Source organism: Pseudorasbora parva, chromosome 13 (genome assembly GCF_024679245.1).
Source record: "Pseudorasbora parva isolate DD20220531a chromosome 13, ASM2467924v1, whole genome shotgun sequence".
Taxonomy (NCBI): Eukaryota; Metazoa; Chordata; class Actinopteri; order Cypriniformes; family Gobionidae; genus Pseudorasbora; species Pseudorasbora parva.
The window spans coordinates 18590365-18734543 of NC_090184.1; the positions used below are offsets into that span (position 1 = coordinate 18590365).

The 144179-nt window shown below is 38.0% G+C and overlaps 7 protein-coding genes across 8 annotated transcripts; 3 read left to right on the plus strand and 4 right to left on the minus strand.

Annotated features, from left to right (window-relative positions):
- Positions 1-4655: 4655 nt before the first annotated feature.
- On the minus strand, positions 4656-12724 carry LOC137039311 (izumo sperm-egg fusion protein 1). The gene is made up of 9 exons (XM_067414665.1): positions 12505-12724; positions 10134-10208; positions 9882-9965; positions 9777-9797; positions 8710-8799; positions 8512-8630; positions 7262-7415; positions 6998-7163; positions 4656-4780 (listed from the first exon to the last, which is right to left on the minus strand). Exons 1-9 carry the CDS (start codon positions 12722-12724, stop codon positions 4684-4686), a joined length of 1026 nt encoding a protein of 341 aa, XP_067270766.1. The 3' UTR covers positions 4656-4683.
- Positions 12725-23314: 10590 nt separating this feature from the next.
- LOC137039312 (uncharacterized) lies at positions 23315-27965 on the minus strand. The gene is made up of 2 exons (XM_067414666.1): positions 26850-27965; positions 23315-23533 (listed from the first exon to the last, which is right to left on the minus strand). The coding sequence occupies exons 1-2, from the start codon at positions 27963-27965 to the stop codon at positions 23531-23533; spliced, it is 1119 nt and encodes a 372-aa protein (XP_067270767.1). The 3' UTR covers positions 23315-23530.
- A 6473-nt stretch (positions 27966-34438) lies between these two features.
- On the plus strand, positions 34439-59001 carry npc1l1 (NPC1-like 1). Its single transcript, XM_067413343.1, has 19 exons — positions 34439-34642; positions 35764-37081; positions 40346-40610; positions 42588-42688; positions 42779-42951; positions 43039-43167; positions 43775-43957; positions 45662-45776; positions 46078-46343; positions 47168-47257; positions 47405-47595; positions 49200-49327; positions 49436-49568; positions 49693-49751; positions 51223-51373; positions 53447-53678; positions 53782-53895; positions 54010-54172; positions 57624-59001. Exons 1-19 carry the CDS (start codon positions 34586-34588, stop codon positions 57881-57883), a joined length of 4128 nt encoding a protein of 1375 aa, XP_067269444.1. The 5' UTR covers positions 34439-34585; the 3' UTR covers positions 57884-59001.
- A 147-nt stretch (positions 59002-59148) lies between these two features.
- On the minus strand, positions 59149-67690 carry sb:cb288 (uncharacterized). Its single transcript, XM_067413344.1, has 5 exons — positions 67497-67690; positions 64222-64270; positions 64071-64139; positions 62559-62643; positions 59149-60309 (listed from the first exon to the last, which is right to left on the minus strand). Exons 1-5 carry the CDS (start codon positions 67563-67565, stop codon positions 60243-60245), a joined length of 339 nt encoding a protein of 112 aa, XP_067269445.1. The 5' UTR covers positions 67566-67690; the 3' UTR covers positions 59149-60242.
- A 6610-nt stretch (positions 67691-74300) lies between these two features.
- On the minus strand, positions 74301-83152 carry gck (glucokinase (hexokinase 4)). The gene is made up of 10 exons (XM_067412568.1): positions 83013-83152; positions 82655-82817; positions 81157-81311; positions 80955-81074; positions 79925-80020; positions 79645-79744; positions 79291-79474; positions 76839-76994; positions 75148-75381; positions 74301-74990 (listed from the first exon to the last, which is right to left on the minus strand). The coding sequence occupies exons 1-10, from the start codon at positions 83082-83084 to the stop codon at positions 74843-74845; spliced, it is 1428 nt and encodes a 475-aa protein (XP_067268669.1). The 5' UTR covers positions 83085-83152; the 3' UTR covers positions 74301-74842.
- Positions 83153-109017: 25865 nt separating this feature from the next.
- myl7 (myosin, light chain 7, regulatory) lies at positions 109018-111410 on the plus strand. 2 transcript variants are annotated; one of them, XM_067412570.1, is made up of 7 exons: positions 109031-109147; positions 109401-109502; positions 110370-110445; positions 110539-110643; positions 110745-110823; positions 110898-110946; positions 111146-111410. In XM_067412570.1, the coding sequence occupies exons 1-7, from the start codon at positions 109145-109147 to the stop codon at positions 111248-111250; spliced, it is 519 nt and encodes a 172-aa protein (XP_067268671.1). In that variant the 5' UTR covers positions 109031-109144; the 3' UTR covers positions 111251-111410. The 2 variants fall into 2 exon arrangements, with proteins under 2 accessions (XP_067268670.1, XP_067268671.1); XM_067412569.1 differs by having other exon boundaries at positions 109018-109147; positions 110370-110643.
- A 2370-nt stretch (positions 111411-113780) lies between these two features.
- Positions 113781-134139, plus strand: tbc1d10aa (TBC1 domain family, member 10Aa). The gene is made up of 9 exons (XM_067413345.1): positions 113781-114686; positions 122636-122735; positions 126270-126377; positions 126634-126740; positions 127908-128022; positions 128137-128202; positions 129144-129333; positions 129427-129581; positions 131898-134139. Exons 1-9 carry the CDS (start codon positions 114502-114504, stop codon positions 132663-132665), a joined length of 1794 nt encoding a protein of 597 aa, XP_067269446.1. The 5' UTR covers positions 113781-114501; the 3' UTR covers positions 132666-134139.
- Positions 134140-144179: the final 10040 nt, after the last annotated feature.

Below are 144179 nucleotides of genomic sequence, written 5' to 3' on the forward strand. Positions count from 1 at the left end.
CCTGTCCAACTGCTCCTTAATGTAAATATCTAATCATCCAAACATATAGTATATCAACTCAATGCATAGGCATATAGACATGGTCAAGACTATCTGCTGAATCTCAAACTTGAAGCAGATGGGCTACAGCAGCAGAACAGCACAATGGTTACAGTTACAGTTTGCAGGGGCATTAAAATAAAATTAAAATTAAAGATTAGAAAAATGCTGTCTGTTCTGATGAGTCTTGAATTCTGCTGTGACATTCAGATGGCAGTTAGGGCTGAATGATTATTAAAAAAAAAGAAAAAAAAGTTGATTATTCCCTTCAAATTGTAATTGCGATTAATTACGATTATCAAACGCCTCAAATGTCAACTATACATATCCACTCAAAAAAAATAGCACATTGGTTGAACATGATTTAATCATGGACAGTGGTTCCACGTGATTACACCACATTATCTTAACAACAATGGATGATGTTCAACCAACTTGAAATATTTGTGTTCATTTAACATGAACAGATAAGTTAAGTTAAATAAAGTGAACAGCATCATAAGTTCATTTTTTTGAGTGTTAGTTTAGTTTCTTCTTAAAAAAAAAAAAAAAAATATATATATATATATATATATATATATATATATATATATATATATATATTAACTTCAATCGTTGCAGTGTGTCAGTCGTATAATGCATCTGAATGGTAACAAATTTGTGAATGGTAAAAAAAAAAAACACACGTTAACGACACATTGATGTCTTAAGACATGAAACGATCGGTTTGTGCAAGAAACCAAACAGTATTTATATCATTTTTTAAAACCTCTACACCCCTATGTCCAGCAGCCAGTCACGCGCTGAAGGCTGTTGGACATAACATACTGCAATGGTTGGAGTTAAATTCGTCATTTGTGTTTACAGAAAGAAACAAAAGTCACCTATATCTTGGATGCCCTGCATGGGCATAAGAAAAACTAAATTTTGGGGGGAACTATCCCTTTAAGATAACCTGTACAAAGAAAACTACTTTTATTTATGAAATTTAGTGCAGTAAAAAGTATGACATTCTTTGTAATGTAGTGAAGTAAAAGTTTTCCAAAGAAAAACACTGATAAAGTATATACTTGAAAAATGTACTTGAGTAGAAAGTAAAAATACTCCACTACTGTCCGCCTCTGAACACAAGCCTGTACACACGCAAACATTAATTTATTTATTTAATTTGTTTTTAGCAGATCTGATTCAGTGCCTTCCCGGCATTTTGAATAAAGTGAAGTAATCTTTTATAAAGCAATTATATAACTCCATTTGCCTAGTGGAGAAGCACAGAACAACAATTTTGTGATGGGTGTCTGTGTAGCAGTTCTTGCATGACTTGCATATCATAAGAAATTCCTCGTATTGCACTTGCAGTTTAATTTTTGATTCTGCGGTTTAATAATCATGTTTAGAAATTCAGTCAGTTGTGCAGCGCTATATGGTAGACCATCATTGTTTCCAAGACGGCTTTGGCTAAGAGGTCCTGTTGCCAGTTTAAGGGGGAAGTGGATTACACCTCATCATGCAGTGCCTGCGTTTCCTCTGTGCCCTCAGGGGACCGCTCTGCCAACCCCGTCACCTCTGGTGCTCCGGGGCACAGTGGTTTCCACTCCAGCGGCTTCAGGTTTCAGTGTTTGCCCAAAGACATTCCGAGGAGGGTTTTAGAGAAGCAAGTTTTTTTGTTCCCTGCTGGTCATGTGCTTCAGGGCATCAAGCTGACCACTTGAAATACACCATAGCCCAGACTGGGTGGTTTCCTTGGTAGACCGTCTGGCAGTGTAGAAACTATAGAAATAGGCTACAGAAATAATTTTGGTTCTCATCCTCCTTCGTTCAACGGGATCCTGCCCACAATGTTAGGTCCCAAGCAGGCTCTGGTAATGGGACAAGAAGTCATAGCTCTCTTGGGGAAGAAGGCCATAGAACGTTCCTTCTTCCTTCTTCTGTGAGAGAGAATGGGTTCTACAGTCAGCACTTTATTGTTCCAAAAAATGATGGGGTTGCATCTAATACTAGATCTGTGCCAGCTGAATCGGACGTTAATACCATTCAAGTTCAATATGTTAACATTAAAACTAATCATGACTTAAATCAGGCATACACTCTAAAAAACGGTGCTATATAGTACTAAAAGTGGTTCTTTGGCTTGTAATCATACAGGGGAACCACTTTAAGTGCTGTATAGCACCAAATCTTGGTGATTCAGTGGTTCTTCAGTGGTTCTTCACCAGTTCTTGAGGATGATTGAAGTGCTATATATCACTGTTACCATATACAGAACCTGTTAAGCCCCTGTATAGTTCTTCTCGGTTCTTCAGCGGTTCTTTAGGGTGATAAAGGTTATATAGCACACCTGCCGTACAAAGAACCTTTCAAGCCCCTTTAAAGGTTCTTTACATACCAAATAACTACTTTTGGTGCTGTTTAGCACCATTATTGAGGAAGAAATAAAATGTGATATTGGCACCTCCTATGGGTTCTGAATAGCACGATTTGACAAAGGTGCTATAGAGCACCTTTAAAGATATGTGGGGGTCCAATTGGAGTCTTTCAACTGAGGGAACCACGTTTGGTGCCAATAGCACCAAACGTGGTTCCCCTATGATTACAAGCCAAGAACCACTTTTAGTGCTAAATAGCACCTATTTTTTTATCTTATTTTTTACCTATATTCACCTTTCCTCAATACTGGGAGTTTCTAAGGTTTGCTTTCGGGGGCGAATCTTTCCAGTAATTACCATTCTGGCTAAATCGGAGCAATTGGTTCTTCATTGAGATGTCGTCCTGGCCCATATTAAAAAGAGTTGGGTTTAAGGCTGAACGCAAAGAAAAGTGAGCTTTCTCCATTATACAAAGATGCAGGCATGTCTGTCACCTGCTTGTACTGAATCGATCCTTTCAGCCAAAACCTGCGTCCAACATGATACCTGCTCTACATGAGAACTTTGCAGTGGTGGCTCAAGACCAAGCAGTTTTCTCATGAAAAAGTGCCATGGAATTGCGAAAGAGGCCTTGGTTTTTCTCCCAGGGTCCCATGTTGGGAGTGCCTTGTCGTCGCAAGATGGTTACGACAGATGCTTTCCTCATAGGCTAGGGGGCGATCCTGTCAGGAGAGGCCTTTTGTCTTAGGCAGGGGTAACAATCAGTAAAACTGTGGAAACTGTGGGGGTCCAATTGGAGTCTTTCAACTGAGGCTGTTGAGACCATACTTAAAGGTTTAGTTCACCCAAAAATGAAATTTATGTCCTTAATGACTCACCCTAATGTCTTTTCACACCCGTAAGAGCTCCATTCATCTTTGGAACACAGTTTAAGATATTTTATATTTAGTCCGAGAACGTATACACACTTTAAAGTGTGCATTTTTTGTATGCACACTTTACTGTCCATGTCCAGAAAGGGAATACAAACATCATCAAAGTAGTCCATATGTGAGATTAGTTAGTTATAATCTCTTGAAGCATCGAAAATACATTTTGGTCCAAAAATAACAAAAACTACGACTATTCAGCATTGTCTTCTCTTCTGCGTTTGTTTTCAAACCTCAAAGATTCAAATGGTTATGAATCAGCGTATTGATTCATGATTCGGATCGCCAATGTCACGTGATTTCAGCAGTTTGGCAGTTTGACACGCAATCCAAATCATGAATCAATAAGCTGATTCATGACCGTTTGAATCTTTATTTGAGGTTTGAAAACAAACCCGGAAGAGAAGACGTAGTTTTTGAAAGTCATAGTTTTTGTTATTTTTGGACCAAAATGTATTTTCGATGCTTCAAGAGATTCTAACTAACTAGCTGATGTCACATATGGACTACTTTGATGATGTTTTTATTCCCTTTCTGGACATGAAAAGTAAATTGTGCATACATTGGATACACTTTCGAACTAAATATAAAATATCGAAGATAAACAGAGGTCTTACGTGTGTGGAACGACATTAGGGTGAGTCATTAATTACATCATTTTTGGGTGAACTAACCCTTTAACTCTAGAGCCCGATTAGTTCGGTGCTGGAGTTCCTTCAGGATCGGTTCTCGATGAGCGCATTGCGATATCAATGCTTAAACTGTATATCGTGCAGCCCCACTTCGGCCAATCAGAAGCTGACATTGTTTGGTCCGGGTGCACTTTTTAGCTTCCTGGTCATGACGTCACACATTATGGGATGACATCCTGCCATGCCATTGGACTGATTACACCCATGCTACAATCACATAAAGACGTTTCCATAGCGTCGGAACTGCCGACGCAACGTCTTGTCCCCTTTTCAAGAAACCATGGTTACAGTTGTAACCTGAGACATTTTAGGATACAAGAACTTCAGAAATCATTCTCTAATATGATAATAAAAATAAAAAATAAGAAAACCTTCTTATCATAAATGCTATAAATACTTAATACTTTTGTGAAAACTGTGGTACATTTATTTTCAGAACTGTTAAATAGATTTGAAATATATATGTTTGTAACATTATTGTTTTTACTGTAACTTGATCAATTTACTGCATGCTTGCTGAGAGATTTCTTGCTGAATATGAGGCCTTTCTAAATACTTTAAAGGATCTTTTGGATGTTCACACTGAGACACTCCAAGCTCATCAGTCTTTTGGGTATGTATAGTTATTTATTCATGCATCTCTTTGGATCACATCCCTCATTCTGTCACATTCACCAGCTCAATGTTCTCTCCATCCTCCCCCTCTCCTCCTCTCCTGCTGTCTTTCTCCTCCTTCTGGTGTTTCATGGTCACTCTGGCAGAGGGACACAAAGCAACATGACAGAATGTAACAAAGTGGGCTTCCTTCCTAATGTTGTCTCTAAGAACAAAATCAGCAGGATGCCATGACAGATATCACACTGTCATTCTTTCTTCCTCTCCATTCTCTCTCTCCCTGCATGTGCCCACCGTGCCAACCCTCATGCAGTTCAGCTCATGTCCCTTGAAGAATCTGCATAACTTTAATCAATTCTTTTTATATACAAGATTTTCAAGATTTGGGTCAGAAGGGATTTTGTTTGTTTTGAAGGATATACATGTTCTATTCAGCAAGGATGTATTAAAGGGTTAGTTCACCCAAAAATGAAAATTCTGTCATTAATTACTTACCCTTATGTCGTTCGACACCCGTAAGAACTCTGTTCATCTTCGGAACACAAATGAAGATATTTTTGTTGAAATCCGATAGCTCAGACAGGCCTTTATTGACACCAATGTCATTTCCTCTCTCAAGACCCATAAAAGGCACTAGACATCTTTACAAAGTCCATCTCACTACAGTGGCTCTACAATCATTTTATAAAACGACGAGAATAGTTTTTGTGCGCAAAAAAACGAATTAAATAAAGACTTATACTGATGGCTGATTTCAAAACACCTCTTTGTAAAGCCTCAGAGCTTAATGAATCAGCATATCGAATCAGCTGTTTGGATCGCCAAAGTCGCGTGATTTCAGCAGTTTGGCAGTTTGACATGCAATCCGAATCATAAATCGATACGCTGATTCATAACGGTTCGAATCTTTGATTTGAAATTGGTTGTTATTTTATTTTTGTTTTTTTTTGCGCACAAAGACTATACTCGTCACTTCATAAAATGATTGTAGAGCCACTGTAGTGAAATGGACTTTGTAACAACGTCTTTAGTACATTTTGTGTCTTGAGAGAGGAAATGAGATTGGTGTCAATGGAGACCTGTCTGAGCCGGTCTGAGCCAACGGATTTGAACAAAAATATCTTAATGTATGTTATGAAGATGAACAAAGGTCTTACGGGTGTCAAACGACATAAGAGTAAGTAATTAATGACATCATTTTCAATTTTTGGTGAACTAACCCTTTAAATTGATTAAACATGACAGTAAAGACATTTACAACCAGAATAAATTACATTTTAAAATATATTACAATAGAAAACTGTAATATTTCACAATATTACAGTTTTTTCTGTATTTTTGATCACATAAATGCAGTCTTGGTGAGAATCAAAAACTTTAATTCAAAATATTGACAAATCTTACCAACACCAAAGATTTGAACGAAAGTGTATGTGTGTTAAATAACTTATATTTAAAAAAGTTGATTTACTGCAATATCTTACAGATTCTGCAAAGTCATGTCAACTTGTCAACATGTCAACTTGAGTACACTTGAGTACAGTTGGATGTCATAATATATATATATATATATATATATATATATATATATATATATATATATATATATATATATATATATATATATATATATATATATATATATATATATATATATATATATATATATATATATATATATATATATATATTTCTGTTGAGCTTTTATTTAACTATATTTCATTCAGTTTTAGGTTTTGTAATTTTAGTAGCTTATACTTCAACTTATTTTATTGCAGCTAGTTGCCAAGGCAACATTTGTCTCTTTCATTAGTTTTTCACCTAATATTAAGATCTTATTTTAATTCTGCTTCTTTTAAATGATTTTTAATAGTTTTTTGTAGTTGACAGTAACAACACTGGCCACAGTATTTTATAAACAAACAGTGACAGACGGAGATCCGTTCCAGTTCGTTCCATGTGGGCCTGATTATATCTAACTTACGTTTTCCAAAATATGAAAATGTAATGCCAACATAAATGCCACTTAATGTAAATAATACATGCAATACAATTTGGCTGTGTGCTATAGTGTACTATTACATTATAGTGCAAATACTGCTTAATATGCTAAGCAAGTAGACTTATTTAACCAACATCTGTGAGATCCTCCAAATGTTTTGTGAAGGGTTCTACTAATGTTTTCTTCTAATGTCGCTCAGAAGTGTTGCTTTGATTAATAATCTTAATCAATTAGTTAATAACGTTTTCTTTATTTTTATTTGCTATGTTTTTTTTTTTTCAAAGTATATTACAAAGCCCCCTTTTTATTATGCCCATACTGCTGTGCATCTATAAGCATCCTGTTTTGACATACCTTAGGTACGCTATGATGACAAGGCTGCCTGTGATGCTGAGTACAGTCAGTAAAATCAGTATAATGAGGAAACTGCTCTTATGAGGGCGAGGTGTGGCGTCATAACCCGAGGGCAGGGACGGCAACATCGCAATCAGTCTAGGGGTTGTAGACGGCAGTGGGATGACTGAGGGAAGGAGATGAGAGGAGGATAAAATTAAAGTACACTTGACCGCAATGAGTTGTCACATTTAAAAATAAATCAGCATTATAAACCCTGCCTACCTTTCAGTTTGAAACACATGTGGGACAGCACAGTACCCTTTTGATCCTGTAGGAGGCAGCAGTATGTGCCTTCCTCGCTCTTTGTCAGCTGATTGAGTACAATTTTAGACTCCTTTGTCACCACCAGCACTTCATACTCCTCATCATGTGATAGCTTGTAAAGAATAATAAACAAGCTCATTTTAGTACATTTTAATTCATAATTCAAGTCACAATCCGTTTAATCTGGTTTGTGGATCTCTGGAAAGATATAAAACTGTAACAACCTCAAAGATAAACATTTAAAGTACTAGGCTAGTTGATAGACTACAAGGTGTATTGAAGCTACTTAAGGGGACATAACCTTTGTAAACGTTACTGTATAAATTATAAATAATTACATTATGTAATTGTATTGCAAATGGTAGTTTATAACTAAACAGCCGAGCTGTAGTTGAGGTTAAATTTAGCAAAATTATCCCTCACTTTAAACAATAAATAGTTACTACCCAACATTTCCTTGTGAAAAAAGAAGTGCACTTAATTGTATTGAGTGTACTTCAAATATTGAATGTATTTTTTTACTTTTTTATTTGTATGTTCCTGCTTTTATTATTGGGGGAGTGAGGGCACATACATGTATAAAAGTCACATTAAAACCTTTATTGGCATTTTTTATCATTATTTTAATAATCTTTTGTTTGTTTTTTAAAGAAGTGTGATCACTATCCTAAAGCACATGTAAAGTACTTGATTATAATTGTAACTGTAGTGTGTTGTTCAATACTACATTTAGTTAATATCTTTGAAATGTACTAAATTGCAACAATCATCACACACAATCAAAATGAAGGATTTTTCCATATTGATATTGATTTCTGCACTGAATTGTGTACAACTGTCCTACGATTTTTAAAAGAAATGGCATTTTTCAATACAAATTGTATATTTTAGTCCTCATAAATGCTTGTCAGTAAATTCGGCAGATAACCATATTTCAAAGACAATAGAACTAATTATGAACTTACATATAAATATTTACTTAAGTGTGTCAAAAACTAATTTCATTCATTAAATACTATATTGATTATGATACATTTTCATTTAATTGCAAATAACAATACATTCAGTTTGCCCTTAAGTATTCTTTCAGAGTATTATTTCTGTAAATTACTGTCTGAAAAAGTATTCAAAATGGCTTCAAAATTCTTTGAAACCTGCAAATGAATTCAAATGTGTGTGTGCGTGTGTGTGTGTGTGCATGCATGTACTTTCTTTTCTTCAGGATGCCAGGAGTAATGGTACTCAGGCTGTCCAATGACTAGAGCGTGCCAAGGCAGGAAACAGTCCAGCACCACCTCCTGTCCTTCATGTGCCTCCAGATGATGCTCTGATAGAAAGAGAAGTGTGGTGTGTTAATAGTCTGTTAAAGCTATTCAGGGGTGTATATCCATGGACATTTGTCTCACCTCCACAGTCTAGTGGCGGCGTGGCTGAGAGACATTTAAAGAGCCCATACTGACAGGAAGTGCAGTCCATCACTCTCTGATATAACTGCCCTATTAGAAAAAATCAACCGCACCCACACACACCCAGTGAGCAATATAATATGTATCATCAAACTCATGTGCTCAAGTGACACATACAGTACACAACCAGTCAACACACATGACAGAATTTATGTCTATCAGAAAAATCCTTTTGAGCTAAAAGCCTATTATGCCCTTTTACAAAGTCTTTATTAGTTTTTGGGGTCTACAAGAATACTTTTGCATGGTTGAATGTTCAAAAAACACATTATTTAACTTTTATTTTACAGTGTAGCAGCCCATCTCTTCCCAGAGTGTCTCTATGAAGCCCCTCCCAAAAAGCGTAATGGACTCTGATTGGTTGGCTGGACCAGTGTGTTGTGATTGGTCAATTGTTTTGAGCATGTTTTGGAAATGTCAAGCCCTTTCCCATAACGGTTTTAACGCTGATCTGGTAGCTCCAATTGCTTTCCTGCAGAGACCTACAGTATTATTGTTTCAACCATAGACTGTAAAACAATAAGCGTTAAGTAGAAACAAGCTGGCCGTTGCCATCTTGGCAGCGCGTCATGCTTGGACAACAGAAAATGGGAAAAGAGGCGGGACGTGGGCGGAGCTGACTAACAGACAGCAAATAAATGGTTATCCACCTGTCACTCAACATAGCCACTCCCTTAATTATGCAGAATGTTAAGGCTTTATATAATATAAACGAACGAGTTATAAAAAAAAAAAAGCTGTATAGACCAAAACCATAATTTGCTGTAAACATTGTTCTCTAAAAATCAAATCGAAATCAAATTGACGGCAGATCAGGCTAGGTTTACTCAGTCTAGGTGGAGGGTGGCTACTATACAGAATCTGAAATATAAGATTTACATAATTTCCATGCTTTCATTTCTGTTATTCATTTCACTTGTATTATTGTTATTACTATAAAATGTGCAAAACCGTGATAATAAAGATAAAATATTCAGAATATTAGAGAAAATGTAATTTGTACTTACCGCATTTATTTGGACATAGACCTTTGGAAAATAATAATGATCAAAAAAAATGAATTAGTGAGAATTAGGAGTTCTGACACATATTGTTAAAACATTACAGCCTACCTTGGGCAACGAAAATCTCCAAATGTTTCTGAAGGATTCTCTTTCCTTTCTCCACTATATTCATCATATCCCACTGAACAGAAACTACTCAAGAATAACACAGACATTTTTTTTTTCATGGTTTTAGATGTAAAGCATTTAAATGTGTTCATGTTTTTGTTATAACATGAAAACATTTATCTTTTCTCCTTCTTAAAAAAGTGAACGACTGCTCTTTTGGAAGTGCATAATCTGCATCCATGAGTCTCTGACCTGTCCTCTCTTCTCTCCAGTGCCTCTTGAATTCACTCTGATATTCCGTCCGTGCACGATAGAGTGTAGTCGGATCTAAAGCAAACATCAGAGAGCACTCAACATCATTATTTATGATGATAAATCTTGCATGTTTAACCTGTCAAAAGTCTGGACAAACCTAATCATTTTCCCACCTTTTTTTTTATTTTTTATTGTTGCCATTCTCTCAATGATCTTGAGTATCCTGTTTTAGTATCATTGAGATACTATTATAGTTTATATATATACCAATTTGTTGTGTTTTTGTCATTTTTATTTCAGGTTTAGTTATTTTAATACATCAAGTTTATGAAAGGAAATGTTTCAGTTAATGTTAAAGGAACTGTATGTAAGAAATGTATTTCAATGAATTATAAAATGACCCTGATATGTAACTAGACATTAAGAAATCATGTTCATTTCAAATATTTATATCACTGACAACAGTAGTCCGGCCAGGATATTGTCATTTAAAAGTTGTTGTTGCAGCCCTCAACTGCTGTTGATGTTGACATGTTGTGTTTGGCCTGAAGCTCCACCCTCCACCTATCTACCAATCACGAAGTCAGTAGTGTTTTCGGCATCCGGGTTGCCAGATCTGCTTTAGTTACCACAGCTGCAGCTACAAATGTCAGTAGTGAATAATTAGTAAATGTCAGTAGCTGAATTATGCAGCTTATCTGGCAACCTCGAGTCAGTGAGGAGGGGGAGAGAGGATACACCTGTACTTGGCCACAAACATACACTTTTTTAAATTTTATTTTAAGTAACATTTTTTTATGGTTTTAGTTAACTGTTATAACCCTCCTTGAGGTTTTGAAGGAGTCCCTTACTATCCTTTACTAAAGTCATGGTCAGAATGATTGACACCTTTAGTTAATATGATCAAAGATTGCTTTAAAAATAAATCATTTTGATCTGAAAATCATTCAGTTATTTAAAAAAAATGTATCGTTTTGAAATTGCAAACATCTAACCTTTCATTCAAGTAAAACAATTTAATGTGTGTGTGTGTGGGGGGGGGGTGTTTCATACATTATGAAAATATATTTGTCTTTCTGCAAATCACAATTATTGGTAAACTATCTTTGAAGTATATTTCCAATAATATTTCCCTTTTTTTTTTTTAGCACGCCAGGGTGACTATTAGCATAAAATTGTCCAGCCATGACTTCCTGTTTCACATGCGTATAAATATGAGGAAACGCAAAGGCCAAATTCCCTTAATAATCCATCACAATGAGTAAAACCAAAGAATATAGTTCTGATATGCACCAAAAGATTGTTGAGCTACACAAAATAGAAAGTGTCTGTGAGGAGGAAAGTTTTACTGGCCAAAGACTCTCCGAGGATCACATCTGGAGAATTCCAGAGATTAGATGGCTCTTGGGGTCAGAAAGCCTAAAAAATGTATCAAACAGCACCTACATCACCATAAGTTGTTTGGGAGAGTTTCAAGAAAAATCCTCCTCGATCATCCAAAAACAAGCTCCAGCATATTCAGCTGTCAAACACGATCTTTAAACAGGGCAACCCAGCTGGTCAGATGAAACTAAAAAAAGAGCTTTTGGCAGCAAACCCACACGATGGGTTTGATGAAAACAGGAATAAAAAAAAAAACGAAATAAAATAAAAACATGTCTACGGTAAAATATACAGCTGGATCTGGATCTCTTTGGGCCTGTAATTTTTATTTTTATTTTTTTTTTTGCTGGAGCTTCTGAACATCTTGTTCAGATTAATGACATCATGGATTCTTTCAAATATATAAAAAAATCACACACCTGACTGCCTCTGTTAGAAATCGTATGGGCCGTGGTTGGATCTTCTATCAGGACAAACATCAAAATCAACACAAAAATGTGTTACTGAGCACAAAATAAAGCTTCTGCCATGACCGTCCCAGTCCCCTGACCTGAACCCTAGAAAATGAGTGGCTGAACTGAAGAGAAGAAGCACCAACATGGAGCTGTGATTCTGAAGGATCTGGAGAGATTCTGTATGAAGGAATGTCTCTGATCTCATGACAGGTGTTCTACAAACTCAGTCTGCCCGTCATAGGAGAATAATCTATTGAATAAAAGGGTGCCGGCCAACATGTATTGGAATTTTAAGCACATTAAAAGTTTTTTTTTTTTTTTAATCATGAGAAACATATCAAGTGTGGCCAAACATTTGACTCCTGGTATAAAGTATAATGACCTATTTTAATTTAATAATGTGATTAAGAATTCTGCTATATCCTATTTCTACTTAAATACTTTAAAAAAACATTAAAGACGCGAACAGCAGGGTCTCCTTCGCTACTCCTGATTATATAACTTAACAGCCTACTTTAACGTTAGCCTACCTATGACACCTCGAAATGATGTGCTGGTCACCCGGTAGTTGATGTAAGCCTGCTCAATGATTTGCTTCAGTTCAATCTGATCACGGACAGTGAGTCCTTTAACTGAGGACAGGAAATCTTCGTGCACATAACGAACCACCGGGTCACACTGCAGACAGGACCTTACACTGGGGCATGAACTCAGAATCAAAAGCCAGCCGAAAAGAAACGCTAAAGCCATTTTGGGAAGATATATAAAAAGTGAATCTTTGGCATTCTTTAACACTTTCACGCGTAAAAATATTATAGCTGACTGCACCCAGCGTGATTTTTTAAGGCGACTGTTATTTTAGAACACATCATCACGTTATCTCCATGACGACTTGTCGCGTTTAAAAAGCTTGCTGCGTCCCAATTCGCCTACTAGTTACGTGTATCCCGCTCACAGTTCAAATCCTCCACATTCAGATTAATCTCCTACTACCGTATCGGAGAGAAATGTAGCCGCACGTTGATTTGCCATTTGTGGGTCTTTAATCGAGACTCTCATATGTTTTCAGTTTAAATATAATGATGCATTTAAAAGTTAATGGCCAAACGTGTCATTAAAAGTTCACAATGCTGCTGCAGGTGAAATATAATGTGGACAACACTGTATAAATATAAATTTAAAAATAAAAAGTATAAATATACGTTTGTCAGGTTAAATATTGATAGTTGGTCACTCAAACCACCCCTTCATAAACTTTTCTAGCCTACTAAACCGTCGGATGCACATCCGTCATGTTTGTAGTTTTTTAACTTTTTTTATCCGCGTTTGTAGTTCTAATCGAATCCTCGTCCAACTCGCAATGGGTTGTGGGCAATATCAGCTGTTAGAGTGCCCATCGATCCATACCTTTTACAGTCTATCCCTGCGTCTCAATCAGCTCCCTAGTTCACTAGTCAGGGATGATGAGGGATCAGGACATAAGTCAATGGGCTGACTCCCTGATCAGTGCCCTGACAACTGAACTAGGGAGCTGATTGAGACACCCTATGATCCATACTCGAATCTTTGAAAAAGCCTACTCTTTTTAACATAGGCCTACGATTTGGGACATACTTCTATTTTCGAATACTATTTAGTAGCCTACACTCCAAAAAAATGAATCATGGCATAATTTATAATTATGTATTTGTATCCCTTTGATTTTATTTAAATAATATGTTTTATTTTTCAAAACGTATGTAGCCAGATTGCTTAGAGTCAATGTAAATTTGTTAATTCTGAAAACTATTACATTTAATCAGTTATGTTTGATCAGTTATATTATGAATATGGTTTAAATAGAGCTAGCTGTGGAACGAGCCATATTCAAGTAGTTAAATTGTATGAGACCGGTTTGCATAAAGTTTAGTTTATGGAAAAGGGAAATGATGCCGATCCATACTCCAGTCGGTAGGTGGCAGTACTGCGCATAGACGTGTCTATGGTTATGCACCTACAAAGGTGCATAACCGTGCATAACCACCTACAAAGCAGAAGGAGCAGATGGAACTCAAGGACCTGATCGATAAGGTAAGTTACATCTGTTTCCATCGTATATTATTTGACTGTTTTCAGTGTTTATACATGTGTTATTAGTGCTGTTGATATCGTATTTTACTAATACCAATGCACTGACCATCAAATTTTTAATTCATTTTATGAATTAAAAATTCATAAAAGTTGTGTTCATCTGTGACAATTTAAACTTTTGTTGATTGCAGAGCATGTTCCACATTCCGGCTGACCTTGTTAATGCAGCCTAAAACAATTACTAACTGTTCTATGTGTGTTCAACATTAAATAATCATTTAATGTGCTGTGTGTATGCCATAGAAAAGAAATGAGTTTTATGGTCTAGATTTAAACTGACAGAGTGAGCCTGCTTCCCAAACAATGCTAGGACGACTGTTCCAGAGTTTAGGTGCTAAGTGAAAACGATCGACTGCCTGCAGTTGATTTAGATATTATGTGTATTGCGTTCATGCTATGTGTTTTCTTTTCTTTTTTTCTTTTTCTTTTTATTTGTTGCAATTATGTCAGTGTCCAGCACGTTGGCTAACCTCGGTTATTTTAAATGTGCTTAACAAATAAAATTGTATTGTATTGTATAACTGTACTATTATTAACTGGTCAGAATTTTGAGACTGCAATAGATTTGATGGAATATGCATAAAGAACTCGTTCAGTGTGTTGATAACTCCTACAAAGTAATGTCATAACTGCACAACTCTATTTAACAGTTGATCATGTGATGCACTGAACACTTTAATCACACCGGTGTGACCGTACAAGTCAAAGATTTAATGCCTCTTCAGAGGCAAAGAACTGACGCCATAGATGCAGAAACATTCTATGGGTGCTTTCACACCTACCTTGTTTGGTCCGGATTTTCAGACTTTTCAATTTGGAACGAACAAAATTACAGGTGTGAAACCTCCCTCGGACCATGGTCCGGACCAAACAGATGAAATTTGGTCAGGCGAAGAGGTAGTCTCGGTCCGGACCAAACTGAACAAAGGTTCGGTTCGTTTCTTGTGTGAAAGCATTTTCTGTATAGTTCGGACTTTCAGGCCATTTACAGGAAGTTCTGTTGGTAGAATTAGTGAAAAAACACAGATTAAACTCACAGCGCATGCAGTGATGGAGCGCGCAGCATTTTATAGTCTTGTGTAGTCAGCTTGCATGATCAGCTTGCTTTGCTTGATTATTTATTTTCAAGCTTTATATATATATATATATATATATATATATATATATATATATATATATATATATATAAAGCTGCAACGCAAATGATCACTCCGTCACGGTTTGTCTGCTATATTACTTATTAAAGCTTATTTATTAAATTCAGGCAAATTATGAAACATTTATTAAAATGAAGATACAATTTATACAAAGCTTTCTACAAAACAAAACTTAATGAAGTGGTCAAAATAATTTCTGACCCGATGTCTTTGACATGTATTGCACATATGTGCACGTTTCATAATCAAGATAGCCTAGATGAAATTTAAAAATAACATAATATTTAAACATAACTATAAAACAAAATACATTGTTTTGCTAAAAAAGTAGCCTGTCTTCTCCTCCTTTCCTGTCGGCGCCGATGTTTGCACAACGAGGACGTTCATCAGGAATATTAGTGATTTTGCCATTGAATTAGCATACTATTTTGTAAAATCGAAATTATGATTTTACAATCAGGTTTAATTTGTTACAATGACTACATTAGTTAACACAAACAAACAATTAACAATACTTCTACAGCATAAATGAATCTAAATATTAATCTCAACATTTACTACATTTTTTTGCATTAATTAGGCTACCATTGTATTACCATTAATTAATGCATTGGGAAGTGTGAACTAACATTAACAAAGGGTAATACATGCTTGCATACTTTCTGCAAAGTTTAAATTAGTCCGTAGAATGTCTACATCAAAATAAAGTGTAAGCAGATATTAAGTCTACTAATACTCAAATGAGAGTTAGTTGACATGTAGTTGCTAAGTTACTTGGAGTCAGTATGTCTAAAGTGGACCATCGAAATAAAGTTTTTTTTTTTGTTCAATATTTCTTTGACAGTCCTAACTTTTCACTTTGATTGAAATTAAGAACCCTCAATATACATCACACAAATGTTTCAAGACATATCTATGCAGACAAGAGGGTTCAGGCAGCCTCCTTCCTCTAGATCAGAGTCTTGATGTCGAAGTACATCATCACAGTAAGTCTGCCCACTCAGTGGTTAACCGTGACACTGGCGGGCCGTCCCACCCCGGCACAGGCCAACTGTAGGTGTCGACTACAAGATGCTTTTGCAACATTCATGATGTGTGATGACTGCGTAGGTGTGATAACAATGAACATGAACACATCGGAAAGTTTTGAAGTTTCCATGTACGCAAACCATCAAATTACAACTCACGTGTGCATTTAACATCTGCATATGCACAATGAACATCTTTCAAAATATTATTCCAACCTGGACACAATTTGGAATTTGAAAAATGTCAAACAAAGACACTTCATGATGTAAAACGAAGAAGATTATACTTTATTTATATTTCAAGCAATACAAAAATATGCTAAGAGTTTAAATCAATATCAATGTAATATTGCCACCCACTGGTACAAAAAGCAGAAATGCTAAACCTTTCAAGACATCGCTGCAATTAAGAAATTAATACATTTTTTTTTAAAATCAAATGTAATATATATATTATCTCAAATTATCTCAATCCAAAGTGGCTTTTAGAGGCTTTTGCATCTGAACTCTTCACAGTGTTAAAGCTACACTGTGTGATATTTTCCCCCATCTAGCGGTGAAACGGTATATGACCATCCAGAGAATAATAGTTTCTGTTCCTCTCAATTCTGATTTCGTTTTAACTCCTACGGTGGCCCATTTAGTCCAAGATTAACATGGCAAGCCCCCTCTTCACATTCGACACGGTGCCATTGAGTGTTAAAACGCGAAATTCGAAGCTTGAATTTACGGGTATGTCCCTCTTTGGCTAATGTACTTTCAAGATGGAGGGGCAACATGGCGACCAGCATTCGAACTTCTCAGCCGTATGTATTTTCAGTGGCATATTATAAACTTACGAGAATACTTTAATACTTGCAAGAAGTAAATATACATTAATGAGCAGATATATTTTTGAAAGACCTAAGTGTTTTTATTTTAGCTAAGAATAAACTAAAAAAAGTTACTCAGTGTAGCTTTAAAGAAAAACATCCAATGGATTTAGAGGCTTTTGCATCTAAACTCTTCATATATATATATATATATATATATATATATATATATATATATATATATATATATATATATATATATATATATATATATATATATATATATTATATACACACAATATATAAAAGAGAGAGAGAGAGAGAGAGAGAGAGAGAGAGAGAGAGAGAGAGAGAGAGAGAGAGGTATAATAGAGTAGAGTAGAATAGGTATTTTATCCATTTTAACCAAGAAGATAACATTTATAAAAAAAAATGCTAAAAGATTATAAGCAGGACAAGATGTATACCTGAGTTATACCTAGTTTATCACCAGCCAGAACATCCTGGGTAAAGGTCAGCATACTGTCTTGCCATAAAGAAACTATATGTTCAGAAGATAATCTGCGTGTACATAACCATGTCTATCTATATCTATCTATCTATCTATCTATCTATCTATCTATCTATCTATCTATCTATCTATCTATCTATCTATCTATCTATCTATCTATCTATCTATCTATCTATCTATCTATCTATCTATCTATCTATCTATCTGTCTGTCTGTCTGTCTGTCTGTCTGTCTGTCTGTCTGTCTGTCTGTCTGTCTGTCTGTCTGTCTGTCTGTCTGTCTGTCTGTCTGTGTCTGTAGACTATATTGCCTTTAAAACCTTAAACTTTAAGCTTTAAAACTACTTTGAACTTCAAACTATTTCAAATTGAGAACCCTCAAAATTTAAGCTTCTTCAAACTTTCTGGCCAGGTTTTTTTTTTTTTTTAAGTGTTTTTGGAATCACATCTATTGCGTTCTCAAAATTCTGACCAGTTGTTAATAATCAACTTTAGGCTCTAGATTCGTCTTGACAAACTTTTTTTTAATCAAATATTACTGTTAGGTTAGGGTTAGTAGAATAAGCCTCTTCTTCAGTGTCCAGTCAGGTGTTTGCTAACTCTGCTTTCGGATTGAAGTATGTATCATGTGTTTGAAGCTCTAAATAAGTGTACACTCACCTTTAAAAGAAAAGCAGCTCAAATGGAAATCCCCTCTCAGTAATTGCATTTAACTAGAATGACTGGACTGAAATGTGATTCTAATTCACTTTTACTTACTCAGATCCCCTTTTGCTTGGTAAACCCCTGTCATTATTCAGCATTTGCACATATGCAACACTTGAACTATTGTACAGTTCAAAATAATAAATAATGTCATTAATTAAGGTTTTTTTTTTAATTGGTTGTGATATTAGTCCAGGGAAATTCTGGTTGTTTGACATTCATAAATTCATGTGAGAATTTTATCTCTGACTCAAAGTGAACAACGAGAGTTTCTGTAGAGCTGAATTGAAATAATTTCATAATTAATACACTTTACACAGCTGAACTGAATCAACACTAAACTGCTTTTTAGACACTTCTGCTACCCCAAAAACTTTAAATTTGAATTTAATATTTGAAGTTTGCATCACTGATCACTGTTTTCCGCAACGGTTTATCACAGTGACGCTGCTTTGAAACAATAAAGCGCTCCAAAAATAGTTATATGGTAGGCCTACTTAATGTATGTTGATGTATTTATCAGCCAACAGATAAACTTAGCTATGCATTTATACAACAAGCCCTGTTAAAAAAAAAAAAAAAAAACCTTTCATAAGAGATTCTCAGAATTGTCATGTATCGGCTTATGTTTCCTGTTCCTATGGCAGCGGACGCTGTGCCCTGAGTATCTGCATTATCATTCTTATACCACACGCTGATAACACTAATCTTAATTAATTGGATTCTCAAGGACAGGGCAGGTAATCATTCACAAGTATATGGGATTATATGTCTTAAATGAAGATACAAGAGACTGTACATATGAAGATAATATGCAGATTATAGAGATTTTTTTTTTCCAGTAAAGACTTAACAATTATAAGCAAGTTTATAGTTATTTTTGTTGGTTTTCTGCACACAGAAATGTTCTCATCTCTTCATAAAATTAAAGCTGAACAACTCGAGTCACATGGACTATTTTAATGATGTCTTCATTACCTTTCTGAGCCTTGAAAGTGTTAATTAAATTATGGAGAGGTCAGAGAGCTCTTGGGATTTCATCAAAAATATTGTAATGTGTGTTCGGAGGATGAACGAATGTCTTACAGGTTGGGAACGACATGGGGGTGAGGGTTTAATTACTTTTTTTGTGAGTTTTTTTGGGGTGAACTAACCCAGTGGAGTATAGGCAAATTAATTATAAGCATAATTTGGCACATTAAGAGTTGTCCAAGACTCAGAATTACTCAAACTATTACTACAGAGTACAATAAGCTCAAAATTATTGGCAAGCTTTTAAAATACTAAAATATTTTTATAAAGAAAAAGCATGTGGTTGTGTCTAATCTGATCTTAGAAACACAATGGAGTGGAAGCCACAAGTCTGGCAATGTCCTAGTTCAAACTTAAGCAAATGTTTTTTTTTTTTTTTTATGAATGGGAGCAAATGACGCGCATATTACAATCAAAAGGTAGCAACGCAGATGATCATATTCATAACTCCTGGTACATATTGACCCATTACGGTCACTATAAGACTTTGAAAATAAAACAGAAGTAAAAAAAAAAAAACTTTAGTCTTAGATCTTTTTAATGATGTATAGTTTGTCAAGGTAATTACTTACATCTAATAGTAATTTTGAGCTAATTTAAGCAAAGAGAGCTTCAGTGCGTCCACGTACTCGTGAACGTTGAGACCGCATGACCCATTTGTCCTCATTATACACTGGTTGGCTGTGTGTGCAAAATTTGGATATTTAGACATTGTAGAATGTCGAGGTCTGGAGCAAGTTAACTGCCAAAAGACAAGCATGATAGCATATCTATTAAACTATTTAAGTTATTTAAAAGGTGTCAGCTGCCAAAGAGACACAAAATCTTAAAGTTTCAACTTTCAACCGGTATTTAAAAAGGTAAAAGGTCTCACTGAGGTTATTAGATTCTGTCTTTCTCTCTAGAAGATTCAGCCATTCTGTGACAAGATAACCATTGTGCCAATTTGCTTTAAGAACAGCAACATGTATAAATGTCAATGTATAAAAAGCAAATTGATCAAATATCACCTAAATGTATTGCATAAATGCAATTTAATTGTATTATATAATGGATACATTATTAAAAAATAAGAAAAATTGTAATTTTGTGTTCAGTTTGTTTATAAGCAGCAAACAATGGTAAGATGTTAAATTATAACTTGCATTGGTTGTTTCGGTAACAATTTACAATAAGGTCTCAATTATAATTAGTTGATGCATTAACGTCAATGAACAATACATTTGTTACAGAATTTATTAATACTTGTTAACGTTAGGGGAAAAAACAGCTGTTCATTGTTAACTCCAGTCCATTATTAACAGAGTTTAACAACTTTTAATAATGTTTTATAATGCATTAGTAAGTTGAAATAAACATTAACTAAGATTGATAAGTATTGTTCATGTTAGCAAATTATAAAGGTACACTTTGTAACTTTGAGCCTTCTAGCTGTTAAAACAAAACTGAATGCATTTCAAAAACAACAACATTTTGGGTTGTGCATCGGCTCAGCTCAGTATACTGGGTGGATGAATGGTTTTTGTAATCGTACCGCTCATAAAACATTCACAGGCATAAGAAATACAACCATTTTAGATGAGAAGGATCTGAAGCTGAATAACATTAGCTTTTGTTAAGACGTCTTTACATTAAAGGTGCACTATGTAGTATTTTTTCAGTAAAATATCCAAAAACCACTAGGCCAGTGTTATATATTTTGTTCAGTTGAGTTCTTACACTATCCCAAATGTTTCCAACTATTTGTAAATTGTGAGAAAATTGCTATTTTAAACAAGGACCCAGGAAGTTTCAGCAACGTCCTGTTCCCATTCACGAAGTCGCCTGTCAATCGCGTCATATCTGCGTTACCCTTGGTTTTATTCTGTAGAAGTGCTTTTCTCTTAACTGTGTGAACATGTCACAGCAGCGCAGAACGAACGCGCAGAGTAACATCATAACATCATTTTAAACACTTAAATGTTTCTAATATGATAAACCGAGCTGTATTACCTTATACTCATGAAAAGGGGAAATAGTGCCCGTCCCGTCATAATAAAAGTCCCGGTGCTCGCGAACCGTGTGTTTGTATAACAATCGCTCCAGCAGCCGTGCTCCGCTCCACAACACTCGGTCCTGCTCTGCTTTACACTACAGTAAAGTTAATCACCGCTTACATGAACATGATTTCTGCCCGTGTCCTATTTTCCACCGGCTGTGAGGTGAAGACCACATGTCTGCTGCGCTCAAACTTGGCATCATCCAACTACACCTTTGTTTTGAATAGGCACCCTCCAGTGGACGGAAAGTTGCATAGTGCACCTTTAATAGGCACCATCATACTTCCTTAAAAAATACATTCCTGCAAACTTACAATCATAATGAAATGTCCCTTCACAATAGATAATGCTTTTACAATGAACTCTGTATGGCAGGTAATCTGTTCAATAAAATAGGCTACCTTTTTCACTCAGTTCTCCCCATCTCCGCAAGAATCCAAGGCTATGTTGATTCTCGTTTTATTATAAGTTAAATGTCGCTTCTCTTTTTCCCAGCAGATTCTGTTCGGCAGTTTTTTAAAATGGTGACTCCCCGGAGGTAAAGTGTCACGGTTGTTTCTATGTTAGTCTGTTCTGTTTTAGTTTACTGTTCTTGGCTGCATTTCCCGAAACCTTTTTAACACTACGTCATTCTTAAGTTATACCTTAAGGTATCCCTTAACGTTAATATGCGTTTCCCGAAACAAACTTAGTTAAGAATACTTTCTTTAAGTCCTACTTTCGTAAGGTTGGTCTGGACCACTCTTAGCTAAACCTTATCACTATTGACAGTTCATTGCACTAGTGACCACCACTCTGCAAAACATTTATTTATATGTCAGTCTATACGAATATAATTCCGAAGTTGTAATATACACCCAGTGTTCAATTAGGCTAGTTGAAATGTTTTTTGTTTTTGTTTGTTTTTTTATGCAAGGATTAAAATTGTCATAAAAAATTTCATTACAAACACTAATGGTTGTTAGATTTTTAATGATATTATCCAAAGGTACATCAGGTGGCAAACCATTAGACATGAAAAGTTTAGGAGCCTATTTAAAGGGAATGATTGTGGAGGGGAGTTTACGGCGCAGTCCTCTGGGCCATTTAGTGTATTTCATCCATTAAAACTTTAGTCCCCTGGCTACCATGTCAGAAGCTGCTTTTAAAAAATAAATTTTGCCTACCACGACAGAAAATTCAGCAGCTTTTAGATCTTGTTGGACAGACTTTGTCGAGACAAACTGGATGGAGCTACCCCCTCAGGCCTGAAATCCAGCTGCTGGCGGCTCTCCTCTTTCTTTCTTTTTTCTCCGCCATAGTAGCGGCTGATTATATGTTTTGTGTGTTGTGTTTTTATTGACTAGGCCATCTAATAATATAAATTAGTTATTTACACAATAATGTGATGTGGCTGCTGCATGGGCAATCATGGTTGTGGAGTAAATCAAGACACTATGGGAAATATATTGTAATAATTTAAATTACGCGTGATGCTCATTGCTGGTTCGTGCACTCATTTCAGAATTATGTAAAAATTTAGGTGCAATTTTGTATGATAAATAAAAGTTAAACTATTTCTAAAGTGCTTCTTTTATAAAGAACATTTTTTCGCATAACGCTAACATCGCACTTAAGAAGGCATACCTTAAGGAACCTACTCAGGTATAGTTCGGGGAACACACCTAGAAAGGGCATACCTTCAGTTAAGTTATACCTTAGAGTCTTTGTAGCGTGCTGAGAGACAACGTTATTGGGAAATGCAGCCCTGTTCGATCCATACAGAACCGAACAGAAGGACCAATGAAATCATCAGGGCGGGCTTTAGACGAGGACAGATGATAAACAGTAAATCATCCACATTATCAAAGGCGCTTTTATTATATTTGTTCAAATCTTAAATGGAGAGTGTAACAAGTTCGATATAGTGAGGAAGGAAGAGGACACGGGGGTCGGCAGGACTGTTGATGCTCTTTATTCTCAATAACTTAAATCAATAAACGTGCACGCTTCAGCGTGTGTTTGTCTCTGTATAGCTCAGTTTCGCTTCCGGGTCACGCACTTCCGGCTTCCGGATATCTCAGGGTCTCCTCGCATCAACAGTCCGACTCTCTCTCTTCTCGGTCTCCGGTTCCGCTGGTGTTTTATCCCGTCTCCGCGCTCATTACTAGAACAAGAGACAGGTGTTATTAATCTGCGTCCAACCCAGTCACTTACCGCTCGTCCCGCGGCCCTCTCTCCCGCTGCAGACCTCGCTGAACCACGCCCCCCTTGCCACATACCCCCACCGCCCGACTCAGGCCGGGGAGCCGTCCGGCCTGCAGCCCCCCCCCCCCCCCCCCATTTCTGGAGAGGAAATCGGCCACAGCCATCTGAGCACCCGGCCTGTGGACCACCTTGAACTTAAACGGCTGAAGAGCCAGATACCAACGGGTGATCCGCGCGTTGGTATCCTTCATGCGGTGGAGCCATTGGAGAGGAGCGTGGTCCGAACAGAGGGTGAACTCCCGCCCCAGGAGGTAATAGCGGAGGGTGAGAACGGCCCATCTGATGGCCAAACACTCCTTTTCTATGGTGCTGTACTTAGCTTCTCTCTTGGAGAGCTTACGGCTAATGTACAGCACCGGCCGCTCTCCCCCCTCCACCTCCTGGGCCAGGACTGCGCCCAGCCCCCTGTCCGACGCGTCAGTCTGCAACAAGAAAGGGAGAGAAAAGTCAGGGGAGTGTAACAGCGGCCCGCCACATAGGGCAGCCTTTACTTGGGTAAAAGCCTGTTGACACGGCTCCGTCCACTGGACCGTATCTGGTAGCCCCTTTCTAGTAAGATCAGTCAAAGGGCTGGTGAGGTCCGAATAATTTGGTATAAACCGTCTATAATATCCCGCCAGCCCCAAGAACTGTCTTACCTCCTTTTTGGTCTTGGGCCTCGGACAGGTTGCAATTGCGGCAGTCTTATCAATTTGGGGACGCACCTGCCCATGACCCAAGTGGAAGCCCAGATACCTTACTTCCACCCGCCCAATCGCACACTTCTTCGGATTGGCCGTGAGCCCCGCTCTCCTCAGCGACCTCAGGACCGCCCTCACATGCTGCATATGCCGCTGCCAGTCGTGACTATAAATCACTATGTCATCTAGGTACGCAGCAGCATATGCAGCATGGGGACGCAAAATCCTATCCATGAGTCGCTGGAAGGTCGCGGGCGCCCCGAACAAGCCGAACGGAAGCGTGACAAATTGGTGTAATCCGAACGGCGTGGTGAAAGCTGTTTTTTCTTTGGACAATGGAGACAAGGGGATCTGCCAATAGCCCTTTGTTAAGTCCAGTGTCGAATAAAATCGAGCCGAGCCTAACCGATCAAGCAATTCGTCAACCCGTGGCATTGGATACGCGTCGAACTTCGACACAGCGTTCACCTTGCGGTAGTCCACACAGAACCTGACCGAGCCGTCCGTCTTGGGGACCAAGACTATCGGGCTCGCCCAGTCACTGTTGGACTCCTCGATTACTCCCATGTCGAGCATTGCGCCTAATTCGTCCTGAACTACTTTTTTCTTGTGTTCAGGCAAGCGATACGGCCGGCTGCGAACTACCACGCCCGGCTCGGTCTCGATATGGTGCTGAATCAAGTCGGTACGTCCCGGTAGGGGCGAGAACACGTCAGCGAACTCCGCTTGCAACTTCGATAAATCAGCGAGTTGTAACGGTGAGAGGTGGTCTCCCCCAGGGGCCAGCGCGACTGATTGCGCCTTAATGCTCGCCTCTGGCCCGAGATCATCCTCTCCCCCGATCACCGTTGCCAACAACACCGATTCCACCTCATTCCATTTTTTCAGCAGATTGAGGTGGTATATTTGACGTGCCCCGTTCCTATCGGATCGTATCACTTCATAATCGAGCTCTCCTATCTGTCGTGCGACCTCAAACGGCCCCTGCCACTTCGACATTAATTTTGAGCTCGAGGTTGGGAGTAGAACGAGCACTTTCTCTCCCGGTGTGAATTTGCGCAGTTTAGTACCCCTGTTATATGACCGGCTCTGGCGGTCCTGGGCTTGCAACAAATTCTCCCTAGATAGCCGCCCCAATGTGTGGAGTTTTGTTCGCAAGTCCATGACGTACTGAATTTCGTTTTTGGCCAACGACGGCCCCTCCTCCCAAGTTTCTCGTAGGACGTCCAGCACCCCCCGTGGCTGACGCCCGTAGAGAAGCTCGAAGGGGGAAAACCCCGTGGAGGCTTGCGGGACCTCGCGCACAGCAAATAAGAGGGGTTCTAACCACCGATCCCAATTCTTGGCGTCTTCTTGTACGAATTTACGGATCATGGATTTAAGAGTGCGATTAAATCGTTCGACCAACCCGTCTGTTTGTGGGTGATAGACGCTGGTTCGAATGGATTTAATGCCCAATAATCCATACAATTCGCTTAACGTGCGTGACATAAACGCCGTGCCTTGATCAGTGAGGATTTCTTTCGGAATCCCCACCCGGGAGATTAAACGAAACAGTGCGTCCGCAACACTCTTCGCCGAGATGTTGCGGAGAGCCACTGCTTCCGGGTATCGTGTTGCGTAGTCCACGATAACTAGCGCAAAACGATGCCCGCGTGCGGATCGTTCTAATGGCCCGATGAGGTCCATCGCAATTCTCTCGAAGGGGACCTGCATTAATGGAAGGGGGCGCAATGGCGCTTTTGGGGCGGCCAGTGGGTTCACCAACTGACATTCAGGACAAGACGCGCACCACCTGCGCACATTGTCATAAATGCCTGGCCAAAAGAATCGGGTCATTAAACGATTCAGCGTGGCCGCCTGTCCCAGGTGGCCCGCCATCGGGTTAGAATGAGCCGCCTGAAAAAGCATTTCCCGGCGGCTCTTTGGTACTAACAATTGGGTTGTATCCATTTTTGTCTGAGCGTCTTGGGTCACTCGATACAACCTATCTTTAATTATGGCGAAATAAGGATACGTGACGGGCAATGCGGGTTGGAGGGACTGACCGTCGATCGTGCGGACCTGCTGAAACGCATGTTTTAGCGTCTCGTCTTGAGACTGCTCCAGAGGGAAGTCATCGCGGTCCGAGAGAATCAGTCTCTCAACCCCGCTCGGTTCCTCTGAAGCCGTTCCCAAGGGCCCCGTATCAGCCTCGCCAACCTGCACTCGCACCGCCCCGTTCCTAGCCTTGTTTTCCCAAGCGGCATCCGCGCACAACGACCCCAATAACGCCGAAAAGGCGGGCCAATTCGTCCCCAGAATTAGCGGATGCCGGAGGTGGGGACTAACCGCCACCTCAACACTATGCTTTTCTCCCCTAAACTGTATCGTGACTGGGACAATCGGATATTCCACCACATCCCCGTGCACACACCGCACCTTAACCACGCGGCTTGTATCCAACGCCCCAGGCTGAATCAGGCTTTGATGGATCGAGGTTTGGTTACATCCTGAATCCACCAAGGCCTGATATGTACCCCCCTTGATACTTACAGGAATTTGGTACTCTCCTGCTTGATCGGGGGTGGTCCGCTGGACGTCCGGGATCCGGATCATTGTTCCGATGTCCATCATCGGACATCGGTCCACAAAATGATCCGGATCACCGCACCGCCAGCAGGCCAGCCCAGGCCTACCCGCCGCCCCGGCGGCGGGGAGTGGGTTGGAGGCTGAGCGCGGATAGGGGCCGGAACCGGAGCCATAGTCACTACCAGTCCCCAGCGGCCCCGCCCCCCTGGGCGGGACCCGCGAACTCCCAGACGGTCCAAGGCCCATCCCACCCCGGCCTCTGGGGGGAACGCGAGGAGGGCCTGGAGGGCGGGACCTGGGGAGAGGGACAGGTCGAGAGAGAGAGAGAGAAGGGGGAGAGAGAGAGGGAGAAGTTAGTGGGGGTGCGCCGACCCCCGGGCACGCCACCAGGTGGTCCTCCGCCAAATTGATGGCCGTCTCCAGCGACGTGGGCCGGTGGCACTGGACCCACTCGGCGGTCTTCCTGGGGAGCCGAGTGATGAACTGCTCCAGCACCACCAGATCGACGACATGGTCCACGTCGCTGCCGCCGGCCAGCAGCCATCTGCGGCACTCGTCCCGGAGCTGTTGGGCCAGTGCGAAGGGTCGACCGGACTCGCCCCACTCCAGGGAGCGGAAACGCTGGCGGTGTTGTTCTGGGGTCCGGCCGACCCGCTGAAGGATGGCCCGCTTCAGATCATCATAGTCCAGGAGGTTCGCAACCGGTAGATGTTGCGCGGCCGCCTGGGCTTCGCCTGATAGCAGAGGGATGAGGCGCACCGGCCACTGTGCCCGGGGCCACCCGCAGGCCTCCGCGGCTTTTTGGAAGAGATCCACGAAGGCCTCGGGGTCATCTTCCGGCCCCATCTTCTGTAGGGGCACGTGCACCGGTGCGCTGGCCCGCCCAGCGGCCTCGGCGCGAACCTCCCGGTCCATCCAGCTCCGGAACTGCTCGCGGTCCTCTTGCTGGCCTTGGACTATGGCCGCGAAGCGGCGCTCCTGTTCAGTCCGAAGGTCCAGCAACGCCGTGTGATGTTCCTGGTGGGGGGCCGCGAGCGAGGTGATGATCTCCGCAAATGGCGAGGCGGAGGGCGTTGTCATGGCGGCGGCTCTGTCCTGCTTCCTTCCCGGGTTTCGGCACCAGTGTAACAAGTTCGATATAGTGAGGAAGGAAGAGGACACGGGGGTCGGCAGGACTGTTGATGCTCTTTATTCTCAATAACTTAAATCAATAAACGTGCACGCTTCAGCGTGTGTTTGTCTCTGTATAGCTCAGTTTCGCTTCCGGGTCACGCACTTCCGGCTTCCGGATATCTCAGGGTCTCCTCGCATCAACAGTCCGACTCTCTCTCTTCTCGGTCTCCGGTTCCGCTGGTGTTTTATCCCGTCTCCGCGCTCATTACTAGAACAAGAGACAGGTGTTATTAATCTGCGTCCAACCCACTCACTTACCGCTCGTCCCGCGGCCCTCTCTCCCGCTGCAGACCTCGCTGAACCACGCCCCCCTTGCCACAGAGAGCTTGTTTGTATATGCATTCACTTTCACAATTTCTCTCTGAAATGATGATCATGTTGGTAAGAAACTGTGTATCCTTAAATTCTTTTCTTTTTTACAACACCTGCAAAGATCATTTATTTCAGCGCACGTGCAGATAGAGTTGCCAAGTTTTACAACATAACCAGTCAACTACCAGCCCTCAACAATAGCTTCTCTGTGGTTCTCCGGGAAAAAATGGTGTTTGGGGGGTAAAATGTGTGTTATTTTGGCTAGGTTGCCCGCTAAAATTCGCACTCATGGGTCTATATATAACATAATAGTCGATTTAACCCGCGGACATGGAAAACAACCCACAGGAAAAAACATGGACTTGGCAACACAGTGAAGTTGAACTCTGTTGACATTTGACAACTACGTAATGCGTCGCTTCGTTGCTCTGATTGGTTGTAGGTCTGTCTAATTGATGTCTTTCCTGGTTCGGATGAAACACGCCCCATAATCACAGCCCAATGGAGCAGAATCAGACTCTGACTAGAATTGAGTATGACCACGTCAGGCTACTTTCACACACCATGAGTGTATTTATAACGCTGCCTTCACCTTCTATCAGAATTATCGTAAATGCAAGTTTCCTATAGGTTACAATTGCACATGAACGCCCTCTGAATGTCGTGTTCACCACTAAGTTCTTTTGATATCCAAATTGAGATGGGCATGCCATGAATTTTAAACATGTTGGCGGGGAGAACTACTGCTTTATTTGTTTTTTCCCCCACAACAGCTAGTCTTGTCATTAATGTAGTGCATATTTACATATACAAGTAATCATTTGAAGCCTATATGTTTTATAGGCTACACAGTAAAAATAGCCTGCATTTGACCGAAATTACAGAATCTGCGGAAAGATAGCATCAGAAATGTTTAGGCTAGTTGTCAGTGCATGTGACACTACATCGCCTATAATGTTGGCTTTAATACGATTTTTGCAATAAATAAGCAAGAATAAACCTGGTGCCCTCCATGATTCCTTTTCATTTCAAGCACTTGAATGCAACAAGTTCTCGGCTTCTGATGTGGGAATTATGACATTTCCGATAGCAAGTGAAAGCAAGCCAAAAAAAAAGGAAAAAAAAGTGAAAGCTAGCCTGGATGCCAGCCGAACTTAACCCCACCCACACATTTTTTAGGTCGGGCGGTTCGTATTCTGACTAGAATTGAGTATGACCACGTCAGGCTAAGTGAAAGCAGCATAAGTCTGCACAATTACAATAATGTCTGTGCAAAATGCTGAGGTGCAGGGCTGCAGCAATTAATCTATATAATTGATTATTATCGATTATGAAAATAATAAACAATAAATTGTGCAAAGAGTGCAAGTAGCTTTACAAAACCCATATGGAAAATAGTAGAGGACAAATCGGGGGAAAGGTACATGTGCTGTGCTGATATGCCTTTACTTTGAAATGTTTTCCTCAGCATTTTATGGTTATATACATCCTTATCTGTAGATGTAAAAGTCCCGCGACTCATTGCGCGAGTATTTCCATTTAGCATATTCTGAAGTATCTTGTTAAACTTAAAGGGTTACTTCAGCGATTAGCATATGGCTTTGTATCAGTAGAAACCCTGGGGTATATTCAAATTATTGTGCTTTCCCCCCTCATATCTCCCTGAGACGAGAGATTTATGCATTTTATTTCTGGAAAAATTCCTCCTATGATGCAAATTGACGATTTTTGCATCATAGGAGGAATGTTTACCCAGAGGCTAAAGACTACAGCCAGCAGAGGGAGCCATTTCCGCATGTTTTGAATCCGCGCATGGGGGATGGGAGATAACACTCAGCTTGCAGAGAGAGTTTAGGTTGCAGCTACAGGATCATTTAAACAGAGCTATGGTGAGCAATGTAAGTCTTTTAACTTCTCAAATTCATTTCTATGAAAGTTAAGCTTGCAAAGGCATGAACTGAAACGCGCCAGACTGAACTTGCGTTGTGAATGTATGCCGCGAGTGTAGTCGCGATTACCTCAGCTCTCATCACTCGTGCAGTAAGTGCTCAGTGCTGTGATACTCGCGCGGAGACTCAATCTTTATATTGAACAGACACGTTCAGTTTTTAATGTAGTGTCTTCTCTAACTCAGTCACATTAATAAAGTTGGTGGCGTTGGGAATGGCCTCACAGGGCAGCGAAGCATTCTGGGAATTGTAGTCTTTAATCCCCATGGGACAAAAATACATTTTCGGTCTTTTCTCAGTCTAGAAGACACCAAATTCAAAAATAATTTCACATTTCTACTGCATTGATGACCCAGTTTAAATACAGATTCATCTTCCCAGCGCTGAAGTACCCCTTTAAATGGTTAGTTTGCCCAAAAAAAAAAAAAAAATGCATTAATGACTCACCCCAATGTCATTCCACACCCGTAAAACCTCTGTTCATCCTCGGTACACAGTTTAAGTAAGATATTTTATATTTAGTCCGACTCCGAGAGCTTTCTGTCCTTTGAATGTAAGTGTATGCCCACTTTATGTCCACGTCCAGAAGGTAATGAAAACATCATCAAAAAGTAGTCCATATGTGACATCAGTTGTTTAGTTAGACTCTTTGGAAGCATCGACAATACATTTTGGTCAAAAAAAATCCTTTATTCAGGATTGTCTTCTCTTCCGCGTTTGTTTTCAAACCTCAAATAAAGAATCAAACGGTCGTGAATCAGCAGATTGATTCGTGATTCATATCGCCAATGTCACATGATTTCAGCAGTTTGACACGCGATCTGAATCATCATGACCGTTTGATTCTTTATTTGAGGAACACTGAAGAGAAGACAATGCTGAATAAAGTCGTATTTTTTGTTATTTTTGGACCAAAATGTATTGTCTACGCTTCAAAAGAGTCTAACTAACCAACTGATGTGACGTATGGACTACTTTGAGAATGTTGTTATTACCTTCTGGACGTGGACAGCAAGTGGGCATACACTTACATTCAAAGGACAGAAAGCCCTCGGACTAAATCTAAAATATATTAAAATGTGTTCCGATGATGAACGGAGGTCTTACGGGTGTGGAACGACATTGGGATGAGTCATTAATAAAAGAAATTTCATTTTTGGGTGAACTAAGCCTTTAAAACATTGATATTGATGAACGAGCCGCGCTGGGCACATGCGTGTCAAACAAAGCGGACATATGGCCTACACATACACATAATAACAGAGCCGTTGAAAAACTTGTTCTATGGCTCTGACTGACATATACTAAAATACACATTTTGCTCAAATATTTTTTTTGTTAAGAATTCAGATATTAAGGTTTAAAAATATACATGTAACTCAAGTAGTAGGATAATTTATGAGAGCAGTAACAGTAAAGGCTAATAGATTTTCTATATTATACTAACTATTTATATTATATTAACTATTATAAATGTTCAAATAGCCATATAAATGTAATTATCCTACTATCAGGTGAGTGTATGTTCTTCGTACAAGATAAGTACTTTTGTTTTTGTTTATCATCATTTTTAATTAAGTGGTTTTGTGGTTTAAAATGTAATGTTATTTTTACCCTATTTTACGTAGCCTATAATATAGGCCTACAGCATACATAGCCTAACATAGATCCACTATTTGATTTCATGAGGATGTGGGATTATAAACACATGCTGCTTTGACATACCACTGCACCAAGAGTACAACACATTGTAAAACCTCTATATGAAACCATTCATATTTTTTCCATTTTGTGTTTGAAAAATAACAGATTTGAGGGTTATATCCACTTCCCCTGAACCAGTACCAGATAGGACAAAGGTTTACATAATCGTCCTTCAGGAATATCAGTGAAAGCAAATCCGATAAGGTTCAGATTGATAAGATTAAACATGCAACAAGATAAACTGACTGAATATGCAAAAATTAAAGCCACAATATGTAATTTTCCACCGCTAGAGGTAGCTTATTTAAAACAAAGGCATAGCTTAATCAACTGTTTTATCATATTACAAGTTTTGAACTTTTGCAGTACAATCGACTTGGGTGTTTAATTTTTTTCAACTTAGATTATGTTAAACTGACTTTAAAAAATGAGTATCATCCCTACTGTGATCTTGTATAACTTATAAAAAAAGTTTAACATTTCTTAACTTATTTTGATGAGTTAAAACAATGTAAAAACATAAGTTGTCATAACTTATTGAACATATAATTTTTTACAGTGTAGATACATTATTTGAGTGTTTTGAAAGTTATGCAGTAAGCTAGATCGATATTGGGCATTTTGAAACATGGTACTCACGGGTAATCAAGAAAACGAGATTTAAACAATAAGACTAACTGTTGAGCTAAATAACAATCATTCGCTTTCTGTAGATGAATGTATTCAAACAGTTACTCACCTGTCTAATAAAACATATAATATATTAAAGCATTTCTGGTGTTTCCATAGTTTCTATATAAAAAAAGGAGGGTAACGCAGATATGATGTCAAAATAAAACTTCATTTTTTTCAGCTAAAGTCATATTGTATCTGATCAGAATGTGATAAGTGTAATAATGTGTACAAATCACATCATTAATAAGTGAATGCACAATTTTACCATGCTATTATTTAATTTACCTCATTTTAATAAACAAATTGAGAAATACTTTAGTTTAAAATGTCTGCTGATGGAATTCTTCCAAACACCTGCGGTACAGATCACATGTTGTAGTGAACTACTGCTGTACTCTCTGTTCCTCTGCCTATTTCTGCTTTCTCTAAATGTTGTTGTCATTTATTGATTTTTAAAAAAATAAGTTAAAATTATGCTTTCCGATAATGACTGAATCTGCATTGTCCCCTTAATACTTTTTAAATGTACATTTATTTCTTTAGCAAACACTTTCATTTGAAGGCCACTTACTTACAATTAAAGAATGTTAAAACAAAAGTGATCATTTCAAGCTTCTTATCAATAAGTAAAGTATCGTTAAAATAATTAAATTAACTTACTTTTATATTAAACCTAAACCTTATATTAAACCTTCTGCTAAGAGACATGTCATATCAATATTTCAATTAAAATTATTATCCATTTAAAAGTTTGTGGTCAGTAAAAAAAATTAAGTAATTAATAGATTTTTGTTCAGCAAGGATGTATTAAATTGATCAAAAGGGACAGTAAATACATTTACATTTATGGAATATTTATTTTACTAATAAATTATGTTCTTTTCAACTTTATATTCATCAAAGAATCCTGAAAAAAGGTATATGGTTTCCACAAAAGAGCAGCGTATTGGCACGTTAGAAAGATTTCTCAAGGATCATGTGACGCTGAAGACACTGAAGGAATAAATTACATTTTATAATATAATAAAATAGAAAACGTTTGTTGCAATTTTTCCCTGTATGTTTTACAGACCCCAAACTTCTGAATGAGTACAATATGAAGAGTGTACAATATGATACAAGTGTGACACATGACTCTGAAGATTTCATGGCCAAACAAAACCTACAAGCTTTATTAGTCTTAAAAACCATAAAGTACCTGTTTTTCAGCACTGATTAAACTCCTTTTCTTCTTGATTGAATGTCTTTCAAGGGATTCTTTACCAATAAACGAAAGTGATTTCACTGCAAGAAAAAAAAAAATCAGATTTCAGATAACTTGTGCAAATTATCATTAGAATTAGTATTATTTTTATTATTTACAACAAAAAAGCAAGCACTGAAGGGACAGAATTTTGTTACGTCACACATTGTGTACAAATACGTTCCACCCCACCGAAAAAGGAAAACAAAATTGTAGTTGTTTTGCAGTTGTGCAGATCATAGTTGATAGTTTTATGCACTTTTTATTAATGAGAGTCATCGGGTGGTTATCAGGTTTTGGTGGGTGTGTTTTGTTCTTTCGAAGTTCCATAGTGTCTGTAACACACCTTTGGTTTAGTCTGCCCAACTAGTTAATGATCAGTGAGCTGGATTGGCTTTTGTCCATTCTGGTTGGTGGTGGAAACATCAGGCCAGATAAGACTCTGGTCATCATCAGTATCACTAATATTCATCCAATGAGAGTGAGAAAGCCATTCATTTCCTCCTGTCTGTCCCTACACTATCAGCAGAGGCAGAGCAGGGATCGCTCTGCTACCTGAAGCTCCTGACGTCCTGCCTTCATCTCTCCGCTGGAACTAACACTCCACATCCACAGAAGAGCAAAGACTTGAGCAAAGAAGGGAAATGCATTTCCGAGGAAAAAGCTGGACCGTTACATTGTTGTCACTTGCTGTTTGCGTGGTAAGTCTTCACTTGACATATTTTGTCTAAATTATGCATGGGATCATCCTACAAAATATCTGAAATGCCTGTTTTGCATGTTGAAATAGCTAATTGGAGAGTTTTGGCTTCCACAAGTCTTTATATGCAGGATAGGGATCAATAGTATGAGTTGAGGTGATGCAGAAATTGAAAATTTATCCAAAAATGTAAAGCATTTCATTATGAGATATTGAAATATGTATGGAATTTTGACCATACGATATCGTCTGTCGGCATGTGAAGAATGAATGTTGTCTATAAATGAAAAATACACATTCGTGTCGAAGTTTTTGCTGATGGATTTTGGCTGTCATTACGAAAATTTCAGCATTTTTGTGAATCACTTTCGATTTATTTGTGGATCTAATTTTGGGAATGTGAAACGCATATCACCTCATTTTAAAACAGCCACACGTTTTTTTCTCGCTGTGGAATGTGTGAGCCGTAGATACTTCTGAAAATGATTGGAAAGAAAACATTTAATTCCTATCCTTTTCATTTTTTGAATGAAAAAAGGAATAGCAAATGATATATATTACCGTTCAAAAGTTTGGGGTTAGTAATTAATTATATTAATAGTGTATTATGAACATAATAAGAGACCACATAACATTGAAACAAATCTATGTTTTAATGATATCAAAGAATCCTGTTAAAAAAAAATTCGACAAAATGTTAAGTAACACCGTTTCCAACAATGCTAATAATATGAAATGTTTCTTGAACAGCATATTCAAATGTTTTCTGAAGGATCATGTGACACTGAAGACTGGAGTAATGATGCTGAAGCTTTGCCATCACAGGGATATATATTAAATATACAGTTTTGAAATGTAATAATATTCCACAGTATTACAGTCATTTTAATAAATAAAAAATGCAGCCTTTGTGAGCATTAGAGACTTCTTTCAAAAACATAGAAAAATCTTACTCTCCCCAAACCTTTGATATAAATGCAGGCAAACTGAATCTGAACTCGGCTGGAAAATTACTTTACTGATTTTTCTGATGTTCTGACTGCTAAAGATTAAATAATATGGATCTACTGTTTAAGACAATTGACTAAACAATAGAGATGGTTACATCTCTGTCTATTGCAGGTTCTCACTGGTGCTCAGCATGAACCAGGCCACTGCTTATTTTATGAGGACTGCGGCCTAAACCCTTCTGTGGAGGGGGCTCTTATTCCCCCTAGGGTACCCTGTAAGGACTACAGAAAAGCCGTGAATGTGACCGGAGATCATTATGAACTTTTCAAATCTGTGTGCCCGATGTTGGCCAAGGGTGATGGTGAAACTCTCGGCTGCTGCTCCATCAGGCAGCTCACAGCTCTACAGGGCAGCTTGACGCTGTCCAAAGCCGTGCTGATCCGCTGCCCATCCTGCGCCGAGAACTTTGCGCATCTCCACTGTGCGACCACCTGCAGTCCCAACCAAAGTCAGATATTAACGATCACCAAAACCGCGAATATCACGCAGACCACTGGCATTGTCAAGGAAGCCGTGGTAGGTTACGAGGCTTACATATCCACCAACTTCTCAGATGCTTCGTTTAGATCCTGCAGAAACGTTCGAATCCCAGCCACCGGAGGGTTCGCTATTGCCACTATGTGCGGCCGCTATGGTTCGACTCTGTGTACGCCGCAACGCTGGTACGATTTCCAGGGTGACTCGAGCAATGGACTGGCTCCTCTGGATATTAATTTCAAGCTCTTGCCAGAAGGCCAGACCGCTGAACTCCCACCAGGAGCATTTCCGTTCGCCGGAAGAGCGCTGAATTGCAACGAGATGACACCTACGGGTGGTGAGGCCTGTTCCTGTCAGGATTGTGAACAATCCTGTCCAGCTGTACCACCGCCACCACCTTTACCTAAACCATTCATGATTGGTAGTCTAGATGGCGTCCTTGTCATCTGCATCACAGTCTGCGCCTGCATCCTTTTACTTTTTATGTGTTATGTGATTTTTGAGTGCAGTACGTACTACCTAAAGTCAAGGAGGACTCAGAAGGGCAAGAGCCCCATGGACCAAAACGAAAACGAGATTGAATATAAAGTCAGTCCTAAAGATGTTACATGGTCTGACAAAGCCAGTCTCGCCACTCAGGAATTCCTAGGATCTCTTTTCCAGACCTGGGGAACCATAATGGCACGGTATCCTCTGATTGTGCTTCCGGTCTGCTTTGTGGTTGTACTCCTATTCACAATAGGAATAAAAGACATAGAACTGACCACAGATCCCGTCCAGCTCTGGTCAGCACCCGAAAGTCGTGCCATGCGTGAGAAAAACTTTCACGATGCACATTTTGATCCATTTTATCGCACCAATCAGCTGATCTTGACCGCTCCAGGGCGGCCCGGCCACTACTATGACTCCTTACTCTTTGGCCAACAGAACTTCAGTGGCATCGTCTCTAAAGGTAATACTTCCTATTGTTTCACTTGTTGGTCAAAATAATTAGTTCGATGGCTACACAATTATAGCCTGGTTTTACCAGACTCTCGTACATTTCATTTGTACATAGAGTCAGGCCACTCTCCATTGACAAGGGTTTATTTCCACGAAGGCGGGCACCCTGTTGAGGTTTATAACTATTGGATCTGCCCTGAGCCACTCTTGGTCTGCCATAACCAATCACTAACGTTTGGTCGTGACGTATGTCATGCGCCCTTCGCCTGTTTCACACATGGAAATCCGACAAAATAAAAGTGCACAGGTGCATGCCACCTCAGTAATAAAACTATAGAATAAAACCTAAAACTCGTGCATTCGGATTGTGATTTATTTACGCCACGGTGGACAGGAGAGCTTTGTGATCGGGAACGCGGTGCTCACGCGGTCCGTAACATCATTGTATGCTGTAAATAAAATGTCATATGCTTGGTATGATAATAAATGCTGCTATAAATAACGGACTAATTCAAATGTTTAAGTGCTTTTAATTTGTTTGAGCGGTGATGAAATATATTGCCCTTCTAAATACTTGCCAGCATTTTAAGGAAATACAAGTCTATAAATGCATCCTAATAACAGCAAAGCAACCGTATGGTGTTTTGCAGTGGTCAAAAATGATTACAAACAGTGAATTTTGAAGTGCTATATTGTTGAAAACTCAGAGATGTGGATTCGGACAGCTATTACATCAACACGACCTTGCGTTTGTCAAAAGCAGTAGGTAACTTGGCCAGGGATTTATACACGGGTGGGGAGAGATGGACGGCAATAAAATAACTGACCAGTCCCTGTAACTTAAATGATGGCAATACCTTCCGACCCCATGAGAAACAGTTACCGTCCGAATAGCTTCAGCCAACTCCTTCATCACTAACGAAGCGATCTGGAAAATCAAACTTTTCCCGAATTTACCCTGTTGGAGGGACACAACATCATGGCCACCAACAAACCCCAGCAAAGACTGTTTTTGCTCCGGCTTTAACTTCTGGATATTCGGCAGCGGTGCCACAATGCAATGAATGGTTTAGTTTGCATCTTTCCCTGCCACCATTACTGAACTACATCTCAAACTAGCGCTCAACATCAACGTCATCTTTCTCAGCCACTCCCTCTGTTCGCTGATTGAACCGGTAAAAAATTGTTCGGAACTTCGGAGAAAACCTAAGACTACACAGCAGTCCCAGATATAGTACTGAAGGAAAATGAAAATTGAGCGGAAGTACGTAGGAGGGCAGAGCCAGGCTAACACAATTAATCAATAAAAAATAAAAATAAAAGTTTGTTGGCACAATTATCTAATCGTGAATTGTCAAAAGTATTACGGCATACTATTTTGATATAATCTCGCTGCGTTAAATTTGTGATATAATGGAAGTAGGAACAGTCTTTTCTTCCGTATTGTAATGTACAATTGATTATTGAAAAAAAAATGAAGGATGGGTTCTATCTTGGCTCTATTCATCAGTTGTTGATTTATTAGAGATAGATCTGAACGCGAGCTTGCATTGTAATAAAGGGTTTAAGCAGATTACATGGCTGTAGAAGTACAGCCAGTCAGTACTGTACTGTACTTTCCAGTCTCACTGGAAAATGTTTTTGCTTGTAGCTTTCTGTATAAAATTGTAGCCTTAGCCTTATGCAGTCCTATCCTGTTGAAAAAAAAACAGCATGTGCTGTTAAGGTGTGTTTTGAAGCATGGCCGCTGTTTGAGCTGGCTTTTGCTGGTCCTAAATTAGTCATGACTGGTTTAAACTGGTCCTGAGCTGGTTATAAACTTGGCCCAAGCTAGTTGCTCAGAACCAGCGATTAAAGGTGTCATGAACTGGCTTTAAAAAAAATGTATACTGTTGTATGAGGTCAACTAATGATGTTTGTGTGGTTTTTACATTTAAAACATCATAACTAATTAGTAATAGCCTATTTTCTACACTGGTTTTGAGGCTCTCTCTTGAACGCTGGGTTTTGATGGGCGTGCCGCACTGGAGACTTGGAAGTAAACGCTCACTTTAACTATCGCAAGGATTGGATAAGATGTGCATATTTAATTAACTTCTCCCCTGTCAGTTCACATGAGGGAGGGATTGTTTTGAAAGCGGCAACCGGAATGATTCTCTCAACCACAGGGCTCGTAAACATCTTTATCAAACACACACAATGATTTATTTCTCATCCACACATGATTGATTGGACTATTATTTTTGTATTACATGGCCCGCCTTATTGGGCGATATAAGCACAAACCGCACACATACACACACACAAAGGTGCGCGTGCGCGCACACGCCCTTCAAATGTCAAGTCAAGAGAGAGAGAACAGCGCAGAACAAGAAAGGAATAGTATGAGATTCATTGGCCTGCCGACGGGTTTCCGTTTTGGTAGACCGTCTGGAAAACACATAGCCCCGGGACGTTGGGCTTTGCGAGCCCTGGCCTATACATGTCCAGCGTGCTAAAGGTATGTTCTGTTAGACACGTACACAGAAGCAAAACGATCTATAACAATGCAATACTATTACATATAAAAACACGTTTTACTCACATTGGTTTGTCGGATCCAATATAGAAGAAACAACATTGTGTTTTAATCTCAAATGTCTGCAAATCCAGCATCGACCTCAGACTTGTTTGCAAACGATTCCGCAGTGAAATGAAGTGAACGTGTCTTCCCCACGTCAGCTGGAACTTCATTAAAAATAAAGGTCAACCACACATTTCTATAATATTAGGATCTGAAGGAAGCTTATGCAGCGACTGTGTTCTTCCACAACCACAGGAATAGCACAATATCTTGCTATCTTCTTCACAGCTCCATGAGTCGGTGGGCAGGGCTACCGAATTAGACATGCTGTAGAGGTAGTGTTTCGTCGTGCGATGACGTAAAGATGCGCACATCATCGTTTTCTGGGCCTGGTGTCTACAAAAGATTTTCTTTGACTAACAAGGCAGCTCTGAAACTTACAGGATATTCCTATATTACCATGATCTTTTATATATCAAAAGCTCATGGGAAAGTTGATTTCTCAATTCATCACCGCTTTAATCATCTTAAACCAGCTCAAACCAGCTACCATGCTTCAAAATATACCTAATCAGCATATGCTCTTTTTTTCAACAGGGTAATCAGTGTTTTATGTTGCAATGCTTTAATATTTGAGCATTTTCTGTTCCCCTGAACCTTAGGTTTCAGTCATTAAAATATAGGCCTACTGAGTATGTTTCTTTCTCACAGATTTGATTATAGAGCTATTGGAGCTTCAGCAGAGAATCCAGGCAATTGAATTCTGGTCAGATGAACTAAACCGAAACGCAACTCTTAAAGATGTTTGCTATGCGCCACTCAATCCAGACAACCCGTCTTTAACAGACTGTGCAGTCAACAGTCTACCGCAGTACTTCCAAAATAGCATCGACAACCTAAACGCCAAAGCAAACATGACAGAGCTCGGCGTGACTAAGGAGGTGGATTGGAGGGACCATTTCATCTACTGTGTAAAGTAAGTCACATATCCATATCTATAGTTATTATATTACTTTTTAAAAATGTCCAGCTTTTTGAAATTCCACTGAACATGTTGTTTCAAGCACTGGGACTTTTCATTGTTTATATCGCCTGTCTGTGTTTGCGTACGGGTTATTTCTGCACTTTATATCGTCACTTAAGTAGGTGGCATTCATTTATTAATTTGCACACTGATTGATTCAAATACATGATTCATTCAGGAATTAAATAAAGAACTGGTTTAATTCAGAATTCTGTAGCATACACATCTCCTAAACTAATATACAGATTACTAATACAATATAAATATTTTACAGTAAATAATATATGCTGGTATGCTACACTCTCAGAAAAAAAGGTACAGTGCTGTCACTGGGGCGGTACCTTAAAGTATAAAAGTGAAAAGGTACATCTTTGTACCTTACTCACCCCTAAATGGAACATATTAGTATCTTAAAGGTACACATTAATACCTTAAATGTACATATTAGTACTTTTTACTTTTTTTACTTTAGGGTACCGCCCCAGTGACAGCAATGTACCATTTTTTCTGACAGTGTACTTAGAAATCAGTCAGTATTTTTATGGCATACTCTCATTCTCTAATTAGGTACTTCTTTTGTATGAATGTAATCTGTACATACTACTTTCCTCATACCGTCATTGTCATCTGACCTACCAGCATTAGTTGAGTCGCTACACTCAAAAAATTGACTTGTTGAATTTACTTTAAAAATATGTGGTAAGTGGTTGCACACAACTATATTGAGCAATTTTTACAAATAACAATTTTGTTATATGAACAAAAAAAATTCAAGTAAAACTGGCACAATTTCTTTGAGTAAATACAAACCATTTTTGAATGTGTCACTGTTACATAATATTTATATATGCCGTTTACTTGATGATGTTAAATTGATAAAAGTTTATTATGTAAGGTGAACACTGTTATCAATTTAATTTGCCTTTTAAAAATTTAAATAACAAAAAGTATATTTAAAAAAATAAAATGCACAATTAACTCATTGGACAAACTAAAAATATTTAATTGAGAGCAGGAATTCCATCTAATGAATTTGTATATAAGTGCCCGCAGCCTAAACACACACACTCTTCTGCATAATGCTAACCACAAAATTTCAGAAACTCCTCTAAATGTCAAACATGACTGAACATTAAACAGTAACATAAACTAATAAAATCTTTATCTTTACTGAAAAACACATAACACTTTGATCCACACATTTTTTCCCCTAGCACAGTCTCTTGCAAAGCATGCTGGGAACTACAGATCCACTGCCCATTTAGTTATGTCAGCACAAATATTTCATGTAGTTTTAACGCAAATTAATTAAGTAAACTTCAGTTTTAAATACATTAGGGTGATTGAACACACAACTTAATTTCATTAGGTAAAGTAAACATAATTTAAGTCTTATCTATGAAGGGCCTGAATCATTTTTTTGAGTGACCATTCACGAATCCTCTTCCATGGCCTCAGGCATAGCAAATTATCCATATGATGGACACTTCAGGAGCAATAGGTCATTTGGGTACTTTGTGCATAGTGTTTTATGAAAACTTTGAATTTGAACATACTCCTCTTTTCATATACTGTTTTTGCTATTCAGTATAGGGAAGCATCCATATTCGTTGAAGCCAGTGACTGGCTCCTATATTGCATACTACTAATATAATATCAAATAAATAAGAAATAGCAAGAGTACTATATGCTATTTCAGATGAAGTCTTTATGAGAGGGTCATTGAATTATTCACTCAACCAATTTTATTATTCAAAATCACTGAATCATTCAGGAATGAAACGGCACCTATGGAGTTTCATTCAGAACAATTTTAGGTTTTGTTGCGAAAAAATAGACAAAGTGGCAATATTGTATCTAAAATGTAGGTTTATTCAAGCAATATTACAAATAACATAATTAAATAAATAAATAAATGCTTCCCCACAGCTCTCCATTATCATTTAAAGACATCACAGCTCTTGGCATGAGTTGCATGGCAGACTATGGAGGACCTGTCTTTCCCTTCCTGGCTGTTGGTGGATATGAGAGTAAGGCACAAAACTAGTCTGCTAGCACCTCGTCTTTGTCTTAAAGATTTACTGAGCTTGTTGACTTTCAGCTTTCCATTACATTTTCAGATGAGGGATACACCACTGCTGAGGCTCTGATCCTCACCTTCTCCCTGAACAATTACGCGCGGTCCGACGTTAAATTTAAGGTGGTTGAACAGTGGGAAAGCATGTTCCTTAAAATTGTCCAGGAATATCAGAAAAACCCAAACACGAACTTCACATTTGCCTACATGGCTGAGGTGAGATTCTGGTTGAGCGTATGCTGTATAGACCAGAGATGTTCAGCGTTTAACAGTGTCATAATCGAACGGTCTGGTGCTCCACAGAGGTCTTTGGAGGATGAGATTAACAGAACGACTGTAGAGGATATCCCCATATTCATGATAAGCTATGCGGTCATCTTCCTCTACATTGCTGTGGCTCTTGGGGAATATTCATCCTGCAAGCGTATCCTGGTGAGTGAGTAATGGAGTGGTTAATGGCTTACTGGGAATTTTCTTATTTCTGGTAACGGGAATAAAGGAAGTATTTATTTTCTTAAATACAAAATAAGGCCTAATGGAAACTCCAGAAAGTTTGAACTGTTCTGAGAAATTCAAATGACACATTCTGGATACGATAAATTAATTATATATAGATGTGTTTTTTAAATACATTATATATATATATATATATATATATATATATATATATATATATATATATATATATATATATATATATATATATATATATATATATATATATATATATATATAATTTTTTTTATATACACAAAAGATATTATTTAAAAGTAATATTCTAAGTCATATACCCCTTTTTTTCTCAAAATTGCAACTATTTCACATTTGTTTCTCAGTTGATTTATTATGAATGTCAGAATTTTCTTTTTTTAATAATAATTATTAATAAACTGTAATTGTCAGTTTTTGTCTAGTAGTCAATAATTGTCTAATAAAAGCTTATGTTTAACATGTCCACTTTCCAAAATTATTTCAGATGAACTATCTATTGGACTAGTTGACAATAAAATATATTTTTTCTGCTTCATTGTTTTCTTAGGTGGACTCAAAGTTCTTGGTCGGACTGGGTGGTATTCTGGTGGTCGGCTGCTCTGTCTTAGCCTCAATGGGTTTCTATGCCTGGATTGGGTTTCCGTCCTCACTGGTCATTCTGCAGGTGGTGCCCTTCCTCGTGCTGGCTGTGGGAGCTGATAACATCTTTATTTTCGTTCTAGAATATCAGGTATGTTGAGTTTATTGAGCAATTCTTGTTTCTTCATTCTCTTTTTCTTTGTAGCTTATCTTTCTGATATACTTTCTAGGGTCAGCTTTAAATTGTCACTCTAATCACCTTTTTCACAGTTATTATCTTTATACAGTATTAAATGTTGGGTTGAAAAAAAAAGAAATGTATAATTTTATTCCGAAAGGATGTATTGCATTAAAATAAATGTTCACATTTTTCCAGAAAAAAAAGCAGTACAGCAGTTTTAAACTGTGATAATAATATAAATGTGTTGAGCATCAAATCTTTATATAAGAATATATTTTTTTAAGGAACATGTCACACTGAAGACTGGAGTAATGATGCTGAAAATTCAGCTTTGCCAATAAATTACATTTTAGAATATATTACTGTCAAACAAAACTATACTTTAAACTATATTTCTATATGATCTATAAAAACTATGTTTTGAATTGTAATATTTCACAATATTTATGTTTTACTGTTTTGAGCAAATAAATGCAGCCTTGGTGAATATAAACCCCAAATTTTGAATGGTAGTGTATATCCATATATACATATTCATCTATCCATCCATATACACATACATACAATGTAAACCCAAATAAGTTTGCACAAAAAAAAAGAGGTAATCAATTAATCAAATGTTTTAAGTTAAGAAATTCAAAGTTTAAGTAAGCAGAACTGGCAGATTTTTATTTTGTTCTCATATTTTAATTGCTCTAAATTTTATCTAGTTGAGTAAGCAAATTCATACATTTAACTTAAAGTTATCATGTAATCTCAATTTAAATATTTAAAAAAGTTCAACTAATTCAGTAAATGCTAACTTGCTAATGGGTAACAATGCTCTGATAACATTAGCATAGCTGAATAGCAATAAAGAACATTCAGCATGTTCTCACTGCTCCACTCAACCTCTTCAAAAAAGCCAACACAACAGAAACTCTTGTGAATTAGCACAGCAAAACATTAAACATTACTTCATCTTAGTCACCCACTTAGCATTATTCTTGCACAAAAAAACAACAAAAATAAAACCTTACATAACACTTAATTTGAGTATTTACTCTCTCTTTTGAGCATCATGGTAAAGCATGTTGGGAGATATAACAACTAAAAATTCTAAACCTCAAAACAATGATAATTCAGATTCGTTGAAATGGGTCAGTTTGGTGAACTCAAAAGAAAAAGAAAGTCTTAAACACTCATAAAAGTTAATTTGATTGGATTAATTTGTTTTAATTAAGTTTACTCTACTCAAACCAATTCATTATTTTGAGCATTAGGCTTTATACATACACATGCATACACAAACATACATATTGAAACATACATAGAAGTACAACCCCAAATCAGAAAAAGTTGGGACAATTTGGAAAACGCAAATAAAAAAAGAAAGTAGTGATTTCTAAATTTACTTTGACTTGTATTTCATTGCAGACAATATGAACACAAAATATTTCATGTTTTGTCTGGTCAGCTTCATGTCATTTGTAAATATGCATCCTTTCCTGTCATTCAGACCTGCAACACATTTCACATTTCATCACTTCTTTTTTATTTTAATTGCACATTCCATACTGTCCCAACTTTTTCTGATTTGGGGTTGTAGAAGATATTACTTTAGGTCTCCACTACTGACACCAACTTCATACAACATGCTTTCTTTCTGTCTTTTCCATGTTGAATGTTAATCAGAGAGACATGCGGAGACCAGGAGAGAAGAGGGAGGAACAGATCGGGAGAGTTCTTGGAAATGTGGCTCCCAGCATGCTGCTTTGCAGTTTGTCTGAATCTGTTTGTTTCTTCTTGGGTGAGAATCTCCCACTGATCTTAAACTTTACCTCATATAACAAGTACATATATTGACAATTATGGATAGAAATGAGGAACAAGTATTATATTACCTGACCTTTACTCACTTGGGCATGTCAATGAAAAATAAAGCATGAGATATGTAACCACCCTAATTAAAGACAGATATGATTAATGTATAGTGGCAATAATGTAGCTCTAGAAGGAGTCATATAATGCAGTCAATGGGTTCAGATTAATTCCATCTCTGAGTAAACATATATACGGCTGAGTAAACTCTCCTCCCTGTCTCTTTGCAGGTGCTTTGAGCACTATGCCAGCGGTGAAGTCGTTTGCTCTGTATGCGGCTTTGGCTGTGCTTATGGACTTCATTCTACAGATGACTGCCTTTGTGGCTCTGCTCTCACTTGATGCTCGACGTCAGGATGCAAACCGCTGTGAGATAGCTTGCTGCTTGACTGTGACAACTCCACGCCCTTCCGAACCCAACCAGGGCATCCTGCTCCCGTTAATGAAAAAATACTATGCCCCTGCGCTGCTCAACTCTGTCAGCAGGGTAATAGTGGTACGTCCCTAATTTACAGCATTATGGTTTCTTTAACTACAGGCATTTTATGATTTTCTAATGTCTTTTATTTTTATATTTGAGCGATTTACCTTTACCCCAGTTCTGAAATATGATAATCCATCATAAATATATAAAATAATACATTTTTAAAGCTATAATAATAAAAACAACTAGTAAAAAAAAAACATTTAAATGTTTTATTGTGTTAACTTTTATGGTAACACTTAAAGCCTTTATGTATATGTGTATAATGCATTATAAGGGTATTTATAATGTATAATGCATTACATATTTCATAAAAAATGCATTATACTGTAATTATAATATTTGCAGATTCCTTGTCATGTGGTTTAATGCCAAAGGTGTAACAATGAATATATATAATACTGTATTATAACTGTGGTTACAATTATTCATGCAAAAATACAAGGCATAAATAATGCATTAAAAATACTTTTATAATAAATTGCATTACACACACACAAACATATACACACACACGCACACACACACACACACACAAACATATACACACACACGCACGCACACACACACACACACACACACACACACACACACACACACACACACACACACACACACACACACACACACACACACACACACACACACACACACACACACACACACACACACACACACACATGTATGTATGTGACTAAAAGTCTCCATTGTTGAAACCCCCAACCATACTAGAATTTCATGCATATCTTTTAAAAAATGTGGGAGATTTTCTGTCCTTTAAATGATTTATATAATAAAATGTGTGATGTATTAATATTATGGTCTTGTTCTCTTAGATGGTGGTTTTCCTTGTGATGTTCTTTGCCTCTGTGTTCCTCTTGTTCAATGTAAAAGTGGGCTTAGATCAGGAACTGGCCATGCCATCTGTAAGTACAAAGGTTTATTTAACACTCTTGTAGCCTGCCAATAAAAATAGATGCTAAATTATGAAGAAATCAGTTTAAAAAAACGTTGTTATTCAGTAATAGGTTACAGTGTTGTCTCTCTCTTCCTGTGTGTGTATCTCTTACCAGGACTCCTACATGTTGGACTATTTTGCATACCTCTATAAGTATTTTGAGGTCGGTGTGCCCACATATTTTATCACGACCAAAGGGTTCAACTTCAATAGCGCGGAGGGCCTAAATGCAGTGTGTTCGAGTGTGGGATGTGACCAGTTCTCTTTTACTCAGAAGATCCGATACGCCACTGAGTACCCTGAGCGGTAAGCACTATCTATATATATCTCCCCTGTCATCTCAAGATATGTCTTTTTGCTTTCAATAAACTAAAACTGTAATTTTGTGTTCTGGTGGAACTCATCTACTCTTTACCTCATTTTGCATCACATCAGACCTTGAACTTACAGACTTGTGTTATCGATCCTGAAAGTCCACAGTGACACGGTCCTGTCAAGATACCAGCATTAATGTTTGAGAGTTATACAATGAAATGACAATGACAAAATAGCTTTTATTACTTCTGCCTCTTAGTAATCTTGGAATACAGTCATTCTAAATATATTGGTTGAATAGTAACACAGAATTTTTTTTATATTGGTAAACAGCCAGATAAATTATGAGCTATATGTATATGTTAATATATATATTAACTACAATGCAAAACTTTGGGGTTGGAACTTTTTTTCAAGGCTGCAGTTATTTGACAGTAAAACATAGCATAACATTTTTATTTTAACATATTTTCAAAAGTAATTTATTTCTGTGATGTTAAAGCTGAATTTTCAGCATCATTCCTCCAGTCTTCAGTGTCACATGATCCTTCAGAAATCATTCTAATATGATGATTTGCTGCTCAAGATGTGCTGCTCTATATTTCTTTGTTATATTAATATTTGTACAATACATTTTTTTCACAGATTCTTTAAATAATAGGAAGTATAGCATTTTTTTAAATTGTAATTTTTCAAAAAATATCATATACCTGATGCAATGCGATGATGACAAGTGCGACGCAAGTGTTCTTTGTTAGTTTCAGCCTGATGCAGTTATCATTTTTATGTCCAGCTTTGTTTAAAATGCACTCGCGGCCATCTATTCGCTCATGGCCGCTCTTGACCAGCAAAAACCCGGTCTAAAGTCAATAGCAAAACGCAGTAGCATCATATTTTTTGTGTTAATTAAAGGATGCGTTAGTAATATGTGCCTATATGTGGGTGCATATTGCACATTTACTCTGTTTATTTCACACACAGGGACACAGCACACAAACATTTTTAAATATTAAAAATAAAAGGATTCCTCTCTGGAGAAGCGTTCAGTCTTTCTGCTCACAAATTCGGCCATGTAAATAGCGGATCCGCCATGGTGCAAGCACAATTGGCTTTTAAAAGGAATGGGAGATCAGGCTCTGATTGGTTTATTGCAGGTTAAACCCACTTATAACTCATTAAGAGACTCGGTACAACTCTTTTGGACCATGCGCTTGGTGCGCTGACTGTTGTTTTCCGTCATTAAACAAGCAAAATTGGATTCGGACACTCCCTAAATGTGCGCCTGCGCCATAAGCTTCAGACCATGTGCTCAGATCATTAAAATAGAGGCCTTAAAGTCTTAAGTGACACTTTTGGTCAATTTAATGCATCCTTGCTGCATAAAAATAATAATTTGAAGATATGACCTGACCCCAAACATTTAAACTGTCGTGTGTGTATATGTGTATATATATATATATATATATATGCATGTCATATGTGAGAAAGTCTAGTATAAATTATTTGCTTGCAGACACCACATGATTTGATATTTTGTTTTAAAACAAAGAAAGTTTGAGTTTATCCCAAAATAACCATCTTAATGATTGCTCTAGATCTTATTTGGCTATCCCAGCATCCTCATGGGTGGATGACTATATTGACTGGCTGAACCCTGGATCCAAATGTTGTCGTCTCTATACGACTGGCCCGAACATAGGAAAATTTTGCCCTGCCAGTGAGAGTAAGTCTTTATTTATAAATTATAAGTTAACTATTAAAGCCTTGTTTTTTGCTGTGTAAATGGTTCAATCCAACATTTAAAGAAGTAAATAAAAACTTTGTTTGACAGCGGGTACTTTTATGTGTACCAAGAAGTGTATGAAACCCCCCCAAGATGGGGTTCTGCGGCCTAATGTTGACGAGTTTAACAGATTCCTGCCAGACTTTCTGAGCAACAGACCTGATCTACAGTGTCCAAAAGGGTAAGAGAAGCTACTACATCTGGTCATCTGAAGGACTGAATAGAACATTTGAATGTTCTGTATAAAACATGTCCATGATCAGCTAAATAGTTTATTAACTAAAACATTTTCATTTAATTTCCAGTGGTTTGGGAGCATATGATAAAGCTGTGATTAGAGACAAAAACACTGGGGAAGTAATAGGTGAGATACATACATTTGTACATGTAACATTTTGCATTCTCCTTCTATAGCTCCTTCTCCTTCCTGTAAAGAAAAAAAAAAAAAAAAAAAGGTCATTTCTTATTTTTATTCACACACCCAACAACTGTTTTTTCTCTGAAGATGCTTTAGAAAACCTGGACATATGAAGTATCGTAATTTTAATAGTTTGATTTCTCGACCTGTAATGCTATGGTAATAATTTAACATTAAAATGAAATTGGCATTTTAAAAATTAATATACATTTTTCTAGTTATGCTAAGCTCTAAAATATTTTATTGGGTAGAAATTGTGAATAAAAAATTTAATGTGCCCTTAAATGCACAATATGTAAAAAAAAAAAAAAAAAAAAAAAAAATTACAATCTAAAAATATGGGTTGTAACTCGTGGTGTAAGATTGCTCAAAACTACATTGAACGCCTGTTTACACGCATGAGTCAAAAGAAGTATATTTTTCAAAGCTGTGAGAAAAGAGCGGAAGCGTCCAACTGCAGCATAGGCTTAACAGCCATATCACCCTGTACCCCAAGACGGGTTTCCCACTGAAGATAAGCAGGGCTGAGCCTGATCAGTACCTGGATGGGAGACCAACTGAGTCCAAAAATCAAAAGAGTAGGGGTGTAACCCTGGCATTCTGGCTAAATTTGCCGATTGACCCCAGTCCATCATGGCCTCCTAATCTTAAAACTTTAATACATTCACTCATTCATGTACATGATTTCCGCCCGAATCCGTCCGATTCCTTTCAATTGGGTGAGGAGGTAAAGGGTCAAGACTACAACTCCCATGATTCCATGCTCATTCACGGCCTCATCAAGCTACGCATCTGTTTTGGATAAGCGACCTCTAGCGGTGAAATTTACATACCGTGCCTTTAATTTGTATCTGGTAAATCACAAACTCATGGATCCTTCAAATATTGTTGTGGACATTGTGGGCCTTGGTGTCAAAATTATTGAGAATCACTTTTCTATGGAGCTGTCATATAACATCAGTCTGTTGGCTTTATCAGAAATCACAATTGTTTTCCTCTGAAATGTAAGATCAGCAGTCTTCGATTTATGAGTAAAATTGTTTACTAATATTACTCTAAGATACATTTTGTTCTACAACTGAATTACTCAATCACAGTACTTCAAACATGAATCTTTTTAAAAGCCAAGTTGCTACAACCGCAGCAGTTGTCCCAGTTTGTTAAGTACGTCCACTCGCATCATATGACAGTTGTAGTCCTTATTTGGTGAATTGTTCACAATGTTTGAGGTATTACTGCAATTTAAGTTATATAAAAAAATATGACGAAGCCACAGAGCAAATTTTACTCTTAAACTGAAAACCGCTAATCGCTAAAATGCTTATTTTCTTCCTGGTTTTAAGGCCTACAAACAGCTCATTTAAGACATATTTAAGTTTCAATCGACTCACAATTCATGACATCTCTATATTTTCAGCTTCTCGGTTCATGGCCTACCACACTCCTCTGGTCAACTCGCAGGAGTTCACGGGTGCGCTGCAGAAGGCCAGAGAACTGGCGCATAATATCACGATGACCATGAGGCAAATCCCCGGGACCTCTCCTGATTTTGAGGTCTTCCCTTACACGTAGGTGTCATCTTCAAATCCTCCATTATCTTTCTGGATTTACCATCCTCACCCTTGCTGTTTCTTCTCAGGGATAAGATAAGAAGCAATAATCAGTAAATGTAATATTATTGAAAGATAACATGGCCTTGAGCTACTTCATAAATTGCGAAACTACTTCACGAGTCCTTGAGCTTCTTAATACATTTCTTGCAATTGCAGGAAGGAATATAGTGTGTAGCAGGGATGTCACACATCTATTTTAAAGGGTCGTGAAACTCTAAAACACATTTTTTGAGAAAAAACTATGATCAGTTATGTACAGGTGGCACCTCAATGAAAACAACAATGCCACTCGTTGTGTTTATTATTAAGAGAAAAGTGTGGTTACAAGTGCACATTTAACAGTTTTTTTTTTTTAGTTTTTAAGTGTTTTCACAGTTATTTTTTTAGTTTTTCTGAGCTATTTCCATTTTCCTGTTTTAAAAGCAAAGTTGAACCAATGTCATAAAAAGCGAGGTAGCGATTTCGGGACCGGAGTTGCGCAGTAGAGCGCAGGAAGTAGAGCAGGAAGTACAGTCGCGATATCAAAAGCCCACCCACACTCTCGCAGATGCAGAACAATTAATTATGTTGGTGTGAAATAAACAGTTATGGAAATGTAGAAATTAAAGCTAAAGCTCCAATCTGCTCCCAAAAATTTCGAAAAAAGTCAGTTAGTGCCTCAGTGACAACTTCACTCAGAGAAGAAGTCAGTCTCAGCTGTCAATCATGCTGTCACACCCCCCGTTTTTATAGCATCAAATAACTAACTCAAACTGAACTTATTTTAAAAACGAACACTTGAAATGAAATCATCGTGATGATAACTGCCTTCAGTGACATAAACTAACTTTGGGGGAAAAAATCTTTGAAGTGTAATTTTATTATTTAGTTTGCCTCGTGTCTATTAGAAAACACAGAGGGGCGGCTATACTGGGACCGGTCACCGGGGGGGCGATCGAGGCGCGAAAGCTTCAGTAAATGAGAGGGAGACTGCAGGCTCGGTACAAACAGTTTAAAAAGAAGATACTTTGTAAAGACAGTACATTAGGCATATGCAGACAGTAGCCATCTTGGAAAACAGTCTCGACAATTCGAGCCACGAACGCTGTGATGAACTGTGACTGGGATACCTTCCCTTGTAGTTAGTCAACCATATTTTTTAATAAACAGATATAATTCATGCATTTCCATGTAATTAGATTTCACAAACTTAATTCCTATCGATCAGCTCACGTAGCACAGCGTTCGTGGCTCGACTGGTCGGGACTGTTTTCCCAAAAATGGCTACTGTCTGTATACGCGTAATGGACTGTCTTTATAAAGAAAACGCATCCCAGAGAACGATCTCCTTGGTAACCATGTGTTAATTATCCCTAGGGTCATTTTTCACCGGAGTTGTCCTTTTATCATATTAAATGTGCACTTGCAGAGCACTTAAGCTCTTCAAAGTATATTTTAATAACTCTACTTGATTTTAATATAATATTAATGAAATTAAAGTGCACTTAAGATGTCTTTTAAGAGATTACACTAACACACTTAAGTACACTTTTAAAAAGTGTGCTTTATTTTGATACGATTACAAATATAAATGAAAGCACGTTAAGTACTTGATTTTAATAACTGTAGTGTGTTATTTAATATTACATTTAAAGTTAATATATTTTAAATGTACTAAAGTGCATCTTTATTACAAATGTGTATTTATAAATACATGACATTGTTTCAGTAGAAATGACAATAAAATATATTTTAGTTAGCATGAATGCTTGTCTGTACATTTGGCAGTACAGTGTAACCGTATTTCAGAGACTATAAGTAATTATTAAGTTACATATAAAGATGTTCTTAAGTGTCAACAAATTGCATTTAATATACATTAAAACTATGTTGCCAGTAAATAACATGCAGTTACGTTTTGAAAAGCTCTACATTCAGTTCGCACTTTAAGTATATCTATAATAACAGCTCTTTTTAAAATGTGTTCTAGTATGTTTAAAACCTTTTCACAAGGGTGTCCAAAATCAACTCTGATCTTTCATTTCGCAGTGTGACGTATGTGTATTACGAACAGTACCTGACCATCGTGAATGAAGGTCTGTTCAACATCGCCTTGTGTCTTCTCCCCACATTCGTTGTGTGTTGTATCCTGCTCGGCATGGACTTGAGATCAGGCTTTCTGAACCTGCTCACCATAGTGATGATCACTGTGGATACAGTTGGCGTTATGACGTTGTGGAGCATTGATTTCAATGCTGTGTCGCTTATTAACCTCGTGACGGTGAGTGTGTCGGAGAAACACATCTGCAAGTTTGTATTTCATAAAATCAATGACTGTTTCATGAGCGATACCTGACATTAATAATGGATGGTTTGTTTTGCAGGCTGTTGGTATATCGGTGGAGTTTGTATCCCATATAACGCGCTCATTTGCTCTCAGCGTTGGCCGCACAAAGGTGGAAAGAGCAAAGGAAGCCACAGCTAACATGGGCAGTGCTGTGAGTACAAGAACAGCAAAGATGCTAGACTTTATTCATTTTTAAGACCTGCTCAGCTATGTTATTGCAGTCGAGTTGTGATGCCATTACGTATGTCTGTGTTCTCTTTCCCAGGTGTTTGCCGGGGTTGCTATGACCAACCTACCTGGAATCGTGGTTTTGGCGTTTGCTAAAGCACAGCTCATCCAGATCTTCTTCTTCAGACTCAATCTGGTCATCACTCTACTCGGCATGGCCCACGGCCTCATATTTCTGCCTGTGCTGCTCAGTTACTTCGGTATGTTGCAAACATGACTGCAAGCGCAGAGCTACATACTCAGTGTTTATGTCAGTGGTGCTTAATCAAGTTCAAAGGCAATAGTTCTAATTCTAAACAATGGCTATGATCAGACTCCCCTTCCTTCAAGAGGAGTGATAATACTAAAGACTAGGGTCTTTAGCATTCTTGTAAATCCTCCCACGTTGGAGATGGCCGTTCAAATCATGCTCTGAGCAGTTTAAGTAAGACCAGTTTTAATTGGTGCCGTGACCCGGATGGGAGTGAGGTTTGGCGTTGAGTATAACAGAGGCCAGCTAGTAAGAGCTATGACTTGCCACTGCCGCTTTTGAGTGGAGACACTAAAATTTCAACTAAACATCTAAATAAAATTATTTACTAAATGAACTGTATAACTATATCACTGATCTGCCCACATTGTCGATATATAATTTAAATGAGTTGATGACATCACCGTTTTCTCCAAAGTGACTGCACAGCCGAATCACATTTTGTTGCAAAATTTTCCCGTTTAACACTGTGAAGCTGCTTTGAAACAATCGTCAATGTAAAAGCGGTATATAAGTGAAGTTGACTTGATTGCCCTGGAGTTTAAGATACAAGCTAGAGGCTACGGTCTTAAAGGATTAGTTAAAATAAATTTAAACAACTGTTATTTAACAAATATTATTATATTTGTATAATAAACTGAGGGGGCCTAGTCATCATAGTGGGCGGGCCTGTCAGGCCCGTCCGCTGGCTACGCCCTGATTAGTTCACTTCAAAATGAAAATTTACAGATTATTTCCTCACTCATCCAAGATGTTCATGTCTTACTTTCTTTAGTCAAAAAGGAATTAAGTTTTTGTGAGGCAACCAAGAGGTTGAAGGTCCAAATCAATGCAGTTTCAAAGGGCTTCAGAGGGGTCTGCCCGATCCCAGCTGAGGAATAGGGTCTTATCTAGCAAAACCATTGGTCATTTTCACACTCTTTATACATGTAATCTCACTTTATTAAAAGGTTAGTGCACCCAAAAATGTAAATTCTGTGATCATTTACTTACCCTCATGTTGTTCCAAAACGTTGTTCTTTTTAACACGGGTAACAAAACAGTTGACGGTAGCCATTGACTTGACAATTGAGGGAAGGTAAATGATGACAGAATTTTTATTTTTGAAACTATCCCTTTAACCAATGTCTTTACTGCTGACCTTCAATTTTCCAATGCATCCATACTAATAAGCAAAAATAGATAACCATCCAAATTATTTTTCATTTAAAAAAAGAAAGAAAAAATCTCACTCTTCTTCAATCCAGAATTGCAGCAGAGATTTGTTTGAGCTGCACCGTCTAATGTACAGGTGTAAATGTGCATTACCTTCAGCCTGAGGATTATTCATTTAACTTTCGGTGTGAATGGACCTTTACATTTGTCAAATATATATATAAAGAGTAGGCAAGAAAATATAAAATACATAGTGTAACTGACAAAGAAATATAAAAGGTATGATATTTAAAAAATCTAAATGATTATTACACTAGCATCAACCTGAATCAACCAAACAATTTTGTGTGTGCTACTTTGTGTTAGAATTTGGAAGAAGAGAAAATAATGCTATATAAATACTGTCCACACTCAACAATAAGGTCTCTTTGTTAACATCAGTTAATGTATTAACTAACATGAACTAACAATGAGCAATACATTTGTTAGAGTAATTATTAATCTTTGCTAATGTTAGTTAATAAAAATGCAGTTGGTTATTGTTTTTCCATGTTAGTTCACAGTGCATTAAATAATCTTAACGAATACCACTTCTTTTGATTTTAATAATGTATAAGTAAATGTTAACATTAACTACGATTATTAAATGCTTCAAAGTATTATATTTTAGTTTATAATGAAACCTTATTGTAAAGTGTTAACAATACTGTTATAAAGAAAATATAAGTATGAACCAAACAACATCTGGTGTGTTGTGTTAGCAAACACGCAATGGTTCAAATTAAAATTAGCTGATGATACTGTTAGTGTTAGTTTGCTGACTAAAGAGAGAATTGTCATGGTCCAGTGGTGAATGACTTTATGACATGGTGTGACAGTGCCTTTTTGCAAGCAAACATAAAAAAGACCAGAGATATGGGAATTGGTTTTAGATATAGTCTTTCACTCCTCAACGGAGTGAAGGGGATAGTAAGTTACAGGTATCTTTTGCTTATCATTGATAAGTTGGGTTTCGATACTCATGTTCAAGCAGAATGCAAAAAAGGCCACCAACGGTTACTCTTCAGAGGCTCTCTACTTTAGATATAGGACCATGTACTAAATCTTGTATTAAATCCATACTTTGGTTCTCTATATGCTGTTAGTATGGTAATGTAAAATGTATAACTATTTCAATTACTTTATTAAAGTAATGTAACTGATTACTTTTGTATTACTTTTCTAAATTTCTGAGTGATGTTTTCAACTGTTTCAAACATTTAAACCAGGCAGGGTTAACCTCTAAAAATAATAATAATAATAATAATAATAATAATAATAATAATAATAATAATAAAAAATCAAGAGGAAACACACAATTCTAGATTATAATGTAGTAATTTCTTCTATATTTTTTCTTTTTAATGATATAAAAAAATAGAAAAACCACTGTGTGTGTAAAGGGAAACATTATACCATAAGAGCTAATATTGATTTCTTACTTACAAAAGCAAGAATAGATTCTAGCTTCATATCACTGATGACCAACCGTTGTGTTAGTAGTTAAATTATTGGTTTAATACTTTATATTAAGGTGTCATTGTTACAGTGTAATTATATATTTAAAGGGATACTCCACCGGTTTTTCATATTAAACTATATTATTCCCTTAACTAAGACAACTTGATACTACATACCTCTCTCGTCTCATAAAAATAATAGCTTTTCTAAGCGGGGTTTAAAAGGATCGAGTCGAAGTACTCTCAGAAGTGCTATTCCGCCATACATTATAGTTCTCCTTTTTAATCCGCTTAGAAAAGCACTACGTTTTATTTTGTGTCATCATACTTGGTCGTTCAACTATTCGTGTAACTGTATTTAAAGAGGGAACACGTGGAGGTGTTTGGTCGCTTCTACTTGATCTCTGTTTGGTACCATAGTGAATGAACTGGGCTTAGTGGGCTAAGCTAAATGCTATCAGATCGTCACCGCGCATCAGAACGATTAAGTGCACGCACTGAGACGAGAGAGGTATGTAGTATCAAGTCGTCTTAGTTAAGGGAATAACAGTTTAATCTGAAAAAGCGGTGGAGTATCCCTTTAAATACTGAGTAATATTAATTAACACATACTATAGGGTTTGGTTTAGGGTTAGTTGCATGTAACCAGCATAATTTACTGTTATTACTATGGTAAGTACATATGTAACAGGGACATTGTAAAATAAAGTGTTACAAAACTGAATGGTTTTATTCTGTGTTGCTCAGGTCCTGGTGTGAACAACGCGGTTCTGCTGCAGATTCAAGAGAAAAAGGCCAAGGAGATGGAGCTCAACAGCAAAGCCACATATGACAATGTTAGCTTCGAAAACCACGAAAAGACGAACGGCGAAATCCCCATAGAGCCTTCCTATCCAGTAAAGGTCGACGTCATCTCCAACACCACCCAAGAACCCACCGAATTAGATAATAATGCCATGATTTACCCAGTCGCTGAACTGGCAGCCACGCAAGCCTGCCATACATAAGCTACTGCACGTGAGCATTTGAGAGAGGAAAAAACAACTTTCTGATCAGAATCTCATCATGCTATGTCCGCTCTACGGCTTCTCGATAGCACTGCATTGCCTGCTATCAAACAGTCTATCACCTGAAGATGTTCACGAGAGCATGTCGATCTTACCCAGGTCAAACCTGAGACAAAGTGATATCAGATACAAATGAAGAGCTCAATTCCACCGTTTTAGAAATAAGGAAATTACAAATGTTCAGAATTATACTTTTTTTTTTATCGTGTAATATTTGCTGAATGTTCTATTTAATTTTGTTGTTGTTTAGGTTTTATATTGTCATTTTTGCATAACTTTGAAAAATGGACTATGGAAAATGTAGCTCAAATAACACTCCAGTTCAAAGAGCGCCTGCTCGTGTATTATAAGCAATACTGTAGTAATATTAAATGCACTGTGTGTATTTCTACATTCTGCAAAAGCTCATTGAATGGTCAGTACATTTCAACTTTGCATTCAAAGTTTACATTTACTGTTAAAGTAACTATAAAGCACTTTTATCGACTATGATTGTAGGCAAACCAATTTCAGAGGCCATCAAGGAAACACTTTTTTAATTAAGGATATTTATTACAGAGCAGTAAATATCTACATTGTCAAATGACATTAAATGAAAACAGTATTTCATTTCGGACCCACATTATATTAGGTGGCCTATATGTACTAACATTAATCATTTGATACAATGCACTTATCGTGTACATACATGTTTTTACTTACATTTTTAAAAATACCTGCATGTAATTTCATCTGTGATTCATTTCTGTATCTATACATTTACACACTTCCCTTACACCTAACCCTACCCTTAAACTTAGCCATAGCACCATACATGTCCCTAACTTTACCAGTATCCCACCTCAATATCAGTAGAAGTGTTTTGCAATACAATATGAACAGAATAAGTACATTGTACTTTTATTTTATGTAAGTACATAGTAATTAAGGACACTAATCTAAAGTGAGGCTTGTATTTCTATTGCAGGAATTATATACATGAAATAATACTGTAATATTGCCTTCATCGAGTATTAAAAATGTTTAAGCCTGTCATTAAATAAAGCAATTATCCAATAGCTGTGGTGTACCGTGAATTTAGAACATTTTTAAGGCACGCAGAGCGGTTAGTCAATAAATAAAATATTGGTGTAAGTTTATTAAGTAGCCTAATTTACAACAGCTTTGACCGTGGCTCAAACCAATAAGAATCAAGGATTGGACTATCCGTTTTATAAATGATTTTAATGTGAGTCATCATATATCAAAGTACACATTTAACAGGCACATCAAATCATTCTAAACATTTGTGTGGTAAATAAAAAAAGTAGTTACATACAGCCACACTAGTCTTCTTATACTGCATCGACTAGAAGGAACTTAACACATTCTAATCCAACACAAAAGGAAATCCAACCATAACAATGAAACCCATTAGATTTAATGACAAAAATTATAATACATAACAGGTAGCCTAATACGGCAATTGTGCAAACAAAGCACCTGCCATACAAATGTGCAATCTGCAACTCCCTTTTCTTATGTTTACACCTACACACACAATCGCACGTACCGAAAGACTTTAACCCAGTAATGCACTGTTCTCTGGCCAATACTGCTGCATAAGGGAAATCTCTCTCACACACACACACACACACACACACACACACACATGCACTCGTTCACTGGTGCAGAGTTCACTGCAGTCAAAGGGGATGTTTAGAGGAAAACAAGGGCCTAGTCTCTTAACATTTATTATATCTTCCATGTATTAATTAGCATGGTGCTATCAGCAATACAATACATGTCCCAAACACATAAATCTATAAAGATAAACCTGTAAAGACTTAACGGGATATACAGCGATTTTCTTGGTTTACCAAGTGAAAGAACACAGAGCCCATCTAGTGGACATTTGTGGTGGTGTGCCGTAGTATCACTGCACCTACATTACTCTGGAATACTTAAGTAAACTATTCATACGTAGATTAAAAGCACATGTGGGCTTGTTATTTTCTATATAGACACACAAAATTATTCAGTTAATGACTAAATTCCACATTAAGACTGGATAACGTCTGATCAGACAAGCAGGCCGATGAAGAACCTGATAGAAGAAAGACAGCAGACATTGATCTGTTGATGACCATGTAGAACTGTAAAACAGAAGCCTCTACTTCCCTCAAAATATTCCCTTAAAGAGTGCGCGTTAAGACCTAAACACTGTTTACAAGGGTGCCGATGCAGAGCAAGAGAAGATCTGACCTAAAATCAGTCACTCAGAATACTCTGGTAGACAGGTGGACGTCCCGTCCAGGGGTCAGCACATAAGAGACCGCTGTTCACGAGCCTTCAGACTTGATCTTTTCTTCCTCCTAACAGAGACTCTAAGACAAAATGAAAATGTGTTATTAAAATACTAAGGTTTATTTGTAATTAACAGTGGATCCGAAAAATTTTTTCTTAAAGGGCTAGTTCAGCCAAAAATGAAATTGATGTCATTAATAACTCACCCTGATGTCATTCCACAGGAGTAAGACCTCTCGGATCGCCAATGTCACGTGATTTCAGAAGTTTAGATCGTGTGCCATACTGCCGAACTACTGAAATCACGTGACATTGATCGATTCACTGATTCATAACCCTTTGAATCTTTATTTGAGAAACACAGAAGAGACGACAATGCTGAATTAAGTCGTCGTTTTTGATATTTTAGGACCAAAATGTATTTTCGATGCTCCAAGAGACTCTAATCAACCAACTGATGTCACATATGGACTACTTTAATGATGTTTTTATTAGCTTTCTGGACATGGACAGTATAGTGGGCATAGACTGCATTTGTTATGGGACTAAAATATAAAATATCTTAAACTGTGTTCTGATGATGAACGGAGGTCTCACGGGTGTGGAACAACATTAGGGTGAGTCATTAATGACATCAATTTCATTTTTGGGTGAACTAACCCTTTAAGTTAATACAACTGTTTTTTTAATGATATCAGTATAACAATTTGAAAAGTAGATGAACTGAAAAAATAATTAATCTCAAAATCCTTTTTATTAATAAGAACTGTTTTTGAATATATGTCATTCATTTAATGTTATATCGTTTATTAATTTTACTTTTGAACCCTACAAACTGCAGCACAAAAAAAAAAAAACATGTAAAACAAAGTGCAATACAAACACAGCATTGCACTTGCACCTTGTGAAACTAAATAAATAAATTCTAAACAAAATGCTACGAAACGCAGCACTGCACTTTGTGAAAGGTTTGTTTAGTTCATTCCTTCTCGGTTGGGGTACTTTTGTACCACACAATATGCAAAAAAGAAATAAAATAAAAAATACATGCAATAAAATTAAAAATTAAAAAAGGAAATAATATGCCAAACAAAATGCAACAAAACAAAAAACAAATAAATATTATAAACAAAATGCACCAAAACACCGCATTGCACTTGTGAAGCGTTTGTTTGGTTCATACCATTTCGGTTGCAAATAATATGCAAACAATATGCAAAACAAAAAAAGTAAAATGCTAAACAAAACTAAACAAAAACACAGCATTGCACTTGCACCTTGTGTAAGGTTTGCTTGGTTATATTGTTTCGGTTGGGGTACTTTTACACCACAAAATGCAGTAAAAAAAAACTAAAACTAAAATGCTAAAAAAAAAAAAAAAAAAAAGAACGAAATGCTAAACAAAATGCTACGAAACGCAGCACTGCACTTGCACCTGTCAAAGGTTTGTTTAGGTCATACCTTATAAACAAAATAAAATAAATAAATGAAATAAAACAAAAATCCAAACAAACAAATAAATAAATAAAATAAAATCCCCACAATATTCTAAACAAAAACGGTAAAATTATAAACAAAATGCAACACAAAACAGCACTGTGCTTGCAACTTGTGAAGCGTTTGTTTGGTTCATAGCTTTTCGGTTGGAAACAATATGCAAACAATATGCAAAACAAAAAAGTTAAATGCTAAACAAAAAACAAAAACACAGCATTGCCCTTGCACCTTGGTTTGTTTGGTTCATATAAGTTTTCGGTTGGGGTATTTTGTGACGCCACAATATGCAAAAATAAATCAAATGCAAGAAAACAAAAATCCCAAAAAAATGAAGTGAAATTCTAAACAAAATGCTACAGACACTGGGTGCTTCTCAATATCCCTCCTCGTTTCCTTGCTCCTCCGTCAGAAAAAAAGCCTAAGAAAATGAAATAAACAAAGTAATACTATACAACAAATAAAAAGCATTTAATAACTGGGAATAATTTGTTGTTAATAATAACTGGTAATATTAAATAAAACATGGACAAATTTGGTATTTTGTGGCGGTTGAAACTATTACAATATAAAGTTATCTCTAGTGTTTAAGAATCCCGAAGTGCAAGATAAATCCAGCTGTGTATGGAGTCATAATTAATTGACGATGCTTTGAAACGATGTTAAAGAGGTGAGGATATATCATATGATTCAATTCCTCTGTCCTTGCGTCCTTCCCTCACATCCTGAAGAGGTGGAGCCAAGACGAGAGGAAAGAAAACGGGGATGCACAAATAAGAACTGAGAAGCACCCGGAGCATTGCACTTGCACCTTGTGAATGTGTCTGGTTCATACCTTTTCGGTTGCGTAACCATGCATTTCCAAAGAACAGCATAGAGGGCTAACAGAAAGCCTATGAACACCGCTGCAGCGATCGCACCTGCAGACACACCAAACACCTGTTAAACCGCAGTCTGTAGTCTTGAAAACATGGAGGCATACAATCTTCTGCACAGAGATGAGATAACACTGATATAGAGCATGACAGAATGAGAGGCTGCAGTTTCATTGTCTGCAATCCAAAATCACTGGTCATTCGGGTAGCAAATGCAAATTGGACACTTTGGTACTGTTTGTAAACATCTTCAAATCATATAATAAATTTATGAAACATGACAGCTGCTTTATACTGATCTCAGGCCTGTAATGGGTTAAAGAACAGTCAGTTAATTATCATAATTGTTTTTTTTAATTTCAAAATAAAGACAAACACTGTGTTTAAAGAGATATATGCTCTAATGAAGAAGCAGGGGGAGGGGAAAATTCCAGTGATGACATGGAAACCTGTTTGAGCCTGTGAGAAACTAAAAAGGAAAATCAGCATTGAGCAATGATTTATCACGCCATATGAACTTTTTTCCGGAAAAAAAAAAGTGTTTGGGGGGTAAAATGTGTGTTATTTTGGCAAGGTTGCCTGCTAAAATTCGCACTCATGGGTCTATATATCACATAATAGTAGGTTGAGCCCGCGGACCTAGAAAACAACCCGCGGAAAAAAAACGCGGACTTGGCAACACAGTGCAGTTGAGCTCTGTTGACATTTGACAATTCGTTGCTTCACTGCTCTGATTGGTTGTAGGTCTATCCAATTGATGTCTTTCCTGGTTGGGTTGAAACACGCCCCATAATCACAGCCCAATGGAGCAGTTTCAGACTCATATTCTGACTAGAATTGAGTATGACCACGTCTGGCTAGTTTAATATATGTATATGACCGCAAAGGCTTAACACAGCACTGACAGTATGGTGGTTTTGGAGTTTGGAGAATTCATTGAGTTTGATATTTCTATACAAAAAACTAACCCCTTGTTGTATCTTCCAGGCAAAAGGTCATACAAGTTGTGAAATTAAATTATTAATATCACACTTGATTTCCACTCTTCTTGGAACATGAAGAGAAAAACAAAAAGCGTCATCCATAGGAAAAAGAGCACTTCGAAAGGAGAGGTCACAGATAAATCATGTTCCCAAAGGTTGTTTTGACAGGACTAGTTTTGGAGGTATAAGCCATATGACAGTCGCACACAACTCATAAAAAACCCTCCAGAGAGTTTGGTCAGACTGATTGATGTCTGATTGATAAGAAAGACATGACAGCATTTATAAATGTACTTAATTAGTAAACAAATAAGATAATGAACAAGGTCGGACTGATGAAAAATGATCAAAGAATGACTGAATGAGAGGAAGACAACAGCAATAAAATGGAAAGGGCAGGTCAGAAGTATTAATAAAAAAAAAACTGACTCCAAAACATTTGAACGTCAGTCTAATGTGGCCAAAGGAAATCAGAGAGTGAAACTCTACCTGGTATGATTCCACTCTCTCTGTTCTTGGGGGTCTCCGCGAGAGGGGGTGGTCTGGCAGTTGCTGAGCCTGTAGAGACAATGAAGATTATGCTAAAGCATGAATGCAGACATCACTAGCATGATGCAACTTAGGCTGTTTAATGCATTACCATTTCTATCAGAGATGGTGGGGAGCCATGAAGACACTGGTGAAACTATCTGGAGAGAGAAAAAGATTAAAAAAATAATGGATGGGGCTTGATTTTACCTTTCAAGAATAAACTGAATGGGAAAAGTCGGGGTTAAATACCATAATAAAGGTGGTGAGGGAGGGGTTAAGTAAGCATACGGTGACATTACATTAGAGCATGGAAGTTATACATTATCTCGCTTGGACTATTGTAACTCTTTGTATATCGGATTACCCCAGTCCTCGATTGCAAAGCTTCAGATGGTCCAAAATGCCGCAGCTAGGTTTTTAAGTAAGGTTTTTAACGACACTAAAAGATTATTTAGAAAAAAGTTACCTGGTTGCCTTAAAATTTTGAGTTCCTTGAAATTAAAATTGAGTTAATACAATTAACATTTTTTGAGATTCGACACCCTTTATTAAAAGATTATTTAAAAAAAAAAATTGTAAGCATATTGGGTAATTGTGTGTTTTATTTCTGATGACGCAGTGAAACATGCCAAAAAGTGCTATTTTCATGATTTATCAAATTTTTCATGTGGTTAAGATACAATAATATTTTGAGTTTCTATTTTTTAAACAAATTTCCTTCATTGTATCAACTCAAATTTTTAATTTCAATAAACTCAAAATTTTAAGGCAACCAGTTTACCATTTTTTAAAGTTAAACCAACAACATTTTTTTACAGTGTACTGTTCTTTGTACAGCACAGCGGTCAACTTTTGTTGTGTTTATTTGTGCTTTATTAATAAATAAATGAAATTAAATGAATTGAAAAAAGAAAGTTGACACCTATCTACAGTATGTGAATGCAGCATCACACCAGAACAAGTTTTAAGGCACAGATGTCATTGTCGATATAACTGACTCACTCAAGTAGCCTATATTTCTCATGATTCATTTATTCTGTAAGAGAAAGGGTCTGATAAAGGAGAAAAAGCAGCTAGTATAGTCATGTGATTTCAAAATGGTGGCTCCCTTGAGTGGGGATCTGCCCCATCATGTAGAATAAAACTTTTTGGAGATATGGTTGGAGTATTCATCAAATACAAGTCTACATCATTTAAACCAGTTTGTCAAAAGTAACTACAAAGCCTATCCGAGCATATGTCAGCATGAAACAGAAGATAAGACAATAGTCAAAAAGACAATAGTCTTTTCTTCCATATTGCAACGTATCCGAGTTAGGCTAAGGCATATAAAAATATGGACGACGGCAACGCACATTCTCTCTCTTCCATTATAGAAAGCCGCCAATGGGCGCTGACATCTTATGCTGATTTGGGACATGAGTCTGCACAGTAGTGAGTGTAAACTGAAGCGGCAGTATCAAGGCCCCGCCCACACTCCTACAGAATCAGTCAGCACACTTTACTACAGAACAACTTATGGAAATGTAGAAATTCAAGTTAAAGCTCCAATCTTCTCTTGGAAATACTGAAAAAAGTCTGTTGGTGCCTCAGTGACCACTTCAGTCAAAGAAGCTGTCAATCATTACGTTGTTTTTATCAAATAACTAACTAAAACCAAACATATCTAAGAAATTAACACAAACTTAGATCAGCGTGATAAAAAAATGATATAAACTATCTTTGGAAAAAAATTGTACGTGTAATGTTTAATTTCTCTCAAGTCCTTTTCAATTACATGGAGAGGTCAGGGTTTATGAGCTATACTGGGACCAGCCACCTGGGGCAGATCAAAACGCTTTGGCTTCACTTTTCAGGACTTTTGCGGCACACTTGGTCTGCATTACGGAGCCCCGCACATGACATGCAGGGGGAAAAAATAGTAGGCTAAATCATACGCACAATTTATAAATCACGGGAACTTATTAGTAAATTGTGTGAACGTGTAAAATGTGTTTAGCAAGTCATGGGAACAAAGTAGTAAAATCGTCCACACGATTTAGCAAATCGAGGGAACGAAATACTAAATTGTGTGCATGATTTTTAAATCAAGGGGACCAATTAGTAAATCGTGCACACATTTTATTAATTTTTGTTCTTGCACGTCATGTGTGGGCCTTAACTGTATTAATCCGTATACATTTGAAAGTGCTGTTTTCATTTCCAAACCCTATCCGTCCACACTGAAACGTTGGAAAAACGCTACATTTACCTTACTGTGCATGTGCAAAACCTCATAAAACTCACCAAGATGATACACACGATTCAGAGATGCGTCCATGTCTCACTCACCATTATATCGTTGGTCTAAAATGCAACTGCGCAATTGCACACGTTTTGCTGCAGGACAGCAAATGTGAGAACTGCAGGACTGCGATACAATGAGTGTACAAACCATGTAAAACATTTTAGCAACTGTTTGAAAGTGACTAAGAGGCACAATAGCAGTATCACGAGACTAAACATACACATTCTTTTTTTAAATAGGTCAAAACGGAGAGAAAAGGACGCGTTTTCAAACGAAAATGTATTGTGGACAAGGCCTGAAATGGCTTTTCAAATAAGAAAAACATGTAGGGTGGGACATGATTTTGTCCATCAGGAATTGCTTGGATCATTGTCATTTGCCACTGCTGCAATCTCATGTGAGTGACAAGTTTTCCCGCCCTTGCTTTGACAAAAACATCATCAGAGAAGAGATGTCATAACATTATTTTGAGTTAAGATTACGAGGGCATGTGAACAAAAAAAATAACTTTGTGCATAGACAAATTATTAATAATAAATACTACAATAATTAAATCTTCCATAAATAAATTTTAAAAAGAAATGTTTTGATTCTTTTCTTTTTTTTATTTCATGGGGACTTTAAAGGACAAAGAGAGAGGGGGGCATGTCCCAGCACTGTTTAACGGAGATAAGAAACTATGCCATGACTGAAAGTTTCCAAAACATGCTGGAAGACAGGAAATGAGAGAGAGAGAGAGAGAGAGAGAGAGAGAGAGAGAGAGAGAGAGAGAGAGAGAGAGAGAGAGAGAGAGAGAGAGAGAGAGAGAGAGAGAGAGAGAGAGAGAGATTTGCTGTTCCCAATAAGTCTTGCTCCTCAAAACAAAAGTGGATCTTTGTTATTGCAGTCATTGGTTTTGAAAAATCTAACAAAGTCACTGAATACTAAAAAAAACCCCACAAAATGCTATTCTGTAACACTGACCTATTTTGTATATTTGCAATAAAACAGTACTTTCCCTCATCTTGAAAAGCTTTAAACAGGTGAAGCATTTATGCTTGTACTGCAGAAGATAGTTTAGCATTGCCTTGCATTGTTTGACATGGGTTTGCGTGTACCTGTGTGAGATTGTGGTCCTGTGGTTCTTCATGAAGAGAGCTTTTGTTGTTTCTCACCTCCGTCCACATGTTTCAGCGTGTTTGTGTCTTCCCGTGATCATCACGAGACGCCCAGTGCCAGCGTGAAGCGAGCGAATGAGAGTCAAACAATGTAAATTCGCTACGTTTGCTCTTAAAGTGGCCGGGGTACGTAAATCTGGTGGGCGGGGCAACAGTTAAATGTATCTATAGACCTTATTCAGAGCAGCGCCATGGCAGGTATTAAAGCAAGGCTGTAAGGGATAGTCTTACGGTATAGCATTGGCTGTAAAAAGCTGTATAATCTCCTTGATCACTTATCCTTTTTCGACAGCTTATATTATTTTTTGTCTACATGGTATTTCTCTGGAAGATATTTTTGCAGTGTTTCGTCCGCAGAACCATTCAAAATCATCCAAACCAATTATGTTTTTTTCAAATCTTCCCTATCATGGAATGCGTACAGCTGTCTGTGAAAGTAAACATTCTGGAAAGTTTTAAAGGGGGGGGGGGGGGTGAAATGCTGTTTCATGCATACTGAGCTTTTTACACTGTTAAAGACTTGGATTCCCATCCTAAACATAGACAAAATTTCAAAAACTAATGTTGGACGTTTGATGGAGTATTTCTGTGTCAAAAATACTCCTTCCGGTTTCTCACAAGTTTCGGAGAGTTTTTTTTCGAGTAGCCTATGTGTCGGCTTGACGTGAACAGAGCGGAAGGTCCTTTTATGGGCCGTACGGGCTCTTCTCCCGGAAGGGTGCGCGCGCGCGTGACTAGAGCGAGAGAGGAAATGCACGCCCATAAACACTCGCCTAGGTGCAGATCCAGTCGTCCGTGAACACTTATGTCGTTATAGTCCGCACCGCGCTCCACTTTATTCCTATGGGTGACATCAATCGACTTCAACGCTTCAGCACAGCATTCCGGGAAGGCAGCGCTGCATTTGAACCGATTTGAACGCAGAAATGACGGGAAGTTTCACAACATCGCTTCAGTCGCGTCACAAAGTGGATTTCCGCAGTCACTGCTGTCACAGGACTTCACCAAATCATACAAAAGAAGTGTGTTTTTGACGGAGCGGTCCCAGTGATAAAGGTTCGGTCCTGCTTTGGAAGCAGCCGGTGAGTAATACTGCTTCAAATGTCTGTGCTGTTGGCTATCGTTGCGTGAGTAAACATCAGTAAACGACACGATCGCGTGCTTCGTCATTCAAATGCGCTAACGGTTACTCCATTGTTGTTCTATGTATAACGTTACACTAGTCTGACGTGCAAAACCGTTTTGCTTGCTACTGCTAAGGTTTAGTCGCATAGTCCATAAACCGAATCATGTCCTCATAAACTGCGAGTAAACAAGCGCAAATGTTGACAGGTCACTAAATACAGTACATACCACAGAGACGGACGTCCTGCTGTTGCTGTTTCTCCTGTTCAATTTATTTCAGCCTCCGAATTTGATTCTGGATCATATCTGTATTAGCTGAGATTGATAGCAAGGGTTTCTCCAGGCTTGAGGACGTCACCGCTTTGTGCGCATTTGTCATTCTTTAGCTCCGCCCACACGATACGCCTCCAGGCGCTCGTTTTTTTCCAGAAAGACTCGGTACAGCCCATATTTCTTTTATAAATATAATAAAACTAAAGACTTTTCGGAGATATGAAGGATGCAATACTACTCTATAGGTACTCAAGATTGACATGAGATTGACTGAAACTGAGTGTTTCTTTTGTGTTCTAAAAAATTACATAGGCCTAAGGGTGAGTAAATTAATGAGAGATGTTTTATTTTGGGGTGTAATATACCAAAAAGCGCTGAGATACAATTGTGATGGTTCATATTGTGTTACACTGCCATCTAGTCGTTCATTCCCATTGTCAGTCCAATTATGACCCAGTTTGTTAATCTCTCTCTCAAAACTGGTCACGTCCCTCTTGCCCGTAAAACTGCTGTCATCCGTCCTATACTTAAGAAACCAACCCTAGACCCGGAGGTCCTTGCTAATTATAGGCCGATCTCCAACCTCACCTTCCTGTCAAAGGATCTAGAGAAGAAAGCTGCCTCTCATCTCCATAACCATCTAAAAAATAACAACTTATTTGAGATATTTCAATCAGGCTTTCGCTTGGTCCACAGCACCGAAACAGCTCTGCTTAGGGTGACCAATGACCTTCTAATGACAGCTGATTCAGGATCACCATCACTGCTCATTCTGCTCGACCTATCAGCGGCATTTGACACCGTGGACTATACCATCTTCCTGGACCTCCTCCATAATACAGTTGGACTATCTTGAGCAGCATTGCTGTGGTTTCAGTCCTACCATTCTGACAGGAGTCCAGGCTGCTCCCTGTTACATGTGGTGTTACGCAAGGGTCAGTTCTCGGCCCAATCTTATTCATCCTCTACATGCTTCCTCTCGGTCCTGTCATCAGCAAACATGGACTATCTTTTCATTTTTATGCTGATGACACGCAACTTTATATCAAAACTGCCCCGAGCCCCTCCACAGCTCTGTCACGACTCACCACGTCTTGAGGAGATTAAGGCATGGATGGGAACTAACTTCCTCCAGCTGAACTCCAGTAAAACTGAGGCACTACTGGTTGGCACCCCTCATCAGATCCACTCCTCTCCATTATCCCAGCTCATCTTTGACGGCCAGGTCATCACTTTCTCCTCCTCAGTCACAAATCTAGGGGTTCGGTTTGACCCACAGCTGACCTTCAATGACCACATTAAGCACATTTGTAAAAACTTCCTTCCATCACCTTCGAAACATCTTCAAACTCCGTCCCCTTTTAACCTTTCCAGATGCAGCGAAACTTGTCCATGCCTTTGTCTCCACCAGGCTGGACTACTGCGACGGACTCTTCAGTGGGATTTCTGGCAGAAATATCCAGATGCTTCAGTACATCCAGAACAGCACTGCCAGAGTTCTTATGAGAGTCCGTAAATATGATCACATAACTCCCATCCTACACTCATTGCCCTGGCTTCCAGTTTCATCCCGGATCGACTACAAAATCCTCCTGCTCACACTTAAATGCATCACCGGACATGCACCTCCATATCTACAGGAACTCCTCAGTCTGAAATCCTCCACCCTCAGATCTTCAGGCCACTTGCTTCTTCAAGTCCCCATCACCAGGCTTCGTACCATGGGAGATCGAGCTTTCTGCTCGGGTGCACCGCTGCTTTGGAGCCACCTTCCCAGTGAGCTGAGAACAGTACTACAGAGCCATAAAGTGCAGAGCCATACTACAGATTTATAAAGTATATAAATGTTTATTTATTTTTTAGAAAATGGCCGATGGTTTTCAAGATAAGACCCTATTCCTCGCCTGTGATCGTGCAGAGCCTCTGAATTGATTGGATTTGGACCTTCAACCCGTTGGTTGCCATTGAAAATGTTTTTCTAACTATAAACTATTACTATAAACTATATATTACTAACATTAAATACTACAGTTATTCACAAAATATTGGCATATTAAATAAATAAATAAATGATAAATAATTTATGATAGATTGTGAAGCTATTGGTGTTATTACCTTTTAATGTGGGAGAGGTAATACATTTTAACTTACATTTTTGTTTAATCCTCCCCCCCCCCCATAATAATTAGTTTGACATCAAACAATAATTAACCCGCTACAGTGTTGAAGTCTCCTGATGTTTTTTTTTCTTTACACTATAACATAATTTTGATTCTGCAATTTGATACAAAAATGATTCACACAGGCATCAGACAAATTATTATGACACACTGTCTACACCATCATGCAGATGATGATTTATTTTTGCAAGTGGCCCATTACATCAATTTACTTCATGATCACAGTTCTGCTTTTGATGGTCTGACATCAGAGAAAAGCAGAAATTGAAGAGTGAGCAACGGCCTATGGCCATATGGCTTTCACTTTCAGTGACGTAATCATACACACATATAGCTATTATTATGTAAAGCCGAAATTACCGGTTCTGCCATGCTGAAGATTGCAGTTTGCATTACTAAAATGCAGAGCAACCTGCCTGCACTTGAATGTCTTGGGCAACAGACACGCTCACAGAATGCACAGAGAAATGTTTGCACAGTGTGTATGGGCCAGATAAATGTTTCTGAATGGGTCAAGATTTATGAATCTGGAACGACTAGTTTGAAGCTTGACCAGCGCGTCGGTCTCATCAATCACATCTATTGATTGTGTCTCTTCTCTTGCAAAAAAAAATGTGGATAGTGTTTTTTCATGGCTGCTGTGGCTGATGTGATTTACCTTAGTTTTGCCTTTTCAGTCGTATGACAACCTAAAATAAAATGTAATTATTTTCCTTCACTTGTTCTAAACCATCTTAAAGGGTTAGTTCACCCAAAATGAAAATCATTTCACTCACCCTCATGTCGTTGGACACCCGTAACACCTTTGTTTATCTTCGGAACACAAATGAAGATATTTTTGTTGAAAGCGGATGGCTGAGAAAGGCTTCAGATAGGCCTCCATTGGCATTCAGTACATTCCCACTCAGAAGACCAATAAAAGGCACTAAAAACGTTGTTACAAAAGTCCATCTCACTACAGTGGCTGTACAATAATTTTACGAAGCGGCGAGAATAGTTTTTATACGGAAGAAAAAATCTAAATAATGACTTTATCCGCCAAGTTATTGTCTTCCTTTAGCTCTCTGACGTGAACTCACACGTAGCCACATCCGCAAGCCTACTATATTATTTAAACCCACAACATTGCACATTCGTACTATTGATACACATTACCATGTGATTGTGTTGGTATACGTAGATGTTACATTTGACCCTGCACGTCAACGCATCCGCATTTAGGAAAATCCAACATTTCAGATGCTCTTGTCTCTTACAGTAAAAATCAATGCTTCAAGATGCCACATTAAAGGTTCAAAAAATCTCAGATATTTAAATTACTGAAGCTTTCAAACTATTGGTCACTTTTTAATGTCATGTTAGCCAACATCATTGTCTTGTTGAATTGTGTTAGTTTGGCAAAAGCATCTGCTGAAGTCTATTATATTAATTTAGGCTATGCATTTATGATTTAACTAAGTTGCAGACGCACAGTCGAGTGCTGACGGATCAGCTTTGACTGTTCCAACATGGTGGATGACTTGCACATCATGGAAACAGCTGCTAATTGGGACTTATACACTGCCTGGCCAAAAAAAAGGTTGCTTTTTGCATTTGAATAGGCAAATGTTCAAGAGTCATAACATTATTTCTATCAAGAGGTGCATCGATTTCTGGTCAAGATCTTGTATTGATAATGCAAGAGTCAAGCACTCTGTCTACTCCAGCACATCCCAAAGACTTTCAATCTTCTAATTCATGTGTGAATATGATTCTCCATGCTCCCTCCCAACCATTCTTTCACAGTTTAATCCTAATCAATCTTGACATTGTCATCCTGAAATATGGCCATGATGTGTCCTACATGGTTGTTTAAGGAATGAAAAGCTACACACTCCATCAGTTAAGGTTAAGGAGAACTGGGTAAGGAGAACTGTTGCCACATGTTTAACATGTTAGAAACATAGGCTAATTACTGCAATAATGATGCAATCATATAGACTCGTATACACATTTGCCTCTTTGAATCCAAAAAGCAAGGTATTTTTTTTTTTTTTGTCAGGCAACTATGCTTGGCACTGATGTATGAATATTTACTACACATAAGAAGCACTAGGTGGCAGTAACACATTACTTAATGTGTCATCCACCTGAATGTCAGGTCTCAATAAAATACAAACAAACTGTAACAACAGAGGGTATGCATTGACGTCACTTTCACACCGGAACACGCCTCCTCAGCCAGGCCCAGACTGAGTGGCAAAAGAACTGCTGCATGACTGTTGTTAATGTAGGGGAAAAAGCGGGTAAAACAAACAATTATCCGTTTAAACTAAAAGTTGGACTTATATAGTTCGGCTGGCATCCAGGCTAGTGTTCCTTACAACTTACCAAAGATCCAGTGTCCCATGGATGTTGACATGCAGCCAGGAAACGATCCAGTTATCCAGAATATAAAATGGTATGGCCTGCATATTTATTTGTTGAGTTCTCTATGTTTTTTACCCCAAAATTCAACACATTGACCAGGGCTGGCTGGGGCCAGGGTGGGCCTGAGCATCCATCGATTTTAAACCATTCATTAGTGATAAGAATACAGAACAAACAGCAGAGCCGCTGTGCCTCCTATAGCAACAGTGTTTTATTCCTCAAAGGATCAAAAAATCACATGAAAAAATCAATAAAAAAATCAGTTTCTTTTCTCATTTTTCTTTATTTCTTTTTAAGTAAAAAATCAAATAAGAATGTTAAGCCCGTTAGGCTATCCCTTCATAAATATAGTCATTTTTTAAGTTAAATAAATTATTATTTTGAAGGAATCTTTCTATATATATATATATATATATATATATATATATATATATATATATATATATATATATATATATATATATATATATATATATATATATATATATATATATATATATATATACATATATATATATATATATATATATATATATATATATATATATATATATATATATATACATATACATTTAAATCTAATATCCAATAACAAGATGCAAGAGGGAGCTTTAGCCTTCATACCAGGGGGGATAATTTCATTTATTGTGATAAATCTTTTTTATTTAATTTTTAACTATGCGTCTTTAAGTGTAATGTTCATGTAAGCTTCAATGGGACTACAGACCTCTAAAAAACAGCAATTTGAGAGAATCAGTCAGTAATACAACAGCTTTATTTACAATAATTAATAATTTTCACATGTACAAAGTATATTAAAGTCTGCATGTAATAATTTAACAGTTCTGATTACCACTGAATATAAACATAATTTAAAAGTTCATAAATAAAACAACCAATAAACAGTGCACAATTATCTTGCTGAACATGAACAGTTCATTTATTTACAATCACATCTAGTTTCCTCTGCTTCTTTCCTAACCACCAAGCAGCCAAGAAGGTGCAATATATGTAACATTACCTGAATGTGCTCAGGATAATAGCAATAATAAATGATGTATGTTGTGTAATATCTGGCTTTATGGCTTTAAATGATACATAGCCTTGTTAATTATTCCAATGGGCTGGTTAATAGATGTTGCCAAACAAACCTGTAGCTGCCCACTTCACATACGCAATGCAATGTTCAAAAGGAGAAAAGCCCTTTCACCATAAGGGAGGCTTTCCGAAGCCGCTCCAACATTGCGTGTCAGTGGTGATTCTACAGTTCCACCTCTCAAGGACGAATCATGCGGTTTGTCACGGTGTCAGCATGCAGGCGGCCATCTTGCACGCCACAGCAGAAATGAGAGCCGCGCCCCGACCACTCCCTTCTTCTGATTGGATGAAGGTAATTTTGCAGTGAGGAGTCATTTCCCACACAAGCTTATGGAACCTCTCCTTGAAACTGAATGGAAGAATTGGAAGGTCAAAGCAGGAAACACATTTAATTGTGTTTATATCACATTTATTTATATCCCTTACTCATCTGTCAAACTGTTTCCTCTTAATTTCCTCCCTCATTCATCTTTGTTTGCCTTGCCTCTCTCCCCTCCTGTACTCACCAAGGATGTAGTTTGTAGACAGAGCCATCGACTCCCACAGTGATCTTCAGTTCCTCTTGACAACGCCGTTCCCTCATTAGGTTGATGACGCCAGCGAGCCCGGCCCCGCACATGTGTGCGGCTCGGGTAGACACACTCTCACAGGCCAGGCGCACAATGTCACAGTCCAGCTCGGACGGCAAGATTCCCAGTGAACTTAGGATGTTATAGATCTGCTTTCTGTCCCCTGTGTCACTGAAATGAAAATTAAAAAAATCGCATTTGTATTAAAGTACAAACATACGTTTTTATATAAATCTGATTCTCTTAACCTTGCACAGATAGTTAACCCTTAAGCGTATACCTTGGGTCTTTAGTGACCCGGGATGTCATTCACTACCCTCTTTTCTCTTTATGTTTTTAATAAAAAGGTCCCCACTAGCCCTCAGTCAATTCGTTATAAACAATACAAAATATTGAGATAATAAAAGAGAGCCTTTTTTCCTATTTCTTTTTTGTAAAAATGGTAAAGGGTTGCTAACAACCCGAGGTCTTTTAACAGTGTAAGTATTTTTTTCTGCTGCCTGGGCATGAGGGCAATAATTCATTCTTTGTTGTCTGAATAAGTGCAGTTCACCTTTATTCCACAAGGTGGCAATGCCTGATACACAATGATGAAGTGACGTTTCACTCATAGTTACCGCAGACAGAAAACAAAAGAATAGGTAGCATCATCAGCAAAACTTGAAATGGCTCTGCGATTTACTGCAGAGCAAATATTAGTGTCACTAATATCGATCAAAATATCGATTTTGAAGATGTTAAAAATGATAGTTTTGTGAATATGTTTGAGATTGCGAATATGAGGCAGATGCTGAATGTACTGGGAAATGAGCTCTGACGAGGACAGTGATGATGATATGAAACATCTGCTCAAACTGAACCCTTCCAAGCTCCAAAAGGTAACACAATATGTTTTTTTTTAATTATTATTCTGTAATTGTTACTCTAATATCAGGAGAGTTTTATATTTTCGTGACAGGTAGAGATCCATCAGTGTTAGATATAGGTCCCTAAATACCCGAATATGGTGAAACAACCATGCATTTAAGGGTTAATAGGATCTTTTCATTGCCTTTCGCATCTCCCATGGGAAACTTTTACATATATAATATACTTTAAAAGAGTATACTTAAGTGTATAATCAAGTGTTAGTCAACACATCAAATAAGTGTACTTCATATTACAAAGAGCACTTTCAAGTGTAGCCTGAAGTGTGTAGTTTCAAGTGCACTTAAGCGGCCTTTAATTTCAGTAATATATTATCCGCAAGTAGTTTTTTTTTAATTCCTTTTAAGACTACAAGTGCACAATACAGTTAAGTGTTCTTCTTCAAAAGGGCTGTTAGAGATTCTGAAAACTGCAAAGAAATCCTCATTTTGATATTTTTTCAGCAAACAAAACTTAACATCTTAAGTTAATTTGCTTCTTAAGTAAACGTATCTTGATTGACTGTAAAAAAAGTTGATGCCTTATTTTTTTAAGTAGCTTACAATCAACTTACATGTAGATGTAATTAATTTAACTTATTTTGATGAGTTGTGGTGAGTTGTGGTCATATGTTGTGGTGACTTGATCATATCATTTATTTATTTTTAAAGAATGTACTAATATACAAATCCCTATTTTTATATTCAGCAATTCAGTCCTACCTCTCAATCTGGGAGACAAAGCGAGTTTCAAACGCTCCACGTGTTTTCAGCAGGTCTGAGGCTTCGCCGTTAAACAGCAGATCTTCATTCACTAGTTTTAGCAGCACAAGACGCACAAGCTCCCCCATATACTTCCCACCAATCAGCTTTTCATACCTAAAGTCATAAGAGAAGAAAGAATATGTGCGTATTAGATCAAAGTCTTTCTTGGCTAAAACATTGACAACTGTCATCAATATCAAGTGGCTCAATTTAAGCCGCTAAAAGAAAAATTTGAATGATAGTAGAAGCTTGAGGATAATCATGAAATACAAATGCCTTAAAGTGACATGGACAGAGGAGCGGCCCATTGAGCTCTTCTGTATCTTCTAGCATACATTGTAAATACCCATTAAGCGAGCAGCTTCACTAATGATCTCCTTTCCTGGCCATTAATCCAGCCGTGTGTATTCCAGCACTGACGTGGCTACCGTCAGTATCTCCACATGTACAGAAAAACAACCCTTGTCACCTGGAGACCACATAAGAGCTCCAGGCTGCTGATCTAACTAAGCTCTTCTTGAAATTAGAAGCATGTGAGGACATCTGCATTTCACATTCGGCCACTGCTCAGACTCCTGCTCAGAAAGTGTCTCTACTTACAATATGAGGAAATTCTGCATGTATGACTATAACAAAGAGCTGTTTGCTATATACGTAAAATCGTAACATAGACGGATGTCTTGTCTACAAAATATCAGGCATTAAATATTTCTTTCATAGCTGAGGCAGACATGTTCCTGCAATTGTTTTTGGTCAAAATTGAATCAGAGATATCAAACAAAGATGCATAGCTCTATATTTTTGTGAATACTAATTTAAAGTTTGAAACTTTTAATGTTAATGTAAGAATGAAGATCACTAAAAATGCTTATATTATCATGTTTAAAAGAACATCTTGTGCTTCAATGGAAGCCATTAATATTAATAATAATAAAATTAATATTAAGTGCAGAAATATTTAAGAAATTTGAATCCAGTATCAACGTGTTCTCACTGGCTTCTATATTACATTTTAATAATGTAGTTTAATTTTTAATGGCATATCATTTTTTATAAGTCATGTTCAGAATATGTTTAGTGCAGAGAAAGAAAAAAATATATATTCCTTATTCATTTTATCTCATAATCTTTCTTTGGTTTTGATCTTTTATTTGTTTTTCATTTTAAAAATGTAACTTTGTTTATTTTCAGATTTAAATATGAATTTGAACTTCAGATTATCGTCATGTTCCCAGTGACATCTATTTTATATTTTTATAATTTAGTAATATTTATGACATTATATCCTTATATCATGTTCTAAAGAGCATTGTCAATTGAAGTGATAAATAGTAAAGACATATTTAAGAAATATCTAAGAGATTTGAATCTGAGAAATATATATCATCATGTGCTTCATTGGAAGCAATAAATAGTGCATCAATAATACATACATATTTCTTATTAATTTTATCTCATAACCTCCCTTTGTTTTTAATTTATAAAAATACTTTGTTTATTTATTATTGAATTAGAATGTCACAATCATTGTGGTCTCAGTGGTTTCTATTTTATTTATTTTTTAATTTAGTAAAAGTTATGACATTATATCATCATATCATGTTCTAAAGAGCATCTTCAATGCAAGCAATAAATAGAACAGAAATATTTTTTATTGATTTTACCTCATAACACAATTTTTTTTATTAATCTTTTTTGTTAAATCTACACTATGTAACTTTGCCGCCTGCTAGAGGGCGCCTATTCAAAACAAAGGCGTAGTTTTATGATGCGACGTTTGAGCTCAGAATCTTGGGACATGTGGTCTTCACCTCACAGCAGTGGGAAAGAATCGGGATAGGACTCAGTCAGAAATCATGTTCATGGATGTGATTATTAATGTTATACTGTAGTATGAAGCAGAGCAGGGCCGAGTGTTGTGGAGCTGAGCAAGGCCACTGGAGCGATTGTTACGCAAACACACGGCTCGCGAGCCACAGGACTTTTCTTATGACAGATACGGCTCATGAGTTTGAGGTAATGCAGTTCTGTTTATCATATTAGATACATTTAAGTGTATTTAAAATGATGTTATGACGTTTCTCTATGCGTTCTCTCAGCGGCTGCTGTGACACTTGTTGCACTGCTAAGAGTAAAGCGTTTCTGTAGAATAAAACCGGAAACCGAGGGTAACGCAGATTTGACGTAACTGACAGGAGACTCCCTCAGACGTCCCAGCTCCTTGGTTAAAATAGCTATTTTCTTAAAATTTCTAAATAGTTGGAAACATTTGAGATATTGTAAAAACTCAACTGAACAAAATATATAACACTAACCTAGTGGTTTTTGGATATTTTACCACACAAATCCTACAAAGTGCACCTTTATTTTGCCAATTTAAATATGCCCACAGTTTTTCAAGACCACTCACAGCTGATGTCCAGGGTTTAGTGACGTCTCATCAACAACACGGTCATATTCCAGGCGGAAGTCCTCCAGTTCACCGTTGTCCCCGAACGCTCCCCACTCCGTGTTCACACACATCCTCCCCTCCTCTCCTTCAACCAGCTCCACCTTACGCATCTCCTCCATATAACACGCGTTACAGCCTGTGCCTGAGAAACAACAAAAACATTCAACTAAAAGCTTCAGGGATATTGTTTTACAGCCATGCTGTTTTTTTCCCAGAATGGTTGTTAAAATATCCCATCTTCCTGTTATAAAGTTCATGTCCGAGCTCTAATTATATTTACATGGGTCTAAGTGTGTGAGGTCACTCTCTTACCGACTATCATGCCAACTTCACAGCTGCGGTCTTCGTAGTAGCAGGAGATCATGGTGGCTACTGTGTCATTCACCATGGCAACCACATCCATTTCAAAGTCCTAAAAAAAAATAGTCGATCACTTTTATAGGACAGCTGATTAAGCCTTGTATTATAACCTTTTAAGATGTTTAATGCCCTTTTAGCTTGAGAGCAGCTTTCCATTACCAGTTAGACAAGATCCCAGAACAGAATTTGAGGTGGAAATATTTAGTTTGAAAGGTAACTCATGCATACTAACCCCTCTCCTTTTAATGGCATCTCTCAGCAGACCCACAACGTTATTGCCCTCAGCGCCAGAGGCCTTGAAGCCTTTAGTCCAGTTAAGCAGAATGCCCTATTACAATTTAAACATAAAAAATGTCTGTTACATGACGTTAAAAAAACAACTCATGTCATCTCATAATGCATTATGAAGAATGACCAACACCTGCCACAGCATCAATGTAACTATTAAACTTTAAAGTCACCATGAAAGCGAAAAATAATAATTCATGTGGCCTTATAAACTTTAATTTAAATAACTCTCCCTCCCTCTTCTATCTCTTCTCCGATGACATGTTTACTGTCGTGGGGGCGGGGCAAACCAAAATAATTGAATCAATTCCAGATGGACAAGTCCCAAATATGGACGTAGTGTCTGTGACGTCAACCATAGGATTCCGATAAGCCGTTCTGATGCATAAAGTAGGAGCGAGATGGCCATTGCGATCTTGCGAGCGAGTCATTGCGTGTCACACCCGGATAACAGAAAATAGGCAAAAAGGCGAGATGTGGGCGAAGTTTAGGTGATGCAATGTCTATAGATTGCGGATAAATGGCTATCCACCTGTCACTCAAAGTAACCACTCCCTTAATTGTGCAGAACTTAAATGCTTTATATAATGTAAACGATTGAGTTATAAAAAAAAAAAAAAAAAATCAATCCCCTTACAGTCGTCATGAAGGGCAAAATTAGCCGTATAGACCAAAACCACAATTTTTACCAGGCTGTAAACATGGTTTTTTCTGCTGTAAAGTTAGGAATTTTGACATGGGGCTAAATGAGATCCTGTCCCTAGTGGCCAGTCGAGGAATTGCAGTTTACATTACTTCCTCATTTGCTTCAAGAGAGATCGCAGGAGGTTGCCGCATGGTCCCGCCCTACATTTGTTCTTGTTCGAGAAGCCATTTCACTCATATATACATTACAATAGAAAAAAATCACTATTGCGACTTCCATTTCATACTGACTTTAAGTCGCTCACGTTTACAAAAATGGAGAAACTAACCTTGTCCAAATCCTCATGACGGACTGGAAAAGAGAAGGTGAATCCCAGTGGAAGCTTCTTATGTTTCAGATTATGTTTGTCCAGGAAGTCAGATATGCACCCGGCAACGTAGTCAAACAACTATATGAAGAGACTTAAATGTCAGAACACTTGTATATATTGCATGTAGGCAACAGAGTGTTTGACCTTTTTAATATCTCACCATTTCAGCTGTGCCTGTCATTGCATCTTCAGGGATGGAGTACATGTGATGCTTCGTCTCCACCTTCCAGCCTCGCTCTTCATCCTCACCCACTTTCACCAGCATCACTCGAAAGTTTGTCCCGCCAAGATCCAGTGCCAGGAAATCTCCCACTTCTGAGATGAGTCACATGAATCAACATCACCAACATAATGAGTCATACGAATCAACATCAGGTTCCAGGAAAAGAAAAATGTAGACATTTTTTCAATGTTCACCCTCAAGTTAGGATATTTCCTGAACACAAAAGAAGATATTTTTGAAGTATATGGGTAACCAAACCCCTATTCTTTAACCCTTAAATGCATACCTCGGGTCTTTAGTGACCCGGGACATCATTCCCTACCCTCCTCCTTATTATTATTTTTAGTTAGACATCCACCTTCTTAGTACTTCTCAATAAATTCATTATTATAATAAATTATAAAAGAATGCTTGTTTTCCGATTAATTGTATTCATTTATAGGGTCGCTAGTGACCCGAGGTGTGTAACAGTGTAAGTATATTTTTTCTGCACAACAAAAATTGAATCTTTGGTGATTGAATAAGTGCAGTTCACCTTTATTCCACTAGGTAGAAATGTCAGATACACAATGATGAAGTGACGTTTCACTCATAGTTACAGCAGGCAGAAAACAACAGTAGGAAGCATCATCAGTAAAACTTGAAATGGCTCAGCGATTTACTGCTGAGCAAATATTAGTCACTGTCACTTGACGGTGGATCTGATGAAGAAGCTAAGGCGATCAAAATATTGATTTTGAAGATGTTGAAAATGATAGTTTTGAGAATATGTCTGAGATGGAGAATATGAAGCAGATGCTGAATGTACTGGGAAATGAGCTCTGACGAGGACAGTGATGATGTGGTATAAAACATCTGCTCAAACTGGACCCTTCCTAGCTCCAAAAGGTGACACAATATGTTTCATTTTATTCTTCTGTAAATGTTTCTCTAATATCAGGGGAGTTATCGCGACTTTAGATATAGATTCGGGTTGCTAAAGACCTAAATATGTTTGTGTAATTAAAGGTTTAAAGATCTTCTTTTGTGTTCAGCAGAAGAAAGAAATCCATACAGATTTGGAACAACTTGAAAGTGAGAACATTTTGTCATCATTTACTCATGTCGCAATCTGTGTGACTAAATATGTGAAAAGAAAGTCATAAAGATTTGGAAATGAGGGCGAGTAAATGATGACAGAATTATTAGATGAAAAACTGTCCCCTTAAAGCTGAATATGTGCTCGATAAAAGCATTAGATGTCTGGTGCAACATAAAAATAATCCTAAACAGAACTTTTTTTATTTAAATTTTATTGATTAAAAATAAAATTAAACATTAAATCATAAAATGCAACATATAAATTTTGATACTTGACCACAGCACCGGAAAAAAAAGAGTCAACAGTTGTTATTTTTTTGACTATTTTGTTTTTTCTCAGCATGAGAACTCTTACCAGAGCCTTCAGGTGTGGAGCGGACATAAGTGGGCAGCATTTTGATGCTGGACTCATCGTGCGTTTCCACACGCAGTCCCCTCTCCATCTCTCTCCGCATTCTCCTCATCACTTCCTCTAGCTCTTCTTTACTCAGAAGAAATTCAGACAGAATTTGGTCCACCTGTAGAATATGTCAGAGAGATTCAAATAAGTGAATAGTTTTAAACTAGTAACATATGATTAAGAATGTGTTTATAACAATCACAGTAGCGCCAATGAACCAAAATTAGCAGGTATAATGATTAATTCCCATTTTAAGGGCACCCTTAATGTTAGTCTATATAGATATAACTGGTTTCATTGCTTTGTCTCTTACCATGAGGATTTTCTCCAGTACTGACTCAAAGTCACTCGGTATCCTCTGCCTACGAGCTGTGAGACACGGCATCTTTGCAAGATTTTCCAAACAAGTGTAGGATGAGCGTTGGTTTGCTAAAGTTTGAATGTGTGTGAGGTGCATGGAGATGCTCAGCTGTTTTTATGCTCCGGTGAAGGAGGTGGAGAGGTGTGGTCAAAGAAATCATTGCCCTCTGTGTGTACACACACAGACACACACACTCCTGATCAAACACACACATAAATACACATTTAATCTCACCCATCACCTAGGGAAACCTAGCTGTCAAGGCCACTCAGTGGTATCACGTGCTTCACAGTGAACGTGACCTGACCTTTGCCTCAAAGAGAAATTCAAATTGTGATTGACATGCAAGGTCTAAAATGTAAATCAGTATATAATTAAATAAAAATTAACATATTTTTTTCTTTTCTTTTTCTTTTTTACAAACAAGAGCCACATTCTAAGGTGTGTGTGTGGGGGGGTATTCTTTGTATCGGTGCTATAACAGACGTTTCTCCTCGCTGCAATTTGTTTTTGCTTATATTATTTGACTTGTCGTATTATTGATTTGTCATGGTGTGCTTTCAGGATTGTTTTAATGGGATTAAGGTTAAATTCAAAAATAGCTACTGAACTTAAACCCTTGCTAAATATAGTTTGCACAGAGCAAACATTTAGCCTGAAATAGGTCTGCTTGGAATGTCATTTGAGGTGAAGTCCAAAAATCTAAAAGTGTATTGCACTTTTAAGAGTTGAAAAAAAAGAAAAAAGTTAAATGCATTTTAAACTTGATGGAAGTTTAAGAAAGCCAAGCGAAAGATTATGACTTTTAAATGCACAATGACAGAAATAACTGAGGCTTCAATATCAAGTATTTTTTAAATAGAATTTATAGAATTGCAGTTTAGGAAATGTGGCTACCCTTACGAAAGAGAAACTTCAAGTTTATTTTATGCTAAATAAAGTTCAAGTAGGCCTATATTTTTAAGTATACTTTATGTAGTAAGAATACTAATATCAATGTAGTAGTGAACTTGAAAATTTAGTATTTCAATACTGCTTAGGTCTAAATTTGTCCACTTTACAGTACATAAATAGTATACGTTTAAAGGGGCAGTGTGTAATATTTTTGAGGCTCTATTGACAGAAATGCAATATAATACATGTTTTCAGTGGAGTATAAAGACCTTACATAATTAACTTTTATGCATTTATTATCTTAGAATAGGTCATGTCTTTCTCCATACACTGTGGGTCCCCTTACAGTGACGTCTGCATTTTGAGCTGTCATGTTTCTACAGTAGCCCTAAATAGAGCTAGGAATCTATTCCAAAAAGAATCGATTCCAAGGCGTCGACTCCTCTTTAAGAGCTCTTTTCAGTTCTACAGAGTTTAGCATTCATTTGTCTTTCGCTCACTGATTGGAAGTCAATTTAGAACAGTAAGAACCAGGAATTGGAATTGGAATCAGAATCGATTACAAAAATGTCAGAATTGAACAGCCCTGGCCCTAAACGGACAAACTGCTCTAGAGAGCACTAGCTACTCTGTGCTGTCTCAGACGATGACATCTTTGTCCTGTGTTGGCCACCATAGCTTCTGTATGTGCTTAGAAAGGGAGGGGTGAGAGCAGTTTTGCCATGTCCACAGTTTTCCCGCAGAATTGGGCTACTTTAACACTGTTGCCACGGGCTGTTTTTAATGTCCGCGGGTGGAAGTGACCCCAATTATGTCATATTTATCCCCGGAAATGCTAATTGTAGCAGGGAAACCTGCCAAAACCGTATATTCTACCCCTCAGAATGCATTTTTTTAACAGGGACCCCCCCGTTTGGGCTTGTTTCGGGCTTGTTTTGAGTTGCAATTGGGTGGGTTTTGTTGTGAAAACCTGGCAACCCTGAGTGAGAGCTGGATCACAGCCGCTAAAATGTATACAGTGCACCTTTACGTGTATAAGTGTAACACAAAGGCTATGTTCCACTTTAAATTTGTATGCCCTTCACTCTCTAACTTCCCTCCGTCTCATTCTGATTCTGGATATTCTCTTTACTCTTTCAGAAGATGCATAATAGCGCGTAATAGTATATTTCTGAGGAGTACATAAAAGTAGACTGAAAGTATTCTTATTTTTAATTTAAAATAAGTGTAATAGCACCTATAAAAGTACTAATAGCACAAACTGCTTTTTTGTAAAGGTTTGCAGCCCTGATCTTGTGCTGAATGCTTGTAACATGAGGGTGTTGGTGGCCTGCATTTCTTGTTCCCAGGGTTGACTAGGCCCTAGAAAAAGAAAGGCCCTAGAAAATCATAATGCTCCAATTGCATTATATAGAAAGTAATTCTAAGTTCCAACTTTATTGCAACAGTTTGTGGAAAGCCTCTCTTTGTTCCAGTATATGACAAAACAAGATTCAATTTTAAAGACACGTGCCTTTGGCTTTTTAGTGTATGTATGATAATGTTCCCACATTTGGGTTAGTTACATAAAGTGACACACACACACACACACACACACACACACACACACACACACACACACACACACACACACACACACACACACACACACACACACACACACACACACACACACACACACACCAAGTTATGGTCACAATATACTAACATTGCGAAAGGTGCTTATCAGTGCAAATAGAACTTTATTTTTGGACACATTTATCATCTATTCTTGGACTCAAATGCTTTAAATAGAGTATTAATTATTCTAGTAGAAATTCCCCACACAATAATCTTTATCATAATATTCATATGCATTTACATCTAAACATAAAATTACATTGTATGGAGATGCATAACTGATGCATTAAATCATCACAAATGTACATTGCAAGTCTAGACTACATTACTATAAGCAATCCTGTCCTGAGTCTGAGGTAATATATATATTTTTTTTCAGCCTCTGGCTTCTGTATGTTGTCATGGCTTATTCCAGAAAAAAATGTAGAGGTATGTTACATTTTAATCATTTTATGAGAGCGCGTGATAACTGTAGTTAAAGTTAATCATTTATTAATTTTTGTATTTTTTTATCTGCATTCCATTTTTCCATTTTATAATATAATAGTGCATTGAATGCACTGTAAAACACAATGGGTTAAAGTAACTCAAACCATTTGAGGAAACATTGCTTTAAACCATTTAAGTTTAAACACTAATATTTCTGTGAACTTAATCCATTTGAGTCCACATAATATTATATTTTAAAATGAAAATCCACTTAAATACTTTGTGGCTGAAACTAAGGAGCGGTTTACATGGCACCATTTTCAACTAAAATTTTTGGGAGTCAGAAAACCGAAACTTACTACTGAAAATGTGTATCAAAGTGCAGGTTTTCTCTACGTAAACTACAAAAGCGCAGATTTCTTAAAACAGTGACATTATGCGCATGTAGTGTTTTTGTTTTTTACAACGTGGCATCTCCAAATACTTACCTGGCTGTAGAATACAGCGTTTTTAATCATTTTCGAAGATCCGTATGAATGGCGATCATTTTGTATGTAAAACACTTCTCAGTTTTTTGTACATTGTTGAGACGTTTAATGTACCCTTAAATCCCTTACAATCAGAATCTTTAAATTAAAGGCACAACATTTATGATTTTTGGATTAAAAATATTCAAAAACCACTAGAACAATGTTTTATATTTTGTTGACATTTGTACTTATACATTATCCCAAATGTTTAAATCCAGAGAACTCTATTTTAACCAGTGTAAGGACCTGTGTCATTGCATCATGCCAATGACGTCCTATCTGTGTTACCCTTGATTTCCGGTTTAGAAACCATGAAAACACCAAAGACATTTAATATATGATGTGTTTTATTAGACAGGTGAGCAACTGTTTGGATACCTTTATTGACAGAAACCTTTGTTATATAGCTCAACACAGTTTATTGTTTAAATTAACTGACAGGGGAGCTTAAGCTCATTAAATATGCAAATCTTATCCAATCCTAGACGTGGGCGTTTACTTCCAAGTCTCCAATGCGGCACACCCACCAAAACCCAGCGTTCAAGAGAGAGCCTCAAAACCAGTGTAGAAAATAGCCTATTACTTATTAGTCATGATGTTTTTGAATGTAAAAACCATACGAACATCATAAGTTGACCTCAGACAACAGTATAAAAAAATTCAAAAGCCACGTCATGACACCTTTAATATCGATCTAGCCTACTGCAATGTGCAACAAGTAGAGTAGCGTTATAATATAACTTTCAACACACTCAACTGTATTTTTAGTATGATTGTTTTGTCCAAAATAGTAATGCAGCAATTGTGGTGGTTTCATTAGAATTAAGTACATTTAAGTGATCAAACGTAACTGGAACAAAGTTCAAGTTCAGCGAATAAGGAGGTGGAAACTGTCAAATGTTAAACATAACTTTAATTAGCATTCGCTCCACCGGACTTGTTCCACCCTGGCAGCTCTCGCCCCTGCTTACCACAGTAACGTTAGCTCATCCATGAACATGATTTCTGCCTGTCATATCGAATTGCTTTCCATCAGCTGTAGAGGTGAAGACTAGCCTGACAAGCCAGACCCACATCAAGATGTTTGGTCTGGAAACTCACCATTGACAGGGCTCAATCCGAGGGGCGGGATAAACGGTTGTCTTTCAAACTCCCTCTGCACACAATTGGATAGCGCTACAACCAACCAGAGCAACTTGAAGCGGAGCTAGTTGATAGATTAAACAAGGGGTCCCCAATCTTGGTCCTGGAGGGCCACTGCCTTGCAGAGTTTAGCTCCAACCCCAATCAAACACACCTGAAACCGCTAATCAATGCCTATAAAGGCATTGATTAGCATCAATTAGCTGTTTTGGGTGTGTTTGATTGGGGTTGGAGCTAAGCTCTGCAGGGCAGTGGCCCTCCAGGACCAAGATTGGGGACCCCTGGATTAAACTTTCGCTGTATCCGGTCGGCAAAACTCAGAACACATCTTCCCTTTTTAAGAATGCTAATTTGAAAGGCCGCCGTTCACCCGCTTCTGTGTTTACTAATAGCCTGCTGTCATTATGTTAAGCCCCGCCCACCGACTCTATACACGATGTGATTGTCCCGACCAGAGTTTGTTTTTTACAGCTCAGAAGTGTATTGAGAGTTGCTAGACAACACTCGCGGCAGATTAGATTTGCTGCCGCTAGTGTGCGTCTAGATTTCTAGGCTAGGTGAAGACGGCAACTCTCAAGATTCCACCTTTTGTTATTGTTTTAAATAAGCAACCTCTAGCTGCAAAACATACTGTGCCTTTAACTCCAATCTGTTAAGATCTAATTATTAATAGCAAAAGCACACCTGCATGTACTAGTTAGCAAAAAGACTAACTATGCTGAAGTTCGCATAGCCATTGCTTTTTAAATAAAGCAAAATGTAATCTTAAGGTTATTTGGCCAATTCTCAACCTAATCAATAACTCTACTCTTTACCACAATGGCAACCCCCTAAAAACAGACATATCAGAAACCCCTTTAAATTCCAACTTAACAGAACATTAAACACTTGAACATATTACCCCTATATTAATCTTGAGCAAAAACACTTAATATTAACATTTAGTGTTCGTTTACATGACAGTGGTGTACTAAAAACGGAAGCATTTTACAAACATTGTCAAAACGATCCCTGGATACGTGAAAACAACTAAAAACACTGTATTTTGCATTCCAGGCCAGTAGTTGTCGATGTCACTTTGGAAAGAAAAAGTATGTGCCTATAGATTGAACACATAATATCAATATGTTTCCACAAATTCACAGTTTTGTAGTTTACACTATCATTTTCAAAAACTTGTAATCCCGTTTTCAAAAGTTAGCATTTTAGGCCCCCAGAATGCCTTTGTCGTGTTATTGAATGGCCAAAATGCATACAAAGTTCTGTTTTTAGTTGAAAACAATGTCATATGAACGGCCTCAAAGAAGCAAAGCATGCTGGGAAACAGAAATCTGCTGTAACTCATTCCGTTTCAGTTCTACTTAATATAATCAGTTATTGAGTTCAGGTAACTTTTTTCTATTAAGTGCAATGAACTTTAAGTAATATTTGAGTGAAATTAACTTGTTTCATTTAGTTAATCTGATTTAGTTTTTACAATGATGGACTTAAGTATAACATTGTGCAATCTCTGTATTGAAGATGCAGCCAAAGTGACACAAATCACACATGGAGTTCGTCCAAGGTCATGAACCATTGGATGACAGTCAAGAGCAATCTCGCAACAAAGAAATGTGGCGTGAGGGGGAGGATCAACGAAAGGTGAGCAGATATTTGCAGGACATTGCAGCATGCTTTGATAAACATTACATTCCAGACAATGTCTTGGACAGAAACCAGGTATAATTAAGCGTAGAGAAAAACAGATAAGAAAGTACTCTTGACAACATGGTTACTTTGTATATAAATATAACATACATGTATTAATTCAGTGAATCTTTATATATTTAGAATATTGTTTACTATACATCTATTGAATTTTGGTTAAGGACATATTTGAAAGTTTTGAATATTTTTGAAAGAAATTGTGGGCATAATAATCAATATTAGTGCTGCCCACACACAAAAAAAGAAAAGAAAAGATCCAAAAGCTCACCATTTTAAGAGGATAGTTTACCTTGTTCATGGTATGAAGGTCCATGGTGTGTTTTCCTCATGGGTGCATCATTTCAAAGAGAAATGTGTGTACGGTGCAGATTTTCCTCGGTTCTTCCAGCTTAATGCAAATGGCTCAAATGAAATGGGAAAGAAAAAAATTATATGTATAGGCCTATAAATATATATACGTTAAAAGTTGATCAGCTTATCCAACACTCTTCATGGTCAGCAGTAGATATTCCAATAGTCAGTCACAACGAATGGTCCTCTGTGTGGTCCATTTTTAATCATCCAAGTGTCCCAACACCAAAATCCCAAAACCAATCGTAGCCTGAAAATGTTCAGTATTTTCATTCCAGTTTGCTAATTCCTTGTCCGGTGTTGGAGGTGTACCGTTAAAATGATGCTCAACCAGCTTACCTTTCACCACTACAGCTATCTGACCCAGTGAGTAAACTTACAGAATCATGACTGCATTATTACTTTTAACTTTTTGCGATCCTTTGAAACACTCTATTGAGGAAAAGGGGTTTCATTCATAATTTTCCCCCTCCCGACTCCCTGTATCTAAGGCAACGGAAGGACTGTTTCCTCCTGTTTTGTAGAAAAATACCCACACCTGTCTCCTACGCCAATTCAGACTGCAGGCCCTTCTTGTTGCCGTGGCAAACTCGTCACCTTGGATATTTGTGAAGACCACACACTACTGATATGGAAAATACTTTGCTTGCCCTGGGTTAAGTGCCCACAGGAAATTGTTAAATGAGGCAAAATTACTTAGGAAAACATTGGAGGAGTATGAGTGTTGTTTGGTAAAAATGAGTGACAGTCTGCATTTGCTAAACACATAATCCCCGCAGACAATTGGATATTTTATATCGTATTTTATATGGAATTAGATAGAAATGCTTGTTGCTGTTGGTGCAATACTAAATCGGCCAAAGATAATAAAAACAAAAGATATGGAATCTTTTGGTGCATCTAGATTGTTTGATGATGCAAAGCCACGTTGAGAGCTCCGTTTATAGTCAAGAACAAAAGGATTCGTAGTTCACTGCAGCAACTTCTTATCAAATCAACTTTTAAAGATAATACAGACAGTAAAAGAGAGAATCTCTCTTATACAATATACAATGCATGTACTCTGTAACAACTCTGCTGGTCCTACCCCTTTTTTTCACCCACGCAAGCACTACTAAGTACTGTTGTGTAGCTTGGGCTTCAACCATCCCTAAAAGATTCAAGCCAAACAGTAATTTAAAATGACAGTGACTGTACACTGGCTATATTGAATAATGATATTCGTGTCGTATGCTGAAAAAGCCATGTTTTTTTGTAAACTGCTCTTTTGATCAACTCCATTTTCATTTTTTTTTTTTTTTTTGCAGTTATTCAGCTGGTTGTTAATTTATCCATTTCGTCCAGAACTTTTTTATATTTTCAGGTTTTCTTTTCCACAAAACTGTTAAAGGGATAGTTCACCCAAAAATGAAACATTTTCTTCAGTAGAACACAAATTAAGATTTTTTTAACTCCAACCGTTGCAGTCTGCCAGTCATAATGCATGTGAATGAGTAACAACTCTATGAGATTTAAAAAAAAAACATGCTTAGACAACATGCACAAAAACCCTGCTGCTCATGATGACACACTGATGTCTTAAGACACGAACCGATTGGTTTCTGTGAGAAACTGAACAGTGTATTTATGTCATTTTTTTTTTTACCTCATATCCAGACAAATCTCATCTAGTGTTCCCATCCGTCATTACTTCCGTCTGGTAAGGTCAAACTGCTATGCTCATAGAAATATATTATGTAGATGTCTCATTCGGTCAATCCACACAGGCACTACTGAGGTATCTATATATATTAGGCTGGAGACACACTGCAAGCGTGGCGTTTCTGCTGCGTGTCAGCCGCGGGGCAGCTGCCTGGCGTTTTCTCTGTCTTTGCACACCAGAAGCGTGTATGACGCGGCGCTGCTGCTGCTGGGAAGCCCTATACTTCATGCTAAATATAAATATATTGCCTATTGATACAGCAAAGACAACGTTGGCAGTAGCCTAGTGACCAAACATATAGTATTGACAGCAAAATAGGCTACAGAATATTTCGTTCTGTATTGACAGGTTTAATATTTCAAAATCGATAATTATATTGGTTTTTATTATTACAAGTAGGCCTATATCTGCATTTATGTTAACCTAAAGACTTTCAAACATGAAAATGCCATTTATTAATATGTATGCGTGTCAAAATGGCATATAAACATCTTTTCCTATGCTATTTTGCCTAGAAACGCTTCCAACACGCTCGCATGTCGCGTGAAAAATAGGCGTCTCTTCTATTTGAAGCATAAACGCGTTTTCCGCGCGGCTCGGACCGCGCGTGAGCCGTGCGGCTGACGCAGGCAGTATGCAAGCGCTAACCGGTTAACATGGGAGCCGAAATAAAAACGGACACGCCACGCAGCCGAGACGCTCACGGCACGCTTGCAGTGTGTCCCCGGCCTTAGGGATGCAACAATACTGTTAGTCCACGGTTCAATACATACCTCGCTTTTAGTATTCTATTCTTATATATATATATATATATATATATATATATATATATATATATATATATATATATATACATAGGTCCTTCTAAAAAAAAATGCATATGTGATAAAAGTTTATTATTTTCAATAATGTAATGATAAAAATTAAACTTTCATAGATTTTAGATTCATTGCACACCAACTGAAATATTTCAGGTCTTTTATTGTTTTAATACTGATGATTTTGGCATACAGCTCATGAAAACCAAAAATTCCTATCTAAAAAAAAATAGCATATTTCATCCGACCAATAAAAGAAAAGTGTTTTTAATACAAAAAAATTTTTGTTCAGTTATGCTATCAATTCTTGGTCGGGAATCCTTTTGCAGAAATGACTGTTTCAATGTGCCGTGGCATGGAGGCGATCAGCCTTTGGCACTGCTGAGGTGTTATGGAGGCCCAGGATGCTTCGATTGCGGCCTTAAGCTCATCCAGAGTGTTGGGTCTTGCGTCTCTCAACTTTCTCTTCACAATATCCCACAGATTCTCTCTGGGGTTCAGGTCAGGAGAGTTGGCAGGCCAATTGAGCACAGTAATACCATGGTCAGTAAACCATTTACCAGTGGTTTTGGCACTGTGAGCAGGTGCCAGGTCGTGCTGAAAAACCAAATCTTCATCTCCATAAAGCTTTTCAGCAGATGGAAGCATGAAGGGCTCCAAAATCTCCTGATAGCGAGCTGCACTGACCCTGCCCTTGATAAAACACAGTGGACCAACACCAGCAGCTGACATGGCACCCCGGACCATCACTGACTGTGGGTATTGACACTGAACTTCAGGCATTTTGGCATTTCCTTCTCCCCAGTCTTCCTCCAGACTCTGGCACCTTGATTTCCAAATGACATGCAAAATTTGCTTTCATCCGAACAAAGTACTTTGGACCACTGAGCAACAGTCCAGTGCTGCTTCTCTGTAGCCCAAAAGTGTCTTGACCTGGGGAATGCTGCACCTGTAGCCCATTTCCTGCACACGCCTGTGCACAGTGGCTCTGGATGTTTCTACTCCAGACTCAGGGTCCGGTCACCTCTTCTCGTTGAGCAGCGTTTTTTGCCACACTTTTTCTTCCCACAGACTTCCCACTGAGTTGCCTTGATACAGCACTCTGGGAACAGCCTATTCGTTCAGAAATTTCTTTCTGTGTCTTACCCTCTCGCTTGAGGGTGTCAATGATGGCCTTCTAGACAGCAGTCAGGTCGGCAGTCTTACCCATGATTGCGGTTTTGAGTAATGAACCAGGCTGGGAGTTTTTAAAAGCCTCAGGAATCTTTTGCAGGTGTTTAGAGTGAATTAGTTGATTCAGATGATTAGGTTAATAGCTCGTTTAGAGAACCTTTTCATGACATGAGCTGTATGCCAAAATCATCAGTATTAAAACAATAAAAGACCTGAAATATTTCAGTTGGTGTGCAATGAATCTAAAATATATGAAATTTTAATTTGTATATATATATATATATATATATATATATATATATATATATATATATGATTTTGTGCCAGATTGTGCCAGGCATAAGTAATAGCGGATGGAAACACTAGATGAGATTCGGTGTGATATGAAGTTAAAAAAAAAACATAAATACACTGTTCGGTTTCTCACAGAAACCAATCGGTTCGTGTCTTAAGACATCAATGTGTCGTCACGATCAGCAGGGTTTTTGTGCATTTTGTCTAAGCATGTTTTTCTCTCATAGAGTTATTACCCATTCACATGCATTATGACTGGCAGGAATTCCTGGTGAGGAATTACAGTTCAAAATTAAAATGAAGAAACTTTAAAATATCATAATTGGGGCACTTTAACAACAAAATTCTTTTTTTAAGTCCTTTCACACCAAAAGTGAAATGAATAAGCCTCATGGTGACAGAAATGTACATTTACATCTGTACAGTAAAGGGTAAAATGTAAACGTACACAAATCTGTGCTGCAGTTGTGGATTGAAGAAGAAAAGGATTTAAAAACTAAAAAGAACAACATATGTGTTGCTGATAATCAGCCATTGACTTCCATAATAGTTTTTTTCCGCTATGATGGCCAATGGATCCGATCAACTGTCTGGTTACCAACATTTTTTAAAGTGGTCATAAATTGAGAAATCAAAGTTTTTTTTATATAAAAGGTCATGATAATATAATAATATCCTGTTCAGTATCAGTTTCAGACTTGAAAACATCCTTGTTAGTCAAAGAAAAGCTGTTATTGACATGAGGCCCAGCAAACAATCGATCTCAGAATATGCCACACCTTGACGTCATCATGTGGTGATACACCGTCTCAACATAAGATGAACAACGCCTGATTCTGTAGTCCCACTCGCCTGACATGACATAGGTCTACGTAGAGCTAAACCGGATTGAACTTCTAAGCAATAAACATGCATAAGCATCGTTCGGATTCCAATATCATGAATGCATGGATGAACTTTATTTTAATGAATATCCAGCTCACGTGGGGAAGACATTGCATGTTTGTTCCTTCATTTCACCACTGATTTGTTTGTAAACAAGAGACTGGATTTGCAGACAGGATGAGATTACATGAATGAATGAAGCAACACACTAATGTGAGTCAAAAAGTTTTTTATATGTGATAGTATTGCATTGTTACAGATCGTTTGATATAGATCTATTGATCATGTGTAACGTTACGTGTCAAACTGAACATACCTTTGCGCGCTCATTGTCAAAGGCTGGAGAATCCTTTATTTGTGATGTTGTTGGTTGATTGCGATTCGAGATCAGACTCGCATATATGGGCCAGGGTTTGTAAATGACAATTCCCGGGGCTATGTGTTTTCGATACAGACTACCAAAATGTATCACCGGCCTACCAACGGGCTATCTTAAATAAAATTCCATTCTTGATTTGCATTGTTCACCACTTGACTGGATATTTAAAAGAAAAAATACAAATTGCGAAAGTTTTGAGCATGCTGTCTGCAACGTACTTGGTGTGTGTGCGTGTGTGTGTGCGTGATGCACGGTTCACGCTTATGTACTGATCGGACGGGCCAAGTATCTCCACATGCTTTCAAAACAATACCTCACGTGTACTGACAGGGGAGCTGAAGCTCATTATAATATGAAAATCTTATCCAATCCTAGCCATGGGCATTTACTTCCAAGTCTACAGTGCAGCATGCCCATAGAAACCAAGCATGCAGGTTATAAAGGCAGTATAAGAACAGTATAAAATAATAAAGAAAGCCATTTCATGACACCTTTAAAAAAATGTGTTGTGTCAAACAAAAGAATGAAACTCATACAGGTTTTGGGCAGGACAGCTGTCAGTCAATACATGGAAAAATAGAGTAACTTGTGTTACTTATTTAAAAAAGTAACAGAATTTTTTGTTACTTTACTAGTTACTTGAAAAAGTAATCTGATTATGTAACTCAAGTTACTTCTAATGAGTTCCCCCCAACACTGACTATTGGAACTTATTTAGAGCCCAATCCTTAAACCCATATTTTGGTATAATTTCTTGGATGCCATTCCAAAAATGCAGTTCTCAAATGATGAAAAGAAGTTCATCTTTTAAAACAAATCTCTATTATTATTATTTTTTTATTCCACTGCCATATGTCTGGTGTATTTAAGGCTAAAATGTAATCTGTGTGAATTACACACACCAAGCTGTCTGAATGGTTCAGACTGAATCGCAAACCATTTTTTCAACAGGCTTGACCCATTCATAAATACAAAAAAACTCAAAATGTTGATTTATTCACCATTCAGGCATTGCTAGCTCTAATTATAACAAGAGACTTTATGAATTTTTTTTTTATAAAGAATACAGTTGACTCAACATGCACAGTGCTGTGCCACAGTTTTTATCACACAGCATCCATTATTTCAGTCACAGGTTCTGTGCGTGTCCCAGAGCTCAAGGACATTATGTTGATATGCGATCTTTATAGTTCTCTAGGTCATGGGCTGCCCTATTTTGGTCTAAAAATGCAACATTTGTGCTGTCACATAGACTCACATACCACCACTGTCTCAAAGCCCTGGCCCCACTTTATATTAGGTTGCCTCAATTACTATGTACTTATTAAAGTACAATGTACTTATTAGGGCTGCACGATTTGGTAAAAATATATAATAGCGATTATTCTGGGTAAAATTGCGAATGTGATTTAAAATGCGATTATTGTTATTATTATTTTTTACAAATGAAAAGTGTGTATATAACATTTTGTGTTTATATATTAATGTGACTAATAATAATTATTATGAATATTGTAGCGACTCAGGCGAATCAAACACACAATCGCCAGTTACATTTAACAAATATGCTTTGAAAGTTGTGCTGATGGACAGACCTTCCCCCAACACAACAGCTACCCTGGAAACCATCTGATAAGATGTTTTACGACCGGAAAGAATGTGGAGAAAGTCTTATACACAAAGAGCTTAAGACACAGAGCTTTTGCCTCAAATTATAGACAAACCATCTATAGATGAACATGCACCCCAGGACATTATATGTAAACACATAATTGTTTTGTAAAATGTTTCTTCTGTATGGTATTTTGCATCTTTTTGTCTGTGTCTTAACAAAGTACTAGTTCAGATAACCTCATATATGTCATGTCTCCTATCAAATTAATGCTCACTTCACGACTTACACTTCCATGTATATCACTTATTCAGAAAATGCAGTGTGTGTTTGTTGCATTAATTATAGTATGAAGAACTCAGAGACCCACTGAGTCCAACTTTTAAACAAAGAGCTATAAATCCTGCTGAGGAATTTCCTGCCGGGAAACCCCAACACTCTCATTGGTTAAGTCTAACCCTGGAGGGTGGGACTACGGCCAGACCATAAAAGGAGGACCTCGGATGCCCTCCTTCCCTCTTACACTCCCCACTCTCTCTTCTTGTTCTCTTACTCCGCTCTGTTCACTTCTTCAACTCTCTCCTGTGGGAGCCAACACCCACGGGGGGGGGGGGGGGGGGGGGGGGGCTGGCACTCAAGCCAGGCCACCAATGCAGGCCCTCCAAGCAGGCCTCATCTCTTCCAAAAATCTTCTCTTCTACAATCCGATCTTCAAGAACACGAAGCATCGCTAAAGCAAACAGCCGCTTCCCTCCCAACCTCGGAAAGGACCGCCGGACCGCCGGACCGCCGGACCGCCGGACACGCAGACACACATGCACACAAGCGAGAAGCCAAAACGAAACCAAAAAGAATGCAAGTATTCTATTTCTTACTGCTGTAAAGAGGGTGTGTTATTCTCCCGTTGGGATAAATTAACTCCGTGAAGGTCGTATTTGGTTGAACTGAAGGAAAGTTGTGTTTCTTACCCTCCCCCACTCTCTTTGTCTCTCTCTCTCACTCTCTTTGTCTCTCTCTCTCTCTCTTTTATCTCTCTCTAACTTCAATCTATTCATTATTCTCTTTTATGTATTCTTTCGTTAATATCTATACTTCTACTCTCTTGTTGCATATTTAGTATGTACTTTCTGTGTGAATTGTAGTGTTATTTTTAGTCTGTGTTTATTAAACCTCCGAAAGACATTTAATGAGTTGAATCTGTTATTCTGCCACATACACAAAGTCAATGAAACTTGCGATCTAAACGTTACCTAACTGCTTATGCTACTATGTTAGTAAAGTAAACTGTATGACCATTTGAAATATTGAACTTATCCTGATCAGTAAAGTTAATGTTTCTCATGCGCTCGTAAAGCAGTAATCCATTATTGAGAATTGATTTGAAAAGTCTATAACTAATTTGCAGGACAAACTTAGTAGGATAATTTCAAGCAATTTCATAAAGGGTTACTTGTATTTAATTAAACAATTTTCCCTATTGGAAAATTTTAATACGTAATGAACAACTGGCAAATCATATTCATAAATTCATGAATATTGAATATTAAATCCCTTTTGAGTTAATTATTCCCCGAGACATTAAACTCATGAGTCGTTGTTGTTATATGTATATGGTGGAGAAAAATGCGGGCAAGTTTCAAACATTTGTGTATGTGTGAATGATATTCATATTCTATTCATTGTGTATTTTTGGAGTATTAATAACCTGCACGCGCGTTTTGTTTCGTTTTTGTTTTGTTGTTGTTGGTGAATTATGAACGGTACGCGGAAAGCGAACACAAGCATAAACAGATGCTGAGAAATGTTGAAGTAGCCGGATTATATTAATAAAAATATGAACGGTACGAAAATCCGCGTGATCTCCGAAAAACTCTGCAGCCCGTAGGCGCAATAGGTTTTATCCGCGTGATTTCCAAACAAATGTATTGTAGGAAACCCATACATTTGACTCGAGCAATATATTATGTGTTCCATCAAAATAATGAGATTTTGATGTGGTCTGTAGACACGTACGTTGCGTTATCCCGCTTGATCTGAACTACGGAAAGTTTCTATCATTGCGGAAGATTGGGACAGGGCGAGACTCTCCTGTACAATATAAGGGGCCTCAGAATAATTATTATATCGTTAAGATAAACGATAACTCCTGGTTTAAGTCTGGCTTAGCTAACCAAAGACTTGAGACCTAAAACATTTGAATCAAAAATGCTGAAAACCGTCAGCCATATTGATAAATGTCTATTGGAGTCCATGTAAAATGCGTGAATAGGCAGACGGAAAATTCCTGCGTTCACCCGTTTTGTTAGTCGTGCATCTAGAGCACCAGTCATTTGTAAGTGATCTGCAAAAGCCAGTAAAGTGCAGAACGCGAGGGCGACTCAGAAATTGCAACGCCGCTTGCAAACCGCCAGAGGGCGACTCAAGAATTGCAACCATTGCAACGCCGCTTGCAGAACGCGAGGGCGACTCAGAAATTGCAACGCCGCTTGCAAACCGCCAGAGGGCGACTCAAGAATTGCAACGCCGCTTGCAGCACGCCGGAGGGCGACTCTAGAACCAGACAAAGCCATCTGGTGAGCATTTCCGCCTAACTAACTCTAGTCTAGGGCGGGCGCAATAGCGCCATCGTGTGGATAAATTCGGATAGTTTCACTCTCCGTCATTTGATTTTGCCTTAACAAAATAAGTTTGAGCCTATAAATTGTTTATTGCTTACTGTTGTACACAGTTTCATTTATACAATTTTTCTAACAACAACCAAGTCTCCTTTCTCGCTGATTAAACACCCTTATTCGAATTTGAAGTTTAAAAAGAAACATAACTTCCTCTAACTCAAAGTGAAATTAGGTTTAAGTCACACAGTCCAATTGGAAGGAAGGACGCCACCGTGTGGCTATACCCTGTTAAGTCAGCGCAACACTAAATCCCTACTCCCTTTCTGATTAATTCTTTTATTTGGATAACTCCCACTTAGAGATTAATCGTTATAGGATAAGATTTTTGATTGGCTTTCTTTTATTTGATTTTCCTTACAGGCTTATTTAAATTTCATTTAAACTTGCTTTGAATTTAATTTGAATTAAGTTGAGCTTCTAATTCTTTTATTTTATTTTATTTATAATTTTATTTTAATTTTTAATTTTAATTTTTAATTTTAATTAATTTTTTTTTTATTTATTAAATTTTTATTTTTATTTTTATTTTTATTTTTCTCTGCAAAAGTTTTTCTGTTCCCCTCCCATTGGGAATAAAGCTCAGTCTGGTAATTACAAACGGTATCAAAAGTGCTTTTTGTTTTATCATTACTTGACAGAAACTTTTGCCTTTTTCTAAATTGCTCTTGATATTTAATCTTCCACGTAAGCGACCTCAATTCACCCCAGGATGAGCTAAATGGGATAACCCATAGTACAAGCCGAATTTTAGTATATCTTGAGCATTTAGCCAATTAATTTCCCTAACACTCCCGGCGCGCACGCTGACATTCCTTTCATTACAGACCAATTCATCTTGTGTTTGTTTCTACTGTGCTCTTTCCTATCCTCACTGTTGGACTATCACGATTGTGTTTCTTTCAGTTCACCAAGAGACCCCAAGGAGAATTAAATAGTCCCGGGACGACCGAGCAGCAGTTCACCAAGTGACCCCCCAGGGCTACCGCCCACCTAATTGTCTGAATTGTCTAATTATCTAACTGTCTAGATCAGTTAGCCAAAATTCCCAGCTATCCGTACGATAGCTCGTTAGCTTAGAACAAGCTTGCATTGGCTCTCTCTCTGTGTGTGTGTGTGTGCTGTGTTTCTTTCGTCCGCAGTAATGTTCCGTGCACCCAGTTCCGCCGTCCCGTGGGATCGCCTAACGACATGGCTGGAAGCGCTAACGGCCACCAGTCAAGGAAGTCTGGGCCAGCCAAGCCAGGAGCAACTGGACACCGAGCTAGACCAGCTGATGACACACGACCCCACGCACAGCTACTCCAACAAGGAAGTGGCCAAGATCCTCGGAAGCCTCGCCCACGTCCTCATCGCACAGGCACGTCTAAGCGAAGGGAGCTACGACAACCTGGAACAGGAGGCAGCAACGCTAAAGCTTCAAGCCAAGGAGGCCCGGAGAGACCAAGCCCTCACCCAGCTTCGTCTAGATCAGCTTCTAGACACAGAGAAAGACGACGAAACAGACAAAGAACAAAGAAAAGAAATAGAAAGACTTCAAAAGACCCTGAAGGAGCTCCGTCGTGACACCGACCGACGAATACAGTCAGAGAAAGACGCCAGGAAACACCTCGACGAAAAGCTTCGGCGTGGCGAATCCCTCCTGGAGAGAGCCACTGATGAACTTAAAAACAGAGACATTAAAGCTAAAGTCTATGCAAAACATTTGCAGTCGGCACAAGCCGAGATCGACGAGCTCATCCAGCAAAGACACAAGCTCAAAGATGAACTTGACATGGTGCAAAAAGAACTGAGACAATCATATATAGTGCAACGTTACCGGAAGGGGGAAACACACAACACACAGTTTCCCCTGACCAGTTACTCCGCACATTTTAGCCACGAAGCAAGAGCTACGAGGGGGGACGACAGCCCCCTGTTTAAAAGATCACCCGCCAGTCTCCACGAATCCCCGTCAGCAGCAAAGGAAAGGACGCCCTTCCAGGAAGTCAAGGTCAACAGCCACGAAGCTTCAAAGAACCTCGACAAGCTGGCCAGAAATATTCCTACCTTCAGCCCAGACCCGGCAGGAGGACACGACGTCCACGCATATTTAAAAGACATAGACTTTTACTTGCAAACTGTCGCTCACGCGAACAACTGGGACAGACTGTACCTGCTCAGGGCCACGTCTAATCGTGACGTACGCAGCTTTCTGGATCGACAACCAGAGGCCATCAAAGCGGACTACTGGCATCTACGACAAGCTCTAATTCGTGAGTACTCCGATCCCGAGTCAGACCAGGGGTTCATCACTGCCATGGACCTCAAGCAAGCTCGACGTGAGACCTCACAGAACTTTTATAACAGACTGCGACGTGCCTACTTCGGGGCACGTAACGACCCAGGCATGGAGGAGGACATCAACTTCAAAACTCTTTTCCTCCGAAACCTGCACCCTACCATCAGTTACCACCTGGGGGTGCTGGCGTGCCCGCGCAGCATGGGCACGCAACAGTTAAGAGACTTGGCTCACAAAGCTTACGTCAAACAGAAAACCATTTCTGAAAAGACTGTAAAACAGCCCACCATCTGCCCTGTCTCTGTGCACCACCCAGAGCTAACCCTAGAGGGCGCCAAACAGAACCACAGTTACCGACCCGTCAACAGAGAGTCCAAACCACTCCAAGCCAGCAGAGGGCAGCGTGGTCATAATGGCGACCGTCCACGGTACCAGAGCGATCGCTCTGAAGGATCCTGGGACCCGCCTCGCCCAGAAAGCCAGCGAAAAGGCCACTCTCGACGGGACAATGGTAGGCCCAGACCTGAACCCACGTCTGGCAAAGAAAGTGTAGCTGCTTCTGAAGTTACAGAGCTCATAAAGATCCTAAAAGAGCTCCTCCGACAGAAACCTCACAAGGAAGACAAGAAGGACGGACCAGGTACAGCACGACTAGACATGATACCTGAAATCAACCTTCCCGCCCTTCCTGCAACTGAATCATCCACCCTGAACACTGTTCCCCAATCACGGACTAGTGTACTAACTGTTGCACCCCCACACGTCAGCAGCACACACTCACTACAGCTGACAGCAACAGCCTCTAATCAAGACAGCATCATGGGACAGCCCAGCGTACCAGAAAGCGCTGCTTTGATTGTTTGCACGCATAATGAGACACTTGACACATATCCAGACGGCTTATCAAGCAACACACAGGTCCCCACACCAAGACTCCTGGGAAACCTAATCGAGAAGGGGATGGCTCGAAAACCCTATCTGACTATCACTATGGAAAGGGAATTTAAGCTCGAAGCCCTAGTTGACACTGGCTCCGACCTCACGCTTATATCCGCCCAACTATTTGAAAGACTCAGATTTGAAGCACAGAGGAAAAATCGCACCCTTAACCTTCACACTTGTAAGCTAAATGTGCAGTCGTATAGCCAAAACGACATCCAGCTCAAGCACGTAGCTTCCATCCACCTGACAATTGGACCTATGAGGCTGATACACCCAGTCTATATCTCCCCTATGAACACTTATCCGTTTCTCATCGGAAAAGACCTGCTGGACCGCTTCGAACCCGTACTGGACTTCAAACAGCTGAAAGTCTGGGCTCAAGTGCGTGACCCTCTGCCCCTTCAGACACACACATCGTCTGAACAAGACTGTCAAGTCACAGAAGTCACGGGAACTCCCACAGAGCCAGACTGCCAGGTCACAAAGGCCACGGGACCCCCTGCAGCACACTGTGACAACACAGCCTCAGCCCCAAAGCCAAGTTCAAGTTCGCTACTTTGCACATTTCAGCTATCCAAAGACTCTGATGCCTTCTGCCCCCAGGTCATGAATGACCTACAGCTGAATGACATTGTCACAACGAACAGTATCCCTGCACTGTGGGCAGACAACTCAACAAAAAGTCTACCACTGTGCAATACAATCAGTAAAAACACACCACACGGCGACATGTGGGCACCCCCGCACCCCACATCCAGCCCCATTGTTGCAGTGCTAACCCACAGCAAGCGATCGACACCGGCTACAATGTCTCCCTTGCAGCTGCTATCGCTAACGCCGCAGTTTTCACACAACGATATTGCGGATATGCAAACCTCTGACACTGCAATAAAGACAATTCTTGACCACCTCTCAGACCCCTCCAACCACCCTATCACTGACTCTGAGCTCATTGATGACTCTAGCCACAAGCATCTACATAACTCCAGACACATGATGCGTATTATGGACAACATTCTCTGGTGTGCACCCGATGGCAACACAGCGCCACAGCTTGTAGTGCCACGGTCGCAAAGGGGGGTGATGCTAATGTACGCCCACAACACACCATGTGCGGGACACCACGGCACCAGAACCACGTATGACACACTGAAACAGGTGGCATATGGGCCTGGGATGCATCAAGATGCAGCAGAGTATGTTAGAGAAGGGCTAGTTCGCTGCCGGTTCCAACCAGCAAACCCGAACCACAGAGCCCCACTGCAACACAGAGGGACCACGTTCCCATGGTCAAACCTACAAATCGACCGGGTAGAACCCCTGCCCAGGTCCACAAAAGGCAAAAAGTACTTTCTCACAGTGGTGTGCCAGTTTACCAAGTGGGTGGAGTGTCAACCAGCACCCAACGACACCGCCCAGACCACGGCATACCACCTGATGAATCACATCTTTTTCCTGTCAAGATTGCCACTGAGAATCAACTCAGACAGAGGCATCCACTTCACTACTGAGGCCATGCAACAGATCTGGAAATGCCTAAGAAACGCGGCCGTGATCATGCTCCTGTGCCTCCAGACAATCAGAGGCCAGCCACCACCAGACATCATCACACCAAGCCCAAGCCCTCTGAATAACCTTATACCAGCTTCAAGAACCTTCTCCTCCAACACCAGTTAGTCACCTTGTAGGCAATACTGCCAAGCCCCACACTATGTCATGCATGTGATTTGAGAAAGAAGGCCTTAAACGAACACAAGGCCGCCTCTGAAGGGATTCTCAAAACCCCAATGACTTTGAACTTTGAAACAGAGAAACCAAAGTGGATCACCAGAAGGCACCCAGCCTGGCCACAATGCGAGGCACCCTCTGAAAAGTTCCTAGTCAGCATAGGACATAAAAGTGTCAAGATGCAGTCCATCTTCCTAGGCAGGAGACCTAAAGGACTGACTGGCCATTGCGAGGAACATGGTTCCACCCAGGGCTGCAGAAAGCCCACAGCACACCTGCACCACACAAACGGACTTCTGGATGACAGGTGACGCACCGTCAGGGCACCTGCTGCCTCGACACCTGCTGCACAAGCACAGAGACCTGAACTGGGCTACTGTCTGCCTTATCTGCCGTGGAACGACCATCACTTCAGGAGACACAAACAACTGGAGCCTAACATGGCTATGGTGTGTCTGATCTTCCTGAATCTTTGATATCGCTCGTTGTTGTCCATAGGAGGGACAACAACTAGCGAAAGGGGGGATTATGTAGCGACTCAGGCGAATCAAACACACAATCGCCAGTTACATTTAACAAATATGCTTTGAAAGTTGTGCTGATGGACAGACCTTCCCCCAACACAACAGCTACCCTGGAAACCATCTGATAAGATGTTTTACGACCGGAAAGAATGTGGAGAAAGTCTTATACACAAAGAGCTTAAGACACAGAGCTTTTGCCTCAAATTATAGACAAACCATCTATAGATGAACATGCACCCCAGGACATTATATGTAAACACATAATTGTTTTGTAAAATGTTTCTTCTGTATGGTATTTTGCATCTTTTTGTCTGTGTCTTAACAAAGTACTAGTTCAGATAACCTCATATATGTCATGTCTCCTATCAAATTAATGCTCACTTCACGACTTACACTTCCATGTATATCACTTATTCAGAAAATGCAGTGTGTGTTTGTTGCATTAATTATAGTATGAAGAACTCAGAGACCCACTGAGTCCAACTTTTAAACAAAGAGCTATAAATCCTGCTGAGGAATTTCCTGCCGGGAAACCCCAACACTCTCATTGGTTAAGTCTAACCCTGGAGGGTGGGACTACGGCCAGACCATAAAAGGAGGACCTCGGATGCCCTCCTTCCCTCTTACACTCCCCACTCTCTCTTCTTGTTCTCTTACTCCGCTCTGTTCACTTCTTCAACTCTCTCCTGTGGGAGCCAACACCCACGGGGGGGGGGGGGGGGGGGGCTGGCACTCAAGCCAGGCCACCAATGCAGGCCCTCCAAGCAGGCCTCATCTCTTCCAAAAATCTTCTCTTCTACAATCCGATCTTCAAGAACACGAAGCATCGCTAAAGCAAACAGCCGCTTCCCTCCCAACCTCGGAAAGGACCGCCGGACCGCCGGACCGCCGGACCGCCGGACCGCCGGACACGCAGACACACATGCACACAAGCGAGAAGCCAAAACGAAACCAAAAAGAATGCAAGTATTCTATTTCTTACTGCTGTAAAGAGGGTGTGTTATTCTCCCGTTGGGATAAATTAACTCCGTGAAGGTCGTATTTGGTTGAACTGAAGGAAAGTTGTGTTTCTTACCCTCCCCCACTCTCTTTGTCTCTCTCTCTCACTCTCTTTGTCTCTCTCTCTCTCTCTTTTATCTCTCTCTAACTTCAATCTATTCATTATTCTCTTTTATGTATTCTTTCGTTAATATCTATACTTCTACTCTCTTGTTGCATATTTAGTATGTACTTTCTGTGTGAATTGTAGTGTTATTTTTAGTCTGTGTTTATTAAACCTCCGAAAGACATTTAATGAGTTGAATCTGTTATTCTGCCACATACACAAAGTCAATGAAACTTGCGATCTAAACGTTACCTAACTGCTTATGCTACTATGTTAGTAAAGTAAACTGTATGACCATTTGAAATATTGAACTTATCCTGATCAGTAAAGTTAATGTTTCTCATGCGCTCGTAAAGCAGTAATCCATTATTGAGAATTGATTTGAAAAGTCTATAACTAATTTGCAGGACAAACTTAGTAGGATAATTTCAAGCAATTTCATAAAGGGTTACTTGTATTTAATTAAACAATTTTCCCTATTGGAAAATTTTAATACGTAATGAACAACTGGCAAATCATATTCATAAATTCATGAATATTGAATATTAAATCCCTTTTGAGTTAATTATTCCCCGAGACATTAAACTCATGAGTCGTTGTTGTTACAATATTATGACTGCTAAAAATATTTTTAAAAATAAGAAATATTACCATTACAATAACATTTTCATAATTACAATTAATTACATAAAAAAGAGTATGTCAGAACAAATTATCTGTGATATCAATTTCTTAAAGTCTGTGTTTAATATGAAATATGAACCTCTTGTGCATCCACTGTAGGGGAAAAAAACTCCTGTACATGAAAACATGGATACAATAAAAACATGGATACAATAATGTACAATAAATTTATAATTTTTTAAGTTTATTAAGTTTTAAAATGTATTAAGTATTATTTTCTTATTGATTACCCACACGTTTTTAATTCATACTGAAGAGTCAGAGAAGTAATTGACGTTAGTTTTCAGGAAATCCATGATGTGAAGCCATAGACAGTAAAGCTAATGCTGTAAACAGAAGATAGAGACGCTATGATTAAACATGACGACAATAAACACGAGTGCAGCAAATTATGGTGTATTTGAGTTCTTCAAGCCGTCAAGGGTATATCAATAATAATAAAGTATATTATAATGCAGTGCCGACGATTGACATAGACTTCATCACTGTATAGAGTACTATAAAATAACGCATCGTCTGCCTCACTCTGTGATGAGAAGCCACATCAGCTCACAAACAATCGACTGACGATATGAAGGTTCACTAGTTTGTGAAGATGTTTGACTCGTGTTGCTCTTTCAAGCGCACGTTATAAGCGACTCAAACTTGCAGTCTTTTAGACGGAGCAGCGTTTATCACAGAGCCGCTCTTCGCTAACACACTGGGCATTTATTTATATAATTAAAATCGCAGCCGTTGAGCTTTCATAATCGCACACAAGCCAAATCGTGATTGCGGTTCGATTTCGATTAATCGTGCTGCCCTAGTACTTACTGTGTTTATATTGTATTGCAAAACACTTCTGCTGATATTGAGGTGGGATACTGGTAAAGTTAGGGACAGGTGTGGTGGTATGGCTAAGTTTAAGGGTAGGGTTAGCTGTACGGGAAGTGTCTACAGTGTAATAATAAATGTAACTACAGAAATGAAAAAAACTATAAGTACAATGTAAAAACATGTATAGCCCCGTTTCCACCAAAATGACCCGGAACAATTTGTTCAGGAACTTTTTTACAGGAACATTTCTTCAGGAACATTCCAGCAGTAAAAACTGCCTGGGGCAATATACGCTGTGTCATTATTCCAACATTATCTTCATAACTTACGAAATAAAAAGTTTACCCCTCAGAACAATTAGCTTTCCTCTCTTTCGTCACGTCATGTAAGGACGCACACTTAAAAGTAATCGGTCAGGTCGTTTACATGGCATAAAATAGACGGTAAAAAATTAATAACGAGTATGGAAGAGATTCAAGCTGTGCTGCTTCTGCTAGTTATGGATAGGTTTACTAAAGAGGTAATTAACAATGACAGAGTAGAGCACTAATATGCAGATTCAGCAGCATGCAGCATATTCAGAAAGCTTGATTTAAAATGACAATGTATATTATTATCAGCTATTACGGACATTGAACGTGAGATGGCTGAGACGAATGCGCGTGTTTGTATTTCCCGCTGCCTCGCTAGCATTGCTAAATCGCTAGCGAGAAAGATGAGACGTATACGTCACTGTATACGTCTCATCTTTCTCGCTAGCGTTTTAGCAATGCTAGCGAGGCAGCGGGAAATACAAACACACCAGGCTTGTTCGAGATGCATCGGCGCTGCGCAGACCGATCCGTGTATGATATTAAAATACCGCGTGAGCGATTCAAAAGCATAAGGAGTCGTTGGCACTCGCTCTACTTTGATGTCATACGCAATCAGTCTGCACAGCGCGCGCCGATGCATCTCGAACAAGCCTTCCCTCAGTGGCTCATGGCTTTATGATCCTACATCAGCATTAAAACGCCACAAATCCAACGCATTCGTGCAGCTCTCCATGATTTGTATAGACGGAGATTACAATCCAGCAGCTGTTAGCTTGATTAGCTGCTATTGAAAAAAATGGCGGTCACAGGTTTGTGTTCATCTTGTTGATCACTGTAACGCCGCCCCCAGCCGGTGACGCAAGCGGTTCTTTCTTCTAGCCCAGCAATGTTTTAGTGTTAGAACCACTTTTCCTGGCTCGAAGCTGGTGCTTTGGCTGTGGAAACACAAAGAACCGATTTGAAACTAGGCTCTGGCTCCGAATTAGCACCAGTACTGCCTTGGTGGAAAAGGGGTAACAGAGTACCACCCAAAGTTCCTGGTTCCTGGGTAAAGTTCCTGTGGTGGAAACGCGGCTAAAGTACGCAATAAGTGCATTGTATCAAATGATTCATTAAAATGTTAGTGCATAGTATTTAAGGCCAATTAATAAGTGGGTCCCAAGCCCTTGTTCCTCATTCACCTTCACTCATTTCATTTAATTTCATTGCATCCATCCATCCATCCATTCAAATCTCTCCCATTTACTCTCCCCTCCCTGTCCACACACTTTATCTCATTTTGCACTCTGCTGGAATCTGAGTCCTTGTGCAGTTATCAGGGCTCCTGTATTTAGGAGGCTCCGAGTGTCCATGTAGGGGACTAACAGAAGCAGCACAGACCTTTATAGAGCGACGAGTGATAAGAGTCCTCATACATAAAGACTCCATGAGCAACATCGCTGACCCAAGAGCACATTCACAGAGCAAAGCAGACAGTGAACATGGTGAGTGGACACTTCTTCTATTATAATGGTTTTGGATACAAAGACAATTCATGTGAAATTAGAATAGGAAGGATGTATACTGTGTAGAATTACTAAAAATGTTCTTGATTCTGTGACAATAGTCTCAAAAAAGTAATTTTATTGAAACAGTATTTATATTTATTGTTGTTGATTAAATTATATGCCGTAGGCTGCCTTTCGGGTACTTCAGGTGCATTATTTTTCTATATGTTTCTGTCTTTCTTACCCACAGGCTAGTAAGAAAGCTGCTTCCAAGAGGGGAAAAACTGCTCAAAGGGGCTCTTCTAATGTCTTCTCTATGTTTGAGCAATCACAAATACAGGAGTTTAAAGAGGTCAGTCATTATACAACATGAAAACCAAACTGAACAAAACCATACAGGTTTCATAACAATCTTACAATCTCATGTTTCATACAATCTTGTTCAAAAGTTTACACACCCCTTGCTTAATTTTTTACAAAAAAAGAGGGATTATAAAAAATGCATGTTATTTTTTTTTATTTATTTAGTACTGTCTGGACAAAGATATTTTACATCATTGTAAAGATGTTTACATATACTCCACAAGACAAAATAAAAGTTGAAATCATAAAAAATGATCCTGTTTAAAAGTTTACATATACGCTTGGAATTATTAACACTGTGTGATAGCAAGTATATCCAAGTTTACTTCAGTCACGTAAAACAATATATATTAGTCTTTGCTATATCATCAATAATAATATTGATAATATTGCACGGCTATACACTGTATATAGAAAATATTTTTTAATAATTTTATATATATATATATATATATATATATATATATACAACTTTATATATAAGCTGTGCATGTAGAATAGTCATAAATGCTCATGTAAATTGCATAAATGCTCATGCTATATATTTAACAAATCTCAAATGCTTGATTGTTTATCATTGCGAAATTTAATTATATTATTGCCCAGCTCTAATCTGCTGAATGCAACGATAAGGCATGAAGGTATTAAGATATTATGAACATTAACACCATGATTTTCTGAAAAGTTGCTTTGAAAGAATAAGTGGAAAAAAAAAACAATACGACATAGCTAGCTATATGCATATGATAAAAAGCTACATATTGAAGGCACAAGCAGAAGTTTACATCAGGAGGATTGCTTCATTGTAATAAATAATAGCAAACAAATGGGACATAAATGATGTGCTTCTTTCTAGGCATTTGGCTGCATAGATCAGAACCGGGATGGAGTTATTAACAAATCTGACTTGAAGGAAACGTATGCACAACTGGGTATAAAATGCTTTCGATTACTCAGAGTACTCATACAAAACATCATAAAAGTAAACAGCTTTTTGACAAACATTAAGATATATGTTGGTGCAGGGAAGCTGAACGTGAATGATGAAGAGCTGGAGTCTATGTTAGCAGAGGGGAAAGGGCCCATCAACTTCACAGTCTTTCTCACTCTCTTCGGAGAAAAACTAAATGGTATGACAGCTACAATTTCAAGATCTTAATGAATAAGAAAACATATGTCTTAAAGAATGGAGGATGTATTGTCATTTTGTAATAATCCTTTCTCCAAACAGGCACAGATCCAGAGGAAACCATCCTTGCTGCTTTTAAACTCTTCGACCCAAATGCTACGGGAGCTGTCAATAAGGATGAGTAAGTGTACAAAACAAAAGCATTACTGTATTTTTTTAAAGACAATTGATGTATTTTTTGTCATTTTGTTTCAGGTTTAAGAGGCTACTAATGAACCAAGCTGATAAATTCACAGCAGAAGAGGTTAATATTTGCATTTAAAAATATTTAGACACCGAAAATGCATTAAAAAAAATCAATAGACACCCATAATATTTTCCATCTTTCTACTGCTATCACAAACAACAGGCTTTTAATAGCCTATATTATGAGGTGATGTGATAAGAATGTGTACTTTTAGAAGAATCACTTGGGTTTTGTTCTAATCTTGAATCTATTTCAGGTTGACCAGGCGTTTGCGGTCGCTCCAATAGACGTGGCTGGGAATATTGACTATAAATCACTTTGTTACATTATCACGCATGGTGACGAGAAAGAGGAGTCTTGAATAAAGACACATCTTCCATTTCATTTGAACTTTGTCATTTCAGTTCTATCTGTGTTCATGTCAACCCTCTGGTATATCAGCTTTCATTATTAAAACATTTGTTTTGCATTTTAAAACAAGATTTTTAGTGCTAGATATAATAAAGGCATGAGTATTTCAAGTCTATTTCCTGTTTTCACATGTAACGTGTAATGAGCAGTGCACTGCAAGATAACATTGTAATGGATTCATAACACAAAATAGCACCTTGTATGTATTTAATATTTCTTTAAAAATAAATGAAGGCTAGCTCATTCATTTCAGTTTTATAAAATGACATTCAATCAATATGCCGAATAAAAACATATTATTAATATTATATATTACTGAACATGAGAAAATACCATAAGGCAGTGGTTCTCAAAATTTTTTATATCAAGTACCACCTCAGAAAATATTTGGCTCTCCAAGTGCCGCCTTAATGACCAACATTAAAGTAGCATAGCAGGCCTAACTATTCAGCTACAGCTCTGCACAGTTAAAAAAACAAAGCATTTTGTTCCTAATAAGAATATTTATTGTTGTCAGTCACTTTAACATTGTAAATAGGCCTACACAGTTTGTACACTTCACTGTGCTTGCGTACAGGTAAATAAAATAATTAAATAATGATTAAATTTAAATGTGTTGTACCTAAAAGTTAATTAAAACTACACTGTACTTAAATGTAAAAAAAAATAAAAAATAAAAAACTAATTAAAAAAAACCTTCACTCAAATAAAGATTACATTAAAATGTATTGTGTTTTAACATTCATTTATTTAGTGATTCCCTTGCATAACACTAGAGGCAGCCTGCATGATGAGGACCACTAGTGGTTTGAGAACCTCTGCCATAAGGGGAGAATATGGAGAATATTTACTCACTTGTAGATTCTGTCTGTAACCGCTGCCCCCCACAGACAGTAAGCTGAACTGCATTTAGTAACTGGAATTTGTGAGGCCCTAAATTCTAATGGCGCATTTTCTCAACCCTCTAATAAACTTCTCAGTTGCTATGCTTTGTTTAATTTTTTTTTAATGCAGCAGGAATAAAACATTACGTGAGCTATATATATATATATATATATATATATATATATATATATATATATATATATATATATATATATATATATATATATATATATAAAATGATTTCATAGATGTGATTTCCTGCATTATGGGGCGTTTGAGGCCATATCCCTTTCCTATACCAAAAAAGACCTCAAACCAGTCAATACCAATAGTCTAATAAAAAGGCTATATTCATTTAACTGCCATAGAAATCAACAGTTTCACAGATAATGATAATGAACAAGTTGCATGTTTTTTATGCTCCGTGTCCATACAGAAAAAAGTGCCGTTTACTAAACGATTGATTGGGCAATAGACGAAGACAAAGTTACAGAAATCACTGAATTATTAACCGTGGGGAAAGACGCGTTGCACTAAGTTTTGACGCATATCGGAGCATAGGTTCGAATCCGCCTTTTGTCACACTCGCTTTACTCCCTTTCCCCACCACATATCAGATCGGAAAGGTATTTATTTTCAATAAAAAAATAGAAAATATTAGAAAAGGGGAAATAAAGCGTTTAACATGTGTTTAATAATAAGTTTCTTAATAAGTTTCTCGGTCAATGTAAGCAGACGTGCTGAATTAGAGACGATAAAAGTGAGTGGGTCCAATATCATTGGTCTTAAAAAGTGGGTGGGTCTTGTCCCCCACACACACACACAATGGTTCCGACGCCCACGTATATGTATGTATATATATATATATATATATATATATATATATATATATATATATATATATATATATATATATATATAAAACAACACAATTTTCATATGATAAATTATATTGAGGATAAAGAAACAGAAAATCCAACTTTTTCAGTTTCAGTGTTGCCATTTTAAACCAGTATGACTTTCTTTAACAAAAGATACCTTGAAAAATGATTTAGTGGAGTTCTATGTTGATTTGACCCAAATTTTCTTCAAAATAATTGACCTTTGTGTGGTTAGAAATCCTAATAATATGCCTATCTGAAATTCATTGTTTGAAAAAGCTAGACTATTATCATTACTTTAATATATACACTATATAAAATATACTGTATATGAACTCTATTCATAATTTGTTTGTATTATTATTAAAAGTCTTTATACTTCCCTTGATTTTCCTGTGTCTGTCATATAATGTTTACATTCTTACATTCATTCACATGACACATTTTTTTCAAATCCTTTGGCTATTTGCATTTGATAAACTAGCACATGTTATAATATTAAAATAAAATAAAGGTTTTATATAAAATACAACTATATTAATTTATTATTATTAAACTTTTATGAGACATTACACAGACTTCTCTTTATTTCCCCCTCATCTGTCACATTAAGATTACAATTATTGAAATTAGACCTCGACAAATTTTTGCGAATCTATTCCATAGAAATACGACATGCAAATAACCTGTGGATTCCGGAAGTGACACCGACGCGCATGTGCAGAACTGTCAAACGCAACAGCGAAAGAATGGAAACTCAGCGCTAATGTCATCATCGTCACCCTAACACTAAAAACTCGGCTTGGCTGGTGTGACATTTACTTTATATTTGCCTTTCAACCATGGGACCTCGACAGAAACTACGAAAACAACTCTGCTGGTGCATTTCGACTGGAAATCTACTCTCTTTTCACACTCAAACATCGGCGTGCTGAATGAAAACAGTCCGCTGGACTCTTTGAGCACGAGACCCTGACAATCCGTGGACTGGAAAAATGTGATTCAGGAAATTCAGGCGTAGTTTCGCTCGTCCGGTTGTTTACACATTTCTCTGGCGGTTTTTCTGCATATGTAAAGTACATTTTAAATCGTCATTGTTTTGGGATTAAACTAACTGTGGGGTGGACAGTGACACGTCGCGCGCTAAGCTAATTTAGCATTTAACTCGGGTGATTTAAACGCACAATAATCCGTTTATAAGGCGTAGCTTTAGACGCACAACATCTACATACAAAACGCGGGAAATAAAGTTAAGGTTTACTTGAACGATTTACATAAGTCGTGGAGGGTCTGTGTACTTTTTATTGGCCTGATTTAGAAACAATTAAAGGTGAAGCGTCACATTAATTTGACGTTTTCTCGTGGGATGCCTACAGATGGGTGCAGGTGATGTCCTGTAAGTGAACTTCTCAGCAGGGTGTGTTTGTAGAGGATCATGATGGCTCAGCCGGAGAATGGACGTTTGTCTTCTGATGACACTATGAGTGTGATGACTCTGGGCAGTCAGTTTGACGAGGAGAGCTCTTTCGGGTCGGACTCTGAAATCAACGGATTCACCAGCTCGAGACAAATTGACAAGTATGGATTCATCGGAGGAGCCCAGCAGTGTTCAACCGAATCGTAAGTGCACTAGTTTACAAGGTTGTTTAGTTGATCCCATCAAATCCTGTTTGTGTTGGTCTGGGTAAGGCAAGGTCACGTGATTAAGCATGATGGAACACAACAGTATTTGATGGGTGTGTGTGAGAGAGCAACGAGCATTAGTAGTAGGGAAGCTTTTGAAAGTAACGTAGTTTACATTCCTGACACAGTTAAACAGAAAAATTCAAAACAAAGAAATCTGTGAATGAATTACTGTTGCTTAACTTAATTGCCGTGTGTGTGTGTGTGTGTATGTGTGTGTGTGTGTGTGTGTGTGTGTGTGTATGCTAATATTTATGTAGTCCAATGGGTGTTCTTAACTTTTCTAAAAGTTAAAGTATATATTTTTTTCTGGTAGCATATAATAATAATATATATTTTTTAAATTAGTCTTGTATACTAAGGCAATACAATTATAGCAGCAAATATATGTATATGTGTGTGTTTATATATATATATATATATATATATATATATATATATATATATATATATATATATATATATGTATATAAATATATGTATGTGTATGTGTATAAATATATGTATGAAGACATTCCTGATACCAATACTGCTACTGATGTCTCGAAAATTGTTCTCAATTCTAGCTATTAATTTTAGCCATTCAGCATTGCAGTATAATTGAAAGCTGTAAACTCTTACATAAGGCTTTAAAAAATATAACAACTTTTAATTTAAACAAACTTAAAACAATCCTTCCTAACTTAAACCCAATGTAATAAATGGCACATTCACCTGTGCTCTTTCATTTATCGGGGCTCTTTTGTTTTTTCTATTGGCCCAGTCAGACAAGTTCAGATTTTTATTACTTGGTTGTTTTTGACAAGTGTAAACTTCTAAACTGCTTTCAAATTAATTAATTAATTGAATATACCTTTGAACTCCTCTTTGAGCACCAAAAATTCTTCATGCCTAAATATATATTGAATATAACTACAGTCTACACCCATGCCTTAGTATACACGTTTTTCTATGAATATGAAAGTTAGCCCCGCCTCCACTCACTCGCACCAGCTCAGAGATCCACTTGCTGGTAATTGCACTTTAACGTGATTGGTAACAAGGTAGTTTGTCATGTCAGAAATAGCAACTTTTTTTCAGAAATAGTCTTTTTTTCACTGCAGTTTTAAGGAGAAAATACTCAGCAATGGTGTTGACTTATGAATTTGCTCATGGTTTGTCTAAAAGCACCACATGGACATATAAACAACATTTAAAACCTTGATTTTCACCACAGTGGAACTTTAAGATAAAGGTAGGTCTAACCGGTAGGATATAAATTGAATAAAGTTATCAAACACATCACAGTCTACAATGCATAAATTATAAATCAAATATAGATGAATTCTTATGAAAGATTCCTTATGAATCCCTATGAAATTGGTGATTTTCTCTTGTTTTTGTTCTTTGGTTATCCTTCATGACAGACAGCTGCAGGTTTATTAGGCTGCTGTCACTTTAAGACATGACATGGATCTGACACGAATCCAATTTACTCACTACTCTTTCCATTCATTCAAGCTTAATTTAACTCATTAAAGAAAGTGCTTGTGAGGTTATTAAGAGCATGGTCATATAATGTAACCAAATTATGAAAAAAACGGTTGCTATGTTAATTTGCAGTTTTTAACATGTTCAACTGAAAATATCAATTACATATGTTAACGCGTTCATTTTAACAGCACTAATATATACATTCACACAACTCGGGTCATGTGAATGTTTACATCAGCCAAGGAAAATGTTCACACAAAATTTGTTTTTTTACATTCCTACATTCTTTTTACTAAGAACCACAATCCCTCCCTTTAAAAAAATGATAACTTGGAGGTTGGTGGCTGGATTAACCAATCTTTTTGTAGATTTAGTGAATCTGTTTTGTGTAACTCGTTGAACTGGTTTTGACGGATGTATGAAACTGTCAACTTTCTTTTCATTTGAAGTGGGCATAAAAAAGGTTTTGTTAGTTTTCATGGATGTGGTTTGAATGGCGTGTCAGGGCGTTTTATCCTCGCTTGCTTTTGCAGCCAGTTGCACTTGTGTTAAAGCTGTCTTCCTGTCTTTTATCAGCGAGACATCTGCCCCAGGTTAGTGTCTATTAAAGAGTCTACAGAGGACGACGCATGCATGTCATTCAGAGCCAATCTGGATTTGGGATCGTCACCACGTCAGTCATTATTAAGAATTAACGGTTTAAAACGGTAGCCTGAGACTGCGGCAGGCTGGTCTATTCATTGTGGATGCAAGAGAATGGAATAGATGAGTAAGTGATAGTTGTCCCTCTGTACTGAGTGTACAGCCGCTTTCCGTTTCCTGTGGTTTATGGGAGTGCTGGTGCCCTGAGGTTACACCCTCTCTGCCAGCTACTGGAGAGAGACTGGCCCCTACCTCTCTGTTCTAGGTTCCTCCGTTTTTGGTCACAATTGCTTTGGAAAATGAAAAGGAAGTAAAACCTAAGTTGTAGCTTAATAGGAAAAATACTGAAAGAAACTGTGCTTTCAGATCAAATTTCTAGTGGTTAAGTAAAGGGGAAGCTAGCTGATGGTTGGTGTGCTGCCAAACTGATATTTAAATATTTTGGCCACAAGCTAAATGGTTTCAAATATTGCAGGCCTATTCCATCACCAGTGTAGCCTTAAGCAAAGTAGTTAAACCACAGGTTGAAGATTCTCTGAAAATAGTGAGGAGGAAAGTGTCTAGTCAGCTACCGAATGGTTAGCCTGACAAGCCAGACCCAGATCATTTGGTCTGGAAAACTCACCATAGACAGGGCTCAATCCGAGGGGCGGGATAAACGGTTGTCTTTCAAACTCCCTCTGCACGCAATAGGATAGCGCTACAACCAACCAGAGCAACGTGAAGCTGAGCTAGTTAACAGATTAAACATGCGCTGCATCCGGTCGGCTAAAATCCGAACACCTCTTCCCTTTTTTGAGAATGACTTCAGTGCCGTTCTTTGTTCTTTTCTCAGAGAAAAGCTTAACTCCAAGTCTTCCAGAGTCGCGGTCAAAGCTGATTCGAAAGGCCGCTGTTTGCCAGTTTCTGTGTTTACTAGAAGCACGCAAACGCGACTCTGCTGTCATTATGTTAAGCCCCGCCCACTGACTCTATACACGATGTGATTGGCCTGACCAGAGTTTTTCTTTTACAGCTCAGACGTGTATTGAGAGTTGCTGGACGATACTCGTGGCAGATTAGATTTGCTGCCGCTAGGGTGCGTCTAGATTTCTAGGCTACCGAATGGCTATTTTAACTGCTTAGTCATGAAATTGTTTCAGCTAATCAAGTCCTTACATTTAATTAAGCTTAATTGCTTTTTCCACAACTTGTTTTTCTCGTTCATAAATTTGTGGTCTGTAATATATTTTTTAAATGCTTTTGAAAGTCTCCTATGCTCACCAATGATGCATTTATTAGATCAAAATATCTACATGTGTGCGCATCAGCACCATACACAATAAAAGATCAGGGCCTGTCATTCAGAGACGCAGAACATGCAGGAGTTCAGTAATATTTCAATAGTATTTTAGTCTGCCGTGTCACTGTCTACATGAGGACACGAATGCATAAACCTTCACTTGATGAGACTTTACGGTTTCATTTGAGAAAACTGTCATATCATGAGCACAGACACTCAAAGGTCTTCACAGCAGCCCGTCAAAATAAAGGTTTGGTTTAACGTGAAGAAATTAGAAATATATTAGGCTACTGTTTTACAGTAGATTTAGCTACGTCTCTATGTAATAATAATATGTCTCTACTAATAATAATAATGCCTAGATTGTTGCTTTTACTTGATCTTTTTATTAACAATGTTTATTTTAAACAGCATACAGCCTTAAATTTTAATATTTATGTAATGTAATGAAATTGCAGTAAATTACAAGAGACACCGTTGAGCACACATACGTGTGTCGTTTATTTTATGAAAAAGAAATATCTAAACCAAAATGGTGCTGACAAGTCCCATGTCAACACACCATGGTCACCACGCGTTCAGAACATTTAAAGGGACCGCGATCCCTAAACAGTCATGAAGAAACACGCTAAGAATAAAGTGCTGCATTTATAATCAACAGTGTATAAGACTGTTTAACAACAAAGGTGAATTATGTGTCACATTTACTACCATGTGTTATTTAACTATAATTACTATCATCATAAATAATAAACTCGTTGAATGTAAATATATATTTTTTAATTTTTATGGTATTGGTACCGACTAATGGAATTTTGGCATCGTGACATCCCTAATTAGTACTAGTATTAAATTACTACTACTAGTAATATACATTTGAAATAGTAGTAATAGTAGAGATTTGACCTTTCTTTACTATAAATCTTTTAATTAGCTTTATTGTACATTGTTGCTATTTAAAAAAAAAACAGATGAACTGTTAATAAATATATCATCTGTCACAGAATCGCTGGTATCGTGATATATCATTATCGTGGGCAAAATATTCTCATGTTATCGTATTGTGAATTATCCTGTGATTCCCACCCCTACTAAACAATAGTTTTAATTTAATCAAAACATCTTACTGACCCCAAACATTTGAATGGTATTGGATAAAAACATTTCACAGTTTGTTATGGCTCTTTCATTATGACTCATTATAAAATGCTGGTGTGAAAGGGGAACTCATATTGAAGCTTAGGCTAGATATCCGTCCTTGCATTTTATGTTAATTTGTTTTAATCAGTTACAGTTAGTGTTGTCAAAAATATCGATATTTCGATATATATCGATACTGGAATATCTGAAACGATACGATTCTCAGTTTTTACAGTATCGATATTAGCTGCGCTCTCCTCTCCGACCGTCAGCGAGCTGACACACACCGGCATATTCTCACTCAGCCCGGTTAACCTCTGAGCACGGCGAACGCGCGTTCTGCTGAACTTTTTCCTCATGACAGTGTGTTAGTGTTAGTGTGTGATCGGTCTGAATTTCGCGCGGGATTACACATAAATTAATTCTAGCCTACTAATGCCCGCAGATTTCGTGCTCCACATCTGAAGCGCACACACACATAGCCTACCCTAATAAAGCCGCCTCTGACATGATACAAATGCAAACATTTGCTTCCTTTTCCAGCATATTATTGGTCAAATACACTCAAAGAATTATCAGTGCACATCTGGAAGAGTATTAACGTAAACACAGTCGCAAACAGTTCAGGAAGAACGAGTAACAGGAACAGTGTGGATCCATGCGTCTGTTAGTCTTAAAGGGACCGCGGTCATTTGCTATTCAAACTACAAAAAGACAAACGATCACACTGCTCTTGACTGATCAACTTGTGTAACTTTAATAGTTTCATCTGTACGCTATTGAATTTTTTACAAAGAACATTATCCAATGTTGTTTTAAATGTAATTACTATGCATTTTTTTAATTCAGTTTCTTATCTGAATGTTAGACCTACCTGAAAAAATAAAGCAGTCTTTTTAATTTTTATCTTCTATTCTATTGCATTTATTTGTGCTATTGTTTGTAATCTGTTTATTTGTTCTTATTTTATTACTGTTTACTCGTCTTTTTAAATTCAATTTACCATTCGAAATCAAGCTTTCTTGTGCTGTGTGTAAGCTATTGCAACACAATTACCCCATTGTAAAAAATACATTGAGATAGCAAAAATTTGTGAGATAATTTTAATAGTAATTGATCAATTGATCAATAATTGTTCAAATCAAAACGATGCCCAACCCTAAGGAACATGCTGGCCACATGAATTTTTAGTAAAAAATAACAATGAATAATAAGTTCTGTTGTCATATTAAGCATCTTATCTTATTTTTTTATTTTTTTTATTTTTTTACTGTGGTATCGATTTAGTATCGATATATCGATATTTTAGTCTGATATCGTATCGAAGTCATAATTTTGGTATCGTGACAACACTAGTTACAGTAAAGTATACCAATAAAATGTGTGGTAAGTTAGAAAAACGTAGCAGCTGTCCATATACCATGTTTGTAATAATCTTATTTTAGTAAGAAATCTTTACTACTGTTGTTTGAATGGTGTTGCTGTAATCTTTTTTTGTTTTTGATTTTGTTAATGATATACTAGTTTTTATATGAAGGAATTAAATGTGACAAGTGACATATGTTTGAGGTTTTGTTGAAGAAGCTATGTTAGTCATTGGTTTAGTGGTTGCACCATTTTTCCCCTGCGAAAAGCTCACTCCTTCTGAGGTAGCCTAGTATGTTTTTATAGATTAAATGAATAGTTCACCAAAAAATACAAATTCTGTCATTATTCACTCCGCTCATATAATTCCAAACCCTTATGACTTAATTTCTTTCTTTTGTGGAACACAAAAAAGAGAAGTTATGCAGCTATTTTCCATACAATCATCGTAAATCATAGACTGGGTAAACCCGATCTGCCTGCGATTTGATTTCGCCTGGCAACTCAGTCTAGAAACCTGCACATTCATTTCTACTGCTTCTTTTGCGGGAAACCAATCACAGACTGGCTTATCCACCTGGCGCGCTATAAAGGGAATGCACGTGACGTCATCGTCAGCTGGAGCGACTGTGATTACGCCCCGCTGAGTGGCAAAAAGACTGAGAGGCAGCAATGGTTTACAGCGCGAATGCAGCGAAAACTCACAAAACCAGGCCCGGCGCCAGAAGGGGGTAGGGGGAGGCTTGTCCATGGACCGCATAGTCATCGCTGTTCTGAGCTTGAGACGGACTTGATAATAGCGTGTAATTTTCTCACTCAAACCACTGCCAACTGCTGCAGCTTCTGCTTTTAGAGGGAAACGCTGCACATAACTGCTTGTCTAGGATATGTAATCCTCTGTAAGAATTCGTAATAATTGCATATTATCAGTGAAAAGGAGCTAGCAAAAGATCCAGTGTGTATCTGTATTTGCACTCGTCAAATGATTACATTTCCAACGTGTTTTCGCCTCGGTGAGGAATGTAGCCAATCACAGACATGTTTGTAGACTTCTACAACGGAATTGGCCAATCACAGGTGTTCAATTTGGAATCACTCACCGCTCGAGCATTTGTCCAGGTGCTGAGTTCAGTTAAACACGCGTCAATCCTCTAAGTGCAGACATTGTGAAAATAAGAGATTCATTGTATACCAACGTCACTGCGGAACTTTGTGAGATTGCGTTTATTGAATGAGTGACAGCTTTTAGTGAATATAAAGTATATTACCTCCACTACACGCTTCAAAACACTGTCCCATCCACATATGCATGCGGGATTCACTCGAAAAATGTGATGAATGACAGTTATAAACATTCTTGTCGAAATAAGGCTCCTAAAAATGTCAGGAAAACACGATTCCTGGCTGCATATCATTATCCATGGATCACTGAATCTTTGGTAAGTTGTAAGGATCGTTTGATCTACTCGTGTTTTCCTCCACTAACTCCAGTCAAGCAGCAGCTCTTCTGCCACTCAGCCCCGGCTGAGGGGGCGTGTTACAGCGGGAAAGTGACGTCGATGCATTCCCTCTATTGGGGGGGTTTAACACGATGACAGATAGAGAAACAATGGGTCGTTGCCTATTGATCACGCCTCTTGTGGTCTGATTGGTTGAAGGACTATCCAGTTGCATACAGAGTCATTCAAATAATGCTCGTTGATCACGCCTCTTGTGCAGTAGAAAATACAGAGCAGACTCCCCAGACCAATGTTCAATTTTAAATTGAGCTTGGTCTGGTGATAGCCAGACAAAGTGAATCACAGAAAAAGGACAAAAGCATTATAAAAGTAGCTGTAATTTGCATCCATTCACATCTCATTTGCATGGCCACATATTCAAACTTGAGGTGCTGTGATGGGTTATGAGAACCAAAAGCATTTGGCATGTTCTTTAATATGTAAATTCTTATTCTTTCTTTTTTCTCTGAAACAAACTCACACAGGGCTCAAGAAGTGCCTCTGGAAGTGTTAAGGCACAGGGAAGTCAAATGGTTGGATATGCTGAACCACTGGGATAGATGGATCAGTAAAAGGTTCAAGAAGGTAGGAGCTGCCAACAACATTCACTAGATTCTTCAGTCAGTTTCACTGCATGTTCCCAGGAGCAGATCAATGATGTCAGATGTTTGCCAGAGCCGTACATGTACGCACTAGAAATAAAGAGAGAAGGTACAGGTACAACAAACTGAAAATATGAGGAACTCATCTCTATATATCAGGGCTTGGGGCTTTTAAATGATCACTCTTATCTTCTCTTTTATTCCTCTTCTTCTCGTGTTTCCCCATATTGACTTGCTCAGACAGTCCCACTGTTTGGATTAATTAAAAACCTCAGCAGAATGACACCATGTGACAGTCGTTTCAACGAGGCCCTGTCTGGACAAGCCCTCAAATCAGCTTTCCTTATATGGTCTTCAGTGATATGTGTATCTATTAGTCTAAGTGTTCACCTCTGTTTTTCTCTTAAGCTTTATAAAGCTTTCACTGGGAGCGAGGCGTCTTCAGGTAAAGACGACGGAAGAGTTTTGCCAGAGGCCGTCTTAACAGTCTTTGTTGGCATTTTATGTTTGCATGCCTGTATTACTGTGTGTGCTCGTCTTTGTGTCACACAGAGATTGAAAGCAAAGAGAATCCTAGGGTTGGGAACTGAGAACCAGCTCTTACTGAAACCAGATGAATTTCTTTACATTTTCATGGCGAATCAAGTATAACGTTAACCGTTTTGTTTTTTCCATTACATTTCCAGATTAAACTAATTAAATTTGATATATACTCTCTTACTGTAGTTTATTTAAATGCATTTACAAAATTTTAAATTCAATCACTTATGGAAAAATAGACATTACTATATTATTGAATTTATGTAATGTATATGCTATTACCATAATATACAATTATTCGGTAACACTTTACAATAAGTTTCATTAGTTAACTACATTAGTTACCATGAACTAATGATGAACTGCACTTATAAATCATTAATTTATTTTTGTTAGTGTTAATTTCAACATTTACTAATGCATTATTATTTAAATTTAAAGTTAATGCAATGTGATGTAACATGAACAAACCATGGACAACTGTTTTAACTATTATTACTATATATTAACTAACATTAACAAAGATGAACTAATGCTGAACAGAGGTGTTGTTCATGGTTAGTTAGTGTTAGCTAATGCATTAACTAATGTTAACTAATACAACCTTATTGTAAAGTGTTACCAATCATTCTTATGATATAAGGTCATCATAAGGTCACACTACTCTTAAAAGACAACAACATTCAAAACAAAAACAAAAAACATTCTTTTTAAAATCTAAAAATGGATGCAACATGGTTTTTTTTTTTATTTATCGGTATCTGCCGAAATTGGATAATTCATTGTGCATGCTCTTTTTTCCTATTTTTACATTAACATTAACTTTTCTGTCATCTAGTGCTCACTTTATGTTATTCTTTAAAATGTTAATAAATCAATAAAATTGTTAAATGTAATCTTTACAAAATCGTACAAAATGAATTTTTTTTGATGTATAGAGTGCCCCATTATGCTTTTTTCGAATTTGTCCTTTCATGCAGTTGATAATATAGCTGTTTGTGAATATAAATTGTCTGCAAAGTTTAAAAGATCAGTGCACAAAAAATTAAGTCATTGTCTCCTTAAATAAATAATGGATTCTGATTCGTTTTTTTCAAAGCGCTTGAATTCGCTGCAAGATCTAGTTAGAAGCCATAAAACCATAGATATAAGATAAAACATTGCTGAAGGGGAAAACAGGAGAAACAATGTGCCATGAACGAACAAGTTACAGAATACTTTTCAGTCCACAAATCACCATGGATTTAATGTAGCAATGCTAATTGTAACCATAGCATTGCGGAAGGAATAATGTGTTGTTGTTTTTTTTATTATTACATTATTTATCTCAGCGTTCGTACAACCTTTTGAGAGTAAAATTCGCCACTTATTGACTTATTAGCCATTTCTAATATATGGGAAAAGGATAGGATGTTATAATGTCTCATGAAAAACAAGCTTTTCTTCAAATTGTGACTGAATTACACAGAAAACAAGTAAAGAGTGCTCCTTTTATATTAAATGAAGCTGGCTGTCAGTTCAGAATGATATTATATGATTTAATGAGAGCAGAATATAAAAATTTTCCCAATAAAAGGTTTTTGCACATTACTGTTGTTAATAAAAGTTAATTGTATCTGCATATAATTTCAAGCTCAGTGCTACACCCTTAAATTTCCAATAATCAAACTGATACGGTAAAACTGACTGTTTTTATCACTGTATTAAGTGCTGAGAAAACTTCCAGAGCTGAAATTCAGAAATGGTAACCTTCACAGCGTCGCTGCCGACCGACTTGTGCTGCACAACAGACTGCCGTCTGATTAATCAGAGCAGAGTAGCTTTTGGAACGGAGGGGTTTAGAGAGACTGAATCTTCAAACTAATTGTTTCGGATTTGAGAAATGAGTAAATGTATATTATGAGAAAATGTAATTGTTTTTGATCTTTGATGCATATAAATCTATCGTAAGAGATCTCTAAAACAAAATTAGGAACCTTTAAAATACCACAATATGGTCACTTTAATTCACGTGTTGCATTTAAAGGTGCAGTGTGTATTATTTATGTGGCTCTATTGACAGAAATTCAATATAATATATATATATATATATATATATAATATATATATATATATATATATATATATATATATATATATATATGACTATGTTTTCAGTGGTGTATAAAGATCTTGCATAATGAACCGCTATATTTTTATTACCTTAGAATGAGCCATTTCTATCTACATATACCGCAGGTCCCCTTACAGTAATGTCACCATTTTGAGCCGTCATGTTTCTACAGTAGCCCTAAATGGACAAACTGCTCTACAGAGAGCTAGCTACTCTCTGCTTTCTCAGACAACATCTTTGTCCTGTCGCCCACCATAGCTTCTTTATGTGCTTCGAAAGGGAGGGGTGAGCGGTGGGTGGTTGCAATTCGCAACCTCACCACTAGATGCTGCTAAAATTTACACAGTGCACCTTTAAAACAATTGTTTTTGATTTTTGAGTGTTATATTTCTAACTTTTTTTTAGACAAACTATTGTACAATTCTAGAATTTTAATTGGTGCATCCCCAGAAATAATACAAAGACAATAAACAGACAGTACATTGTTCTGTTGGATTGGCCTCTAATTGCATGTAACTACAAAACTTATAGTACAGCCAGTGTTGTTCAACAAGAATCTTCAGGGAACCTGAATCATCAAGTAAAATCAGTGCAAGCATGGGTAAATTCCTTATGATTTCCATCCCTACTAAAATTTTTTATTTTTTTATTTTGCTGTTGATGCAAGCAGACCAGGCTGTTTTATAATCATAAAGATTTGTCCAGTGGCTTCTGTGTTGAAGGTAGACTGACATATTTGTGTCCAATAACCATTTACAATGACATCTAGATTGCAGTGTGTAATCACTGAGAATGCATGCTGGCCCCTGCTTATCTGAATATTGTTGCGTCACAACGTGATGTTCATACCTCTGTCACCCGCAGGTGCGTCTGCGATGTCAGAAAGGAATCCCACCGTCATTGCGAGGAAGAGCCTGGCTGTACCTGTCAGGTGGAAAAGTGAAAAGAGAGCAAAACAGCGGAAAGTTCAAGGTTAGTCAGTCAGGTCCACACATACTTGATTGTAGTGGTCACATTAGATGTGTCATTATGCATTTCTTACTGTAGAGCTTCCCAACCTTGGAGTTGCAACCACACTATGTACATATGCATCTTTTCTTGTGCTTAAACTGTTGCATGACACAAGGCTACAAAATCACTAGAATATAGGTTGCAGGCCAAGAAAAATTGAGCTCTGTCTTACTGCTTATGACTGTTTGAACCTGTGGTTTGTGTGGTTGTTGATTAGGAGTTGGATAGCATGGATGGGGACCCTAAGTGGGTTGATGTGATAGAGAGAGATCTACACAGACAGTTCCCCTTCCATGAGATGTTTGTGTCCCGAGGAGGCCATGGGTTAGTCTTCATCATTTTTTAATTTTGTATTCACACACATGTATAAATAAATGTTCTATTCATTAAAAAAAGAATATAAGCAGCACAACTGTTTTAAACAGAGTCATGTTAAAAAGCATCAAAACAACATATTAGCATGATTTCTGATGGATCATGTGACAACTTTAATACTGGATAAAATTTAGCTTTATTATCACGGATGAACACAATTTTAAAATGTCTTCATATAGGAAACATTTTTAAATTGACCAACACCAAACTTTTAAATGCTTCTGTATAAATAAATTATAATAGAACAGGTTAGGGATGTTACAGTACCAAAATTCCAGTAGTTCGGTACCAATACCATAACAAAAATGTACGGTTCTCTGTACCAATTTCAGTACCACTTTTTTCTTTTCTTTTTTTTTTTACTATTTAAAAAAAAAATGAATTCAGTGAGTTTATTATTTATGATGATAATCATTATAGGTAAATAAAACATAAGCATTTAAAGGCTACATAATGTTTAAAAGTAAACTTTGTTTATAAAAAAACATCAAGTGAAAAAAAAGCTATGCATAATTATATTTATTATTAATAGTAGCCTATTATTATTATTACATAGAGACGTAGCTAAATCTACTGTACAACAGAAGCCTAATATATTTATTGCCATGTCTTTAAATTAAACCAAGCTTTGAGTGTCTGTGTTCATGATATGACAATATCATGTTTTCTCAAATGAAACGGTACATTCTCAAAATGTGACGGTTTATGCGATCATCATCATAATGTGACACGGCAGAGGCAAAAAAGACAGCGAGTGTGTGTATATATACGCGGTTGTTTGCAGATCTCTCGCACACACAGAGATATATATATAACAACCTGAAAACAACCGCGTGTCTGCGAAAAATTCACACACAGACGTAGAACATGCAAGAGTAATAATAAAATGGTATTTTGAGGTTTAATATTCACAGACACTAGTATAAATTCGGCTAGAATCTGGAGCCCTGCACTCAGATTAACACTGAAGAGACTGAACAGCTGCAGGTACCAAATATACTCAGGAGTTGGTACTACAGAAATGCTGGAATGCAGAAATGCAGAAATCACATTTTTTAGTATTTCACATTCCAAGTATGACTTTCACTGTGCTTCTGTTTGTGTGTTTTTGAGTAGTCAGCAGGACCTGTTCCGGGTGTTGAAGGCTTACACCCTGTATAGACCGGATGAGGGTTACTGCCAGGCTCAGGCTCCTATAGCAGCGGTGCTTCTGATGCACATGCCTGCTGAGGTAAAAATGCATTACAAATTTGTGTGCAGCACTTTATTCGAGTGCACATTCTTACTAGAATCGATAATAATACTTAAGTAATGATTGAAATGTTTGTTTATTTTGTGTATTCAGGATGCATTTTGGGGTCTGGTTCAGATTTGTGAGAAGTACCTCCCTGGATACTACAGCGCGGGCCTGGTAAGACCGGTTACTTTCTATATAAGAAATAAATTAGACCTGTGCTGGCAAAAGGATTCAGAATGCGCATGGGATAATTTAGAGTTATAGGCAAAACAAGTGAAAAATGCCATCAACACTCCATTGAATCAACATTGAACTGACTTCAACTGAATAATTACACTATTCAGGGTTTTTCCTGGGTTATACATGGTCTTCAGTGGTGGCCGACACACACACGGACACACGGACACACACACACACACACACACAAAACCCTACCCATGTGATTTTCAATGCAAGAAAAAAACATGCTATTGTTTTATTGTAGAGGTGAGTATAGCCTAATAGAACTTTTTATAATTGATGTTTCAACATTGGCACTGCTATTGAACTGAATTGAAACCTATAGTAGTTCTTAGTAATAGTTAACCTAAAGATGAAAATTGTCATGATTTACTCACCCTCATGTCAATACTGTCCCGTAAGTCTTTCGTTTATCTTCGAAAAAAAATTAACTAGTATTATAACCTTCATAGTTTCAGGTAATAGAAATCTTTTCTGTTCCCTCAGACACATTATCTGGTTCATAGTTTGCATTCTCTTCATAGCATTCATATCTAAAGTTCCTTGTTTTCAATGTGCAAACATTGAGTCACGTTTCTGGGACAAAAGCACCGTAGGTGCCAGTAAAATAACTTCTTTTGTTCTTCACTTGGAGGTGTCGTAAGCAGCACAAATTTAGAGTAGTAAATTAAATATCTGTAGTTTCAAATTTAAAATTATCTATGATCGCCTTAAGCCTGTAAATGTAGGAGTCCTGCTGTAAATAACTGCCTGACAGACCAGTGAAGTGTATAATCTGGAAAAAAGGGCGTTGCTACTTAGTTCCAAGACAACGGGGGGGGGGGGGGGGGGGGGGGGGGACACTGTGTTAATTCTGTCGCTTTTATGTTTTCTAGGAGGCCATACAGTTGGATGGACTGATCTTAAATGCATTATTAAAGCGTGTGAGCCCTCCAGCTTATCGGCACCTTGATAAACACAAGATCGAGCCAATTCTCTACATGACAGAGTGGTTCATGTGTGCATTTTCCAGAACTCTACCTTGGTCGTCTGTGCTCAGAGTGTGGGACATGTTCCTATGTGACGGTCAGATGCACTTACACACATATTACACACTTACACACAGGCAGGTTTGTCATCTACTTTCTGAATGTATTTTTTCTTTTGTCATTTCAATAGGAGTGAAGATAATGTTCCGCGTTGGGCTGGTGTTGCTGAAATGCATGCTGGGAACTCGTGAGAAACTGAAGGCTTGTCCTGGTCAGTATGAGACTATGGAGCTTCTTAAAGCACTGGAGCCACAGTACATGCAGGAGGGCTTTCTCGTCCATCAGGTAGTGAACGCACACACTCTCACGCTGGAGTAGATAAGATCGAAATAGATTTTTTTCCCCCTTTAATTTAATATGAGAAATGTATACCATATTATGCAATATATTTAATATTTATTGAATATTTAATCATTGTTTCATTAATGTTTTTTGTGCATTAGTAACTAAATAATAATAACAAAATAACAAAAAATACTACAGCTATAAAAAACTAATAATGAATCAGATTTGTCGAATCTCTCTATGGTCGACTGATAGTCTAATCATCTACGCGTGTTTAAATGGGTTGGGAGGGGCACAACACTAGTCAGCAGGAGGGCTTACACACTGCACACAGCAACTTTTAATAAAGCCACCAACAAGTGCCTGCCAACTGACAGACGAACTGACAATGGCTTTCTTATTTAGGTTTAAATAAAATGTAATGTGGTGGATAAACATTCATAAAACGTTTTCTCATAACATTTTAAAGCCACGATCGAAATACAGAACACAAATATATAAACATTTTGAAATAATAAACCTAAAAAAAATACCTGCCTAGAGAGGAAAAGAACACGTTTGAGTGCGTTTGCAGTTTCTTAAGCCGATTGTGCCTAAAAGGGGGTCGTACACCGGATGCGACGCTCAGCGCCGTCTCAGGTATCTCGCACCTGACGCGCACACATTACGCACAAGGTCAATTTTGAATCGACTTCTAACAGAAGAGCTGCACGATGGGTGTATCTTGTAGCACAGGGTGAAATCAGTATGAACATTGACGATTTGAGGGAAATTTAAAATAAATTTAAAATAAAACCTATTTTTTAATAAAGAATAAAAAATATTAATTAATGAATAAAACAAACAAAAAAATCTTACAGACCCCAAACTTTAGAACAGTAGTGTATAATAATTTTAAATCGCAAATTAACTTTGCATAAATATAAAGATTCATGTTGAACCAAAGGTTTAGGTATTAAAAAGCTGATGAAAGTCAAGAGTTTTGCCTAAGTAGCTTTTACATTAGTTTACATTATTTTAATGTAAAGTGGCTGAACATTACTAAACTCTGAATGGTTGGGTTAAGACACTAATATTACAAATAAGCAAAATATAACTAAAGCTAACTGTAATTTGAAACTGTTTGGTTTTAAATTAATGCATCAAACACATCAAATTTTGCTTTAACATAAATGTCTTAATTACATATTGTTGTTAATATAAACAATGCATTAAATAAGTGGGTTGCAAAAGCTGCTGTTAAAGGGATAGTTCACCCAAAAATAAAAATGATCCCATGATTTACTCCCCCTCAAGCCAGGCTAGGTGTATATGACATTCTTCTTTTATATATATATATATATATATATATATATATATATATATATATATATATATATATATATATATATATATATATATATATATATATAAATCCTGTCTAATTTAGCCATTATAATGGCAGTGAATGGGAGCCCACAATCTGAAGCCTGTAAATCTGATGCATATGACATTCCTCTTTCAGACAAATATAATCAGAGTTATATTAAAAAAAAGTCCTGGCAAGCTTTATAATGGCAGTGAATAATGGCAGCCCCAAATTTGAAGTCCAAAAAAGTGCATCCATCCATTATAAAAGTACTCCACACGGCTCTGGGGGGTTAATAAAGGCCTTCTCAAACTTCACAAAGTAAAATATTTAGCTTCCGGCGGATTGCCTTCCGTATTCAACTTACAAAGAAGGTACGACGATGACAATAAATGTAAGCGTTTTGAACTGCGTGAGGCGTTACACTTTCTTCACAAGTTGAATAAGGAAGGCGGTCCTCCGGAAGCTAATTTTACTTTATGAAGTTTTAAATATGGATATTTTTCTTACACAAACCCATCGATTCACTTCAGAAGGCCTTTATTAACCCACCGGAGCGGTGTGGAGCACTTTTATAATGGATGGATGCACTTTTTTGGACTTCAAATTTGGGGCTGCCATTATTCACTGCCATTATAAAGCTTGCCAGGACTTTTTTTTAATATAACTCTGATTATATTTGTCTGAAAGAGGAATGTCATATGCATCTAGGATGGCTTGAGGGTAAGTAAATTAGGAGGTAATTTTCATTTTTGGCTGAACTATCCCTTTTAACAATTGTATATATAATACCATCTTTGCATGGTATTCTTTAAAGATTCAACAGATGGTGTCATTTATTGAGTTAGCAGATATTAAATTGATACCTTATAATAAACAGGTTTTATTGTCAGTTAGGAACTTTTATGAACATGACATTGGTGTTTGAGTTCAGTGGTGATGATGACGTTTCTCTTCCGCACATGCAGGTGTTAGAGCTGCCAATATCTGCTCGGGATGTCGAACGAGAGCACCGCATGCAGCTCAAGCGCTGGCGGAAAACTCACGGCGAACTCAGCTACAAGTCGCCTCCCAGAATGCACGGCGCTCAGGCCATTATGTCTGCCGAGCCACACTCCCGCCAAGACCTCCGTCAGAACCCCACCATCGTCGTTCAGTATCCCCTGCCCTCAGACACTAAATCCGAATTCTCTCGCATCAAGAAAAGAAGCACTATCCGAAAAGCCTCCATTCCAATGAATGTCCCCAATCCATACGCCTTACCAACAGACCCCAAACCGAACCCTCTTAATAATCAAGCACAAGACAAGGCCTCAAACAATCAGTCCAACCATCCTCCTCAATCACTACAGCAATCTCTCCTCACTACACCCGAGAAGACACCAGAACCTTCCTCTGATCCATCAGCCACTGTCATCCCAACCCCAAAACCATCTCCGAGTCTCTCTCGCACCCCGCCACCTCCCCGAACCTCACCGGAAAACCCAAATCCCACACTCCCCACCGAGCTCCCTCGCTCCTCCAACCCGGCAATCACTGCCGAACCACTTCCCATCCCTAAAAACTCAAGCAACACCAACAACTCAGCCCATCTTACAGTTCCTCCACCCACTACAGACTCCACTCCGCTTCTTCCAGACGACGCACCTGTGAACGGCAACTCGGCCGCTGCTCCCAGAGTTCCCGCTTTACGCATCTCATGTGAGAGCGTGGGTTCTGAGGACACGTACCTGTAGCTCTCACGTCGACGTTCAGGGAGAAATTCAATGCAGTATTGGGAACCAGCAACCGCTTTATGCATGAAAGCAAGATGGGAGGAAACAACTATGAATGTATTTTGATGTTTGGAGGCGGCCGATACAGAATCTTTTCCGTCTCCATCTTGACGTCAAGACTTCAGGAATATATAAAGCCTAACGTCAAAAAGGATCAATTATCCGCGACTTCAATTTGGCGTCACCATGCATGCAAACAGACCTCCTTATTTTTCTGTGCTGGTCCATAATGGACTCCACAACCTTTGTATTAAAGGCTCTGACTATTAGTTCTACCATTATTCCTCAATCGTTAGCAGAACTGACTTTATAATCAAATACGTTTGGCTAGTTATTGTGTTATTCGCTGCCTAACAATAATAGGTCACATTGCAAGAAATGATAAAAATGTGCGATTCTCCAAACTAACAGTTTTACGTTTATAGCCTCTCTTTTGACCACTATTATAAGAATTTGTACTCCTTGTCAGCCTCACTTAACCATTTTAACATGTGCAAATGTCATAATATTAAGAGCAAAGGGGCGTTTCTTGTTTCAACATCATGTCTGTTGCTGCAAACAAATATAAGTGACCAGGGGGTGGGGGGGATATTTAAAGAAATTTAAGGTGACACATCTTTAAACTTGACTTGTCAAAGAAAAATGGTGCACAAATTGTACATTTAGGGGCACATCAGTGTCACTGTGGGGCAGTACTTTTAAAGGGACACTTTTGTACCTTATCTACCCCTAAAAGTTGCAAATTAGTTTACTTTAGTAATATTTAGTAAAACCCCAAAGGGTAATAAGGTGTCCGTTTATGGTATTGCTCCTGTGACAGGTTTTGCTCAGAGTATATTTTTGTTCTTGAAAAGAAAAACAGAAAGACCATTTTGAATACTTTCTTTAATAAAACGTCTAAAAGCAACGAAAAATCCTGATTTGATGTGATGTTGAAACTATGTTTGAGTGTCTCTTTAACACACCTCATGTATTTATTTTGTTGCTAACATGAGAAGCTGAAGATTTCATGTTTCATGAAACCTACTCCATCTCAATCCACCAGATGGCGCACATTCCTTACGAAAGGATTAATTTCATTTGCTCAGAGATGTTAAGCTGTTACATTGGGAGTTTAGATTGATAGACACTTGTACAATCGTCATCTGTGAAGAGAAGTATGTTACAAAACAGCTAAAACATGCTGTGTTTTTGTTGTTAAATGTAGGGAGTCATTTTTATTTGTTACATTTTAATAAGAGCTGGAATATTCACTATGTCAGCTTCATCTTATATTTTCGTTTCTCTGCAATTATGGGAGCACTGTTTTTTTTTGTTTGATAATGCTTAATTACTCTGGCAAAGACTTTGATTTGTATGTCTAATACTTAATCACTCCTCAACGGCTGACTGTCAACTCTGTCGATTTTGTACAAATAAAAGCACTTGTAATAAGGCCATGTATTTTATGTGCTGGTGGACGAAGGCGCCGTTTCCCACTGGGCCACAGGACGTGTCTGTTTTCTGTCACTGCTGCGCTTCAATTACCGTAAGAAAAGCCATCAAAGAGGCTGCTGTAAACCGAAACCTTAATGCTTTGGGTCATCTGCGATGGCCTGTGCTAAGTAGCAAATTAGAGAGCGCCTTTCTTTTTTTCAGTCGGAGGTCTAAACCCATGTCTGGTCATAAATTACCAGTGGTAACTGCCTGCCTGAGGTCAAACTGGAGCTTAACATAAACTGCTTTAACGCCAACAATCATTTTCACTTGCATGAGCAAGTTCTGCAGGAACCAGTTTCTTATTTCTGCTACTTAATGGAAATTATTATAGCTTTCAAAATAGCGCTTGTGTTGGAGTTTAGCTTGATTTAAGCAATGAACTCGAACACAAAAGTGCTAGTAGGCTAGTGGAAATATAAAAACATCAAACATGCCTGCTTCTTCCACAGACATTTCTCTGAAATTTAGTGAGAGAAAAAGTACTAACGTTACAGCTGTCACTGGGACGGTACACAGGTAAGGTTCTGAAATGTAGGTACCAAATAGTACTTCTGAATAGCCTGACAAGCCAGCCCCACATCAAGATGTTTTGGTCTGGAAACTCACCATTAGTGATGTTACGTTCGTGAACGAATCATTCTTTTTGAACGAATCTTTTAGGTGAACGAATCGTTGTCGTTCACCGACTCATGTTTCTCGTTCACTGAAATTCCTCCCTCCACCGCAGCGTGGCGCTATTAGCGATTAGTTTCATTCTGTCAAAGAATGACAACCTCAAGCCAATAGCTTTCGAGTATGAGATGTGATTGGTTGAATTCAGTGAACGAACCCTTTACTGCCCGAGCGGTTTTGAGTCTGACTCTGAACGAGAAATCTCGTTCATGAACGAATAGGTACATGTCGTTCGTTCGTGAACGAAATTAACCAGTTATTGAAGGAGATAGCGATTTAGCGAACAGCTCGGCTCGTGTAGGTGACATATTTGGCAGCAAAGAAAGAAATGTACACTTTACCACTGTAATGAAAACAGTGTAATAATGCAGGTTGATTAAATGATTACAGAGTAAAGTGTGTTTGTATTTAATGTTTTGAACCGCTTTCTTCATTACGTTTTAGTCATGTCATGCACTTGGTTAAGATGCACAATATTCTATGGTTAAAAAGATCTCGTCTGTCACGTCAGTAAATAGCATTCTGAGCTACTGAACGATCTTCACTGACCGAATTGCTGTTTTGAATTTGAATTCATTAATAGGATTAACCCCTTGAGATGTACCATCTCGTTTTCGAGGGGGTCCATGTACGATCAAGACATAGTTACAAAACAATTACAAATACAATTAACAACAAAACAAACAATAACAAAAACAATTATACATACATATAAACATACACATATATACACACACACACAAAATAATAATAATTGATAGATACAAAACAAAATAAACTATACAAAAAGTACCATAACTAAAGTACAAAAAAAAAAGTCTGAAGTTTTGAGTCTGAACGAGAGAGAGAGATCTCATTCGTGAACGAAATGAACCAGCTCTGAACGAGAGAGAGATCTCGTTCGTGAACGAACTGGTAGGCTACCTCGGTCATTTTAGCATGGGTGTCAGTCTTGTTCAGCAATCAGCAGAAAGCGGATGCAAAGCACAGTTATAGACAAACCCCATGTTTACCATAATCTTAGTTATATGAATGTCTAAATGTGTGACCAAACAATTAAATGTTAATCATACAAGAAAACATGCTTTGGTCATCTAAAACACTTATTTTATTTAATGAGTAGATTATGCACATTTTAATAAAGCATCAGTTTTTATAAGCAAATACGTTTGTTGACTTAAGACATTACACATAAAACAGTCTTTTTCGTCACCTGCGGTCATAATTACCGGTAATGTAATATTTAAAAAAAAAAAAAAGTTACTTAACGAATCAATGAACAAATCTGAACGAATCATTTTGGTGAACGAGTTGAAAACGAACGACTCTCTTAAAAGAATCAAAATTTCCACCACTACTCACCATTGACAGGGCTCAATATTGTCTTTCAAACTCCCTCTGCACGTGATAGGATAGCGCTACAACCAACCAGAGCAACGAAGGTAAAACAGAGCTTGTTGATAGATTACACATTCGCCATATCCGGTCGGCAAAACTCTGAACACATCTTCCCTTTTTTAAGAATGACTTCAGTGCCGTTCTTTGTTCTTTTCTCAGAGAAAAGCTTAACTCCAAGTCTTGCAGAGTCGCGGTCAAAGCTGATTCGAAAGACCGCTGACGTTCGCCAGTTTCTTTGTTAACTTGAAGCACGCAAACGCAACTCGGCCGTCGTCATTATGGCCCCGCCCACCGACTCTATACACAATGTGATTGGTCCGGCAAGAGTTAGGCGATTACTGCTCAGAAGGGTATTGAGAGTTGCTAGACGACACTCGCGGGCAGATTAGATTTGCTGCCGCTGGGGTGCGTTTAGATTTCTAGGCTAACCTTTTAATGGTGTACTCACTGAATTTCTTGCGGTGAGGTTGCGAATTGCAATAGCCCACCGCTCACCCTTCCCTTTCAAAGCACATAGAGAAACTACGGTGTCTGACACAGGACAAAAATGTAGACTGAGAGAGCAGAGAGTGACTAGCGCTCTGTAGGGAGGTTTGTCCGTTTAGAACAGTGGTTTTCAAACCTGTCCTGGAGGCGCCCCTGCCCTGCACATTTTGTATGTCTCCCTTATCAGACACACCCAGTTTAGTTCTTGCAGTCTCTGCTAACATGGTGATGAGTTAAATCAGGTGTAATAAATGAGGGAAAAACAAAACGTTCCGGGCTGGGGTGCCTCCAGGACAGGTTTGAAAACCACTGGTTTAGAAACATGATGGAACAAAATGGTGACTTCACTGTAAGGTATAAGGAGATAGAAATGGCTCATTCTAAGGTAATAAAAAACAATGGTTAATTATGTAGGTCTAAGTTCTTTATACTCCACTAAAACATAGTTATGTATATGATATTACATTTCTGTCAATAAATCCTCATAAATACTACACATTGCACTTTTAAGGTATAAATTTACACTCTTCGGGTACAAAGGTTTACCTTTTGAAAGTGTTCCACACCGGTGACAGCTTTTTTACCTTTTTTTCTGCAAGTAAAAGTTTGGAGTAAGAAAGTATTTATGTTTTGGAAAGAAGTGTCTTCTGTTAACCAAGGCTGCATTTATTTGTAGAAATTACTAATATTGTGATTATATTATTTTCTATTTATAATAACTTTTCTATTTTAATATATTTTAAAATATAATTTATTCTTGTGGTCACAGCTGAATTTTCTGCGTCTTAATTGTCACATGATCCTTCAGAAATCATTCTAATATGCAGATTTTTAGTTTTATCAATGTTGAAAACAGTTGCTTAACTGCTTAAATACTTTTGCGTAAACCATGATACATTTTTTCATGATTCTTTGATTAACAGACAGCACTGAAATATAAATATTTTGTAATATTATAAATGTATGTCATGTTCATGTACCCTTATGTATAATGAAAAATCATAACCAAAACTTTTGAGCAGCCTAGTGTAGAGGGTTTAAACGACTGCTAAAAACATAATGACATTATTAGTCAAGCTAAGTCATATAGCACTTTATACAATGCAGGTTGTTTTTAAATGACTTAACCTTGCCAAAGTTAAATAAAAAGAGTTCACATGAGTCTCAAACACCATTGCCTCCTCCTTCATATGTAAATCTTGTTTGTGAAAAACGCTACCGAAAAAGAGGCTATTTTCAACAAAACGCCACGTGATGTGACGCAATCACTGAGATCCTTAATATGTACGCCCCCAACATTTGCATGTCAGCAAATGTTCATTGTCAGGCGGAACTGCGCAGTGCGCAGCCGTCAGGAGTCAGATAAACAAGCGTCACGTGAGGATAGCGAAACCGGCACATCATGGAAATAAATCTCATGTTCCAGGCTGTGCAAGGGATGTGAGGACTTTTCATAGCCTTCCCACAGAAGAAAACGTTTCAGGAGAATGCGAGTCCCGGCTTTAAATGATGCTTCCATGCTCTGGGCAGATAGCGCACGCTGTGACGTAAGCCATGCATTCATGAGTCTTGAGTCTATGACTGTGCCCAGAAAAGATACCCTTTGGGTGGGGAACAATGAGCTTTTGGCGATATTGATCCTCAGACCCAAACAGTCTAGGGGGTTGAGGAGCCAGGATCTGTGTGTTAAAAATTGTATTCGCGACTGGGCTATTACAATCCAGTCGTCGATGTAGTGAGTACACGCATCACTGTCAGTCTGAGCGGGGCTAATGCCGCGTCCATGCACTTCGTAAATGTGTGGGGTGCCAGGGATAACCCGAATGGCAGAACTGTGTACTGATAAGCCGGCCCCTCGAAGGCGAATCTCAAGAATGGCCTGTGGTGGGGGGCTATCTGAATGTGAAAGTATGCGTCTTTCAGATCTATTGTGAAAAAACAATCCTCTAGGTGAATGTGTGTGAGGATTTGTTTCACCGTCAGCATTTTGAAAAAGCGAAACATCAGAGCTTTGTTCAAATGTCTTAGATCCTGGCGACTTCCATAACTTAGCCAGCGCGTCATGTACCTCAGGGAAGAAAGGCGCGGGCTTCTGAGGAGAAGATAGGCGGCAACTTTCGAGGTACCATTCGCTAAGTCTGCTGCGTGCTGACTCTTGAGGCTGGGACTACTCGAGCCCAAGGTCTCCTACGGCCTTGGTGAGCACGCGGATCAGCTCCGCGTAGATGCTAGTCTTGGCACTCGTGGCAGTCTGTGTTGAAGCGGCGGGCTCCGAGACTGACCACTCACTGCCGGACGTGGCTGGCGATGGTCCTTCGAAGGAAACAGAATAGGCTGTTCTTCTAGGTGAAGGTGACTGGCAAGGCGCGTGGGAAATTACCCGGCGTACAGTCACTCGGTCGCTCATGTGGCCTCTGGTCGCGGCGCTTCTTTCTGCACGGTCCACGAGCAGACGGAGAGATCTGGTCAAAAATGGCGAGGTGAGCCCGAAGGGTCTGCTGCGCCATCTCATTGCATTCGGAGCAGCCGCCTCTGGAAAGTGCAAGTTGCGCGTGATCCCGTCCGAGGCACGTCACGCAGATGATGGGACGGTCGCCGCTGAGGAGAGGGGCTCTGCACGAGCCGCAGGATATGCGAGGCATTTGCAACAATGCTTTGCGCTCTTTTAGAAAAAAGTTAGCTGAAAGGATATAGCGCCGGATGGCGTTGCTGGAATGTCAGGGATGAAGGCAGAGACCGGGGGAATCCAAGGTCCTCAAGCTGCAGATTCTGCTGGTTGCTTTTTGACGGCGGTTGCTTCTTCTGGAGGTCAGCGACAGTGTCGCTGAAGGAGATTAAATCTGATACCTATGGCGAAACAGTCTTATATAGCCTCCAGTATGCTAATTTAAGTCCCTTTTTCGGCGGTTTCTCTAGAGTGCCCCCAAGTTCCTGCAGTTGCCAATCAGAGCGCTCCTCACGCCGTGCTTTTGCCGTGCAGCGACACTGCGCTTTACATAGATACCTTTATATAATAAAGTTTTACTTCATATTCTCGAGAAAAGGAGATTTTCCCATACGCGATATGAGAGACCTCTCGATAGGGAACTACGTTTACTACTACTGCTTAGTTGCTTGCAGATCGCTTAGTCGATCCTTGTAGCTAACGTTACCTTCTTCGCCATCTAAGTTGAAACAATAGTCATTTGACAAGGCTTAGTCAATTTGTTAAATAAATATACATTTTTGAGAACTGAAGTATGATTATTTTGCAGCGGGTGAGTATTAAACAGTACACTGTCTATTTTGAGTAGCTTCTACATTTCTTTTTTTTGGCTAAATAAATCGACTTTTAAATCAGTACTATACTGTCAAACAGTAATGTTACTGTAAACAACTTATTTACGCGCCCAGTTCAGTTCGTGATTCAAAGTTGAGAAGCTATCATTATAAAATCATTGCCATGACGGATTGTATAGATGTGTTAGCTATCATTGAGCAGCAGTGGAGTGAAACAGCCAATCAGAGCCGAACTCTGCATTAATATTCATGACCCTTCCAAATAAGGCAAAAACAGAGCATTAAATTTCTAGGGTTTCTAGGGTTGTAAATAGATCTGTAAAACCGTATCTGGAACATTTTTGACCTTAAATAAGCCACATGCCCTCTATTTAGATATCAGAGAACAATTTAACATATGGTTTCAAATCATTCTAGGGCACCTTTAACATTCAGCTGAAGTCAGTTTATTGTAGATTAAGTTCTGTTCAATAACTATAATTAATCAATTACCGGTATGAGTTAAATTTAGCTATAAAGCAGCTCTGTAGAGTACGGTGATGTCATCTGTCAGCTCTGTTCTGTTCTCATCCAATAGTATCAATACAGGCCATTTTTTTACATAATAATCCATTGTTATTCTTTTACCGATTGTGTGTTCTATAATATAATTACATTAATATTTGACTGGTTATTTTGCGTGCTGGTATAAGAAACAAAAATGTTGAAGCTGTGTATCATATGACACATTTACTTCACCCCAAGGTGCTGCAGGTTCCTACCTGTGAACATACACAGACGTGCCTCGGGATAAAACCACATATTTCTTTGGGTCTGACTTTGTCAATTGGTTCTCATTTGCAGAGGCGCCTAACAGCTCCATTCGTTATATTGGACTATTTGACCTGTAGACAGAGAGAAGAGCAGGACGAATGTATGGCAGTGAGGGAACATTCAAAATAATGGGAAGTGGGGGGATGAGGTCTCTGCATAATAAATTCCACACGTCATGGAAGTCAAGATGACTTAGACAAAGTCCTCATGAAATTAAAATTGACCCGATTTACTTTGTTAGCACACATTACAGGTCAACTCAACCCCTGTTCAGAGCCTATAACTCCACCTACTGGCAATATTTAACAAATGTTGGAAAAGGGGTCTATATAGATCAGTCGGGCAGAGCCCAGTAGAGGCAGAGGGGACGAACTGAGGGTGGGGCTGAGCGGGATAGTGCACCTGAGACCCGCAGTGACGGATTGATTGACAGCTGTCACACTTGCAAAGATGGAGAGTGACTGGAGTGATGCCAGTAGCTTTGCAAAAGAGCAGTCACTCGAAGTAGAGGACTTTTCTCCCCTACCTTCACCTGAAGTGGAGGAGGGGGAATTTTCTGTAGTTGACACGGGGCCAGAGCCTTATCAATTCGAGCTGCTGTCTCAAACTGTGGTCTTAACACTCGATGATGACAATGTTAGCAAAACAGCAGCACGAGAGAATGAGGCCACTGACCTTATCTATGTAAAGTAAAATCCTTATACTGAATGCCACTAAAAATAGATCAGATACATGTGATGTATTTTTATTCAAATGAACTGAAGGCAGCGCAGGACCAATGCGTTCAAACCTAACAGCCTATTAGATTTCCTCAAATAAAAGTTAGACTATATATACACCAGCACATTACGGCATTGTTGTTCAGCAACCACTTGCGTGTGCGTGTCAAGGTTTGAAAGTGCGGCTCGTGTATGAAATATATCTGTACACATGATTAAACACTGCATTATTTAACCATATTTTCTTCATTGGAGTGTTGATAGCAAGTGTCAAGTAAGTTGCATTCATAATGTTTCTACTTCATGTACAAACCAGATTCCAAAAAAGTTGGGACTGTACAAATTGTGAATAAAAACAGAATGCAATGATCAAAAAAGTTGGGTCAAGGCCACTGTGTGGCATCCGCCCTTCTTTTTATAACAGTCTGCAAATGTCTGAGGACTGACAAGACAAGTTGCTGAAGTTTAAGAATAGATATGTTGTCCCATTCTTGTCTAATACAGGCTTAGTTGCTCAAATGTCTTAGGTCTTCTTTGTTGCATCTTCCTCTTTATAATGTGCCAAATGTTTTCTATGGGTGAAAGATCTGGACTGCAGGCTGGTCATTTCAGTACCCGGTTCTTATACATTCAGTTATCTTCTATAGTTATTCTACGCAGCCATGATGTTATAACTGATGCAGTATGTGGTCTGACATTGTCATGCTGGAAAGGTCTTCCCTGAAAGAGACGACATCTGGATGGGAGCAAATGTTTTTCTAGAACTTGGATATTCCTTTCAGCATTGATGGTGCCTTTCCAGATGTGTAAGCTGCCCATGCCACACACACTCATGCAACCCCATACCATCAGAGATGCAGGCGTCTGAACTGAATGCTGAAACTTAGGTTGTCCGGATGACATGGCGTCCCAGTTTTGCAAAAAGAACCTCAAATTTTGATTCATCTGACCACAGAACAGTTTTTAACTTTGCACAGTCCAATTTAAATGTGCCTTGTCCCAGAGAAAATACCTGCGCTTCTGGATGATGTTTATATATGGCTTCTTTTTTGACCTATGGAGTTTTAGATAGATAGATAGATAGATAGATAGATAGATAGATAGATAGATAGATAGATAGATAGATAGATAGATAGATAGATAGATAGAGAGAGAGAGAGAGAGAGAGAGAGAGAGAGAGAGAGAGAGAGAGAGAGAGAGAGAGAGAGAGAGAGAGAGAGATAGATAGATAGATAGATAGATAGATAGATAGATAGATAGATAGATAGATAGATAGATAGATAGATAGATAGATAGATAGATATTTTCAGCTGTCATACACTGTAATCTGAAAAAGAGGCAACATCATTCACTCAACTCCCATAAAACTCTCTAAGCTCTTCTAATAAATCCCATCAGGCGTCTGTCAATCAGAATTCAAGAGCAGCTCAGGCAGAACAGGATTCCTGAGGGAATTTGCCAGGAAACCTTTTTATTTGGAGTTGACTAAAGCAATTCACAATGTAGCCGTCAAAATCAATCTGGGATTGAGAAGATTGAAGATGAGGTATAGATATGAAACTGAAAAGAAAGAGTTATTTTCTATCTTTCTTTTGTGTGTGTTTGTTGTCTGAGATCACAAGAATGATGTAATAACCGAGATACAGTCAGACTATAAAGTTATTATCTTTATCTCTCAGAGAAGGGGTGGTCTGTACTCCGCAGGGGGGGCTCCAGGTTTTGGCTTTATCCCCACACAAACACACCTGATCCAACTAATCAAACTCCTGCCGAGAGGAGGATAAGCACAATCAGATGCGAGAGACCAGCTCTTCAGGAATCTGTGGAATTTAGTGACTGTAGTTACTTCATAGTTTTCACTACTTGATAATTAATGTATGAATGCTTGACTGATGTAATCAGTTTTATGAAAGTTAATGTAAATCTATTAAAGATATTACACATTATAAATATAATAAATATTAAAAACACTTGAACGCAAGTTCAGTTTGTTAAAAGTTAATTTAGATTAAATGAACTAACAACAAAGTTTAGGTATGTATTAATGTAGGCTAATATTAAATTATATAAATACTATAATATGATATACGTATGTTATAAAATATACCTATTATTCATTGTTAATGTCTGCAACTTGACATGGTAAAATATCAGTTTTAATATTCGGCAACACTTTTTTACAGTGCCTTTGTTGCACGTGACATGTAATTACTATAGTAATAACAGTAAATTATGCATAATTACATTCAACTAAGCTTAACCATAACCCCATAATAAGTACATGTAGTTAATAAACATTAACTACTTAAAATAAAATGTAACCCAATTTTTTTTTTTATCTCAATTGTTGACATTATAATTTATAGCGGTGCCAAAAATATTTTCACATTGGGAACATTCATTCATCTCTGTTAATGTTTGTTAATAAAAATACAGTTGGTTTATGTTCACAGTGATGTACATTATGTTGACTAAGATTAATAAATGCAGTCGAAATACTGTTTATTCAATAGTTAACTAATAACAAATCAAACCTTATTGTAAAATGTTACCAATAATTATATGTAGCATACAGTATTTATTAGCAATAACAAAAAACGTGCATAATAATAGTAATAATAGTACATTA

What these genes read in the sequence shown, in the direction of transcription:
- LOC137039311 (XM_067414665.1), bottom strand. Translation starts at nt 12,724, where the DNA reads ATGGCTTTAGCGTTTCTTTTCGGCTGGCTTTTGATTCTGAGTTCATGC. An exon ending in ATCATTTCGAGGTGTCATAG is followed by an intron (nt 10,209 to 12,504) that starts GTAGGCTAACGT and finishes TGTTTGCTTTAG; the next exon opens with ATCCGACTACACTCTATCGT. An exon ending in CATGTGTTTCAAACTGAAAG is followed by an intron (nt 7,164 to 7,261) that starts GTAGGCAGGGTT and finishes TCCTTCCCTCAG; the next exon opens with TCATCCCACTGCCGTCTACA.
- LOC137039312 (XM_067414666.1), bottom strand. Translation starts at nt 27,965, where the DNA reads ATGACAACGCCCTCCGCCTCGCCATTTGCGGAGATCATCACCTCGCTC.
- npc1l1 (XM_067413343.1), top strand. Translation starts at nt 34,586, where the DNA reads ATGCATTTCCGAGGAAAAAGCTGGACCGTTACATTGTTGTCACTTGCT. An exon ending in GGCTGTTGGTGGATATGAGA is followed by an intron (nt 42,689 to 42,778) that starts GTAAGGCACAAA and finishes TTACATTTTCAG; the next exon opens with ATGAGGGATACACCACTGCT. An exon ending in ATCTGTTTGTTTCTTCTTGG is followed by an intron (nt 45,777 to 46,077) that starts GTGAGAATCTCC and finishes GTCTCTTTGCAG; the next exon opens with GTGCTTTGAGCACTATGCCA.
- sb:cb288 (XM_067413344.1), bottom strand. Translation starts at nt 67,565, where the DNA reads ATGTGGACGGAGGTGAGAAACAACAAAAGCTCTCTTCATGAAGAACCA. An exon ending in AGGACCACAATCTCACACAG is followed by an intron (nt 64,271 to 67,496) that starts GTACACGCAAAC and finishes TTCTCTCTCCAG; the next exon opens with ATAGTTTCACCAGTGTCTTC. An exon ending in AGAGAGTGGAATCATACCAG is followed by an intron (nt 62,644 to 64,070) that starts GTAGAGTTTCAC and finishes GTGTGTCTGCAG; the next exon opens with GTGCGATCGCTGCAGCGGTG.
- gck (XM_067412568.1), bottom strand. Translation starts at nt 83,084, where the DNA reads ATGCCGTGTCTCACAGCTCGTAGGCAGAGGATACCGAGTGACTTTGAG. An exon ending in CTCCACACCTGAAGGCTCTG is followed by an intron (nt 81,312 to 82,654) that starts GTAAGAGTTCTC and finishes GACTCATCTCAG; the next exon opens with AAGTGGGAGATTTCCTGGCA. An exon ending in TGAAGTTGGCATGATAGTCG is followed by an intron (nt 79,475 to 79,644) that starts GTAAGAGAGTGA and finishes GTTGTTTCTCAG; the next exon opens with GCACAGGCTGTAACGCGTGT.
- myl7 (XM_067412569.1), top strand. An exon ending in CTTCGGAGAAAAACTAAATG is followed by an intron (nt 110,644 to 110,744) that starts GTATGACAGCTA and finishes TTCTCCAAACAG; the next exon opens with GCACAGATCCAGAGGAAACC. An exon ending in ATAAATTCACAGCAGAAGAG is followed by an intron (nt 110,947 to 111,145) that starts GTTAATATTTGC and finishes AATCTATTTCAG; the next exon opens with GTTGACCAGGCGTTTGCGGT.
- tbc1d10aa (XM_067413345.1), top strand. Translation starts at nt 114,502, where the DNA reads ATGATGGCTCAGCCGGAGAATGGACGTTTGTCTTCTGATGACACTATG. An exon ending in GATACTACAGCGCGGGCCTG is followed by an intron (nt 128,203 to 129,143) that starts GTAAGACCGGTT and finishes TATGTTTTCTAG; the next exon opens with GAGGCCATACAGTTGGATGG. An exon ending in AGGGCTTTCTCGTCCATCAG is followed by an intron (nt 129,582 to 131,897) that starts GTAGTGAACGCA and finishes CCGCACATGCAG; the next exon opens with GTGTTAGAGCTGCCAATATC.